This window comes from Delphinus delphis, chromosome 15, assembly GCF_949987515.2.
Source record: "Delphinus delphis chromosome 15, mDelDel1.2, whole genome shotgun sequence".
Lineage (NCBI taxonomy): Eukaryota > Metazoa > Chordata > Mammalia > Artiodactyla > Delphinidae > Delphinus > Delphinus delphis.
Window position 1 is genome coordinate 77,799,848 of NC_082697.1, and position 121,896 is coordinate 77,921,743.

The following is a 121,896-nucleotide window of genomic DNA, read 5'->3' on the forward strand; positions in this document are numbered from 1 at the left end:
GACGGAGTCTGAGTGTGAGAAGAGAGATCACGTCAGAGGTGGCCCATGGTCGCTTCACCCAGGGTGTCATCCATGCACTCGATAATGTGAGAGGAGCCCGGAGCCTGAAACACTGAGCCTTCACAGGAACAAGATGAGAAATCACAGCAGCTGAGCCAATGGTGTAGCAGGCCTCTGTTAAATGCTGGGAGAGGCTGGAACAACAGGACCAAAGCTGAGAAGGGACAGGAGCACAGAGGACAGCCATGGGAAGGGCCTGGCAGATGCGCTCCAGCTGGGAACCCCTGTCGCCACAAAGGGCACAGACCCCACTGGGAGACACTGGGTTTTGGGGGGTTTTTTAGATTTTTTTTTTTTTTATGTGGACCATTTTTAAAGTCTTCATTGACTTTGTTACAGTGCTGCATGTTTTATGTTTTGGTTTTTTGGCCATGAGGCATGTGGGATCTTAGCTCCCCGACCAGGGATCTAACCCGCACCCCCTGCATTGGAAGGCGAAGTCTCAACCACTGGACCGCCAGGAAAGTCCCGACACTGGGTTTTAAGACAAATCCAAAGACATCCCTTAATATACCCTGGGTGCTGTGTCCAAGGTGGAAGTAGTTACTGGACCTGAGTCATGGTTGCCACTTGAGGGGACGAGGGGAGGCTAAAAACCATTCCCACCTTCGACAGAGACCCTCCATCACCACCATCCCCCACGGTCCCTGAACATCACTAGGGGGACCCCGGCCTGCCCTTCGGGGACATCGCCCTCCTCAAATCAGCATGTGCTTCAAGGCGTGTATCTCCCTGAGGACGGATTACTGCCGTTCACCACTGGGGTGACGTGGTCCTCGGCCCAACTAGAAGCTCCAGGAAGGAAAATGACAGATGGTTTTCAATTTCTGTTTCAAGTTTATGGAAAAACTTTGCTGTAATAAACATAAGAACTGGTCCCCCTACAGAGAAGTGGAGGTGATAGGAGCCCAGGTGAGGGGTCCCAGGGCCGCTGCCCCAGACACCGCCTGGCCGGTTCGAGCTGCCTCAGGTCGCAGCGAGGATGTCGGGTCAGTGACGGCTCCGCTTTAAACCGCCGCGCCCGGCACCACCTGTCCCTCTCCGGCTTTTCCTCCACAGCCCACGCAACCACCTAATGCACTTTGCATTTTGCTTGTCTGTTTTGCCTCCTCGAATGTAAGTGTCATGAGACCTGCTTACAGGGATTCTGTTTGCCACCACGTGACCCAGTGGGATCAACAGTACCTGACAAGTATGGGGTACAACAGTAAGTGTTTGTTGAGTGAATGAATAAAAGATGGGGGATGTAGGCAAACCGTGAGTGAGAGCCTGCTTTGTGACATGATTGCCCAGTTGGTTTTATACTTCATCATTTTCTCCCAACTGCACTGTGGGAGCAGACTCTGGTCAGAAAACAAACAGTTTTCAAGTGGGGCTGTCTTCTAGAGTATTTTTCACTGGTTTCTAGTTGCCTCTTTACCAAAAGCCTTGTTTTTGAAAGCTAATCTCTAAATGATCAGGTTAAAATAAAAAGGCCTCTCCAGTTCTTAAAAACGAAAAAGCAGAAAATAGACTTTATTCCAAGAGAGATTTTTAAAAGAAGTTTTTAAAGAAAAAGACAAGTTACACTACTAATGCAAATGTTTGTCACTGTTTCTGAATTTTCCTTCTCCAAGACTAGTACTCCAGCCAAGCTTTTGCAGGATGTGTTCAGAGCCCTTGGCCCACAAGAATTTGGCCTCGCTCTTCCTCCCGTGGGGGCTTCTCAAGTCTTCTAAGCCAGGCAGTAAGGATGGTTACAAGGCTGCTGAGAGCCATGGGCCCACAGGGTCCTGGGCTGGCGCCCACTGGCATTTCCAGGGAGACCTCCAGTGCAAGGGGTTTCGGCTGGTGTCCCAGCAGCAAGCAGAGACGGCTGAGCGGGCTAAGCTTTCCAAAGACCAGACGTGACACCAGAAGCCGTCGTGTGTTCCCCAGAAGGAGCCAAGATGAGCAGATCATCCTCGCCCTGCCGGGGCCACACACCCCTGGGGCTCGGCCGATAACGGCGGCGTCTGTGCTGAGTGCAGCACGTCTCACCCTCGGCAGGAGGGGGGACCCCGTCCCGGAACCTCCGGTCACACCGCTCCGGGCTGCCGGGGAGTGCGGCTTACCACACGGAGGGCCCCGACCCTCTCGGGCCCCAACCAGAGCCCCAGCGGCTGCCTCTGCTGTGCAGTCCAAGCGGTCCTGAGGCCGAGGCCTGGCTCGAGCGGGCCGGGGAGGACGTTCAGATGAAGGACCTGGCCAGGGTCACCATGTGGTCCACACCGCACGCCACATCCACAGGCTCCCCAGGCATCGTCACCTGAGCAAACAAGAACCAGCACACCGTGAGGAGAGATGGCCTGGCGGTGGCCGATCAAGGGCCTGACCCCGGCTCTGCTCTGGGTAGGTGACCTAACTGCTCTGAGCCTCGGCTCCCTCACCTGGAAATGGGGTGCTTTCACCCACCCGGCAGGTCTGCTGGGAAGGGTGATGCACCCACCGTGGGAAGGGCCGTCCTGACTCCCCACCCAGACCCGGGCAGCACCCCCCGAGAGGCCGCTCTGGACACGCGCACGGACCCTGCCTGCACCGTCCTGGGACGTGCACACCCCACAGAGGCCGTTCCCCGTGAGTGTGACTCCCCAGAGGCCAAACCTGCGCTCAAGCCAGCTGTTCAGAGACCCTTCCCAGGGGTCACCAGACAGCTCCCTGGAGCAGCTCCAGAAACCCTCCTGCCCTGCCCTGCCCTCAGGGTCCACTGTGGGAAGGAAGCCTCCCAGCCTAGTGCCTTCACCCGCTCTACACGTCAGCTCCAGACCCAGGCAGGCTGCTCCCAGGTCCTGCGCACCCCGGAGGAGGGGTATTTACTTCGTCTCAGAAGGTGCCAGAGGCCTGGCTGGCAGCCCTGCCGACACTGTCACCCACACTGACATCACTTCATCACAGGCAGGCCCAACCCTCCAGGTGAAGTGCAGGCAGCCTCGTGTGTGTGGAGGCTCCAGCCTGCTGGCCTTGACGGGGACTCACTGCCCCACAGCTGGGCCGTGGAGATGGACCCCCTCCCTCCAAACTCCATGGTGCCCACAACACAGGAGGGATCTCCAGGTGCACACAGCCACCCAGTTCTCCAGGAGGGGGGCACTTTGCTTTCTCCTCTTGTTGTATTATTATTATAAATGTTATTATTATTATTACTTTGAATAGGTGATAGCCATGTGGCTACGATATAAAATGACATTCAGTAGAAAAGAAGAAAAGGTATTAAATACCCTTGGACACCACCCTGTCATCATGTGCCCTGCTCCCCACCTTCCCTCTGAGCTGGAAACTACTTTTAACTGGTTTTTTGTCTTTCCAGAGCTTCTAGACGCAGAAAGCCAGTGCGAGTGTAGTGTCTTCTTAGGGGGCAATTTCTAAGACAGAGCACCTGCACCACCTCCCCCTCAGCCCTGCCAGGACGCCGATGCTGCTCTTCTGACCGGATCCGAATCCTGCCATCCCTCCCCCGTGGCAGCGCTCAGCGGGGCAGCGTGACAGCTGGACAGGGATCTGTAACAGCCTGCGGAGTTTACTGAGCTTCAGAGGGAAAGGCCTCGTCCAGATGGCCTGCCCTAAAAGCCCAGAGGCAGCAACATCAACCGTTCAGAGACAAGTCCATTAGGGTCTCCCGGCCACAAGGCAAGCGGATGCTAGCAACCAAGTCGTGCTACTCACCCGTCCCTAAACAAACGCCTCCAGCAAAACCTGTTACAGAAATCACTGAACAAACATGCGGCGGTGCCCTCAGCTCATCGCAAAGGCCCAGAGCTGCAGAAAGCGTTCCAGGCTGGCCACAGAAGCAGAAGAAAACATGCTGCCTGGGGTGACCAGGCCAGGTGAGCTCCTAGCAACCTCCCCGGGCCACGAGAGCACCTTTATTGACCTTCCCCAGGAAAGGGCCGCTCTCCGCGCTAACCTGCGGCCGAGCTGTCACACTGGGGCACCTCTGTCCTTGTTCCCCAAGGGCTGTGACCGTCAGAACCCAAAGCAGAGGGAGCCACCTCACCTTGGCTGACTTGCCGGGACGATGGTCACGGCTGTCGCTGGCCCCAGGAGCCTCTCTGGGGAGCAGCAGGTGGCTCCCGGGGCCCCAGCTCCCCCCGGCCAACTGCCTCTCACTGTCTGCCTCTGAACTGAGTCCAAGAGAAGGCTGCCCTCAGGCACGTTTTATTTGTGGCCTCATCAGGGTTAAAAGGAGTTTCTATTCTAAACCAATTTATACTCAAATTGTTGCAAAGGCAAACAGTTCCAGAAAACGAACCATATTTGACCTGAGTGACTCTGAAAAGTTTGAGCAGAATCAGTGTAGGAACAGCTCTCTGCACGAGGACAAGTTCCCAAGACACACACCCACCAGGTGAAGGGCAGAGGAAGGCAGAGAGGAGCGCTGGACCAGCTGTGATCCGGCCACCAGACTTGCCGTGTCCCTACTCGGCTGTACCCGGGATGCCCTGACCCGCGCCCAGAAGCCAGGCCACACCCGGGAGGGGAGCCGGCTCAGCCTGCGAGGAGGCCCAGCCCCTGCGGCGTGCCCTCCCCTGGGGCGTCAGAACTGCCGGGGCCTGTGGCTCCTGAAGCAGCCAGGTAAGAAAGAGGCCCAGGAAGCAGAGGGTTCCCAGCTTGTGCTCCAACCCAAGCCCCACCAGAGAGGCGCACGGCGAGGGGGAAGCGTAGTCTGCGCTCAGAGCACCGAGGTCACGTCGCAGCCCACCCACTGCGCGGCTGAGAGACTGGGCCAGCGGCTTCGAATCCTGAGGTCAGTGTGCACGGGGGCAGGCTGGGGGGCAGCCCAACCTTCACAGGCTGTTCTGAGGATTAGAGAGACGGTGCAAAGCACCGGCCCCCGGGACAGCTCCGGGCCCTGAGAATGGCGGTCATGTGCGATGGAAAGTTAGGGCCTGGGTGGGGGTGGCACCGCTCGAAAGCTCTCCCCAGTGTCCTGTTCCCAGGCCCGCAGGGCTGCCATCGGGCAGAGGGTCCCCACCTCCACCTCGCCCTCCCTCCACCGCGGGGACTCCAGGGGAACCCAGCTCAGGCCCTCAAAGAGGAGGGGGACCATGGTGACGGAGGGGGACCATGGTGACGTCTTAAAGTCAGAAATTCTCAGTCTGATTCTTGGCTCCACTTTTTTTAAAATATATATCTATTTATTTATTTATTTTTGGCTGTGTTGGGTCTTTGTTGCTGCACACGGGCTTTCTCTAGTCGTGGCGAGCGGGGCCTACTCTTCCTTGCAGTGCGCAGGCTTCTCATTGTGGTGGCTTCTCTTGTTGTGGAGCACGGGCTCTAGGCGCACGGGTTTCAGTAGTTGTGGCACATGAGCTCAGTAGTTGTGGCTCGTGGGCTCTAGAGCACAGGCTCAGTAGTTGTGGCCCACGGGCTTAGTTGCTCCGCAGCATGTGGGATCTTCCCGAACCAGGGCTCGAACCCATGTCCCCTGCATGGGCAGGCAGATTCTTAACCACTGAGCCACCAGGGAAGTCCTCCACTTCTTACTAGGTGTGTGACCTTAGAGAAATCACTGAACCTCTCTGAGCTCTGAGCATCAATGTGGAGGAGGAAAACCTCCTGGACAGCTTCCGGAAGGAGAGGTTTCAATCAGGTGACTCAGATGTCACTTCCTAGGCCTACGAATCATCAGAAAAGCCCAGGCTCTGTAAGGAAGTCTAAGAATAACTAGTTAATAGCACTGTAGGACCTACAAATATGGCTTTACTCTTTTTTTTCTTTCTTGGAATACTTTTTAAATGATGTAACATATCCCCTACTTAAGATTAATAAGAAAATAGTGTTTAAAGAATAAAAATCACCTGCAATTTTTTTTTTAAGCAACAACAGAACAGACTGGAGAAAGGTCCAACTACCCAACAAGAGACTAACCTTTAAGGAATCCAACCTAGTTGATTGAAAACCTGGTTCCTGTCACCACCACCCTCCCAGAGCCCCAGCCTCGCATCTTGGAGCCGGCATGGACCTCAGCACCACGCTCCCAACCCCGACCAAAAGGTGACACGGGGGGCGAAGGAGCTCTACAGACACACAAGGGGAGACAATGGTGTGGGGCATGAAAGCAGCCGTCACAGGAACAGACCTGAGTGACCTTTCCCTGATGGCATGGAGGCCGGGAACAACACTTCAGAGGGACGTTCGGCGCAGGGGTCCGGCTTGAACAACGGGGCATCTGCCCCCAGGCCTGGCACTCCACCACAGAGGCCAAGCCTGGCCCGGCCACTTGGACAACGAAAACGCTCTCAAACCTGATTTCACAGCTGATCTTCGCTCTAATTGGGAGGACACGAGGCAGGTGGGGAGCCCCTAGTCACAACGGTCATTCATTCAAAACCCACTTGCTTGGCCATTTCCCCAGCTGCCCCTCAGAAGGAAGTCCCTTGCGGGGGGAGGGGGGGCTGTTAAAGAGAGGGCTGCGAGTGGCTCCCAAGAGAAGCAGCAGGATTCTAACTGCTCCGTATCCCTGAGCTGCCGGCCACGGTCCAGCCGCCGCCATGCCTTTCCTCACCCGGGGTGGGGTCCCCGGGAACAAGCGGGTCAGCACCGGCCAGGCTGGGGACAGCTCTGGGCCACAGCCATTTCCTTCTAACAAGTTTAAAGTCTCCCTTTTGACCTGTTCTCTTAGAGAAAGCACCGGAGTCAGGGCCTGCCGAGCTCAGGGGAGCCAGCAGCCAGGGGGAGCTGAGAGAAAGAGCCCCTAAAACACCACAGTGAGTGCCTTGAAACACTGACCGATAAATCCTTTCTTCCTTCCTTCCTTTCTTTCTTTCTCCATCTCCCTCTCCCTCTCTCCCCCTCCCTCCCTCCCTCTCCCTCCCCTTCCCTCTCTCTCCGCCTCTCCCACTCCCTCCCTCCCCCTCTCTCCCTCCCTCCCCCTCTCTCTCTCCGCCTCCCTCCCTCTCCCTCTCCCTCCTTCCCTCCGCCTCTCCCCCTCCCTCTCCCTCCCCACTTCCCTCTCCCTCCCTCTCTCTGCCTCTCCCCCTCTCTCCCCTTCCCTCTCTCTCTCCCTCCCCCTCTCCCCTCTCTCCCTCCCCCTCTCTGCCTCTCCCCCTCTCTCCCCTTCCCTCTCTCTCTCCCTCCCCCTCTCCCCTCTCTCCCTCCCCCTCTCTGCCTCTCCCCCTCCCTCTCCCTCTCCCCCCGCTCTCTCTCTCCCCCTCTCTGCCTCTCCCCCTCCCTCTCCCCCCGCTCTCTCTCTCCCCCTCTCCCTCCCCTCTCTCTCTGCCTCTCCCTCCCTCTCCACTTCCCTCTCCCTCCCTCTCTCCCTCCCCTCCCTCTCCCCCTCTCTCCGCCTCTCCCTCTCTCCCCCTCCCTCTCCCTCACTCCCTTCCCTTTCCTCTCTCCCTCCCTCCCCCACTCTCCACTTCCCTCTCCCTCCCTCTCCCCCTCCCTCTCTCCTTCCCTCTCCCTCCCTCTCCCTCCCTCTCCCCCTCCCTCTCTCTCCTTCCCTTTCCTCCCTCGCTCCCTTCCCTTTCCCCTTTCCTCCCTCGCTCCCTTCCCTTTCCTCTCTCCCTCCCTCTCCTTCCCTCTCCCTCCCTCTCTCTGCCTCTCCCTCTCCACTTCCATCTCCCTCTCGCTCCCTCCCTCCGCCTCTCCCCCTCCCTCACTCCCTTCCCTTTCCTCTCTCCCTCCCCCACTCTCCACTTCCCTCTCTCTCCCTCCCCCTCTCCACTTCCCTCTCCCCCTCCCTCTCTCCTTCCCTCTCCCTCTCCCTCCCCTCCCCTTCCCTCCCTCTCTCTGCCTCTCCCCCTGCTCTCTCTCCCCCTCTCCACTTCCCTCTCCCCTCCCCCCCTCCCTCTCTCCACTTCCCTCCCCCTCCCCACTTCCCTCTCCCTACCTCTCCCCTTCCCTCTCTCCCTCTCCCTCTCCACCCCTCTCTCCCTCTCCACCTCTCCCCTCCCCTTCCCTCTCTCTCCCTCCCTCTCTCCACTTCCCTCCCCCCTCTCCCCCTCCCTCTCCCCTTCCCTCTCCCCACCTCTCCCCTTCCCTCTCCCCGCCTCTCCCCTTCCCTTTCTCTCTCCCTCCCTCCTCTCCCTCCCTGCCTCTCCCTCTCCCTCTCTTCCTCCCTCAATCTCTCCCTCCCTCTCTCCGCCTCTCCCCTTCCCTCTCCTCCTTCCTTCCTCTTTCCTTTCTCCTCCTTACCTCCTTCCTTTCTTTCATTCCTTCTTTCTGTTCTTCTTTCTTTCCTTCTCTCTCTTCCTCTCTCCCTCCCTCTCCTTCCTTTCTCTTTCTTTCCTTTCTCTCTCTCCTCCTTACCTCCTTCCTTTCTTTCCTTCTTTCTTTCTTTCTGTTCTTCTTCTTTCTTTCCTTCTTTCTCTGTCTCTCTTCCTCCCTCCCCCTCTCTCTTTCTCCTCCTTCCTTCCTTTATGGCTGCGTTGGGTCTTCGTTGCTGCACATGGGCTTTCTCTAGTTGCAGCGAGCAGGGGCTACTCTTCGTTGCAATGCGCAGGCTTCTCATTGTGGTGGCTTCCCTCATTGCGGAGCACGGGCTCTAGGTGCGTGGGCTTCAGTAGTTGTGGCACGCAGGCTCAGTAGTTGTTGTGGTTCATGGGTTCTAGAGTGCAGGCTCAGTAGTTGTGGCACACGGGCTTAGTTGCTCTGCGGCATGTGGGATCTTCCCGACCAGGGCACGAACCCGTGTCCCATGCTTTGGCAGGCAGATTCTTAACCACTGCGCCACCAGGGAAGTCCCCCTTATTATTTTTTTATTACACATTTCTTTTGCACTTTTACATGTGTTTTTTAAAAAATGCTTTACACAACCTCAAAACACGTTAAAACCTAACCTTCAAAGAAAACACTTAGGCACGTACACACACGCGAACACACGCAAGTGCACACACACAGGCGTTCACGCACACAAGCGCCTGCTCCTCTACACAGAGCCTATCTCTGGAAGGGAACAATGAAACCAGAACCAGTGGCTGCCTCTGGGACAAGAGACGGGAGACTTATCTTTCATAATACATTTTGTACCACGTCCATATGTTCTGTATTCAAAAAAATAGATAGCCTCTTTTTTCCTGAAGAACTTAAAGAACTGACTTAGTAAACGACACTAAGATAGACTACAACTTAAGAAGGAACCCTCTTCCCCTTTAATTCTGAAATGAGCCTTTTTGTGTAACTGCATCCTCCCCTCAGAAGAGCCTTCATGTTTCACTCTGATGGCTGTGGTAAGGCACTCTGAACATTAAACATCCCGCTTTCTTTTAAATCCGCTGTAAAATAGTCCTCTCCACTGGCCTCTGTAAACAGCTCCTGGCACGTCAACTTCTTCATCTCAACCCTCTCCCTCTCGGAGCCCCGAGGCACCCGGCCTGCAGCTCGCTCCTCCCTGAGGCACCCGTGTGCCCGAGGCCAGCCTCCAAGGAGGCTTCTTACAGGCACCACAGGGACTGGAAGCCCGGGGACCCTGTGCCGGCCGGGCTGCTGCATCAGGTGAGTGTGCTCTGCAGGCACGCCGCCCTCACGCCCGCCCGGCCCAGCCTTACCCTCCACGGGAAGTACTGGTCTTCCAGGCGACCGATTCCCAGGCACCCTCGGATGTTCTTGCCCCACACAAACAGCTCTCCTCTGTCTGCAAATAAAGAAAAACGGCTTGGTTGGGGCTTGAGGCCAAGGGCAAGTCTCCAAGAGGAGGAAGGGTCATGAGAATAGGCTTTCTAGAACCAGGTACAAAAAGATCGAAGTTAAACTTCAATTTCTCCCAGGCATTAATGCTTTCCCGTACCAAAAACATGTCCCGGCCCAGAGTCATGCTGTGTCCCTCTCATGGGAGATGAACACATGCCTGGAGGTGGGCCCAGGGGCTCCTGTACACGGCCCGGGCCCGCTCTGTGCGGCCCTTACACACACACCCTCATCGCCCACTTATGTCTAACCAAACCCTGCCCTCCACAAATCCCGAAATCTCAGCATCCTCAAATCCTGGTCACGCCCTGACAGAGTGAGAAGTAGGACAATTTGTCATTTCTTGTCTGGGTCTCCACATTTCAGGAGCATTTGGTCAAGTGACACACGGTGACTGGGTGCCTCTTTGGGTCGAGTGTACATCTGTGTGCTAGGAGCTGGGACAGCATGGGGACCGACACGCATGTTCCTGTCCTCACAGGGCTGGAGCTAGTTGAAGAGCGAAAACTAAACAAATGATTAAACCAACAAATGCATGTTTTCAAATTGTAAACAGTGCCATGAAGGAAAAGGACAGGCAGGGTGCTGGAGGGGCAGGCCAGGAGGCTGAGTCCAGACTGGGGCTCTGGGAACGCCAGCTCCAGGATGGACCCTCAGGCTGGGCAGGGCCCTCAGTGCAGACTTCCGTCCACACCAGCCGGGGCAACCTCGGCGCGGAGGCCCCATTTACCAGCCCCCTCTGGCAGAGGCGCTGGTCATGGAAGAAGGGAAGCCATGGGGGAGCCGGCACTGACACAACCGGCTGATGAAGTAAGGGGTCCTTCTGGGACAGAAGGCCTCTGGTCCTGCTGCCGTCCGTGGTCTTCCACCTCAGAGGTCGTGTTTAACAGAACAATTCAGTCTGGCCCCCAACATGTTAGCAGACCTCAGGGCAAACCAGAGGAAGCCAGGCTCTGAGGCTCCCCCTACTGAGGCTCTGAGGCTCCCCCTACTGAGGGACAGTCACTGGCACTTGGAGGGTGGCTGTTGGGTCTTGGGGGAAATCTAGGTAGGATTTCATTCCAGTGTGACCCCAAATGGCCGCATGGCACGACAGCAGACAAAGCAATCTACCCTAGTCAAAGGCTTCGTCCGGGTTTCTAAGTACATGACTTTGCATGTAGTTTAAGCCTTAAACATTGGGGAAATAGGTTACTGTTACCTCCAGAATTCGCCCACGCTGACTCTATCTGCTACATCAAAATAGCTTTAAAACGCCAACGTGACACAGACGCACTTGCAGATGAAGGTGGCTGACCCTGCGTGAGGGGTGTGAGGGGTCCTCCACCGCGGGCGCCACTGCTGCCACCCAGTGCCTCAGCGCACAGACAACACTCCCCCCACCTCCACAGCGGCCCACGCTGCAGCTGCTGCCGCTCAAGCCCCAGACCCTGAGACGCAGACACTGACTGAACGGCAGCGAGGACTCTGCAACAGCGTGCTCGCCTGCAGCAGTCCTCACAGCAGCGCGAGGCCGGGGAACACAGACGAGGACCACCCAAACTGCCTGTCCCGGCCCAGATGTTTCCAAAGGAAACAACAGCTTGCCGTGAGATAAAACGGTCTTTAAATTGCAAGGAAAAAGTGAATTTACTTGAGAATCACAAAATGAAATTTAGTTCCGTCTTACTATTCAAGTCAACTAACGAGGAGCAAATTGAGCCGACAGCCGCGGCGGGGGGATGAGAGCTGTAATCAAGGAGCGCAGACACGCGGGAGGGCTGCAGAGTAACTTTGTGTGTCGTGGCTTTGTAACTGGGCAACCCTCTGAGGAAACCTCCATTTCAGCCCCCCTTCGATCACTCCCCCCAGCACTTTGGAGAAACCGGGCACATCTACCCTGTCAAAACCACAGGACGGTCTTATAAATACGCCTCTTGCCACCCCACGCTCCTGGCTCAGATGAGGGTCGGGCTTGGCCAGGGACCGGGATGAAGCCCCCCACGCTCATTTCCTCCTCACCCACCGCAATGTACCAAACCTCCGCGGGTCTCCCCCAGCAGCCCGGCCCACTCGAGGGTCCCCTCTCCCACCACCGACTGCGTCCACTTGAGAAAAGTCACTGCAACGCCAGCCTAACCACAAACCAAATGAACTGAAAACACACCTCCCGGGTGAAAAGGAGACACACATTAGACCACCTCAAGCCAGACAACTTCTGGATTAGCTGCTCTCTCTAATTATCCACACAAGGGTGCCACTCCACTGGATGGATGGAAACTGAGAGCAGCCCAGGGTTTGGGGCTGAACCTGAGAGGGTGAAGCTCGGTACGGCCTTGGGGCCACACGGGCTAGGTCACTTACTGGTGAGGGCGGCGAAGTGGCTGAGTCCACAGCAAATGCGGGAAACCTGGACTCCTGGATTGAACTCCGTCAAGCCAAAGAGAGTGGGTGGAATCATTTCTGGAAGGGCAGTTTCCATGAGGTTTGGTCCTTTCCCAAGAATTCCATAGCCCCAGACGAAAACATGTCCTTCTCCTGGATTACAGGAAAAACAACGGTCAGGAAGTCAAACCAAGTGCAGCCCTCCCTCGCTAGAAATTCAAACCGCACCACCAAGATGCATTATATCCACATGAACTTTTTTTTCCCCTCTTCTTGCTTGGCAAGAACATGTTGATATTTAAAATAATGTTTCTTTTCTCCTCTTTCAAATTCTTGCTTGTGGAGTGTGTCTAGCCAGCTAACCAATCTCACAATACAAATGTCCTACATCTTGAGTGTGCTGGACGGGGCCACTCCATAAATCAGCCACAACCCCCACGTGAACACAGGAGAGCCTTAGAACGGCAGCTTTTCCTAACAGCGCTATGTCTCACATGGATCAGAGACCAAGCCAAGTACACACACAACTTCTGGCTAGATTCTAAAATTCGTAATGATTTTCAGGTCATAAAAAGTTTACTACTCATCAGTGGTGCCAGACGTTTAATCCCAGGGGCTTGGCTCCCAGTACCTGAACCCTAAGGCTCTTCTCCTATGTGCCCGTGGCTCTTAGCACGGCCCTTCTGGAGAAGGCAGGCCTGGGGGCTTTGGCCCAGGCTTCGGGAGGGAGCAGTACTTCATCCTCCACTCCAGAGGTTTGCGATAGTTACTCAGCTCTATGCTGGCTGTTCGTCAACCTATAAATCATGGCTGTTATCCTTCTGTCAGGAATGTCACCCTCACCCTCTATTAACTGAACTAAACTAACTAGATCTTCCCACAACCGTGCTCCCCGCACTGAAAACCACAGCCTGAATCCAGCGGACACCAACCCTTCCTCACCCAAGCCACCCACAGCTTCCCAGCAAACTGCCTGCGAGAGGGTCTCACCGTTTAGTACAGCACAGCCTGTGCCCCCACTCGCAGCCTGCTTCACCCGCCCGACTCCTGAGAAGGGCAGGCACCGGGGGACGTTCACCTGAATCAAAGGAAGGGACCACACTGCTAGGAAGACAAACCAGCGAGAACTTGGAAATACTGTTTCACGTACAGAGTAGGTAAGTCCCGGTTCACTCATTCCCTCCCCATATATCTCCTGAACATCGTACACATGCTAAGCTTCTAACTGCATGCTGGGAAGATGACAGGCAGCAGGAGAAGCAGTCCCGCTCTCAGACTGTAGTCCAATGGGGGAGGCAGATGTCAGCCAAACCTAACACGGCATGAATCTGTGCTGAATGCAATGAAGGAGAGTACAGGGGTCCCTGGCGTGAGTGTCAGGGGACCTGATCTGGTGTGCGGGGAGGGGCAATCAGGAGTACGCGGGCCAGGGGAGAAGAGAAGGAAATCCTGAGGCAGCGAGATGGACGTGCAAAGGGAGCAAGGTGAGTGTGGCCCGTTCAGGAGCTTACACAAGGTCAGAGTGGTTGACGCAGGGGCACAAGGGGGGGTATCTGTAAGATGCCGGTGGGCAGAAGAGAAACCAGATCACGCAGGACGTTGTTGATCATGGCAAGGGTTTGGTCTCTATCCTAAGCACAACAGGGAGGTAGTAAGGGAGAGGGACGTGATTTCTAGAGGGAAACGTGAGTGGACGTGGGTAACAAGGGAGAAGGGCCAGGATGCCGGGCTGAGCATGAACTCACTCCGGGATGCACTGAACTTGCGGTGCCTAGAGACGGCCGTGGCACTTCTGCTCAGAGTGACAGACGGAGGCTCACGGCCTGGGAGAACGAAATGTGGCCAACTTAGCTGTCCAGCAGGATTTGGTCTTGGCACCCCTACTGAGAAATAACTTTGCAAGATAGATTTTAAGTGCTTCTGTGACAGCCATGAATCTTTTCAGTCACTTGCAAATGGAGACAGCTGGAGGGTAGCAATCCCTCAGATGACTCCAAGGGAATAAAGGGGCTTCACTGATCCGAGATGGCCTGGTGTCTGCCGCCCGGCTCTCACAGCTTCTCTACCCAACTGGGCTCTGGCACAGGGCCCTCGGCAAAGGCTGAGAAACCCTCCAGCAAAGAGCCACTGGAAACGCACCACTGTTGTCACTGACAGGATGAGGCTCGGACCACGTAAAGAATCATGGATGCGGTGGGCTGCTTCCAAAACAAGTGACCCGTCTGTGCTAGTCACACCGTGGATAATCTGTGCCCTTGTGTGTGGGAGTTAGGCCTAGCGACTTGCTTCTAAAGAACAGAATTCCAGCAAACGTGGCGGAAGGCACTGCCAAGATGAACTTACGAGGCACTGGCTTCCGTCTCACCGACACGCGCTCTCGCCCTCTCATTGGCTCACTCGGCCGAAGCCACGCTGTGAGCCACCACTTGGAGAAGCCTGCATGGCAAGGAGCCGAGGAAGGCTTGGACAACCACTGTGAGCTGGCCAAGCGCCAGCGAAGACCTGGGGCCCCAGGGCCAACAGTCCACGAGGACCTACACCCTGCTGCCAACAACCAGAACGGGCCCGGAGGCAGGGCCTTCCCAAGGTGAACCCCAAGGTGACACGAGCCTTTGAGAGACTCAGAGCCAGAGACCCAGCTAAGCCACCCCTAGGTTCCTGACCCACAGAAACGGTGAGACAATAAATGTGTGTTGTTTTAAGCCGCTACGTGTTGGGGTCCTCTGTCATGCAGCACAGATAATGATGACATGACCCTAGATCTGCCCTCACAGCAAGGCCGTGGGAGACACTGATCTCAGGCCTTGCTATCCGGAAGGCCAGGCCCTCTTCTATTTGCTGTTTATCTTATGGAAACAATGAATCACTTCAATGACCACGTTTTCGTCTCTGTTTTGGCTACTAGAGAGCTCAGAGCCAAATCCGCAGCCACTTCAAGCTACTGTGTCAGACCGCAGAGGATGAACTGTTTCATCCAGTTAGCTGATCTTATCCATTTGCGCATCTCTTTATCTATTAATATATATTTCAAACCCTTCTGTATGTTGTCAGAAGCTTGATGACATTCAGTCCTTATCACTTAGAGATCCATGCTGACTTATGGATATGATGTCTAGGATTTGCTTCAGAATAACGCAGGACAGAGAAGCAGATGGAATTACAGATGCAGCGAGATTGGCCATTAGGTGTATGGGGCTCTTTGGAGAGCAGGGTGGGGAGGGTGAATGAAGATGTTCTAGAATTAGTGGGGACAGTTGCATAACCTTGAGAATATACTAAAAACCACTAAGTCACACAATTTAAAACAGTAAATTACCTATTTTTTTGAACGGGCCATTAGTTGGTAATTGTTGAACACGGATGATGGATACACAGATTAATTATGCAGTGAGGTCTACTTTTGCTTACGTTTGGAATTTTCCTTAATAAAACGTTGAAAGCCCTACTGTACTGTACTGACGGTGTGACAGAGAGAGGCCAGCAGCAGGACTGCCAATGCCCTACTGCATGATCTAGAGGCCGCACAGGTGTCTTCACCAAGGTGCACACCTCAGATCTGTATATTTGGGGGTACACACACTAGACGGCAACTAGAGGCCGACTGTGACATCACAGGACCTTATGTAAACAGCCTCACATCCCTTTCAGAACAAGACAGGGCATGCAGACATACCTAAACTACTGCTCTAAACCAGGACTATCTCATCGAAGTATTGATAATGATGGCTTTTGCATCTAAGCTTTCTTTCCAGGCTCCAATGAGATTGCCAAGAACTCGGCCCCTTGAAGAGGCAGCCGTAGCACAGGTGAGGCCTACACGGCACTCTATACATCACCCCTTCGTGAAGGATCTCTTCTAAACATCCTTAACACTCTATCTCCAAACCCCCAGCCCCAGGCTGCAGAGGACCTCGTGGGGTCTTACCTGTGTGGAGTCCGTGACAGAGGCCAGCTGCAGGTACTCAGAGTTCCCCCACCCGAAGAGGCTGCCATCGACCGACACAGCCAGGCAGCAGTCCCCGTAGGTGGCCACCTGGACAACGTTCACTCCGGCAAGGTCTCCAGCCAGCTTGGTGGGTGCGCTGGTGATATTGTAGTGACCCAGACCTGGAACAATGGAAAACTGTGTTACTTACTTTTAATTGTTTATTCTTTTAACAAACACTTGCATTGACCTACTATGTGTCAAACACGGTTTTAAGCACTTTGCAAACATCAACTCAAAATCCTAATCTGTTATTCTACATGCTGTACAACTTCCTTCTCCATGTTCTCTCAGAAAAGGAAAAACCATCATAGTAATTGTTTACTTTTAAAACCCTTGATGGGACTTCCCTGGTGTTCCAGTGGTTAAGACTCTATGCTCCTAATGCAGGGGGCCAGGGTTTGACCCCTGGTCAGGGAACTAAGATCCCACATGCCACAACTAAAAGATCCCGCGTGCAGCAACGAAGATCCCTCGTGCCGCAACTAAGACCCGGCACAGCCAAAATAAATAAATAAATAGAATTTCAATAAACAAACAAATAAATAAAACCCTTGATATTTTCTAAGTCTGATTCAAGTTACATACCTTTTCAGGATGAAACACCCACACACAATGAACCTATCAGACCTTGTATATTACATACAGCCACACCTCGTTCTATTGCACTTCACAGATACTGCATTTTTTACAAATTGAAGGTTTGTGGCAACCCTGTATTGTCAAATGATGGTTGGCACTTGGGAGGCAGTATTTTTTAATTAAGATACGTACATTTTTTTAGACATAATGCTATTGCACACTTAATAGACTACAGTGTAGTGTAAACATAACTTCCATAAGCACTGGGAAACCAAAGTTACAACAAGCAATTCCTAATGCACTGCTGGGCTTGCTAGAACATAAAAGAAATCTCTAAGAGCCCATCCCACCTCAGCCCCACACCCCACACCATCCCCCAACTACAACAAATCAAAACTGGCAAACTGGTGTGGTACACAGTGACCAGAGGAAAAGACGGGGCTTGCCCAGAGGACAAATGTCACCATCAGCACTGCAATGGAGAGTAACCCCTGGGCAGCAGACCAAGGTAGAACCCTGAACCACAGACTCGTGCTTGTGCCAGGCTTTCTCAAAGGAGCCCAAAGCAGTGTCAGACTGGCAGCACCCCTCAGCAACAGGCAAAAAGCCTGTTATTATGTACTCCATATATAATAAAAAAGATTTTTAAAAAGTAATTCAAAATGTTGAAGGGTTATGAAAGAAATAGGATGCTGAGATAGAAACTGCTTTAGACAGAATGATCAGGGGAGCCTTCACTGAAGAGACAACCTCAAGCTGAGGCCTACAGGATGAAAAGGAGAGCACAAAAGAGCATTCTAGGCTACAGGAACAGCATGTACAAAGGCACGGTGGCAGCACAAAGGAGGACAGGCTCAAGAACAGGCTGCAGGGGGCTCGTGGGGCTGGACTCAGAGCCTGGCAAGCAAGGGCAGTGGGGCCATGTGACAGTGGAGCTTCTGGAATGGCACCACGAAACTGTTAACCACAGTTATCTCCAGCGAGTGGGACTTTCACTTTTCACCATATTCCTTGGTCTATGCTATCAAAATGTATCAACAATTTCATTCTTTTCATGAAAAGCTGATTTTTAAAAGTTACCCACACCAAGATTTTAGAAAATAAAAAGAAGCTTCCACTTTATAGATAAAAAAAGGCACATTTTAAAAACTGGCATTGTAATTAAATTAGGACACTTAAATTGACAATACTCACTGCTAGAGAGGTTATGATTAAATTGCTACTTCTATACATTGCTGATGGCAATATAAACTAGTAAAACTTTTGGAAAGCAATTTAACAACACATTCTGAAAACAATAAAAATATTCTAATCCTCTGACCCACTCCTGGGAATTTATCTAGGGCAACACTCCAAATGAAAGGAAAAGCTAGATAGATGTCTATACATGACAAATGTCATATCTCCAATGGCTACTGCAGCCCCCAAAAAGTATGCCTCCTGACAACAGGGTAATGAGTAATCACCTGACAAAATGATTAACTCACCTTATGGTACATTAGTTTGATGCTGTACCATACAAATATTAAAAATTGCAACTGAAAATTATACTAACATGTAAAAATGTTTCATGTAAATTTAATGATAAAACAAGCATATAAAATCACACCTCTGCTATGATTACCATAAAAGATGTTCACATATGAACAAGGACTTGGGAGAAAACATGAGTCAAGGAACAAAGATGATGTGATGAGGTAGCAGGGTTATAGAGGATTTACACAAGATTTAAATCTTAAATTTAAGGTCCTCCCTTCAGACAAATATCAAACACAGAAAAATAAAATATACAAGGATGATAAAGCTTATCCCTCATTCCTCCTCCCTTAATCACATTCTTCTCAAATGAGTTAAAATCGAGCTCCCTTTAGGTGGCATTTGTCTCTTAAAAGACTCAGACTTGTTGCGGGACTCTCCAATCCTCTATCCGATCAGGGGAGCCAGTGAGGGGGACAGGAGGGGACACAACAGAACAGCATTCCCAGGAAGTGACAGGAGAGGGAAGAGTCAGATGAAGGCAGCGGCACCATCCCACAGGGAGGGGGGCGGGGGTGGGAGGGACGCTACCTGTTTGCCCATCCGCGCCCCATCCACAAGAATACACTTCTCCTTTATCCGTCAGGAACAGACTATGGTCCTGACCGCAGGCGACCTATCACACAAACAGAGGTGAGGTTGGTGAGAAGGAATCCTTAGAAGCCGGTGTCCTGATCCAAGTGCCCAAAGCCGGGCACCACTCCCCACGGCTCCTGAGTGCCAAGGGGGCTGGGCTGGTAAGCTGTCCCGCTCTGCTCCGCATCTGACTCTTTCTCATTCCAGCACAGCCCAGCTTGTGTCTCCTACTCCCCTGAAACTGCTCTTGCTAATAAAAAAAGAACAGTGCCAGGTGTCCTAAGGAGCGAAGCCAGGAGCTCCCCACCCTCCTCCCTCCTCCATAAGCCTCTCTCCCACACCCCCCAACAGTGTCCCGTCTTTGTCACTAGCTCAGTCTCCACTTCGGACCCTACAGGGCTGGAATCCTCCTCTGAGGTCTGCCCTTCTCGCTCTGCGCGCTTCCTGGGAGATGGCACCCACCCCCACGGCTTCTGCTGCCACCGCCACGTGGTCATCTCCAGTCTCAACCACTCTGCTGAGTCCCAGACCTATTCTGCTAACTGCCTAATGAAAAGCACCATTTAGCAAACATTCCTTACGCCAGGCACTGTGCTAAGTCAATGACCAAGGCCACCCAGTAAGAAACCGAATCTCAGAGAAGTTTGGTAACTTGCCCCAAGTCACCGAGTTAACATGTGGACAAGCAGGGACTTGAACCCGCATCAAGGTGGCTCTGAAGCCTGGGCAAGATGCACACTCCACTCCACCGCCACCTTGGAAACAAGTTCCCTCTCCACCTGCTCCTCACCTCCCCTGCTCCGGGACTCTGCCACCTGGGCCAAGAACGTCAGCGCCACCCATCTGCCTGTGGAGTCACACTTGGCTCCTTCTAGCTCCCTCCCCGCCCATCTAATCAAGCCTCGAACCTGGTCAATTCTCCTTACGTCTCCTCACCTGTCCCTTCTCCCCACAGCTTCCCACCTGGACTTCACCTCCTCCCTCAACTTTATTCCATGGCCAAAGTTATCTTCTTAAACAGATCGTGACTTGGCTGTCACTCACCCTGCTCAGAACCTCCGGCAGCCCCTGACCACCAAGAGGACGAAGTCTAAACTCCTTAATGAGGTGTACAAGACCCTGCATCATCCCCTCAACCCGTCTTCCAGCCGATTCCACCCCGCCCCACCGCAGGCAGGCACACCACACTCCAGCCACACTGCATGCTCTCGGCACCATCGAGCCTTCAGGCTGCTCCTTCTGCCGTAACACCTCTCCTACCACCCACCCCGGCCCAGCTGGTCAGTTCCTCGGCTACCTCCTCCATGACGCTGTCTCTCCTTCCAGTCCACGCCTGGTAGACGTAACTATTCTCCTTCTGGTGCTTTCGTAAGTGCTTTCGGTAGACACTCATTTACATATTTAAGCATTTAAGTATCTACCATATGCCAGGCACTGTACCCAAGCATGGGTACAAGATAAAGCAGCCTGGGACACACACAGCCTTAATATACTCTGAAACAGCTAGTTTTTATAACCTGCCTCCCCCACTAGAGTGTTACCGCCCTCCCCAATTTTTACTAAACTTTGTATCCCCACAAGCTAGCGTAAATCCTGGCCTATAGTAGGCAGGCAATATTTACTAAAATAATTTATTAATTCAGAAAATCCCCCTAACAATTTGCCATCACCTCACCCAACTTCCACCCTTTCAAAATCACCCCCCGGGGTGGGACCAGTGGTTCTCAGCCCACGTCTCTTACCTGGACCACCTGTCCATCGAAGTCCTGCATCCTATGGACTTTGTGACTTTCACTACAGCCAGGAGCAATTTGGGGAGAACCAAAAGATACGGTCATGATAAGCACTGTGCGATTCTGGCCCCTCCCGTCACCCCAACTAGCAGCCTCCCCACACACATAGCAACGTTAGGGAAACTCTCAAGGTCAAATATAAGGAAGAGGTAGGTCTGGGCATGAAAGGAAAATGAAACAAAATCCTTTGGTGATTTTAATATGCTGCAGATTTCTGACTGGTGTTTAGACCTACCAGCATAATGTGAGGAACTAGAGGGAAATTTTTTTTAAAGACTAGAGGAATTTTTAAGTTAATCAATTTGGTGAAAATAACAAACAAAATCAAAGAAGTTCCACGCATCACAGTCAACGCTCACACGCCCTCCCTCCCACCTGCACCGGAAAGATACTCTCCACAGCCTTCCAGTGAGTTCTCACTGCTCCTCTCCAGCATGAGGAACCTCGAGTTTCACTGCTCTGTGGGTCCATCACATCATAATCACTCAGGGGGTGTTTAATGCTTGACACAATTTGGGGAAGGGGTAGTCCTTTCGGGAACTCACCTGTAAACTTCATTTTCGACCACTTTTCTTCCACACTGCCCGTAAGAATTGTTCCCCATGCTGAAGACTACAGGATAACACCGCCAATTAAATCAGCTCTGCAGGTTCATGGAACCCTCAAATGTCAGGACCGGAAGGGGGTCTCAAAAGTGGCCCTATTCTGACCACTCACCCTAGCTGCCCCTTGGCTTCCTTCTCCAACATTCCCAGCCTCTGCAGGCACCCCCCACAGGTGTGCTGGGGTCCAGGCTGGCCGCGAAGGCCTGGGCCACTGTTGCCGTGCCTTCCATCTCCCCGCCCGGGCCCTGGTTGCGCTTCTCAGGAATTCCACAGTGTGAGGCGAGCACACTCCATGAAAGGCCTCAGCAGCCCCCATTCCCTGTACCTGTCACTAGGCTGCCCTCAATGCCAAGCCCCCTCTTGAAAGAATTCCTAACACCACCTTTGCCTTTTCCTACAAAGCACACTTAGCCAAAAAAAATGAAATTTGAAAACGTTAATCAAGTTGACCTTCCCCTGGAAACAACCGCTCTTCTAGAGAGCGCCGGGGTGAGCCAGGAGCCTGGACCGTGGAAGCCCCCCACCTGGAAGCAGTGTGAGCAAACAGGCTGCTTTCAGTACAAGGGAAAAAGCCGTCTACACACATGGTCGGCTTGGTGGCTCCATGGCTAAGGAGCAGGGGGCCAAAATAAGGCTGCCTGCTGTGCGCCATCACACTTATAAATACCTGAGATTTTCCAAGAACCACAGAGGGCAGAGAACACAGAAGAGTTAACAAGGGCTGCCCAACACAGCTCTCCTGAAACCATCCTACTGACTTGCTTGGGAAATGCCAACAGCTTCACTAACTAGATGTGGCTCAACTGAACGAGCCGCTTCAGGCCCAACAGCGGAAAAGCGGTCCCCACTCTCCCATCACCTCCTTCGCTGTCTGTCAGAACCAGAGAGTGGGCTCTGCCGCAGGAGACTTGCAGCACCTGCGTCTCCTGAGGTCTGTCCAGTGGCAGTGGGACGGGCGAGGGCTCCAAAACATACTCATATCCCCTCACTGAAACGAAAAGGACAAGGTGCACATACATTACACTGCCTGAGAGACTACATTAGTGGCAGAGCTAAGACGAGAACTCCAGCCCCACTCCCAGCCCTTGGCCTCCATCACATGCTGGGTTATTGAAAAGCAGACTTATTAAAGAAATCTCTTCCCATGTCGTTTAACACCTTCTGGATTTTTTTTCACACCCTCTGCAGTGGAAGGGCAGAGTCACCACCACTGGACCACCAGGGAAGTGCCACCTTCTGGATTTTTAAGGAAAGGAAAAGCATTTTCTTCCTGCAATACCCACTAGAATTTAGTAAAGTGAAGAACAGCATATACGGTATGATACCACTTAGATTAAAAGGAAGTAAAAAGAATACATAGATGCATGTGCTTGCATATACATAAAATCTCTCTAGAAACTGTTGACACAGGTTGTCTTCAGGGAGAAGAACTGTGCGGCTGGGAGGACAGAGGTGGAAAGCAGACTTTTCTCCATATATTTAACTGCGTCTTTAGGATTCTGAGGTATGCAAGTATATTATCTATTTTAAAAAGAAAATTCTAATATTTAAATAAGCAAGAAAGGGGGAAGTGTTTTAGAAGGCACTCTAAAGAACGTTATTGCTCTTCATAATCCTACCTGAGAAGCCAGAATGGTCTATATAGGGAATTGTATGGTAGGTTTTAAACGATGAGCTTTGGAATATTTATAATGGAGGCTGGAGTTAATGAGAATAACTGCAAATACACTGGTTCTCAACCCACTCCCCACTAATGAGCCCTCTCTTTTCTCCTATGAACCTCATGTTTAAAAACATTCTGTCCTGGGGACTTCCCTGGCGTTCCAGTGGTTAAGACTCCGTGCTTCCACTGCAGGGGGCGCAGGTTCGACCCCTGGCTGGGGAACTAAGATCCCTCATGCAGCATGGCGCAGCCAAAAATTTTAAAAATTAAAAAAATGAAAATGAAAACATTTTGTCTACCAAATATATGGCCTTATTATTATAGTTGCCTGTTAGTATTTTTTTTTTTTTTTGCGGTATGTGGGCCTCTCACTGTTGTGGCCTCTCCCGTTGCAGAGCACAGGCTCTGGACGCGCAGGCTCAGCAGCCATGGCTCACGGGCCCAGCCGCTCCGCGGCATGTGGGATCTTCCCGGACCGGGGCACGGACCCGCGTCCCCTGCATCGGCAGGCGGACTCTCAACCACTGCGCCACCAGGGAAGCCCCCACCTGTTAGTATTTTTAGTGACTGATATAATTTTCAAACAGAGTTTTTGATCAGCATGAAATAACAAATTTATCACAATAAGATGATGTAATTCTAAGCAAAACCAAAGACGCTGGACAATGCTGTTAGTGTATAGAGCCTTATTAGCTGCGAAAATACAGTACTTTAAAATACTAAAACGTTACATCTCCTTTTACTATCTTCACTGACCCCCTAAGGGCCTGGGAAGCAGTAAATACATAAATTTAAAGGGAATCTGAAGTGTTACAGCTCCTTTTTAAAATAAATAAATAAATAAGTAAATAAATAAATGGAATCTGGCTCCACATCCAACTACCAATTGACAGGAAATATAGAGGACAGAGGGTCACGTTAAACAGTACCACAGGGGTACATTCAGCAAACTCCAGACTGGAAACTTCTACAGGATAATCAACATGATTTCTTCAATAAATAAATATCAAGGAGAAAAAGACTGACACAAACTCAAAAGTCTTTTAAAAGTCTTATCAACCAGGGCTTCCCTGGTTGTGCAGTGGTTAAGAATCTGCCTGCCGATGCAGGGGACACGGGTTCAAGCCCTGGTCCAGGAAGATCCCACATGTTGCAGAGCAACAAAGCCCGTGCGCCACAACTACTGAGCCTGCACTCCAGAGCCCGCAAGCCACAACTCCTGAAGCCCGGGCGCCTAGAGCCCGTGCTCTGCAACATGAGAAGCCACCGCAATGAGAAGCCCGCACAACACAACAAAGAGTAGCCCCCACTCACCGCAACTAGAGAAAGCCCACACACAGCAACGAAGACCCAATGCAGCCAAAAATAAATACATAAAATAAATACATTAAAAAAAAAAATCAAAGGGTGCTTTTTCAGACCAATCACAGCAGAGAGAAACCAAGGTGAGAACGCTCACTTTTATCTTTCCGGCTCCTGTGAAATCCAAGCTGAGAATCTTTGTTGAGTCCCATACCCCAAACTTTTGTAACATCCTTGGTTTTAGAGGACAGCAATGTGAATCCATAACCACAGGCAGCAGATGAAATCTGAAAAAAAATTCCCATAAAGCATTGACTGATTTGTGACATCAAGTTTTCCCAGCAATAAATGGCAGGTTGTTTATCCATTCCAAGAACACACACTATTACAGCAACTAACATTTATTGGACGTTTACTATGTGTTAAGGGCTTGATATGTACTATTTCATTTAATCTTCACAATCACCCAATGGTCTAAGTATCAAATCATCCCCATTCACCAAGACACAGTCTCGCAGAGTAGTTAAGTTGAAAACTACCTTATTTTGAATCTTGGCAAGACCACAGGGTTTACAACTGGTAGACCCTTACCAGCTGTGTGACCTGAGATAGACTGCTTAACTTCTGTGTCTGTTTCCCTCTATTATAAAAGAGATAACAACAGTGTCTCTCTTATTGGGTAGCTGTGAGGACTAAATGAGTTAACATAGTTAAAACCCTTAAAGTAGGGACTTCCCTGGTGGTCCAGTGGCTAAGACTCAGTGTTCTCAATGCAGAGGGCCTGGGTTCGAGCCCTGGTCAGAGAACTAGATCCCACATGCCGCAAAGATCCCACACACTTCAGTGAAGATCCTGCGTGCCACAACTGAGACCCAGTGCAGCCAAATAGATAAATAAATATTTTTTTAAAAAAAACCTTAAATAGTACCTGACCTAATGTAAGAGCTATATAAAGTATTTATTAGTGGTGGTGGTAGCAGTAGTATTTGGTAGATAAGGAAATCAAGGCTCCTAGAAGATTAAGTAGCTTGCCTAATACAGTCTCACAGCTAGTAAGTGGAGGCTGTCTGATTGCAGAGTGCATGTTCTTAACCCTTATGCTACACTGTTATACTCTCAAACCACCACTGCCATGAAGAAGAATTAGTATTACAGCTACCGTGAATATAACACATTGCCAGGGCCAGTGTGTTTGCTGGGTGTTTTACCCACACTGTTATCAATCCCCACATTCACTGATCAGATGAGGAAACTGAGGCTTCAGTGGGGCTGGAAGCACACCAAAGGCAGCCTGGTTTTAGGGTCAACCCCCTTTCCATAATACCCAGAGTGGCCTGAGGCAGTCCTGCTTTACACCTGATGGCCCAAGGTTCACTCTCAAGCAAATGATGAGAAATTACACGGTCACCCTGATGATTCCCCACTGTCTCTTGGTTGTTTACCGTTTACCAAAGGCCTATGTAGTCAGTCTCAGAGACATGGATATCTAACCTAATCCTGATGAAAATGCCAGCTTTCCACTGATAATGAACAAACGTGAGGTTTTTCTTTTTTTTTTTTAACTCCAGCATTTCTTGAAGAAAGCGAGCTAAATACTTCTTTTAAATTTGATGACTTGTTTAATCAAGTCATCCAAAAGTTATATATCCCTCCTTCTGTCTTGTGACATTTTCCCTCGTAACATTCACATGGAAGGTACATACATGTACACTTGTATTAGGAAACAAACAAACAAAAAAACCCTCAGTTCTCCGGCCTTCTGAAATGGCTCCATCTCCACAGAAATGACCCACTGGGGAGGGAGGAGCCAGCCCCTGACCACACAGCAGGAAACATAAAAAAGTGAGTCCAAAACTGATGCCCAGCACACTACGATTATTCTCATCTGTTTATTCAACATTCAACAAATATTTGGGAAGCACCTACTGTATTATTAAATCTAATATGTGAAAAGGCTTTGAACAATACCTGACACGGAGTCAGCATTAAGCAATGTTTTTTACAATAATATGCTAGAAGGGGACTTTCCAACTATGGTGGTGTGAAGAGGTTAGTGAATCTCTCCCCAAACAACAAGTATAAAACTGGAGAAAACTGCAAAAAACAAACCCACAACCATTTCAGGGCTCCGGAAGTCAATCAAAGACAAGTAAATGGAGAAGTTACTCATGAAGGGATGCTAGAACTACAGGCAAGAATATCAGGGCTTTGTAGACCTCTTGTCCTGGGCTGCTCCATCTACCGCAGCTCAGGCAGCACAGAAGGTAGAAAAGGGCAGAGCTGGCCATGAAAACCATCAGCTTTGTTACCAGAAAGGACAAACTTAATTTGGGGTAGAGGGTGAAAAGTCATGCTCCACAGCAAACTCAGCAGGAAACAAAAAAGGAAGACCCACAACTCAGCGAGCCTGAGGTTGCAATCCTGACTAGGGTAAGAGGAGAGGCAGACCAGCCAGAAATTTAATGGGAAGATCCTAGAAATGAGAGAGCCATGGAAGGCTCTCCACACAAGCATGGTTGACTGGGAAACTGCACAAAGGAGCTCCCAGCGGAAAGAAAAGCTAAGGCAGACTTGAGATCAGGCTGAACTTTCAATGTGGTCCCCAAACCACACACAGAATCAAAAGTGAAGGAGAGAAACCTTATAAGCTCAAGGTGTCTGAGCACAGCCTCTGCCCAACTCACTGGCTGACCACAAAGGTATGCAAATAAGGGGCAACCCTGAAGAAGCCTGGCTAAAAAAAAAAAAAAAAAAAGGCAGTGCGGGGAGGGGAAGGGAGCTAGGACGGGGAACAAAACAAAAACCCCAAGCAAAGACACTGGTGTCACTGGCCATGCAGAGCAGAGGAGACTGACTCCCTAAAGTACAGAAAAGTTACCCCACCTCCAAAAAAAACAAAAACAAAGAACTCAAGGAAGATAATATCAGAATCCAAAGTTGTTATATCCAAGAGCCCAGTTTTCAATAAACAAGTACAAGACATGCAAAGAAAAAAGAAAGTGTGACCTATATTGAGGGAGGAAAGCAGCCAAGAGAAACTAAATGGACCAAGATGTTGGATTTGTGAACTATTGTTTGAACTATCATTCAAAGAATATTTTAAAATCATATTTAAAGAACTAAAGAAAAATATGACAACAATGGCCCAACAAATATGGAATTTGAATACAGAAATAAAAACATTAAAAGCCTAATTCTAGAGTTGTAAAGTATAATAACCAAATTTTAAAATTCACTATATAGGCTCAACAGCACATTTGAGATGGCAGAAGAAAGAATCAGTTAAGTTGAAAAAAATATCAATAGAAATTATTCATTCTGAAGAACAGGAAAAAAAAGAAACATTGGGGAAAAAAAGAACAGTGCCTCAGAGATCTGAAACATAACATCAAGTATATCAACACCTACATAACAAGAGTTCCAGAAGGGCAAGAGAGAAAGAAAGAAGCAGAAAAAAATACTCAAGTAATGGCAGAAAACTTACCAAATTTTATTTAAAAACCCATAAGTCTCACAGATTAAACTTGCTCAACAAATCACAGTTAAACTTTTGAAATACAAAGAGAAAATTTTGAAAGCATCAAAAGAAAATGGATTCATCAAGTACAAGGGAACAACAATAAGATTAACAGTTAACTTCTCATTAGAAACAATGGAGACCAGAGTAGAAGGACACACTCAAAGTGCTGAAGGACAAAAACTGTCAACCAAGAATTCTATATCCAGCAAAACTATCGTTGAAAAAAAATATGCAGATGAAATAAAGACATTCCCAAAGACTGAGAGAATTCACTGTTAGCAGACCTGCTTTAAGAAGTACTAAGAGGGCTTCCCTGGTGGCGCAGTGGTTAAGAATCCACCTGCCTATGCAGGGAGCATGGGTTTGAGCGCTGGTCTGGGAAGATCCCACATGCCGCAGCGCAACTAAGACCGTGAGCCACAACTACTGAGCCCGTGTGCTATAACTACTGAGCCTGCGCTCTAGAGCCCGTGCTCCACAACAAGAGAAGCCACCTCAATGAGAAGCCCGTGCACCGCAACAAAGAGTAGCCCCCGCTCTCCGCAACTAGAGAAAGCCCACGCACAGCAACAAAGACCCAATACAGCCAAAGATAAATAAATAAAATAAATAAATTTAAAAAAAAAACAGAAGTACTAAGAAATTCTTCAGGCTAAAAGGAAATGACAGCAGATGGTAACTAAAAGTCACAAGAAATGAAGAACATCAGTGGAAATAATTATAAAGATAAATATAAAACACTGCATAGGGCTTCCCTGGTGGCGCAGTGGTTGAGAGTCTGCCTGCCGATGCAGGGGACACGGGTTCGTGCCCTGGTCCAGGAAGATCCCACATGCCGCGGAGCGCCTGGGCCCGTGAGCCATGGCCACTGAGCCTGCGCATCCAGAGCCTGTGCTCCGCAACGGGAGAGGCCACAACAGTGAGAGGCCCGCGTACCGCAAAAAAAAGAAAAAAGAAAACTGCATAAAATAATAATTATAAAATTGTATTGTTGGGCTTAAAATGTATAAAGATATAATATATATCACAATAACCACACAAAGGAGAGAAGAGGAAATGGGGCTATGTTGCAACAAAGTTGCTATAGTCTTTCAGAATTAGGTCACTATTAACCTAAAATAGATTATGATAAATTATATATTATAATCCCAAGACCAACCACTAAAAAAACAAAAACTCAAAAAACGTATTAAAACACCTGACAAAGGAATTTAAAGGGTCCAACAGAAAAATACCTATTTAACACAAAAGAAGGCAGCAAAGGAAAAATCGACAAACAAAAAAGACATACAAAAACAAATAGGGAAATGGCAGATGCAATCCAACCGTGTTAGTAATTACATTAAAAGGACATGGTGCTTCCCTGGTGGCGCAGTGGTTAAGAATCCGCCTGCCAATGCAGGGGACACGGGTTCGAGCCCTGGTCCGGGAAGATCCCACATGCCGTGGAGCAACTAAGCCCGTGCGCCACAACTACTGAGCCTGCGCTCTAGAGCCCACGAGGCACAACTACTGAAGCCCGTGCGCCTAGAGCCCGTGCTCCGCAACAAGAGAAGCCACCGCAATGAGAAGCCTGCGCACCGCAATGAAGAGTAGCCCCCACTCACTGCAACTAGAGAAAAGCCCGCACGCAGCAACAAAGACCCAACACAGCCAAAAATAAAAAATAAATTAATTAATTTTAAAAAAAGGACATGGATTGACAATCAAAAAATAGGCAGAAGCCCTAAACAGACATTTCTCCAAAGAAGACATACAGATGGCCAATGAGCACATGAAAAGATGCTCATCATCGCTAATTATTAGAGAAATGCAAATTTAAACTATTGATACAATGAGGTCACACTGGTCAGAATGGCTATCCTTAAAGAGTCTACAAATAATAAATGTTGGAGAGGGTGTGGAGAAAAGGGAACCCTCTTATACTGTTGGTGGGAATGTAAATTGGTGCAGCCATTATGGAAAACAGTATGAAGGTTCCTCAAAAAAAACTAAAAATAGAGTTGCCATATGATCCAGCAATCCCACTCCTGGGCATATACCTAGACAAAGCTATAATTTGAAAAGATACATGCACCCCTATGTTCACAGCAGCACTATTCACAATAGCCAAGACATGGAAACAACCTAAATGTCCACCAACAGATGGATAGATAAAGAAGATGTGGTAAATATACACAAAGGAATATTCTCAACTATAAAAAAGAGTGAAATAATGCCATTTGCAGCAACATGGATGGACCTTGAGATTATCATACTAAGTAAAGTAAGTCAGAAAGAGAAAGACAAATACCATATGATATCACTTATATATGAACTCTAAAATATGACACAAATGAACTTATCTAGGAAAAAGAAACAGACTCACAGACATAGAGAACAGATTTGTTGTTGCCAGTTGGGGGGTTGGGGAGGGAAGAATTGGGAGTTTAGGATTAGTAAATGCAAACTAGTATATACAGGATGAATAAACAACAAGGTCCTACTGTATAGCACAAGGAACTATCTTGAATATCCTGTGATAAACCATAATGGAAAAAAATATGAAGAAGAATATAGGGGCTTCCCTGGTGGCACAGTGGTTAAGAATCCGCCTGCCCATGCTGGGGACATGGGTTCGAGCCCTGGTCCAGGAAGATCCCACATGCCACGAAGCAACTAAGCCCGTGCGCCACAACTACTGAGCCTGCGCTCTGTAGCCCACGAGCCAAAACTACTGAAGCCCGCGGGCCTAGAACCCGTGCTCCAAACGAGAGAAGCCATCGCAGTGAGAAGCCCACGCACCGGGACGAACAGCTGCCCCTGCTTGACACTAGAGAAAGCCTGCACGCAGCAATGAAGACAAACAACACAGCCAAAAATAAACAAAATAAATTTATTTTTTTTAAAAGGATATATATGTATAACTGAGCCACTTTGTGCTGTACAGCAGTAATTAACACAACATTGTAAATCTACTATACTTCAATTTAAAAAAAAAGGACATGGATTTAGGGACAGCAGTGAAAATGGTGGAGCAATAAGAACACTGACTAACATTCTCAGAAACAATTCTTTCAGAACTCTGGAAATTAACCAAGGACTTAAAGCAATCTGGGGAATGTTTACTTAAGAAAAGCAGCTGAATCTCAGAACAGCAAGCTTTGCAGCATTTTAACTTGACCTATTCCCATCCACCTCTTCTCAGCTCCTGAAAACCAACAGCTCACAATTATAGTGAAAACCAGCAGTCTGGAAGCCATTGGAGGAGGCAAAATGGGATTGGAGAAATTTCAAAGCCCCATTCCCAGGGAATTCTCATGTGATCTATCTAGTGGTTCCCTGTAAGACCCCAAGCACAATGCTCTATTTTTCTGATCTGACCCAGATATCATCCAGGGTAAACAGCCTTTTCCCCAGGGATGTTTGTTGAAAACTGTCAGAGACCAATGGTGAATACTGCAGCTGCCTAGATACTGGTGGCTAACAGCTGGAGCAAACAACAGGTTAACCAAGAAGCTATCAACCAACTTGACCTTGACATCTATAGAACACTCCACCCAAACAACAGAATACACATACTTTTCAAACACACATGGAACATTCTCCAGGAGAGACCATATGCTAGGCTATAAAACAAAGTCACAATACATTTAAAAGGACTGAAATTAAAGTATGTTCTGTAACCACAACAGAATTAAATTGGCTATCAATGAAAAAAGAAATTAGGGAAAACATAAATATTTGGAAATTAAACACTTCCAAATAACTCGTGGGTCAAAGAAGTAATCACATAGGAAATCGAAAAATAAGGTGAATAAAGGTTAAAATACAACATAACAGAATTTATGGGCTGCAGCTAAACAGTGTTTAAAGAAAAAATTATAGCTATAAACACCTACATTACAAAAGAAGAAAGACCTCAACAATAGCCTAACCTTCCAGCAAAAGAAACTAGAAAAGAAAAGCAAACTAAACCCAAAGCAAGCAGAGGAATAAAATTATAAAAATTCAACTGAAAATCAATGAAACAGAAAACAGGAAAACAATACCAAAAAATGAATTAAACTAAATGTTGGTTCTTTCAAAAGATTAACAAAGCTGACAAGTCTTTAGCTAGACTGACCAAGGTAAAAAGAGGAAATATAAATTACCAAAATCAGCAGTGAAAGAGGGGACATCACCAACCTGCCAACCCTACAGAAACTTAGATCATAAGCGAATACTATCAACAACTTATGCCAAAGAATTAGATAACTGGCACAAAACAAATTCTCAGAAAGACACAAAGTACCAACGCTGACTCAAGAAGAAATAAAAAATTTAATATACCTGTAACAAGTTTTTAAATATTGAATTAGTAATAAAAAAAAAAACTTTTCCTATAAAGAAAAGCCCAGGTCCAGATGACTTACTTCATTGGCGAACTCTACCAAACATTAAAACAAGAAATAATACCAATTCTTTACAAACCTTTCCAGAAACTCATTTTATGAGGCCAGTAATACCCTGATACCATAAGCAGACAAGGAGGACATCACAAGAAAAAAACAAGAAAGTCCTTAACAAAATATTAGCAACCAAATCCAGCAATGTACAAAAGGGATTATTCACCACAATCGAGTGGAATTTATCCTAGGAATGCAAGGCTGGTTTAATATCCAAAGATCAGTTAATGTAATGTATCCAATTAATAGAATAAAAGACAAAAAATACATGATCACAGAAACAGACATAGAAAAATTGTTTGACAAAAATCTAATCCCTAGTCATGATTTTTTTTAAAAAGAAAAAGAAAAGAAAAACTCTGAACAAAACAGGACAAAAAGGGAACTTCCTCAACTTGACAAAAGGTATCTATGAAAAACTTATAGCTAATGTCATAATTATAAATGAAAGACTAAATACTATCTCCCTAATATCAGGAACAGGCAAGGATGTCACTTCAATCCACTGCTACACTGAAGGTTCTATCCAATGCAGTCAGGCAAGAAAAAGAAATCAAAAGTTTCAAATTGGAAATGAAGATGTAAAACTGTCTTTATTCAGACAACCAGACAACATGATCCTGTATGTATAAAACCCTAAGGAACACACGAAAATCTATATAACTAATAAGCAAGGTCAGTAAAGTCACAAAACATTAAGTCAATATACAAAAACCAATTGTATTGCTATGTAAAAGCAATTAACACTCTAAAAATGAACTTAAGAATACAATTCTATTCAAAAGAACATCAAAAAGAAAAAAACACTTAGGAATAAATTTAACAAAAGACGTGCAAGACTTGTATACTGAAAACTACAAAAACATAGTTGAAAGAAATTAAATTCCCAAGTAAATGGGGAGACATTTCATGTTTATAGATTGAAAGACTCAAAATTACTTAGATGGCATTTGTGCCCAAATTGATCTACAGATTCAGTGTAATCATTACCAAAATCCCAGCAGGTAGTTTGCAGAAATTGACAAGCTAATACTAAAATTTGTATGGAAAAGCAAAAGACCCTGAAGAGCCAAAACTTAACATCTCCCAATTTAAAAACCAATTATAAAGCTACAGTAATCAAGAGGATAAACATATAGATCAATGGAACAGAACTGAGAGTTCAGAAATAAAGCCTTACATTTACCATCAACAGATTTTCACAAAGGTGCTAAGACTATTCAATAAAAAAAGAATAGTGTTTTCAACTAGTGACAGGACAATTGGATAGCCACATCCAAAAAACCCCTTACCCCACACCATACACAAAAATCAATTCAAATGACTGTCTCACAGACATAAATATGAGAATTCAAACTATGAAGTTCCCAGGCAAAAACAGAGGAAAATTATCTTTGTGATCTTGGGTTAGGCAAAGATTTCTTAGATATACCAAAACTACAATCCACAGCAGAAAAACTGATCAACTGAACTTCATTAAAATTAAAACCGTTTTCTCTCCAAAGGACACTATGAAAAAAATAAAAAGAAAATCCATGGACTGGCAGAGAACATTTGCACATATCATATATGTGATAAAGTACCTATATCCAGAATACATAAATAACTCTCACAACTCAATATTAAGAAGTCAAACCCAACTTTTCATTCCTCTGGAGCTTAAATTCCCTGGCTCTCTCGATCTCCCCTTTTAGGGCAAAAGATCATTTGTTATCCTTGACAGAGAAATCAGAAGCCAAACTGGTCAAATCTGCTTCTTTTTCACCACCCACCAAGACGTCCACAACCACGCCGAGCAAGAACCTATCCTTAACATCCGTTTTTGCTTTTCTGGATGTTAGCTGCCGAGATAAGCCGCCCTCCGGTAGCTGTTCTTTGCTGCATCTTTTCAAATCTGAGTCAACTCAGGGGACTCCTGTGCAACCATTCCACTGTGTTTAGACCTTTCATCCTTCCTCTCATTCCTGTTACTGCTCCAGTTAACATTTCCTTTCCGAATTGTTCACCGACCTCAGCCGGCCCACGCTTTCTCTGACCTTTTGAAGTCGGCTTTCCTAACAGCAGAACTTCTGGGGTCTGATTGGCCCGAAGGCGAATCCCAAAGTACGAACACCTGCCAGCTGGGGGGCCGTGGGCCTGTCTCATAACTTCTCCGAGCCTCCCTTTCCTCCCCCGTAACTGTGGCAACAACCCCGACTCCCGAATGACGCGAGCCGGGCGCAACACCTGGCACGTTTCGGCCACTCGGTACATGCTGGCAGCGCCCTAACGCACTCCCCTCCGGCAGCCCGCTCGAGGGTCATGCTCTCTTAAGTTTGGCCCCACAGCGTCGCCAACCTCTCCGAGAGGGCCGAGTGCCTCGGGAGGCGCGGCCGAGACCGGAGGCCAGCACAGAGGGAGGAAGAGACGGAGCCGAAGTCCTCACCTTTTGGTCCAGCTTCAGGCGGTAGGGCACGGCCTGGATCCTGCGGCGCGGCCGCGAGCCGGCGCGGGGCTGGGGCCCGGAGCCGGGCAGCACGAAGGTGGGCACGCCCAGCGCCCCGGAGAAGCTGAAGCCCCACACGAAAATGCGGTCGGCGCGGGTCGCGCGCTCGCCCACGTACTGGAACACGGGCGCGTCCGCCTCGGCCTCCGCCGTCTCGCGCCGGCTCCGCGAGCGCCCGGCTGCCGTCCAGTGTCCGCGCCACGGCCCCGGCCCGCTCAGCCGGCGCCCCAGCCGAGCCCCCGCCACCAGCGCCATCCTCCGCTACACGCCTCAGCCGTTCCTGGGCGCCGCCATATTGGCGACCTTTGACCTCCCCCGGCGGAAGAGCCTGCGGCCACGTTTACTATTGGCTGAAAGCAAAGGCCTTGAGGTCAGCCAATGGCTCAGGGAGGCTGGAGGGCTGGGCTGGACTGGGCGGAGCCTGGTATCGCCCGTTCCTGAGTGACTCGACCTAGAGGACCCGTCCCGGCCCTACCGACACAGTGCGCGAACTTTCTCCGAGCTCCGGCAGCCGGCCTGAACTCACTCGCCTTCCCGCAGAGCGCGTGTTTGCTGAGCACCTTCCCGGCTCTGGTGGGCGCTCTCAGTTTGCAAAGGCCCTTTGCTTTTTGGTAATCAGCAGGAGTAAAATTTAAGAGGTTGCCCACTCTGCGCGACTCCAGCGTAGTGCTCTCCCCTATCCTCTGTCCCTCGACACTTTTTACCTGGCCCTGTTGCCTCTGTTCCCGCTCCCACGCCGCTCAGTCGGCGCTCCAGCCACAGAGAGCTGCCTGCTGTCTTCGACAGTGCATCCTCCTCCCAGCGTCACCTCGCCCCTCAGCCCATCACTCCACTTAAGGCAGGTGGCTCTGCTTGTAATTTCTGAATCCCAGGGATGTTTCAGGCCTTCCTTTGCACACAGCGCCTTGAATGCCCTTCCCACTGCCCTCTTCTCCCTGCAGGTGTCTAGCAAACTCCTCGCCTTCTAACATCCAGCTGGAGCACCTCCTTTGAAGTTCCACGAAGGCAAGAACTTCATTCACATTGTCCTCACCAGTTTTGTACTAGAGTTTAGCATGCAGCCAGGAACAAGGCATGCCCTCATGAATGATTTGCGAGTCTGGGGACCTGGGTTCCTGTCCTGGCTCTGCTACTGACTTGTCCCGTGATGTTGGGGAGTTGTCTCCCTTCTCTGGATCTCACCTCTAAAATGAGGAGATATTAAAAAAAAATCAATACATGAAAGGAATTTTTGAACTTCATGGCCTGTAGGATCTCTTGCAGCCCATTATGATCTATGACAGTCATTCCTGAATATTAGTCCCAAATGCTGAGAGCAAACTGTCTCTTTTTCCTCCTCTTGCTTTTCTCTCCTCTTTATATGCTCGATACCTGTATCAACTTTAATAATGTAATAGCCAGTATTTTGCCGGCAAAAGTGAGCTTATTTAGGAATAAGAAGAGAAACTGCAAATTGAGAAGTACAAACTATGACAGACCACAGGCAAATCCGGAGAACAACGAAAGGGAACTTGCTTTTATATGGAAAAGTGGGTAATTGGGAGGTGCTGTGATAACCAAAGAGTCCACTGGAGGAAGCTAGGAGTCCAAAGTATAGTGGCTTCTCATTGGTTGGGTAGAGGCATCTTCCCGTCCCAGATGTGGGCATTTGTCTCTTCCTGTTTTGAACTGGTCTTGACAGTACGATAAAACTGGATTCCTTCCAGGTGTGGAATTAATTCAAGAAACTCAGCTAAAATTGGAATCAGGACAGGCCTGTAGGGGGAGCGCTGGTGCCCCACCATGCATCTTCAATTACTCCAAACCGGAGGAGACAAATGCCTACATCTGGGACCGGAAAGTGCCGCTACTTTAGCAGCCCAACCAGTGGTGACAACCACCGGCAGCCAGCTCCTGCCGCAGGCGGTGGCGAGCAGCACAGAGCGGACCACAGCTTATTCCCCCAGCAGCCCCCTCGGGCACTGTCATAGCCAAGTGCCTCCTATGAAGCACCTCCCGATGGAAGACCTTCCTTGGCCCCCAAGAGAGTGGATTTCTGTAAAGTTACAGAGTGCACATTTCCTGTGACCTCTGCTACCTCTCAGTGAGACCCCTACCATTCAGTGAGCCATGGGTGAGCCTTTCCCACCGAGGTCTGGGTCTCAGCTCTGGGGGGCGGCCTCTTTCTGGGGTAGCCTGGCTCAGCCCTAGTGGCGGGGGCTCCTCCCTCTACCAGTCCTGTATTCTTCAGAGTTCTCTTCATACCAGCCAAGCCCTTGTTATCATTAATAATTCTTCACATTAAACCTTCTCTGTTCAAATCACAAGGTGGTTTCTGTCTCACTGGACTTTGATACACCAACTAACAAGCCACTAATTTCACTAAACCCATTTCTAACATTCATTAAGCTAATCAGCAACCCCTCCCGTGTTGATGGAAAGAGAGCTGCCTGGAGGTTCCTGGGAGCTGCCTCTGGTGCGTGGCTACTCCAATTAAATGCTAACTGACCACACCGGGAGTGTGTCTGGGAGCCCCCCCCCCCCAACACACACACGGAGGGGAGGGTGGTTAGAGCTGAGTGAGGCGGTGGACAGAGGTAGGAGACGAGGTTGGAAGGATGGAGGAAGAAGGGCAGCAGTCACCTTTGGCCTTTGGGCCATGGTAAAGTTTGGGGCTTTTACCTGAATTTGTGACTCTATAGATATGTATGGGAGCAGGTGCATCCAGGGTCCTCAGTCACCCCGCTCGTCCTTAGTCTGACATCTCTGACATGGGAGGATGAGCAGATCCACGCAAGCTTTGATTCTCTTCAAGCTTCTTGGCCCATGTGCATGCCAGGCATTTTAAATTTTCTACCAAAAACTCCACAGATGCCTCAGACACAGAAAGGAGCTCGCAGGGCCCATACACACATGCAATGTGGAAAAGAGAGGGAATTAACATCCTAGACGCAAACTGCAACCAATGGGCTTAGGAGCCAAGGGATAAATGCCACCACTGAGGTGCATTCGGGGAGGCCTTCTGTGCACTGCTCAGGATCCTGGCAGAATGAGGACCCCGCTGACCACAGCGGCAGCCTCAATGGTGACCCTTACGTCTGCTTTTCCTGTGTGACTCTTGCCACCCCCTCTCTCCTTCCCTACGACCGCCTCCCAAGTAAGCCACCAGGGAGCAAGTCTTTATGTAAGGCTGTTTGGGGAAGGACACAAGCTAAAACAATTGGCACCTGAAGTAGGGCGGTGATAACCCCTGGCTTGCTGTAGCATCATGATTACTAAGGCTCTTTTTACTTCAGGTGGAGGGATAAGGTGCAGGTAGACTCAGAGCATTTGGTTAAGCTGTATCTCTATGATACGAATAGTATGGGGGTAATAGTAAGTTTGTGGAGTTAGCTGGCTTGGTTAACTGTGTAGGAAGCCTTGAAGAAAGAATGACAGGTTTAGATCAGCCAGCTATTCACTTGGGGCATGCTGAGAAAACCAACAGGCCTCCATGATGCTGTTTAAAAAGACTTTCATCTGCTGCAGGCAAAAAGGAGCCAGAGGCCTGGGATTTCAGGGTGACAGAGCTGCAGAGGAGGCCAGATGTACACCCTTAGCAGGTCTCCTAGGCTGAAGTCAAACCCCGATAGCACAGGGGTGGGAACTTGAGATTGGGATGGGGCACCGGGACCGTGCACCTGAGAATATTACAACACAGACGCCGCCCCCACTCTAATTTCCAGTCCAGCAGAAACGGCCCCCTCTCCTTGATATAGGGGAGCAGCCTCCCCTGGCCTAGATACCATGCTAAGACTCCAGCTGAGTAGACGCCTCACGAGATGACGCTTATCCTCCTCAAGGTGCGACCCACTTCACCTCATTGCTGCCAGACTGGTATTCAGTCAGGTCTCAGCAGAACCTGAGTGAGGAAGAGCAGTCCCTATTGTAAGAGGAAACAGCTTACTCACTGACAGAATCGCAGCACTGGGCTCAGCAGGACTAGGGAATATGTGTGGGTGCATGTGTACCTTTAGGGTGTTGGACCAGAAGCACAGAATAAAAGAATGGATGGAGAGAGTTTGTTGACACAGGGCCAGCTCCTTCAGGATTTAACATCCTGGCAAGGAGCCAATTCTAATGCTGCTGGGATGGCTCTGTGAAGCTTACATATAACAACAGTATCAATAAATGAGGTGGAGATGCTGGAACTCCCTGGAAGAGAAAAGAGTCAAAAGGCTCGGGGAGGTGGGAATGTTAAAGCAGATTAATCCACCCTGCAAGGGTCCAGAGGACTCTTAAGACCGTCACTAAGGCAATAAGAGATGTCCCGGTGAGGAAGCTCTAGCATCTTTGAGAAGCTCGGAGTGCCTAGGCTAGGGTGACAGTAGCAGATGGTGCTCTAAAACTAGACTCCCAAAGACAATGGTAGGTTCCAGAGCAGCAGAGCCAGGTGGCTGGACTTTGCCATCAGAAGCAAGGTGGATGGACTTGGTAGAACAAGAGGCAAGGGCGGAATGGCAACTGTAGTGTCTGGCACCGGTAATCTGCGGTGTGGCTATCTGACCACGGTATTCCAAGGGATAAGATGGAAGCACAGACAGCTAAGGTGCTTTCTTGCCTTGTATAACTGGAAAAAAATCTGGTGAGCAGAAGGCTGACATTGGTTAGTACAATGAAAATCAATCTCTCACCCGGTTTTAGGACCTAACCCAGTTCTCAGACCACAGTCCAGCAATTATAGAGGAGGCTGGGTCCACTTGAGGAAGGACCCTGCAGAGCCACTGCAGTAGCATCAATAAATATTCTCTTTATCATTTCCCAAAGGCACCTGTGGTTACTTACCAGAGTTACCATCCACTGGAGAAACGAGAATCAGATCTCCCAAGAGCTGGATAGAGGGTCTGAGCTGACACTGACACCACAGGACGTGAAACACCAACAAGGCCCCAGTTAGAGTGAGGGCACCTGGAGCCAGGTACAAGTATGTCCCACGGGGGGTCAAATGTGTCCACACACCCACCCTGTGGCTATTTCCCTGGTTCCCAGTTACACAGTTGGGACAGACATTCTTAGCAGCTCACATTGGTTCCCTCACCCTGTCTTGACCCAGGAAGTATTAAAGGAGAAGACATACTGCATCCCAGGTGGAATTGCAGACTTGAGCACCAACTTCTAAGAGGTGAAGGACTCAGAAGTGGTGGTTCCCATCACGTCTCCATTTAGTTCACATGTTTGACTCCTGCAAACACCAGATGGGTTATGGAAGACAGCTGAAAACTACTATAAACTTAGCTAAGTGCTTAGTCCAGTCATAGCTGCTGAGTCACGGGTAGTATTTTACTGGAACAGATCAATATGGTTTCTGAACTTCCCAGGGGATACTGATCTGGTGAATGGGTTGTTTTCAATCCCAGTGGTAAAGGGGATCAAAGGCAGTTTGCCTCTATATGGAAAGGACAATACTACTCATTGACGCTCCCTGCTCTCACTCCTGATACCTCCAGAATTAAGGTTCTGTGTACAAGACTTTGTCTCCAGCTCTGCTTTTACTGATAAAGCTGAGACATATACCGATGAAGGAGAATCATGTAATTATTATTGTATGAGGGTTCTCCAGAGAAATAGAACCAATAGGAAAATAGGAAACTCCTTATCTGCCATCTGCAAGCTGGAGACTCAGAAAAGCTGCTGCTGTAGTTCCGGTCAGAGCCCAAAGGCCTGAGAACCAGAGCAACAGTGGCGTTAAATCCCAGTTCGAGGGCAGGGCAAGATGGATGTCCTGGGTCAAACAGGCAGAAAGAGAAAGAGAACATTCAATCTTCCTCTACCTTTTTGTCCTATTGGGGCCCTCCATGGGCTGGATGAAGCCCACGGACATTGGAGAGGGCCATTTTCTGTACTCAGGCCACCAATACAAATGCTCATCTCTTTTAGAAACATCATCACAGGCACACTCAGAAATGATGTTTAACCACATCTGATTATTAATATAGTTATAATATACATGTATGAAATGCATATAAATTTTCAACTGTTCTTTCATAAGCAGGACTGTCCTGTTATCTAGTGTATGGCCTCTCCGATTTTTTGGTTTTAAATATCTGTTCTTTTACAAAACTGGCAATGCTGGTATTTAGTAGGCTTTTTAAAAATCTTTACTTGCCAGAATTAAAAAGTTGATAACCCTATATGGGTTTCTTGAATTTCTAGAACATTTTTCTTTTAAGGGATATCTGAAAGCACTATTGGTTTGAGATTTAGGAACAAAAGGGCACAGTAAGAAACTCTGCAAATGTGAACCATAGCCACTGGGTGGCGATGCTCGCCCATCAATTTTGTGGCTCACACTAATAGAGAAACAGGATAAAACAGCCTAAAAGCCAGGTTTGGCGAAAGGAGACCTGGATTTACAGTCACTACTGGGCTTTTATATTTTACTATCAAAGCCTGGTTGATTTTATATACTGGCTGTATGCTGGCAAGTACTTACATTTTTGTCCAAATTGCTATTCAGAAAGATGGTTCTACAGCAAAATACCAGCTACCCCAAAGTATTAAAATGTCTGTGAACTGTTAGCCAAACTAAATCTTCCCCCAACCCATAAGGACATTTTCCTGTAGACGTTCTAATTTCTTTGTTACTTGGGGTAGCTGATATGATAGTCCCTAGTTTAGGAAAGAGTGAACTTAATTATTAGTCTTATATATTTTAATTTTTATTATTAATGTTTAATTATACAATTAATCTATGACTTTTACCTCTGTAGAAAAATTAATAAATAAAACACTATACATGGCTACAAGTAAAGGCTCCTTTAACCACAGCACCACATATACCTGGTGCCATGGAAAACCATTATTTTATTTTTGTTAGTTGAGTTTTTAAAAATTGGGATAATATGTATTTCATTCTGCAACTTCATCTTTTCACTCAAAAGTATATTGGAGATACTTTTTTTAAAAAATAAATTTATTTTGTTTATTTATTTTTGGTTGCATTGGGTCTTTGTTGCTGTGCGCGGGCTTTTCTCTAGTTGCAGTGAGTGGGGGGGGCGCTACTCTTCACTGCAGTGCACAGGCTTCTCACTGCGATGGCTTCTCTTGTAGTGGAGCATGGGCTCTAGGCGCGCAGGCTTCAGTAGTTGTGGCTCGCGGGCTCTAGAGCACAGGCTCAGTAGTTGTGGCGCACAGGCTTAGTTGCTCCGTGGCATGTGGGATCTTCCCGGACCAGGGCTCAAACCCATGTCCCCTGCATTGGCAGGCGGATTCTTAACCACTGCGTCACCAGGGAAGCCCTGGAGATACTTTTACAACAGTTTGTTTGGACTTACCCCATTCTTTTCCACTCTTGGATATTACTGTGAATAAACTACATCTTGTTTAACCATTCTCCTTTTTTCATGGACATTTGAGTTGTTTCTATTTTTTTCTATTACAGTGAATATTCTTGTACATGTTCCTTTTGCACTTAATTAAGGGTATAACCTGGATAGATACTGATAACTGGAACTGCTGGGTCACAGAAAATGCTCATTTAAAAAATTTAATAGATGTTTTTAATTTGTTCTCTAAAAGTTGTGCTACCATAGTATATGGGTGGATTCATTTTTCCATATACCAAACACCTGATACAAACTTTTAAAATGTTTGTCAATCTAATACCTAAAGCATATCTCATTACTGATTCACTTTGTATTCTGTAATCTCCAGGAAGGTTGAACATCTATGGTTACTAGCATTTCATGTGTCTTTTACTGAGAATTGTTTGTTTATTCATATTCTTGGCCACATTTCTATTGGGTTGTTTGTCTTATTAATTTATAGAAGTAATCGATATATTATGCATAGAAACCCTTATGTGTTGAAATATTTTATCCTTTTTTCTTAATTTATGGTGTCTTCTGTCCTACACAATTTTATTTTCTTGTAGTCAGTTTTACTAACTTTATTGTTTAGAGCTTCTGCTTTCTGTGTCTAGTTTAGGAAAACTACTACCCAAGATAATAAGGATATTCTGTAATATCTGTATAACACTTAATCTAATTTTTTACTTTTTCTATGTAGATTTGGAGTTGATTTTTATGAGTGGTATGAGACAATATTGTATATTTCTTGATATTTTTTTCAAACAGGTATCTGATTGTCCCCAAATTATTGGCTATTAACAGACTTTATCTGAAGATTTGAAATGCCATTTATAACATATGATAAATTTCCACATACATGGATCAATTTCTGAATTCAATTTTTGTTTCTACTGATTTATTCTCAAACTAATATGACAAGATTTCACCTGCTACAGCTTTATAATATGCTTTGATTTTTATTCAAATGTCTCTTCTTTGTTCTTTTACAAAATTGCCTTTGCTATTCATAACATTTACTTTCAAATAAATTTTAAAATCATCTTGCCAAGTTGCATTAAAAAATCCCACTGGGATTTTTTTTATTGGAATTGCATTAAATTCATGAGCTAATTGAGAGAAACTAACTAGGAGAAATGACATTTTACAATCTTGAGTCTTCCCGTGGCACGTAAATGTGGTATACTCTAATATTACCATTGGTTTCAGCCATCTGCTTGATGAATTCAGCTCGCTGCTTCCAGGTAAATTCTTCTTTCAGTTTTCTGAGAAAAGGGATCTTCCAACTTTCTAGGGCAGTAGTCTCCAAATTATTTTGATTATGTATCTCTATGGGTAAAATTTGTGAGCATGAAAAAATATATATAAATCATTTGCACATATTATTATACTAATATGTACTTTATGAAATATACAAAGAAATTATTTAAATAATGAGATAAAGATTAAATAAACAATAATTTTTAAACAAACATCTTATTGTGTTTTTTAAACTCTTTGCTCTCATTAAAAATAGTAGTGGTAGGAAAATACCAGTAGGTAAGATGATTTTTGCAAAAACAATGTGACTACGTATGTTTAATTTAAAATAATTTTAAATTATTTTTCATGAAACAGGAATGTGAGGGCTGGCTTTTTAAGCAATATGGGGGTATAATTTATGTAAAATAAATTGCATTCATCCAAACTATAGTTTGAAAATTTTTGAAAAACGTATTCAGCTGTGTGAGCACCACCACAATTGAGATACAGCATAATTCCTTCCCCACCAAAATCATCCTCATGTCCTTTGCAGTCCACCCCTTTCTCCACCCCGGTACTAGGAAATTGACATGGTTTTTGCCACTATAAAATAGTTTGTCCTTTCTAGAATTATATATATGAACAATAATAAAATATGGGCTCTGATGTGTGTCTTCATTGACTAAGCATGATGAATTTGGAGATTCCACGTACCCGTAATTCGTTCCTTTTTTACTGCTGAGTACCATTCCATTATATGGACGTACCACAATTTGTTTATTGATTCACCTGTTGATTGACATTTGGCCTTTTCCCTGCATTCAGATATTATGAATACAACTGTTAAGAACATTTGTGTACAAGTCTTTGTGTTCACATGTATTCCTTTTATCTTGAAAAAACAGTTCATTGAGAATGTTTACATCTGTGTTCATGAGGGATATTGGCCTGTGCCTTTCTCTTCTTGTGATGTCTTTGTGTGGTTTTGGTATCATGGCAATGCTGTCCCCATAGAATGAGTTAGAATGTATCTCCTTCTCTTCAAGTTTTGGGAAGAGTTTGCGTAAATTTATTTTTACCTTAAATGTTCAGTAGAAATTACCAGTGAGGCCATCTGGGCCTGAAATTTTCTTTATGGGAAGATTTTTAACTAAATTTCCAATTCTTTTATAGATATAGGGCTATTCAAATTATCTATTTCCCTTGAGGAAGCTTTGGTAATTTGTGTCTTTCAAAGAATTTGTCCATTTCTCTTAAATTGGCAAATTTAGTGCCAAAAACCTGCTCATAATTTTCCCTCATTATCATGTATTTTGCTCGTTTATTTTTGAGTCATTTCAGGCAACAGGAAAATCCAATCCTTGTTACTTTACCTTGGCCAGAAGCCTAAGTCTGGACATTTACACTTAACTCTGAGGTGGAGAGTTACTGGACAACTTTTGTTGTTGTTGTTGTTACGCGGGCCTCTCACTGTTATGGCCTCTCCCGTTGCGGAGCACAGGTTCCGGACGCGCAGGCTCAGCGGCCATGGCTCACGGGCCAAGCTGCTCCGCAGCATGTGGGATCTTCCCGGATCGGGGCACGAACCCGTGTCCCCTGCATCGGCAGGCGGACTCTCAACTACTGCGCCACCAGGGAAACCCCATATAGAAGATTTTAAAGCAGATTAGAAAATTGTTTCCAAGTTAAGTTTTCAAGTATGACAGTTTTGTACTCCCATTGTTTTGGGCAACAAAATTCAATCAATCCTTATTATTCACTAACTCCATACTTGTGAATTCACCTACAATTTATAGGTAAATTTAAAAGCAATACTCACCCTGCTTTCCCTGCTTATTAGCAGACACAGTACAGTGGCAAAAAAAGTTGTTTTGCCTGCCGTGCACGTTCCCAGCTGAGGTAGAACAAGGTGACACCAGCTCTCCCACTGTAAACAAGTGCCCTTTTCCTGGTCTATTTAATGCTACACTTTCCACATTTTGTGGGTTTTCTTTTTTTTCTTTTCTTTTTTTTTTTGATGATTTTGCTGTTTAAAATGGTCCTCAAACATAGCATTGTCTAGTATTCCCAAGCACAAGGGAGCGATGTGCCTTACGTAGAAAATACTTGTGTTAGCTAAGCTTCCTTCACACAAGAGTTATAGAGCTGTTGGCCATGAGTTCAACTAATGAATCAACAATATACATTAAATAAGGTGTCTTTAAACAGACACACACATAAAACAAGGTTATGTATTGATAGTTTTACCAAAATGTGAAGAGGCTGGCAGAAACCTAATCCTGTATTTCTCCTAGGAGCAGTATTCAGTTTTGCTCAGTGTTTGCTAAGAATTTATAGACCATAACTCTTCCGAACAGAAAGAATCAACTATAACATAATGGAAATATTTTCAAACATCTCTTTTAAAAATGATGTCAAAAAAAGCAGGTACCATCTCAACTAACTGCTGGATGGTTATCTTTACCTTGAAATAACATCTTTTTTAGCAGCTTCTGCTAGGAAGCATATCTTTGTGAGCCACTTACAGAAAAAAATGTCAGCGAATCGTGACACTTGTCTTTTTGCAAAAGAAAATGTGTATTAGAACAAGAATGAGAACGCTGCCTTCAACTGCGTCTGAATATTCCTTTAAAACGAGAAACAAGGCAGCTATGTTAAATCGGAGCAATGGGTAAAAGGTTTCTATTCTCCTTTTGGCATATATAAAATATGTAACTTTGCTTAAACAACACTATAGTAACATTCGACTACTTGCCGGAGTGCCATCACCATCTGATGGACAGCTCATGGTTGGGTTGGTTATGTCACTGACCCCCATCAAAAGGTGAGGACACGTTGTTACAGTATTATAACAACTCGTTGGCTTTAAGGCAGATTCACCGGTCACTGGAGTTGTGACCTCACCGCTTTAAACGTACAAACTGCAATCATACGAAACTATCAAATTAAATAACAGCAAGAAAGTAGTCCACGTTCGGGGGCGGTGTCAGGGGCGCGACCAGACACATGCAGCCACTCATCTAAGACTGAAGATGGACGAGCACTCCTGGCCTTGAACAGAGCGAGACTAAGGGACTTCCAAACAAGCTCACTGTGAAGCTGAACTATTCCACGGCACCGGAAACGGCAACTCCCACTTGGGGCGCTGCGGACACACGAGTCTAGGCTGCCTTCCAGGAAGCCAAAAAAAAAAAAAAAAAAAAAGGAAAAGAAAGAGAAAAAGAAGGGATAGTGGTGAGCAGGGCTTCGGCCGCCGCCCACACGCCGCGCCCTCGCCTCTTCGCGGTTGCGGCCGCCGCCCTCGGCCCCCGGGCCACTCCCAGGTGGCTCAGCCCTCGGACCCCGCGGCCGGCCGGGCGCTGCCCGCCGGCGGGGACCTCAGGTGCGTACCCCGCCCCCGCCGCAGCCGCCATTAAGAGCGGGCGCTTTGCTTGGAACTTTCTCGTCCCGCGGGCCTGACGGAGGGGAGGCCTGGGGAGACCGCCCGCCAAGGCGCGCGGGCTACAAGCAGCCCCTTCGCAGCCAGCCCGACCGGCCCCCGAACCGGCGCCCCGCGAGCAAGGCCCGAAGAGTGGGGGTGGGGCGGGGAAGCCCTGGCGCGGGGGCAACGGTAGCACGCACGGAACGCGCATACCTCTTCCTTCTGATTGGCTGAGCGGAGGCGGTGGGGGTGGGTGCTGCAGACTCTGGGCTCTCTAAGGCCCGATGTACGTGAGGTCACGCTCCAGCTGGCGTACGTGGGGATACCGCGCTGCGTGCGGACGCGCTTGATTGGTTAGTGGGGGGGGCGGGTCAGACGCTGTTGCCTGGTAACTGCGCCCGGCTCCACGGCGGTGTCCCGACACCGCCCCTCACGTCGCTCACGTTGCCGAGTGGCGCGCGGTGTGGGGTTTGTCGTGGGTGTGGTCACTGGGGCGGCCACCAGTGGCCGGTTTGTTGGCAGAAAACCAACCTAGAGGTCAGAAGGCGGCTCTGGTCCTAGACTACAGTCCCTCACGATTATGATTTAGAGATAAAGGAGAAAAAAGGTTTGTAGGGCTATATTCCCCGTGCTTCGAACCCAAGCTTTGCTGTTTAATAACAGCTTTATTGACATAACGCCATGAAATTCACCTTTAAAAGTGTATAATTCAGTGGTTTTTGTTTATTCACAGAGCTGTGCAACCATCACCAGTAATTCTAAAACGTTTTCATCACCCCCAAAGAAACCCATATCGATTAGGCAGTCATTCCCCTTTCCCATCCCCACCCTGGACACCGCCAATGTGCTTTGCATCCCTGTGTGTCTGCCTATTCCAGGTATTTCCTAAGGATAGAATCATCAAAGGGAGTGTTTTGGGTCTGGCTTCTTTCATTCCTTCTTATGGCTGAATAATAATTCATTGTATGGATATACCACATTTTCATCTTCCATCAGTTGACGAATGTTTTTGGATTATTTCCACTTTGGGGCCATTATGAATACTGCTGTTGAACATCAGTGTTCAAGTTTTTGTGTGGACATTTGTTTTCAACTCTTGGGTACATACCAAGGAATGGAATGGCTGAGCCAAAAATGCCACCGTTTAGTTTCCTGCTGGTAATTTGAAGTAAGCAGATGTCTAAATACGGGATTGGAAATTGGCAAATTGGATATTGCTCATAGCTGCAGTCGAAGAGTTGAGCAGCCTTGTCTCTTCTTTTCTTCCACCTGGAGAGGAAGGCTTGATCTGTGTGACCAGCCACCTTGCCTTCAGTGGACACAGGGCTTGGCGCCAGGCTACTGCAGGTGATAATGCATTTGGAGCGGGTCAACTTTCTTTCTGCCTTCCTGTTGTTTAGTGCCCCACAGCTCTGGGTCTTTGCCCACACCTGCTGCCTGGAAGATCTCTTCGCAAGCAGAACTTGCTAACATGCTTTCAGTCTCATCCCCCAGGTTGTTGACTCAGAACCATTTCGGGGGGTTCTGGCTTTCATTTTGCCTTCATTACCTGCTATTCTGTATCTATGCAGGTTTGTCTAACTCGAGACCGCAGGACGTGGATTTTATTCACATAAAAATCACTTTGTTTCCCCCTTGTCTTTCCTGCCAGCAGTGTATATTTTCATATAGCACGTGCTCATTACATTTTTTTAAATTTTAAACATTTGTTTGGCTAAGCTAAAGTTCTTGATTATTTGTTAAGCTTTTTTTTTTTTTCATTTAATTTGGCCGCGCTGCACGGCTTGTGGAATCTTAGTTCCCCGACCAGGGACTGAACCCGTGGAGTCCTCACCACTGGACCCCCAGGGAATTCCCAAGCATTTAATTTTGACTTTTTTTTTCATTTTTTGACATTGAAAATACATATTATGTCTAGTTCTTTTCCATACTCCTTGGTCATTCCAGAAGAGTCCTTGTTGTCTTGAATTTGTTATTATTCTTTTTTTAGGATATTTTTTCCCAGCTTGAGATGTAATTGACATATAACACTGTATTAGTTTTAGGAGTACAGCATAGTGATTTGACATATGTATGTATTGTGAAATGACTACCACAATAAGTTTAGTCAACATCCATCACATCACATAATTACAATTTTTTTTTCTTGTGGTAAGATCTACTCTCTAAGCAACTTTCAAATATACAGTACAGTATTGTTAACTATAGTCACCATGCCCCAGGACTAGTTTATTTTATAACTGGGGGTTTGTACCTCTTGACCACTTCAATACATTTCTGTTGAATGTTGAATAGGTACACCTGCATTTGTAGTTTCCACTTACTGTAGGCCTGGGCTGAGTCAGGGAGAAGGTGGCACCTTGGGAACTTGCTAATTAAAATCAAGGCCTCAGGGACCTGAAAAACTAACCTTTGAAAAGGTAAATTTAGAAACAGTTTAAAAAATAAAGCAGGTGTCTATTTCAAGATTTCAGAGGTTTGATAAATGGAGTGGATGACATTCCAAAATTTAAGTGGTGGAAATGAATTCTAGAACAGGGATGGGCAAATTTTTTTTGTAAAGGGTCAGATAATAAATATTTCCAGCTCTGAGGACATGTGGTCTCTGTCACATGCAACCCTGCCTTTGCAGGAAAGCAGTCAATGGACAAGATGCAAGCCAGTGAGTGTGGCTTATGTTCCAATAAAACTTTATTTATAAAAATAGGTGGTAGTCTGGTTTTGATGTTTGCTTTTCATTAGTAAAATATAACATTGAAAAGGAGAGAAAGTCCTCAAAGTTAATTGGGAAAACTGTGAGATTGAGAGTTGTTTCAGTTTACATCTCCAGTTTTAAAAAAGCAAAAAGTTAAGCACTATATAAAATCTGTGATCTAAATGAACAAAGCTGGTGCTTTAGATTTCAGTAGAGAAGTTAATCACCATATAGGCTTTGGGGGGTTGAACTCTGGTACAAGCTCTCATTGTCAAGGATTTTTAACTATTAGAATGCAATGATTTTGTTTCTCAGGGAAATGTCCTCAAGGTGGGAAACCACGTGATTAGCTTATAACCATGGTTCTTAGTTTGGATGTGGTATTGACACATGGTGTGTTCTAAATCATAAAATGTAAAAGACAAAGTTCCTGCCTCCATTTGCTGTTAAGTAAAGGGTACAAACAAAGCAATAATTATGAAACATACGTTTTTAAAATTATTGCTGGTAGCACAGTTGACACCAACCGATAATAGCTTTTTTGAGTTCCACCTAGTTTCATTCTGCCTGTTATTTTATTCTCTGTTAAAGTTTTGGCATCACAGTCCTCTCAGAGATTACTGTGGTGTAATTACAGATTAGGTGCAAGCATAAGAGCCTGGAATATGCCAGTCCCTTAAGTGGGCTCAGATCTCTGGTGGCTCTCAGTGTGAGCATCTCACAACAGTGTGTCTGGTTCTACTGTTTAAAAATGCGTATTTTTCATACATCATGGCCCCTACACTACATCATTGGATGATTAATGGAAGAAACAATGACCCATGTCAACACTGCAGGGAAAACTGGCTCTGCGGGATTTAGCAAGAGGTCACAGAGCGGTCAACGATGAATCCACTATTCATGTCATCAACATGAGAGTCACCATACTGTGGCTTTGAGGGTTCCAGTAGCTGCTAAGTGACCAGCCAAGTATGTGATAGGCTTTAGAGAGACTGCAAAGTATTAAAGTTATGGCTAGACGACGTGAAATCTAAAGACATATCTATCGATGGCAAAGCTCTAAGAAAAAAGGGAAACCACCACCAAAGAGGGGATGGACTTGTGATAGACAACGCAGAGCCCGCTAGGGGAGGTTGACAGATTTCAGAAGCACTTACCTGAAAAAATGTGTGGTGTCGGCAAAGTTGCATCTGCTGATTAAGAGCTAGAAAAGCCTGTCCCCTAAACAATGAAAGAAATCATGGAAGAAAAATGTTCTCTCTGGGAAAGATACGTACTGCTTCCTCGGATAATGTTGACCACGCTTGAATTTGCCTTTTGGTATACCTACTTCCATTGTAAGACTCGACTCTGCTGAATGAGACATAGTCTTTTTTTTTTTTTTAACAGTGTTTGAATTAGTTAACTCTGAAAGATAATGGTCAAGAATATATTTCTTCATCACAGTTTTAAAAAACAGTGTAAGGTATTAAAGAGCTTGGTTCCAGGTTTATCTTTAGAACAGTGCAAATTTACCCACGTGAGTCCTTTTTTAAAACAAATATTTTCTTTATTTTAGATAAAAATTGAACACATGTTCACTATATTTGAAAGCTTATTTAAAAATCTTTGTGAGATTTCTGTAACTTCCAATGGGAAAATTATTTTAATATTTCAACAAGTAACGCAGCTGACATGTAAAGATAAAGAAATTGGAGTGAAACTCTAGCTTTGCCAATATTTTGCATAAATAAAAATTATTTCAAGTTGGACCTTTTAATATGAAGTAATTTAATCAGAATTCTTTTTTTTTTTATAAATTTATTTATTTATTTTTGGCTGAGTTGGGTCATCGTTGCTGCGCGCGGGCTTTCTCTAGTTGCGGTGAGCGGGGGCTACTCTTCGTTGCGGTGCGCGGGCTTCTCATTGCGGTGGCTTCTCTTTTTGCGGAGCACGGGCTCTACGTGCGAGGGCTTCAGTAGTTGTGGCACGTGGGCTCAGTAGTTGCGGCTTGCAGGCTCTAGAGCACAGGCTCAGTAGTTGTGGTGTGTGGGCTTAGCTGCTCCGCGGCATGTGGGATCTTCCCGGCCCAGGGCTCAAACCCGTGTCTCCTGCATTGGCAGGCGGATTCTTAACCACTGTGCCACCAGGGAAACCCCCAATTCAGTGGGGTTTTTTTTAATATATGCATGGAGTTGAGCAGTCATCACCACAGTCAAAGTTAGAACATTTTCATCACCCTGAATAGAAACCCTGTACCCTTTAGCTACCCCACCTCCCAGCCCTAAGCAACCACTAATCTACTTTCTGTCTCTATAGATGTCCCTATTCTGGACATTTCATATGCATAGACTCATGTAATATGTGGTTCCCTTGATTTTAAAACGAGGGGGCCCATAGAAGTTCAGAGGTGAAAGGAACCTTCATAGTAAGTGATTGATTTAGTCATAGAGGAGGAACCTGAGGGCCGCTGCCCACTGGGGTCCCGGAACAGGTTGGTGGTCTGGGGAACCCACAACCTGGCTTTCCTGGCCCCTGCTTCTGTGAGGACCAGCCCATCATGCCTCATGCCCTGTAAGCTTGCGTCACCAGCCTAACTTGGTGTGTCCTCTGGTGTTCACTGTTAATGCCACTGTGTGATAGCAGTTTCTTTCTGGCAAAGGGAGCAGGAGAGGATGCAGCCACCGGGTTAGGGGTGCAGGGAATGTTCCATGAACAACGTTGACTAAGGACTATCCAGGGAGGACTTTGCTGGTGATCCAGTGTCTAAGACTCTGCGCTCCCAATGCAGGGGGCCTGGGTTCGATCCCTGGTCAGGGAACTAGATCCCACATGCCACAACTGAAGATTCTGCATGCTGCAACTAAAAAGAGATCCTGCACGTGGCAACAAAGATCCCGTGTGCCGCAACTAAGACCTGGCACAGCCAAATAAATAAATTTTTTTTTTTAAAAAAAGGACTATTCAGGGAAATGACCTCTTGGGACAGGCAAAGAACAGTTCAGTGAATTTCTGTTGTAATCCAGATACAGCCGTTTCTAGAGAGCAGAAAGCCCCAAATGAAATGCATCCTTCCCCATCAAGCCTGAGGGGACTCAGTCCCCTCCAGCGTTCTTACCATCAAAAAGTACTAAAATGCTCTTGAAAAGTTCTGGTAATGAATAGGACCTCTCCTCGCCTGTGGCATCCCCACGGGCTGTTGGTATGGTGTCCCTCCCATTTCTTAACACACACAGAATGTGATTGACATAACAGATCTACAGCCATTGAAGGTGAGAAGTGGAAACAGCAGCAGGCAGGAAGTTGCCCAGCGTCTAGCTTTTCATGGACAAATCAACATGTTTGTAACCTGAGAATACATCTGCTCCTTTTTCTCTGTCTGGGATAATAAAGGGAAAATAAGAATTATGAATGAAAATATTCTGCGCTCCCAAAGAATCAGGATAGGGCATAATCTAAGTGCATAGTCTGGTAAGTGGCAAAAATAGCGTGCCTTTGCTGTTTCATGCTTTGTGATACCCATTTCTTCGGCCTGCTGTACTAAGTGATGATCATGGAATCGAGATGCTAGAGGAAAGAGTTTCTAAGACTTAACACGTGTCCTTCGTGGTGCTGCTTTTGCTGCTTTTTCTGACTCCAGCTCTGTGGGAATAGAGTCCTTGTTATGACAAACAACATTCACAGACTTCTATCTGTTCTCAAATATGGGTGTGATAACAAGTGTCAAGGAGTGTCAAAGTCTTGATATTAAGATAATTATTTAAAAGCTTCAAATTGGGACTGCCCTGGCAGTCCAGTGGTTAGGACTCCGCGCTTCCACTGCAGGGGGCAGGGGTTCGATCCCTGGTCGGGGAACTAAGATCCTGCAAGCCTCGCAGCGTGCCTAAGTAAATAAATATTTTTAAAAATAAATAAATAAAATAAAGTCCTCAAATTGAAGTATATTCCCTCACCTGTTCATGCCCAGGTCTTGCCTGTTAATTTATGTTCCTGGTATGATGTCACACTCTCATGTTCTATTTCATAATAGGGAAAGTTATAAAAAAATTTTAAGTCAAACAATTTGCATCCTAATGGCTCTGTACATGCTAGTCTACGTTCTTTCTTTCTCAGGAAGACCTCAGCTCTAACTTAAGAGATCCTCAAGGATCCTCAAGTGTCTTCAGAAGATCTAGATAGATGAGTAGTTATATTTTTAGAATTCCTTTTCAGCCTGCTATATCCCTCCAGATTGGCTAGGGTAGGCGATGGTTAAAAACACCACCAGATTTTGGTGCGCTCAAGGAGCAAGAATTTATTCCTTGCTTGCCCTAGAGGTCTCTTGTGATTGGCTGTGGGTCTGATCCACAGTTTCCCCAATCTGGAACCCAACCCTATGGAACGTGGCAGATCCATTGCAGAGCAAGGAGTGTGGCAGGAACCTCTGCGTGGAAGTGACGTCATTTCCCTGACATCCTCGGCCAAGGCAAGTCACGCAGCCACATACCTTCAAGTGGGCAAGGAATTGAACCACAGGCTCTGAAAGAAACGTTTGCGAATATTTCTGAATAGCCTTATAGGACCACCGTACTTCACCCCCGTAGATCTTTAGGCTTCCTCCCACATACATATTTATGTTGATCTGTTTATCTTTTGCTTACAAACATAATTAAGCCAGATATTGCAGGGGCAGGACACGATGACAAGTGCTTACATTGTATGCTCTAGTTCAAAGAACTCTTTTTATGATGTTAAAGAAATTTTGCAAAGAAACTTTTTAATGCTCACTTGATTTAGAGTCTGGGGAAAATTAGAATGAGCTTTCATGGAGAAGTCCTAGCAGGAAAAGGAAGGAAGGGATCTTCTCTTCCCATCTGTAATGCCACAAAGCCACTTCTCTCCTTTTCCTGTGTATGTGGACCAGAATGTGGTGCCCGACATGGTCGTGCTGAAATCTGACAACACAACACGGGATCAGTAAAGGACCTTCCTTACCTTCCTTCCTCCTCGTCTGGGAAATAGTTAACATGCCTCTCTAGCATACCTGAATTTATTTTATGAGAAGGTGATATCTAGGTTTAGTGGAAAATACACTATGGAAAGTTAGCATTGCTCTACAGAGATCTTAGGCAAAGCACTTACTGTCTCTAAGTGTCGGTTTCTTCACCTTTAAAGGAAGGGTTGAACTAGGTCACCTGTGAGGACCCTCACAGCTCTAAACATGTTGAGCAGGACACTGAATTTCTACCACTCACTTTCCTAATACTTCTCTTTCCTAGGGATCATGGCCCAAGTAGCAATGTCCACCCTGCCCATCACAAATGAGGAGTCCTCGGAGAGCAGGATGGTGGTGACGTTCCTCGTGTCTGCCCTTGAGTCCATGGTGAGATGGCTTCGCAGTTCTATAAAATGTCACGTGGTTGGATCCCTGCCGAGCAGAACGGTGGAGCACTTCACCGACACTTTTGATGTTCAGCTTCAGTGTTACATCCTATCTGTGTGCACATATCCTTTTTTATAGGGGATGATGGGCTTGTCAGATAATTAAGAAATTTTTTTCTTACATTATGGATGGAATTGTATAAATGTAACCTCTCTAGATCTGAAAATTTAATGAAGGCCCCTCCGTTACCTTGTTTGAGAATACTTTTTGTTTAAAGTCAAAGGTAAATTAATAATCCAGGGGCTTCCCTGGTGGTGCAGTGGTTGAGAATCCACCTGCCAATGCAGGGGACATGGGTTCAAGCCCTGGTGCAGGAGGATCCCACACGCCACGGAGCAACTAAGCCCGTGCGCCACAGCTACTGAGCCCGCGTGCCACAACTACTGAAGCCCGTGCGCCTAGAGCCCATGCTCCGCAACAAGAGAAGCCACAACAATGAGAAGCCCGCACACCACAGTGAAGAGTAGCCCCCGCTCACCGCAACGAAGACCCAACGCAGCCAAAAATAAATAAATAAAATAAATTTTTTAAAAAATTAATAATCCATCGATATGCATCTATTTACATCCAAAGTGTAAAACTTACCTTGTGGGTGAAAATTTGAGGGGAGATTTACGTAACCTCAAAGCATCTGATCACAACATATTGATTAAAAAACGGAACATCAGTAACTTTATAAAAGTAGAGAAACCTGACAGCCACCCCCTTAATCAAGTGACCAAGGGGAACATCAGCAGTAATGGGACGGAGGGACCTCCCGAGCTGCCTGGTGGGAGGAACTGAGGAGGGGCAGTGCCGCGTCCTGGCATTCCTGCCTCGGAGGAGGAAGCATAGGACAAACCCACATTTACGGACATCCTACAGAGTAACTGGGCTGCACTTCCATGAATGTCAGTCTCACGAAAGACAAAGATGGAGATCTGTCTGTTCCAGATGGAAGGAGACTGGAGAGACAGGACAGCCAATACAAAGTGCGACCCTGGACTGGATCCTGGACCAGAAAAAAATCTAGAGAGAGATTTACGTTTTCTATAAAGAACACTATTGGGTCCATTGGCAAAATACCAAACACACAGGTAACTCACTCACATACACACACGCATACCTAGACCCATCATATTTAAACTGTAGAAAACCAACTATAAAGAGAAAATTTTAAAGCAACTTAGGGTAAACTGAATAACGGCCCCCAAAGATGTCCTGTCCTCATCCCCAGAGCCTGTGAACGTTACCTTATTTGGCAAAAGAAAGTTTACAGATGTGACTAAGCTAAGGATCTTGAGATGGGAGATTATCCTAGATTATCTGAGGGTAAATAAAAATGTTAAAAAAAAAACAACAACCCTGGAATGAATTTCTTTAAAAGCATCAGACCTATTTGAAGAGAACTAGAAATATCTTACCCCAGAACTGACCACATTCCTTCTTTTGATAAATATTCATGAAGCAGCTCCTATATGTCAAGGTCTTCTAGGTGCTGGGGCCAGAAGACTTGAGAAGACAGATAAGGTCCCCCTCACATAGATTTCATGTTCTACTTGGGGAGACAGACAATAAACAAAGTCTGTGTGTGTGTATCAGTAAATATAATATTATTTTAAAATGAGGGTCAGGGGGACTTCCCTTGTGGTCCAGTGGCTAAGACTCTGTACTCCCAATGCAGGGGGCCTGGGTTCGATCCCTGCTCGGGGAACTAGATCCCACACACATGCCGCAACTAAAGATCCCACATGCCGCAACTAAGACCTGCACAGCCAAGTAAATAAATAAATATATTTTTTTAAATAATTAATAAAACAAGGGTCAGAAAACAGAGGTTTAGGGGAGAGAACAGATGGTTAAGGGGGGTGGTCTGGGAGAAGTTCTCTGGGCAGCTGCCCTTTATGCAAAGACCTAGATGAAGTGAGGAAGTGAGTCAGACCAGTATCTGGGGGCAGAGTGTTCAAAGCACCAAGAACAGCTTGTGCAAAGGCCCCTTGGCAGGAACAAGTTTGGTGTTTTCAAGGAGTACCAAGAAGTCCAGTAACACTGGAGCAGAGTGAGGAAAGAAGATGTGGTCAGAGGTCAAGTACAAGAGGCTGCTACTTCCCTGGCAGTCCACTGGTTAAGATGCTGTGCTCCCAATGCCAGGGGTCACGGGCTCAGTCCCCGGTCGGGGTAACTAAGATTCCCGCATGTCACACGGTGCAGCCAAAAAAAAAAGAGGCAGCTAGTGACCAGATCATATCAAGACTGGGACTGTTTCCCTCAGGTAGTGGGAAGGCATTGGAAGGTTTTGAGCAAAGGAGTGATGGCAGTGGCGGGGGGTGTTTGTGTCAACAGTCGATGACTGTGGAACACGAGTGGAAGCAGGGAGACCAGTTTGCAGGCCATGGTTCACGTGGGAGGTTTTGGTGGCCTGGACTAGGGTGGGAGTGGCGGAGATAAGAAGCGATGGGACCACAAAGATCTGATGAAGGTAGAGTTGCTAGGACTTACCGATGGATTGGATGGGAGCTGTGACATTTTCTTGAGAAAATCAAGTTTTGTGTGTGTGGTAGGATATGTGTATATATATATAATATATATATATATTATATATATATATATATATACACATGACGTAGAATTTACCATCTTCACCATTTTTAAGTGCACAGTTCAGTGGCATTAAGCACATTCACACTGTTGTGTGACCCTCACCACTGCCCATCTCCAGAACTTTTTCATCTTCTTAAACTGAAACTCTGCCCTCATTAAACAGTTATTCTCACTCACCCCTTCCTCAAGCTTTCAGAAACCGAGGTGTGTGTGTGTGTGTGTTTTAATAAAATGTTATCGTACTTAGGAATACTTTTACTATTTACAGAAAAGCTGGAGACTTCCCTGGTGGTCCAGTGGTTAGGACTCTGTGCTTTCACTGCAGGGGGCCAGGGTTCGATCCCTGGTTGGGGAAATAAGATCCCACAAGCCACGTGGCCTGGCCCAAAACATAAATAAATAAAAGCTGTAAAGATCATACAGAGAGCCCCCACATACTCCTCACCCATAACTTACATAACTGTGGTACGTTATATGTAACTATGGTACATTTGCCAAAACTAATAGATCAATACCGTACATCACTATTAACCAACTCCAGACTTCACTCGAATTTCATCAGCTTTTCCACTGATGTCCTTTTTCTGCTCCAGGCTCCACCCTGTGATCCCACATGGCATTTAATCATCCTGTCCCGTTAGGCTCCGCTGATCTGCGACAGTTTCTCAATCTCTTTTTTTTTTTTTTTTTTTTTTTTGCGGTACGCGGGCCTCTCACTGTTGTGGTCTCTCCTGTTGCGGAGCACAGGCTCCGGACGCGCAGGCTCAGCGGCCATGGCTCACGGGCCCAGCCGCTCCGCGGCATGTGGGATCTTCCCGGACAGGGGCACGAACCCGTGTCCCCTGCATCGGCAGGCGGACTCTCAACTACTGCACCACCAGGGAAGCCCTCCTCTTATTTTTGATGACTTTGACAGTTCTGCAGAGTTCCGGTCAGGTATTTTATCGAATCTCCTTCCGTTTGGGTTTCTCCGATGTAGCCCTCCTGTTTAGACCAGGGTTATGGAGTTTTGGAAAGAAGACCGGAGAGGTGAGATGCCTCATCTTCTCATCGCATCGCATCAGGGGTGCGTGGCACCAACGCGTCACTGGTGAGGCTCACCTGGATCACTGGGTCAGGGTGGCACGATGGTATAAAAGAATTTATACCCTTTGAGTCAGGTGTGCCACTGACATGATTCCAGCCCATGGAAATAAACGTGTACGGAAATGTTTACATCCTCGGAATTTTTTTTTGAGGTATAATTGACATACAACTCAGATGTTTATTGTAGTGTCATTTGTAACAGGAAAATAACTTCAGTAATGTAATGGTTAACCTATGGCATATACATAGGATAGAATATTATATATTCATTCAAAAATCATGGTTTTCAGGATTATAAATGCTTAGAAATAATGAAAAGTGAATAAAGCAGGATGCCAACCTATATACAGTAGAATGTTTCTAATTTTGTTTTTAAAAATTGTGTGTGCATATTTTAAAATGTGAATAGTGGGTAATTTTAGGTAATGGAATTAGAGGTGATTTCTTTTTCTGTGTACTTTTCTGTATCTGCTAAAATTTTTGTAACAGCATATATCATAATGAGAAAAAAATGCTTTTAAAAAGATATTTTCTACCAATGATGACCTAAGTAAGACTAAAGATTGATAACTTCACCTAACACCAGATTCTATACTTTAGATAAAGAGCTGAATTTTTGGTTCATTTGACACAGAGATAGATTTGCCATGAAGTTAATGGAGCTTAAAAGCTTCTGGGCATCTGCCTTGCACTGGCCACTTCCATGGCCTTGGGGGATCCTAGCAACACATGCACATATGTTTTTGTAAAATTTGCTGAAGTGAGATCTTTTCACCACATCAGTTAAGGTTGCTGTCTCCTGTTCTGCCTTCCTCTTTCTGTCACAGCCCTGTGTTAACTTCCTCTTGCTCCTATAACAAATTACACAAACTTAGAGGCTTTAAATGCCACACATTTATCTGATGACGGTTCTGGAGTTCAGAAGGCAGAAAGTGGGTTTTACAGAGCTAAAATCAAGGTGTCAACAGGCTGTGCTCCTTCTGGAGGCTCCCAGGGAGAAACTGTGCCTTGCCCTTCCCAGCTCCTCGGGCTGGAATTCCTTGACCTGTGGTTCCTTCCAGCAAGGGCACCAATGTGCCCTTGGATTCCCTTGTCATCCCCTTCTGCCTCCTTCTTTTTATACTAGGATCCTTGTGGTTTCATTAGGGGACCCCTGTGGCCCCACCCAGATAATCAAGATTATCTCATCTCGGGCTTCCCTGGTGGTGCAGTGGTTAAGAATGCGCCTGCCGATGCAGGGGACACGGGTTCGAGCCCTGGTCCAGGAAGATCCCACATGCCGCAGAGCAACTAAGCCCGTGGGCCACAACTACTGAAGCCTGCGTGCCTAGAGCCCATGTTCTGCAACAAGAGAAGCCACTGCAATGAGAAGCCTGCACACAGCAACGAAGACCCAAGGCAGCCAAAAATAAATTAATTAATTAAATTTTGAAAACCTTTAATTAAAAAAAAAAAAAGACAATCTCATCTCAAGATCCTAACTGTAATCACATCTACAAAGTCCCTTTTGCCTGTAAGGTAACATAACAGGCTCTGGGGATTAGGACGTAGACATCTTTAGGGGCCATTATTCTGCCCCCCGTAAGCCACTGTGTCAGGTGATGTTTGAGTGGAGATGGGCATTTTGGGAGTCTCAAGAAGGGGAAGCTGGGTTGGAGATTACATTTAGTTTTAGTTTAGTGGTAAGTATTACGTGGCTTGATGTTATTTCTGTGTCTGGGTAAATTATTGCTAGATGTCCTGGTATAGGAACGGTTTCCAGGAATAATCCGATGGTTGACTGTCAACTCTTCCGGTAACTCGACATCAAGGGACAAGACCCGAGGTCATATTGTGGTGTGAACATGTTCCCAACTCCAAAAGTATGTGGGTAGTAGAGGGGAAACAAGGTTTTAAATGTACAGAGCCAGCAGCTAGTCTGTGGAAAATTCTTCCAGTCATTAAATGGGTGTAATTGTCAACAGAGGATTTGTTTTTCATCGATGCGTTGTCAAAACGGAAGTTCCCTCTGGTCAGGAAGATACTCAGTAACATAGCGTATTCAGTTATAAATACACCAAACATTCTTTTAAATTGGTGAAAGGAACTACATAAAGTAGAATTTATCAGAATTCTTGTCTGTAGCACCACGAAGAACAGCAAGTGTGTCTGTGGTATGAATTTTCATGTTTCATTCATCCTTATCATCAATAATAAAAAGGTAATCAATCACGTTGGAGGAAACATTAAATTATCTCTATTCTCTCCATAGAAAATGATATTATGAAATTTTTGTCACAGGAAGAGGCAAAGAGTCTGCAGCCAAAGATGTAGGGAAAAAAGGCACATGAGACAGGCATGTCAGGTGTCAGGCGGTCAAGATTCTGCACTCAGTTCCAACATGGGTGTTTTCCCCACACTAACAAGCAATTCTTAGACACCAGCTGGGTGTCCCACCATTCACCTCACTCCTGACACTATTTACCTAGAGAGAGCGTCAGATTCCACAGGTTAAGGGCTCAGTCCTACAAGACTGTCTTCCCTACCCCTCCCCCAACTTCAGATGCCATTGGCATGCCCGCATCGTCACCTGTGCTTCTGACCAACCCGCTATAGATTGGAGGGTCCCACATGCCCCTCCTCGGGTTCGATTAATTTGCTAGAGCTGCTCACAGAACTCAGAGAAGCATTTGATTTACTAGACTGTTATAAAAGGATCTATATAACTCAAGGACAGAAAGATGGGAGAGATGCACAAGGCAAGGTGTGGGGAAAGGGGAACAGAACTTCCATGCCCTCTCCAGGTGCACCACTCTCCCTAAACCTCCACTTGTTCATCAATCCTTTTGTCTTTTCCTTCATTACCTAGGGATGATGGATTAAACCACTGGCCATTGATTCAATCTACAGTCCGTCTCCCCTCCCCAGAGGTCAGGGGGGTGGGACTGAAAGTTCCCACCTTCTAATCACCTGGTTGGTTTTCCCAGCAGCCAGCCCCCATCCTTAGGCTGGTCCCAAAGTCACCTCATTAACAAAGCAAAAGACACCTTTATCTCGCTCTTAGAAAATTCCAAGGGTTTTAGGAGCTTTGTGCCAGAAACAGTGGAAGATAACCAAATATATACATTTCTTATTATAAATTACAAACATCATTACAGGTGCTGAATAAAAATCTTCTTCTCGCGGTTTTATGATGTTAATGGTATTTGCTTGATAAAATTTGTTTTTTTTCTTGGTGGTTTTTCTCATTCTAAAGAAATATTTGTTTTGTACCTAATTTTGTACTTTTTTTCTTAAGGCAGACCTCACAGGCCCCACAAAAATCCAGATCTGCCCTTGCAGATAACATTTTATTCTTTTTTTTCCATTTCAGTGTAAAGAACTGGCCAAGTCCAAGGCAGAAGTGGCCTGCATTGCAATGTATGAAACAGACGTGTTTGTCGTTGGAACAGAGAAAGGACGTGCTTTTATCAATGCCAGAACGGATTTGCAGAAGGATTTCGCAAAATACTGTAGGTGTTAACAATTTTATCCTTTGTATTCATAAATCTTAGAATTTTGGCAGGCAAGACTTATGTATTATTTTCTTCTAAGATGTCATAAGCATTATCCTAAAAATGGTTCTGACACATCCCTTTGACTTAGCAAAACACTGAGTCCAAGAAACATGGTCAATGTATTTTACACTGTATCCTCAGCAGGGCCCTGGTTTTGTAGAATACATTTGAAGAACATAGAGGAAACTGTCTCTCATTCCTAAAATAAAACCAAATGGAACAAAAATACTCTTATTTTACTCCTTCCCAAAGGAAAGGGAAAAACTCCTTCAAGGCCTATTCGGTTTTTCTTTCAGCTAATAGCCATTATACTCCTTTGTCTTTTTTTTTTTTTTTTTTTATGTGGGACTTTCAGAGCCTTCAATGTGCCAATATGTGTTACAAGGAACATTAGTGAGCATATGTGGTCATCTGTGAGCTAAACTAGTCTAGTGTGTTAAAACCTACATGCTGTATAATGATTATCTCTACCACTGTAGGTCATCTGCCAGGTATTGAATTAGCAATTTTGTATTCCCTGGAACCAAGAAAGGAAAAAAAAAAAAGTTTATCGTGTGTGTGTGTGTGTGTGTGTGTGTGTGTGTGTGTGTGTGTGTGTGTAGGGGGATATGGGTATAGATATATAGATGTCTCCAAGGGTTGGCAAAGGACGTATACCTGCTCTGAATTATGTCATAGAGTTTTCTGCATAGGAAGTCCTCTCAGAGTTTTAAATTGTCTGGCACTCTATATATATCCTCTCTATATATGTATACAGTTGACCCTTGAACAACATGGGTTTGAATTGCACAGGTCCATATATATTTGGAATTTTTTCAATAGTAAATACTACAGTACTACAACATCTGTGGTTAGTTGAATCCACAAATGAGGAACCGTGGATACGGAGGAAACGTGGATACTGAAGGCCGACACTAAATTATACACAGATTTTCACCAGTACCCCTAACCCTCATGTTGTTCAAGGGCCAAGTGTATACCATTTTACTACAAAACAAACCTATATCTATGAAAGATCATACATATATATATATATATACAGGAGAGAGGATGATTGATTCAGATTGACTTTTAAGACCAAACTTAGGGTCTCTACTATCAAGAAGATTAAAAAACTGAAGCAATCTTTAAATAAGATGGTGAGTATGTAATTGATGAACAAGAAAGGTATGCTCAGATCAGTGTCAACTGCCAACTGGATTTCTAATCGTTGAAATTGAATCACAGATTTTTAAAAAATTTTCACAGTGCATGCTAATTTTTCATATATAAAGTTATTCATATTTCTCTGAATGTGTTTTCTCTCTGTTTTCCTTGATAAATCTTGTAAGGCATTCATCTCTTTTAATTAAATTTCCAATGAGGCAACTTTTGGCTTTGTGATTTTGTCTATTGTTTCTTTGTTTTCTTTGTCATTTATTTCTGCTCTTTATTATTTCCTTATTTAATTGAATTTAATTGCTTTTCTTTACTAGCTTCTTGATTTGGTAGCTTAGGTCATTGAGTTTTTTAAAAAATATTTAAAGTTATAATTTTTCCTTTAGGTTCTGCTTTAGCTGTAATCCTCAGACTTTGATATGTTGTGTTTTATTACGATTTTGTTCAAAGTATTTTCTAAGAACCCTAGTAATTTCTTTTTGACCCATGGTTACCGAGAAGCATGTTGCTTAATTTCCTAATATTTGGAAATTTGGGGATTATTGATTTCTAGTTAAATCCCATTGTGGTCCAAAAACATACTCTGTATGATTTTAATCCTTTTGAGTTTATCAAGACCTAATTGATCACTTAGCACATCATTTATGTTGGTGACTAGTCCATGTACCCTTGAAAAGAATTTAGATTCTGCAGTTAACAGACCAATCAGGTCAAGTTGTTAAATGTTATTCAGTTCATCTGTATCATTTCCAATTTTCGCCTATTATTTTATCCATCATTGATAGAGGATTGTTAAAATAGCCAACTATATTGCATATCTGTTCCTCCTTTTGGTTAGTACATTTTGCTTCACACATGTTGAAGATATGAATATGAACGTTATTAGACATAAATTTAGGATTGTAATGTTTTCCTGCTGCATTGCCCCTTGCTTTCCTCACAAAATATTCCTCTTGCTTTCCTTTATCCTCCTGATCTTGAAGTCTCCTTTGTCTTGTATTAATATAGCCTCACCAGCTTTCTTATGACTAATATTTGCATAGCACAGCCTTTTCTATTCATTTACTTTCAGCTCTCTGTACTTTATATTTAAACTATGTCTCTTGTAAACACGCAGTTAGGTCTTTTTTGTAAAAACCAGTCTGAAAATCTGACTCTTACTTGGATTGTTCCATCCATTTACATTTCATGTCATTATTTATATGGTTTAGTTTAAGCCTTCTATGTTGCTGTTTCTTTTCTGTTCATCTCATATGTTCTTTGTTCCTTTGAGACTACTTTCCTGCGTTATTTTATTTCTTATTTGTTTTTTTAATAAATTTATTTTATTTATTTATCTATTTTGGCTGCATTGAGTCCTCGTTGCTGCACGCCTGCTTTCTCTAGTTGTGGCCAGCGGGGGCTACTCTTCATCGTGGTACACGGGCTTCTCATTCTGGTGGCTTCTTTTGTTGCGGAGCATGGGCTCTAGGCACGTGGGCTTCAGTAGTTGTGGCATGCGGACTCAGTAGCTGTGGCTCGTGGGCTCTAGAGCACAGGCTCAGTAGTTGTGGCACATGGGCTTAGTTGCTCTGTGGCATGTGGGATCTTCCCGGACCAGGGATCGAACCCATGTACCCTGCACTGGCAGGCGGATTCTTAACCACTGTGCCACCAGGGAAACTCCCTGTGTTATTTTAGATCGAGAATTTTTTTGTATTATATTTTATCTCCTCTATTGACATTTTAGCTCTTTTAGGTTTTTTTTTTTTTTTTGGTTATTCTTGGGATTATAATATGCCCTCCTAATTTGTCACAGTGAACCTAAAATTACGATTTTTCTACTACACCTACAATGTAAGAACCTTAAACAGTATAATTCTGTTTACTTCTGTCTAGCCCTAATATGTTATAAATCTTGCAGTGCCTTATGATGTTTGTTTTAAGTAATCACTTTCCAAAATTTTTTTAAATAATCTTTTATATTTACCTACATATGTACCCTTTCTAATACCCTTTTTTCCTTCTTGTAGCTCTGGATTTCCATCTGGAATTATTTCCCTTCAGCCTGAAGAACTTTCTTTAGCATTTCCTTTAGTGTGGGTCTAATAGTAAGAAACCCTCTCTGATTTTGTTTATCAGAAAATATATTTACCTTGCCTTCATTTGTGTGTGTGTGTGTGTGTGTGTGTGTGTGTGGTTTAAAAAAAACCATAAAGTTTACCATGAAACCACATTTATGGGTATGGTAGTTCAGTAGTGTTGAGTATATTCACATTGTTGTGAAACAGATCTCCAGAACTCTTTCATCTTGCAAACCTGAAGCTCTATATCCACTAAATAAACAATTCCCTTTCCCCCACTACCTTGGCCCCTGATAACCACCATTCTCCTTTGTTTCTATGAGTGTGGCCATTTCACATACCTCGTCTAAGTGGAATCACAGAGTACTTACACTACTAACGCCTGGATTATTTTACTTTGGGCGGGCATAACATCCTGAGGTTTCATCGATGTTATAGCATGGAACAGGACTCAGTCTGCCTTCAAACACCTCTAATGAATTTTTCAGTTCAGTTATCGGATTTTTCAGCCCCAGAGGGCCGTTTGGTATTTTTATAGCTCCTCTTTGTCAGTGCCCTCCTTTTGTCCATGTATCATTTAGTTGTCTTTCTATACTCTCTCTTAGTGCATTGAGCATCTTTATTTTAAATTCTTTGTCAGGTAGTTCATAGATCTACATTTCTTTAGAATTGGTGTCTGGAGTTTTATTTTGTTCCTTTGAGTGGACCTTGTTTCCCTGCTTCTCTGTATGCCTTGTAATTTTTTTCCCCCCCCGGGATTTTTTCTGGGCATTTGAAAAGACAACCACCTCTCCCAGTCTTGGCTTACTGGCTCCGTGCGGGGGAAGACCACCCATCAGCCCTGCTGGCTGTTCTAGAACCTCTCAAACCTTTTTGAATCTCTTTCGCCCCCTGGTGTCTCCCACAGAACTGCAGCTCTGAGTTAAGTCAGTGCTCTGAGTCAGGCAAGATATAAATCAGTTCCTCCAGTAACCCCCAGACAAGCCAGAATGTTGGACACACAGTCCACTCTTGTTTCCACGTCAAGGGAGGAGCCCCAGTCCGGGGGTTCCTTCGCAGCTGCTCTGCACTATGCCACATAGAGGGAGAAGCATGAATAGGCACAGCAAATGCTGCAACCCTTCCTACCCCTGTGCTACAATCTCTTCTTGGTTTTCCAGTGGCTGGTCTGCAGAGTTCTCACAGAGGTGTTCTGGTCCGTATATTGTTAATTTGGTGTATCTGTGGAGGAAGGAAGGCCCATTGCTTCCTAGTCTGCCATCTTGCCAACATCATTCTCCTTGCTTTCGTTTCTGAAGATTTTTTTTTTTTTGAAGTATAGTTGATTTACAACATTATGTTAGTTTCAGGTGTACGGTAAAATGATTCAGTTATACATATATTTATATATTCTTTTTGAGATTCTTTTCCATTATGGGTTATTACAAGATATTGAATATAATTCCCTGTGCCATACAGTAGGTCCTTATTGTTTTTTGAAGACTGCTTTTACTCGATATAGAATCTGGCTTGACAGTTTTTTTCCTCCAGCCCTTTTTTTTCTCTTTTGGCCGCATCGCGTGGCTTGCGGGATCTTAGTTCCCCGACTAGGGATTGAACCTGCGCCTTAAGCAGTGCAAGCATGGAGTCCCAACCACTGGACCGCCAGGGAATTCTCTTCCTCCAGTCCTTTCAAAGTTTCATTCCATTTCCTCCTGGTTGCCACTGTTTTAGATAACAAAGTCAGGTTTGAATTCTTATTTTTGTTCCCCTGAAGGTAATGTATCTTTTTCCCTAGCTCTGTCTCATCTTTGGTTTTCAGCAGTTTGGCCATGAAATGCCTATTTATAGCCTTCTTTGTTTTTACCCTACTTGGTCTGTGGAGCTTACTGAATCTGCATGTTGACATCTTCATCAATGTTGGACATTTTTGGCCATTCATATCTCTTCAAATATTTATTCTGATTCTCTTCTTAATTTACACAGAGAAGGAAATTTGCTATTTAATGTTTCTTTATTTTTTTAATTATCTTTGGCTGCATTGGGTCTTCGTTGCTGCACGCGGGCTTTCTCTAGTTGCGGTGCGGTGGCTTCTCTTGCCATGGAGCACAGGCTCTAGGCGTGCAGGCTTCAGTAGTTGCAGCACGTGGGCTCTAGGGTGCGCGGGTTTCAGTGGTTGTGGCTCATGGGCTCTAGAGCACAGGCTCAGTAGTTGTGGCACATGGGCTTAGTTGCTCCACGGCACGTGGGATCTTCCAGGACCAGGGTTTTAACCCGTGTCCCCTGCATTGGCAGGCGGATTCTTAACCACTGTGCCACCAGGGAAGTCTGGCAGGTGGATTCTTAACCACTGCATCACCAGGGAAGTCCAGAAATTTGCTATTTATTGTCTCACAAGTCATTAAGGCTCTGTTCCTTTCCCCCCCACTTTTTCTTTTTGTATTCAAGTTTCAGATTGGATAGTTTCTATTGGCATTTCTTTGAGGGCACTGATTCTTCCTTCAGCCGTATCCAGGGTGCTGTTAAGTCCATCTGGTGAAATTTTCATTTCTGATTATTTTCCATTTCTAAAATTGCATTTTCTTTCTTCCTTCTGTGGTTAACATTTTCATTTCTCTGTTGCAATTTCCCTTATATTAATTTGTTGTGTTCACCACCCCTATAAAAAGTCTTTCATGTGTTTATAGCAGTTGTTTTAGTCCTTATCTGGTAATTTCAACATCTGGGTCATTTCTGGTTCTGCGTCTATAGATTTTTTTTTTCTGTCTTGGTCACGGGTCACATTTTCCTGCTTCTTCACATTCCTACTAATCTTTCATTTTATACTGGGTATTATGCGTGATATGTTGTAAAAACCTGCTAAGTTAAATTGCATTTTCTTCTGGCAGGCAGTTAAGTTACTGGCAGGTCACCCTGTCCCCATGCGGATGAGAGTTGCCCTTGGCCCTAGAGCATCCCTCTTGGTCTCAGAAGGCGGCCCCTCCTCCTAAGATGTGCCCCTTAGTTTCACAAGGTGTTAAACAAGCTTCTCGAGCTTGGTGCATCTTGAATACCAACCCCTGTCTTTCTGGCACCACACAGCTGTTTAAATCTCTTCTCAGCAATTTACCTTCCAGATGTTGCTTTTCCTTAAAGCCTCACCCTGTGCTTGCAGAGTTTGGAGACGAAGCAAGCATTTGAGGGAAGATGCTATGATGATACTGGGTCTCCTACCTCTGTGACTCATTTTCTCCAGAATTTCCCTTTCAGTGTTTAGCCACAATGGCAGTCCTGATATGTGACATAGATTTCCTCGTTTCACTAAGACGGCTGCTTTTTGGTTAAGCTCTATTTCTTCCTGAGTCCCACAGGAAGTCAGGAGTTCCCATGGGGGAAAAGCCAGGTCAATGTGCATCTCATCCCATATGTGTGCTTCCCTTCTTTCGAGGATAGCATTCCTTCCTGCTTTCGCCTGTTTCTGGTTGTTCTTCAGTGCTTTCAAGTAGTTATCTTCTCATTTCGTCCAGAGCTTATCGTTCATTGTTCCTGGCAAATACACACTTCTCTGCCATCGCTGGAACAGTAATACTGGGTGTCATTCTTGAACGTGTGATGGTTATTTCTCTAGAAGTTGTCTTGAAAGTTAGGAAAAATTACCATGGAATTGCATCAAAAACGCATTTACCTGCCTTCTGAAGTTAGGAACCAACTCCCTGCTGTATAAGCATTCACAAATTTAATCCTCAAAACAGAAGGAATTTAGAATCAACCTGGGTTAGGGTTATAGGTGCTTAATATTAAAGCAATATAAAGTAAACCAGGGACTGGCGAGCTTTCTCTGTAATGGGAGTGATAGTAACTGTTTTAGTCTCTGGGTCATTACAGCCTCTGTTGCAGCCACTCACCTTGCTTTGTAGCACGAAAGTAGAAGCAGGTGATATGGCGATGAATGCACCTGGTCAATAAAACTTTATTGACAGCACTGACATGTGAATTTCGTGTTATTTTCTCAGGTTATGAAGTAAGTCCTTTTGAACTTATTTAACCATTTCAAAATATGAAAAACCATTCTTAGCTCACAGGTCATACAAAACACAGGCCGTGGGCAGGATGTGGCCCCAGGCTGTAGTTCACTGACCCCTGGACTAAACCTGCAGGCAGTACTGTCAATTATTCTCTTTACCTCTTATTTTACCTGTGGGCCAAAATTGTTTGAATGACCAAACACACATAGGTTTTCACCTGCTTCCTTCTTTTAGCCTAATTGGTTCTGATATGTGAACATGCCTAGGAATTGCTTTGCAGAATTGTTTACACAGAACTATATATATCCTGTACTTCCTGGATGTCTGAGGGTTTTCAAGTATAATTCTGTCTGTGCATGATTTTTGCCTTACATTTGACCCTAGAACGTAACTCCATGGTACAAGCCTCTCTGGCCCAAGAAATCACTTTGACGGTTTTCAAGTTACTGCCTCTCTACTCCAAGTCCACCCTTCTTTGTCCTGCCTTGTGATACTGGAACTGGACCCTGTAAACATTTCTCCCTTGGCAGCTGGCCTAGGACCTACCTTGGAGGCTTTTTCAGGAGGTCCCTGGAGGAGGAAGACACTCCTCTTCCCGTTTCCAGTGGGCTCGCACCTGCTCGTACCTGTAGCACACGGTGACCAATTGCACTTGGGATTCCCAGGGGCACCCCTGCCGCACACAGCATCCAGTTGGCTCCCCTGCATCCCGGCCAGCTGCCCAGCAAGTCACACAGAAGTCCCAGAAAGTTCCAGAAGGAAGCTTCCCAGAGAAATCTCAGGGGCACCACACCCACCGGCAGTTTCCCAGGGAGTTAGTTCCACCAGTGCCTGAGAGAGAGGCCTCCTAGAAAGTTCTGCAGGCATCACCCCATGGGTGGTTTCCAGAGTTCTGCCACCGCCCCAGGGAACAGCTTCCCTGCAACAGTGAATCTGGCGGCACCCCGGGGGCCACTTGCCAGTGGTTTCCACTAGCACCTCTAGAGGACGGGTCCCTGCTTGCCAGCCCCAGTTTATGGCACCCCTGCAGACTCTGCCTCCTCCCCAGAGAGGCCTGGACCTCAGCCTCGGGGGGACTCTCTTCCAGGATTAGTTTCTCCCTCAGCCCTTGTGGTGGTCGATGCTCCTGCTGCCTGTTGCTTTGTGTTGTTTAGAGTTCTCATTACCCCTTAGCAGTTCATCCTTGTTACTACGATTCTGTTTTGGTTCTTTTTTTTTGGCTGCACCAAGTCTTAGTTGTAGCATGCAGGCTCTTAGTTATGGCTCGTGGGATCTAGGTCCCTCACCAGGGATCGAACCCGGGCCCCTCACATTGGGAGCACAGAGTCTTAACCTTGGGACAACCAGAGAAGTCCCACTAATGATTCTTTTATTAAACTTTCCCTGTTCAAATTAATGTGTGGTTTCTGTGTCCTGACTAACCCTGATGAAAACAAACAGTTTCAAAACTTTTGCAGTAGCAGCTGACAGGGGGGCTGTTCCCGAACCTGCCCAGTGCTGAGGGTCTTCCTACACAGTGACTGTCACTTGCAGACTGGATAGCAAATAATTTTCTTTTTTCTTTTTTTTTTTTTTGGCTTCCCTACTTGGCCTGCGGGATCTTGGTTCTCCAACCAGGGATGGAACCCGAGTCTTCTGCAGTGGAAGCGCAGAGTCCTAACCACTGGACCGGCAGGGAATTCCCAGCAAACAATTTTCTGTTACCATTTCCTCTGAACTACTAATATTTCCTTATATGTTGAATTATTTATTGTTTATCAGTAGATTCATTTCACAGGTGATCACTATGTTATTTTATCCTGTTCATCAGAAATAGCCTGTTCTTTGTTGTGTATTTTTTTTTTAATTAAAAGGTCTTGTTTTGGACTTCCCTGGTAGCGCAGTGGTTAAGAATCCGCCTGCCAATTCAGGGGACACGGGTTCAAGCCCTGGTCCGGGAAGATCCCACATGTCCCAGAGCAGCTGGGCCTGTGCGCCACAGCTGCTGAGCCTGCGCTCTGGAGCCCGTGAGCCACAACTACTGAGTCTGCACGCCACAACTACTGAGCCCACGCGCCTAGAGCCTGTGCTCCGCAACAAGAGAAGCCACCACAGTGAGAAGCCCGCGCACTGCAACGAACAGTAGCCCCTGCTCGCTGCGACTAGAGAAAGCCCGCGCGCAGCAACAAAGACCCAACGCAGCCAAAAATAAATAAATAAATTTATTAAAAAAAAAAAAAAGATCTTGTTTTATGTCTATTCCTTTTTCCTTTCAGTACCAGAAGCATGGACGTTAAGAAAACGCACAGTACAGATACTTGGATACTGACTTTGTACTGATCACTCGTTTACAGGCATTGCCGAAGGGCTGCAGGAGGTGAAACCCCCAGGCCCTGCCAACGGGATGCAGATTGATTCAGGAGAAACGGAAATACTCAGAAAAGCCGTCGAGGACTATTTCTGCTTTTGTTACGGTAAAGCTCACTTTAAGCATTAATTCTCTGAATAGTTCACTACAGAAGATGGTTTTAGAAATCATTTTATCAGCGTGACTATTTAGACCGTCTCTAACATTGGAAAAATCCACATTCACATCAAGGGAAGAGCCAGTAAAGTACCAGATCAAGTCTTCTTAAGGAAGACCACTTGGTCTCTTCTGGTCCATTGGAACCTCTGAATTCATCAGCCTTCAGTCTTTGCAGAGCCCCCTCCCCATGGCCATGCAGTTATTAGATGTTCATGGTTGGTTCGCGCACCAGCCTCATCCTCATTGGTCTCCCCACCCACCCACATCTTCCCACAGGCATGGAGACAGGGATTTTTTTTTTAAATACCTACACAGTGCTTAAAAAAGCTAGATAACAAGGAAGTCTGCAGGTGTTGTACTTGTGATAGAAGCACCTTAGCATCTTAGGGCCTGGGTCATCATTCCTAGACAGCTGCAAACATCTGTGTGACCTGCAGGTCCCTGTGACCATTTGGATTTGGGGGACTCCTCCAGCACAGGGGATCTTAGGGTCTCAGGCTACACTTCCATATGAGAAATGGAGCTCCAGCACCTCGGGGCTGGTCAGCCAGTGCAGAGACACCGACATATCCCCAGGTGGACTCAGCTTTCTACAGGCAAGTTGGCCCAATCTGTACAGTGTGACACAGGGACAGCTAAGATTTGGGCAGGGCTCTCATCCTCTTTGGCTGCAGCCTGAGTAACCTCAGGCTGTTCCCTGCAGCCCTGGGTGCACCAGGGTGAGCACCCTGAATTGTGCAACCTCCAAGAGAATGGAGAAAAAGACCTATTATTTTCTTTCTTTTGGAAATAGATTATTTTTAGTTAATTAATTTACTTATTGAAATATAGTTGACTTACAATATTATATTAGTTTCAGGTGTACAACATAGTAATTCAATATTTTTTTAAATACATTTATTTATTTTATTTATTTATTTTTGGCTGTGTTGGGTCTTCGTTGCTGCGCGCTGGCTTTCTCTAGTTACGGCGAGCAGGGGCTACTCTTCGTTGCGGTGCACGGGCTTCTTATTGTGGTGGCTTCTCTTGTTGCGGAGCACGGGCTCTAGGCATGAGGGCTTCAGTAGTTATGGCACGCGGGCTCAGTAGTTGTGGATCACGGGCTTAGTTGCTCCGCAGCATGTGGGATCTTCCCGGACCAGGGCTCAAACCCATGTCCCTGCATTGGCAGGCGGATTCTTAACCACTGCGCCACCAGGGAAGCCCCTGTGATTCAATATTTTTATAGATTATGCAACCTATTATATTCTCTTATGTGAAGATTTAAAGGAAAACATTTTATACTTTTTCTTTTGGCCTTTTGGTCGGAAATTTTATTAACTTGAGATATAGAGGCATAGGACACTTTAAGTTTTTAATAAATTTCAGAACCAAATATCACCACCTGTGTTTATGACACTAAGTGAAACTGACTATCAGGGATTTATGCTCCTATTATTTAAAGACATCCTGCTGCTTCTTCTAGGCAAAGCCTTGGGGACGACAGCGATGGTGCCTGTTCCTTACGAGAAGATGCTGAGGGACCAGGCAGCCGTAGTGGTGCAGGGGCTCCCAGAAGGGGTCCCCTTTCAACACCCTGAGAACTATGACCTTGCAACCCTGAAGTGGATTTTGGAGAACAAAGCGGGGATTTCATTCCTTATCAACAGGTGATAGGCTCTACCCCCTCCTAACAGCTGATACACTGACTTAATTTCAGTTAGTTAATTCTGTCCCGTTATGTTTAGAAGTTGGTTATTCAGATGTTTAATCTGTCCGTCTTGTGTGTTCATGTCAGGTAACAGTATTGGTTTTCTTGCAGACCCTTCCTGAGTCCCGTGAGTCAGCTTGGTAAGTGACAGCTTCTCATACTTGGTGACTGCCCTTGACTGCTAAACCGGTTCTGCTTCTTAATTAAAATGCAAGTTTGGCACATTCTTGTTTATGCTTTGTCTTTCCTGCCTTGAGGAGGCCACCTCTGATCCCGGGGCCAGGGGTGGTGGGGATGTTTGCAGGGACTACAGCTCAGGGAAACACACATACCCAGCCTAAGAGCCGGGACGCCACCCTCCCGTCAGCTCGCATGCCGGCGAGCGTCTGCGTCCAGCCCTCGGAGGGCAGGAGATCTACCTTGTCCATGTGCACAGGAGTGTGAGGATGCTGGAGTGACTTCCTGGTCTCTGAGCACCAACCACAGGCCAGGCGTTGTGGGATTCAGGAGTGGTCTGGGCTGTGTGACCGTTCCCGTGCTTCTGAGATACATGATCTGTGAGGAGGAAAGAGACTGTTCAGAGAACCAGGGGTGACCCGTGGAGGAAATCCCTGAGAGCCCCCAGAAGGGGTTAGAATTGTGTGGTCAGAAGAGCTTCCTGGAGGAGCTGGCCCCCAAGATAAGCGGGATCTCAATAGCTTGGTTCCCCCAGGATGCCCATTCCATGTGGTCAGGCAGAAAGTTATGTGCAGGGTGTTTGAGACCATGTTTGGGAAACCAGGACCCCTCATAAGCTCCTTAACTGATGAAGGGACCAAAAAAGAAAATAGCAAGTTTACCAGGAACATTTAGAGATCCATCTGTGCCCACTTCCTTATTTTCTCAGATTATTATTCTGGATCATAGTTGGAAACCTTGGGCCATAGCTGTTCATGAAAGACCAGGTCTAAAGAGGGTGTTATGCTGAGCCTATATAGGTACAGAAGCCAGGTGGCAGGGGTGGGTGGAGGGTCTGTCCACATGGACTACCTTGGGGTATAGAGGGCAATGAGACACTCCTGTGCATGGGCTACTCACAGAGCAGGTATTTCTGGAGCAGTTGTGAGTTCCTGGGGTCCCCCAGTTCACATTAAAGGAGGGACTGGAGGGTGAGGGGTGGCAGGTGACCAGGTAACTGTTGTCCCAGGTGGCTTGTATTGTCATTATAGAAATAACGATAATAGCTGCTGCTGACACTTATTTTGTGATAGGCACTGTTCTAAGCACTTTGCATGTATTAATTAATCCTCACCCAACCACCATTTTGAGATGAGGAAACTGAGGCACGAGGAGGCTTAGTAACCTGCCAGAGGTCGCTCCGGCACAGGTCTGCTCCTTGGCCCCCATTGTGCCCACACAGATGGCCCAGGCCCTGGGGGCTGCTTTGAGTTGGTCTCTCCTCCGCTGCTATTCCATGATGACCTAGAGCCAGGAATTCTGTTCTCTTTGTATTCGCTTTCCCTTTATATGCCTTTGAATGTTGTCATATTTCAAGGTGCAGACAGAGGCTAGCGTGTGTCTTTTTACTCATGCACAGGTGGGCCTGGGTTGGTAACAGATGCTGAGAGATCAGTGACATCACCAAGTGAAAGGTAAGGGATAAATAAAAAATTAAGTCCCCATCTAACCCAAATGTATTAGTTTTTAGGCTATGGAATGTCTTATTTTGTTACATATTCTTTATTCAAAAGGATGTTTGGGATTATGAGAATATATTCATTGACACCTTTAACTTTCTTAATAATTTGTTACAACATTAAAGTTGAGGTAGCTTTGCATTCAGTTTGATGGGGGGAGGGGAACCTATGATGGTATGGAGAGCTGGGGATTAGATTCAGTGTGTCCAGATGCCTTTGGGCAGTTCTCACCCTGCCCATCTTGACCAGCATTCCCTTCTCCTTTTAGCTGTGCCCCCATCAGTGTGAAGACTGAACCCATGGAAGATTCTGGTATGTACACTGATGCTTGTAGAATCAGGTGTTCAGCAGGTCATTATTTGACTCCTTTCTTTTGTTTTACTTAAAAATGGGACTTTCAGTAAACCAGGAATAGAGGGGAATTTCCTCAACTTGATAAAAAATAATTTACAAAAAACCTACAGCTAACATCATATTTCATGCTGAGAAACTAGAATCTTTCCCACTAAGATCAGGAGCAAAGCAAGGATGTCCCCTCTCATCACTCCCTTTCAACATCATACCGAAAGTCCTAGCTAATGCAGTAAGACAAGAAAAGGAAATATAAGGTATATGGATTGGGAATGACAAACGAAAACTGTCTTTAATTTGCAGATGATATATTGGTCCATATTTGGGTAGAAAATCCCAAAGAATCAACAAGATAATGGGGATAGGTCACTAATGAACCTCAACGGGGGCCTTATTTGCAGAATAATCATATTTTACTCAAATATCTAGGGAAAAAAAGCCTTCTAATTCAATAAATATTAGGTACTAAGATGTTATTAAGTAGATATATTTGTAGACAAAGTTATTATTTTAATTATATGGAAATTAGAACTTGACTGCTAAATGAGTAAAAAGTCTTGAATACACATTTGGAATATGAATTTGATTTATGAATAAAGCAGTGTTTTTATTTTTGGACATAGCTTATTTTATTGCTTTCTTACACTCTGTCATTTCTAAATGTTCTACAATAGACGTACATTACTATGACAATGTATATTGGGAAAAAAATCCCTCTTTGATGGTGAGAGTAGTTAACCCCCATCCCTGCTCTTCCACGCCTCAAAAAAAAAAAAAAAAAGGCATTAGAAGGAAAAATGTTAAAGGTTAAAAATAGAAAAAAAATTTTTTAACTCAAATGTTTAATCAAGGGATGGAAAAGTATTGAAAGCGTTAGAAGTAGAAACGTTAGAAAACCTAAAATAAGTACATAAAACTGAAACTCAAACCTCAAAAAGATAAAGATGAACACAAGCTGACTGTACGGGGTAAAACGAGAAGTTAATAATGTTTAGAAAAGCAACATAGAAATAAGAAATAAACAGTTCCAAATATAAAGTTAAAGTTAAATCTGAGATAATGTAAAAGAAAAATATTCAATATTAAGAAAAGATGGAGAGAGGAGGCGAAGAGAGATGTTACCTCCAGTGAGATGGAGGTCAGAGCACGAGCTTTGCTGAAGGTGGGAGATGTGGTTTATGCTCAGCTGCCTCCCCAGTCCCTTGGGGCAGGAGTAGCCTGAATCCACCCTTGTCATACCCCAGGGTCACTCCTATCCACAGATAACATGTGCTTGGTAGAAGCTGCACCTTCAACGTCAGCCTGAAAAGAGCGCCTGTCCATTGTAGGTATTCTAGGTCAAACCAACACAAGTCAACAAAAAGGAGCCAGATATTTCAGCCAACAGAATTCAGCTGTGGCGTCTTCATCCCACTTACACGTGACACGCCTTACACGCTTGCCCTTTAATCTTAGCCTTGGATGCGTTTCCAAGCTCAGATACATTCTGCCTGCATCTCTGTTGGTAACAGAGAATTTAAAACCCCCAAGCCACAGTCTCCTCTCAGAAACCCAGAAAACAAATGGGGTGGGAGTGAGGGGTTGTCGGCTCTCCCCGGGGGGCCCTTTCAAGGATCCGCGGCCCTACCGCCTTCCCTTCCGCCCTCACCAGCTATTGGGTGGATGAGCGTTTCCCGCCAGCCTTAAAATAGGCCTCTTTTGTTGAGGCCTCTCTTTGGAGATGTGATTCCCTATAAACAATCCTTAATAATGTGACTTTCTACCATGGATTTCGTGATATGAATTGCTTCCAGGTGCCTGCAGGCTTCTGTGAGCTGACCATCCATTGGCCTTATTTCCTGTGATGTTTGTGTAGCACTTGCTGCACAGAACGTTTAAATGGTTTTAACTTCTGAATTTCCCCCTCCCCCCTCATATTTTGAGGAAAGGCTGAAGCGATTCTGCATTCTGCACCGGCAAACCTGCTTTCAGTTGCCTGCATTGAAAAGAAATTTTTCTTTGACAGCCCAGCTGTCACATATTTATCAAATCTTTGTACTTTAAAGTTTTACTATAAATTACAAAAGTTATACATGTTTTAAATAAAAATTCAGTGTAGGAAGTGGTAATAAGTAGTGTAATAAGTAGTAATAAGTAAAATTCCTCTTCACTCCTCCCCTCTCAAAACTCCATCTCTCTTAAATCTCACTGCACCTCAAATTCCATCCCCGTTTTAAGGGCAACAGCTCTTTCAGATTCTTTCAGATCACTTACAAACATGTAAAAAGCTTTTTTCTTTTTTATGCACAAGTAGACCTCCATTTGTGAGCTCTCCTTTAATCTTTCCATCAGACTACCTTTCTGTCCCACTTCTGAGCAATTTCCTCAACTTGCTCAAGGGCAGTATCCATTTCACTGATATGGCCATCGGCCGTGTCCATTCTGTTCCTCAGTTTAACAAATTTTTCTTTTTGACAGTCACATTCGTTAATACCCAATCTTACCATCCCTATGCCAACAGGGCTGTTAAAGGTTTTCAGAAGACCTCCTCCCCCAACTTGTAAATTAACACTGAACAGTGAAATCCCAAGCTTGTCACAATTTTTGTTTTTGCTTCTATTAACTTTCACAGTTAAATTATATGTATACTTCAGTATCAGTTATCTATTGCGGTATAAAAGAGCACCCCAGAACTTAGTGGCTTCAAACAATAATTTAGTCTTTCTTACAATTCTGTGTGTTGGCCAGGCCGTCCTTCTGGTCTGGGCTGGCCTCACTCCTGGGGCCGAGGCCTCAGCTGCCAGAGTTGGGCCTACCTCTCCTCTTGGTCTCACATCCTCCAGGCTCATTCACGTGGCAACTCTGCTCCAAAAACAGCAGACGCTGATGCACGAGCACTTTTCAAGCCTCTCCCTGCATCCCACTGGCCAAAGCAAGTCACATGGCCAGGCCCAGATTCAAAAGGTGGAGTAGTTTTCCACTTCTAGAAAATAGGAGTGGGAAAGTTACATTGCAAACAGGTGTATATACTGGGATGGAAGACATCTGTGGCTAATTTTTGCCATCCACTACACCTTTCCCTGATAAAGCCTTTTGGTTTAACCAATGTAGTTTCCCTAGGTTTTGATATTCGTTTTGTTGTAGTAAGTAAATTAAGATTATCTGTGCCAATTTGGGCCCCATTACAGCAGAATATTTGCAATACTTATATTGCATATAAATGCATGTACATTTTCATCCATCTTGAAAGGGAAACTTTTCCCAAACTGGGAATTAGACCTCTTTCTCCTTCCCTTCTTTTCCTCCTTCCTTCCATCCATCTCTCCTCCCTTCCTTCTTTGCTTTATGTTGTTTTATTATTATTTTATATTTATATTTTTATATGGATAAACCATTTGTTCCTACTGCATGAGCTACAAGTTCTTTTGCTGATTGCCGTGTTGCTGTGTTGATCCAAACAGAACCTGGAAGATATACTAACCAGTCATATCTCTGTTCGTAAGTCTAGCCTAACACATAATTTTATAATTTCCATTGCGTTCAAAGGCATTTCACCGAAAGCAACAGTTATGTCAGTCAAGAAAGAATCAGAAGATCCTAATTACTATGAATATAGTATGCAAGGTAATATCATTTTATAATAATTTTCTTCTTTAGAAGTTATCTGTGATGGAAAATTTTAATTAGCACCCATCTGGAAAACAGGAAAAGAGTCGTAAAGATCCATGTACACTTACCCAGGATCTAACACACGGCCATTAGGGGAAACAGTTTTACAGTCATAAAATAGATTGTATTCATACTTAGCCTGAGTCCGCATGATTCTAGGCATCCGTGAATGTAAAGACATTTCAGGCTGCATTTTACTAGAGTTTTGTCTGTTAAATATTATTTTGTGTGATGTAAAATATTCCCGCCTTAATTCTCTTCTGTCCAGTGTGTCCCCTAGGTTGCTGAGAAAATAGTAAGTGTTAAAAGAGATGGAGATGAGTTAAGAAATTCAAGTGCCTTTTCTTTTTTTTTTTTTAATTAATTAATTTATTTATTTTTGGCTGCGTTGGGTCTTTGTTGCTGTGCGCGGGCTTTCTCTAGTTGCAGCGAGTGGGGGCTACTCTTCATTGCCGTGCGTGGGCTTCTCATTTCAGTGGCTTCTCTTGTTGTGAAGCACGAGCTCTAGGCACACACACTTCAGTAGTGGTAGCACGCAGGCTCAGTAGTTGTTGCTCACGGGCTCTAGAGCACAGGCTCAGTAGTTGTGGCACATGGGCTTAGTTGCTCCGCGGCATGTGGGATCTTCCCGGACCAGGGCTCAAACCTATGTTCCCTGCATTGGAGGTGGATTCATAACCACTGAGCCACCAGGGAAGTCCATCAAGTGCCTTTTCTTCATAGTTGTTTCATTGACAGCATACAAGTTCAACGGGGAGAAGACAATTGTTACCAAATACACAAACTTTCCAAACATGGCACAGGTGGGTGCTGTGTGCAGTTAGGTGGCTTGGTTCTCTACACAAAGACCAAAATCCCGCTGGACCCCAGCGTGATGTCAGTTTGACGATATGGTACCATCATGTCGCTGTGACTGCCGTACGGTGTTCAGAGTCTTTCTCCATCTTCCAGCTCCACTGGGAATGGAGACAGAGTGCAGGACGATTTGCAGTCACATCCTCAAACATTATCGGATCAGAAATGTTTCCTACAAAATCTTAACTTTGAAAAATTTTCTGCAGCATTACGTAGCTCTGAAACTTTTGCTAAAAAAATTGTTTCAAAATATCTAAAGGCAGAGACCAGTGGAAGTTCTGTGGTAATTGCTCTGTCCTGGGCCAACCCCACCCCACCCTCGTCCGCCCCCGCCTGGCCTGTCCCTTGTGACCAGTCTCCTTCCCTCTGAGCAGAGGATCTCTTTTCAATCCATCCCACACACCCCACCCCAATCACTTGTTCTCTGAAAACTGGGATCTGTCCACCTCTGTCCCCCACTCACACTGTCTGTGACTCCTTACCACCCGTAAAGTCCCAGTTTCCTTCCACGTTCCTACTGCTCTTTCTGGTCTCCCCTTCTATTTCATCTGCCTCCATCACCCTCCCTGGGCTCTTCAGACACACAGCTCGGTCTGTGATTCCTTGAACGTGCCCTGAATCCACCTTCCACGGGGCTTTTATATAAGCTGATCCCTCCCTGTGACTCCCTTCCCACCCTGCAGACCACTGAGGAGTTCCCCTGCTTCTTTCTGGGCACAGTCAGAATCTCAACTCCTGCAGGGAGCTTCCAGCGTTTAGTGTGACCTGCTGTGTTCTATCTATGCTTTTGCCAGGACTCCCTCAGCTAGTGGCAGGAAACACAGCATCTTATTCCTGCCCTGGAGCCCCAAGCCTGGGCTTTCTACATACTGAGCACTCGAATGTGCTTGCTGAGTTGAATGTGACCCTTATGAAGAATCAGTGTAACATTTGTTTCTAAATTACTGTTGTTTTGAACAAACTACTTTTAATTAAATTACGTCTTGGCTCCCAAGAATATATTTTTGAACTTAAATGACCTTGGTGTTGATCAAATCGTGTACAGTCAGGGATAGGATACTTACAGATTCTGCTCCAAAAGGCATCAGTGGAATGAACAAGTTAGATGTACCTGCAGTTGATCTATTTTAATTTTTCAGAAAGAAGTACATTATTTGAAGAAAAACATTTACGTTAAATGTGTGAATTTATAATCTTTCTCCTGCTTTTGGAAATGACAGAACTCTTCAAGAGATCTTTGTAGAACAGCTTCCTTCTTGATGCCAAAAAGTTCCAAACTGCCTAACATCGTGGACTCTATTCCATAGCACTGAATGTTTTTGTAACCATTTAGGTTAAATGCTCACATGCTGAAGTATTGATGTCTATATCCTTTAAGTAAGGGAGATATTTTTAAATCCAAAAAGACAATCAGTGTGACTTGCTCAGAACGGCGATTGGCCCTCGGGGAGCCCCAGTGAACACGGCCCCACCAGTGCTCGGAAGCTACCCCCACCAGGACCTCACGATCCATCTGCAACACAGATCTCTCGGAAGACCTCCGACACACATTTACACGTGCACACATAACATCTTGGCCCACGGAAATCCCATAGGTCTTCTACATGTGCAGGGACCCCATCTCCAGGGTCCCCAGAAATGAAGAATGCACAGTACAAGCTGTGCTGAGACATAGTGCACCCAGGCTTCCTTGATGCTGATGGATGTCAGAGCATCAGTACCATTCTGTTTTCTTCCTGGCTGACACTGCATGATATGGGAGAGAAGCCTTCCAGGCCCAAGGGAACATGGATACAAAAGCCCAAGATCAAGGAATTAACAGTCTTTCTCGAATCACACCACTCCGACACTGACTCTTCTGCTTCCCTTTTTCACATTTAAATACCCCGTACATCGATTACATGGAGCCCAGCTGGATAATGCAAAATAATCTTTTCTGAAGGTTAGCGATGAGCACACTTAATCCCATCTGCAACCTAATTGCCCCTTGCCATGTAACATCATCTGTTCACAGGTTTTTGGATATCTTTGTGGGGGGCAATCAGCCTATCGCAAACAAATCGAGTAACCTAGATGAAATGGACAAACTACTGAAACTGACTAAGGATAAAACACAAAATTTGAATAGTCATATAACAAGAATTTGAATTAGTAATTCAAAACCTTCCTACAAACAAAAGCACAGGACCAGGTGCCTTCACTGGTGAATTCTACCAAGTGTTTAAAGCCCTTCACGGGACTTCCCTGGTGGCGCAGTGGTTCAGATTCTGCCTGCCAAGGCAGGGGACATGGGTTCGATCCCTGGTCTGGGAAAATCCCACACATCGCGGAGTAAATAAGCCTGTGCACCACAACTACTGAAGCCTGCATGCCTAGAGCCCGTGCTCTGCAACAAAAGAAGCCACCCCAATGAGAAGCCCGGGCACCGCAACGAAGAGTAGACCCTGCTCACCGCAACTAGAGAAAGCCCTCACGCAGCAATGAAGACCCAACGCAGCCAAAAATAAAATAAATAAATTAAAAAAAATAACAAATAAAAAAATAATAAAGTCCCTCACAAACTCTTACAAAAGATAGAGGAGGGAACACTTCTAAACTCATTCTGTTAGGCCAGTATCATCCTGATACCAAAACCAGACAAAAACAACACAAGAAAACTACAGAAAAATATCGCTTATTCATAGACATACAAACTTTTTCAATAAAATGCTAGCAAATGAATCCAGGAACATATAAAAAGGATTATACATCATGACTGTTGGGCTGCACCCCACAGGCCTGCAAGCCTTGTAGTTGCCCAGCCTCGAGACCAAAGAAAGCCCAGCGACGGAGACATCAGTGGCTTATTGGACAGGGGGAATCTTACACATCTGAAGCAAAGTCCTGGAGCAACACCCCACCGTGCGGCAAACAGTAGGCAGCACGTAACCGCAACCTTTACTGCTTGGAGGAGAAGGAGCCTACCATTTATAAAGGGAATCGACATCAGGTTGGCTCATCAGTTACCAGGAACACAGCGCTGGGGCAGGGGGCAAACATGTACCAGTTACTAACTAAGCCCTATAATTAGGAGGACTGGGTAGTCATGTGAGTGAAGCAGGGACTTGTCGAGCTGGGCATGTACAGAGAACAGAAGAACAGCCATCTTGAATGGCCTGACCATACAATGATCAAGTGGGATTGATCCTAGGAAGGAAAGATTAGTTCAACATATGAAAATCTATCAGTGGAATAACAACATCATGAATAAAGGACAAGACCCACATGATTATGCCCATAGATGTAGGAAAAAGGCATTTGACAAAATCTAATACCCTTTCGTGATTAAAAAAAGAAAAAAAAACACTCAAATTAGGAATCCAAGGGAACTTTCTCAACATAATTAAGAGCATCTACAGAAAACCTACATAGCTCATGTCATACTTAATAAGACGGAAGGCTTTCCCCCTAAGACCAGGGACAAGACACTTGCCACTTCTTTTCAACATTGTACTGGAGGTCCTAGGCAGGGCAATTAGGTAAGATAAAAAAGGCATCCAGATTGGAAAGGAAGATGTAAAACTATTTGTTTGCAGATGACATGATCTTGTATATAAAAAATCCTAAGGAATACACACACAAATTAGAGCTAATAAATAAGTTTAGCAAGGTTGCAGGATACAAGGTCAATATACAAAAATCAATTGTATATCCATATGTTAGCAATGAACAATCAAAAACTGAAATTTTAAAAAAGTCCATGTACCACAGCATCAAAAAGAATGCAATACTTAGGAATAAATTTAACCAAAGAAGTGTAAGACTTGGACACTGAAAACTACACAACAGGGACTTCTCTGGTGGTCCAGTGGCTAAGACTCCATGCTCCCAATCCAGGGGGCCCGGGTTCGATCCCTGGTCAGGGAACTAGATCCCACATGCTGCAACTAAGAGTTCGCATGCCATAACTAAAGATCCCGCATGCCGCAACAAAGACCCAGCGCAGCCAAATAAATAAATAAATATTTTTTTAAAAGTGGCTGCACTATTTTATAAAACAAACAAAAACAAAAAACTACAAAACAGTGTTGAAAGAAATTAAGGAACTAAATAAATGTAAAGACATCCTGTGTTCATGGATTGGAAAACTTTCCTACGATTTATATGGAAATGCAAGGGACCCTGAAGAGCCAAAACAATCTTGAAAAAGAACGAAGTTGGAAGATGTGTACTTCCTGATTTCAAAACCTACTACAAAGCTGTCATTATCAGTATTCCGTGGTACTGGCATGAGGATAGACATATGAATCAATGGAATAGAATGGAGAGTACAGAAATAAACCAATATTTTTATATTCAGTTGATTTTCAACAAGGGTTCCCAAGACTAGTCAATGGGGAAAGAATAGTCTTTTCAAAAAATGGTGCTGGAACAACTGGATATCCACCTGCAAAAAGATCAATTTGGACCTCTACCTCACACAATATTAAAAAAGATGAACTCGGGACTTCCCTGGTGGCTCAGTGGTTGGGAATCCACCTGCCAGTGCAGGGGACATGGGTTCGAGCCCTGGTCCAGGAAGATCCCACATGCTGTGGAGCAACTAAGCCTGTGTGCCAAAACTACTGAGCCGGTGCTCTAGAGCCCACAAGCGACAACTACTGAAGCCCAGGAGCCACAACTACTGAGGCACGTGCGCCTAGAGCCTGTGCTCTGCAACAAGAGAGGCCACTGCAATGAGAAGCACACACACTGCAACAAAGAGTAGCCCCCGCTCGCCGCAACTAGAGAAAGCCCTGCGTGCAGCAACAAGGACCCAATGCAGCCAAAAATAATGAATAAATTTTTTTTAAAAAACTCAAAATGGATCAAAGACCTAAGTATAAGAGCTAAAACTACAGTGCTCTTAGGAGAAACACAGACATATATCTTTGTGACCTTGGATTAAACAATGGTCTCTTAGATATAAAATCTAAAGCACGAGCAGCCGAAGAAGAAAAAAGACAAATTGAACTTCGGCAAAATTAAAAACTCTTGTGCTTCAAGGAATATTATCCAAAAAGTGAAAAGACCACAAACAGAATGAGAGAAAACATGTGCAAATTATATATCTGATCAAGACCTAGCATCCAGAATATATAAGAACTCTTTCAACACAATAATAAAAATACAAACTACCCAATTTAAAAATGGGTGGGGCTTCCCTGGTGGCGCAGTGGTTGAGAGTCCGCCTGCCGATGCAGGGGACACGGGTTCGTGCCCCGGTCTGGGAAGATCCCACATGCCGCGCAGTGGCTGGGCCCATGAGCCATGGCCGCTGAGCCTGCGTGTCCGGAGCCTGTGCTCCACAACGGGAGAGGCCACAGCAGTGAGAGGCCCGCGTACCTCAAAAAAAATAAAAAATAAATAATAAAAAAAAGCAGACAGTAGCAAGTGTTGGTGAAGATGCGGAGAAATTAGAATCCTCGTACATTGCTGCTGGGAATGTAAAATGGTACCGCTCCTTTTCAGAATAGTTTGGCAGTTCCTCAAAATGCTAAATGAGGAGCATATGATCCAGCAGTTCCACTCTTAGATACATATCCAATTCTACATTTTCCCAAGAGAAAATGTATGTCCACACAAAAACGTATACATTATTCTTAATAGCCAAAAGGTGGACACAACCCAAGTATCCATAAGCTGATGAATGGAGAAACAAAATGTGATCGATCCATACAACGGAATATTATTCAGCCATTAAAAATAATGAAGTGCCGATACACACTGTAACATGAATGAACCTTGAACTCACAATGCTGAGTGAAAGAAGCCAGACACAAAAAGGTACATATTGTATGATTCCATTTATATGAAATGTCCAGAACAGACAACTCCATAGAGACAGAAAGTCCATTAGTGGTTACAGAGTCTGAAGAGAGCAGGGAGTGAGGAGTGACCCCCAGTGGGCACAGGGATTCTTTTGGGGGTGATGAAAATGTTCTAGAAATAGTGATGATGGTTGTACTACCTTGTGAATATATGGAAAACCACTGAACTGTACACTTTAAAAGGATGAATTTTATGGTATGTGAATTATATCTCAGTTTTTAGAAAGCAAATTCAATGTAAGATTAACCTGTATAATCTGTATAAAATAAAATTTGTGATTAATTTTGACTTTTGACTTGAAAGCACTGATTATCAGATCATTTTGAACACATCTGATACCCATTCAGTACATAGGACTTTTCTTGTCAAAACTCTAGACCAGGAATATTTTTGCTATAACTGTGAATAAATTTACCTGAGAGCCCTTGTCCTCTTGGTAAATCGATACTGGTCATCTTAGCACTCATTTCCTTTTTAAAAAATTATTATTGTGGAAATTCCCTGGCAGTCCAGTGGTTGGGACTCAGTGCTCTCACTGGCGAGGCCCCGCATTCGATCCCTGGTCAGGGAATGAAGATCCCGCAACCCATACGGTGCAGCCAAAAAAAAAAAAAAAAAAAAAAAAAAATTATTATTGTGGTAGAATATACGTAACATAAAATTTGCAATTTTAACCATTTTTAAATGCACAGGTCAGTGACAAGTACATTCACAGTGTTGTGTGACCATTACTACCATCCATCTCCAGAACTTTTTCATCATCACAAACAGAAACTGTCCCCACTAAGCACTAACTCCCCATTCCCTTCCTCTCAGCCCCTGGCAACCCCCATTCTACTTTCTGTCTCTATGAATTTGCCTATTCTTGGTGCCTCATATAACTGGAATCAGACAGTATTTATCCTTTTGTGACTGGATTATTTCACTAGGTGTAATGTCTTCAAGTTTCTTCCATGTTGTAGCAGGTGTCAGAATTTCATTGCCATTCACTTATTTGTAATTTTGCCTTTTTTCTTTATGGAATGGCTATGAATCCATATCTCTAACCCAAATTTGATGATGAAATTTGTGCTCCAAAGCAGGTCCTTCAAAAAATTCCTCATTTGAAGTATTTCAAAGGTCTGTTCCTCCACGCCCACTTTCCAGAGCATGTCAGTATTTTAAGTTAATCTACACTGAATTTACTGTGTGTGATATTTAGTTCTGGGTTGTTTTTTTTTTTTTTTTTTTTTACTTTTTGGAATGGAAGTGGAGGAAAAGAATGTAATCTTGATCTTGCTTAGGCTTGAGCCTAACACGAGGCAATTTGTTTTTGTTTTTTTAAATTACTTACCTCAACTTCTGTTTGGTAAAGTCACGTAATGAGATTCAACATGGGTGCGTGACTTGCTTTTATATGTAAGTGATTTGATCTTTGTCACATTCGTGACTGTGTGTTACACAGCCTGACCAGTTTGATGATGCAACGTTGAAGTTACATCGTTTTCTAGAAATGAACCAAAGATGGCCTCTGTATATTGGCCCCCAGGTGGTTTATTTTTTCACAGCAGGATGAGACCTGTCAACTCAAAATCCTGCCAGCCCCCAATTCCAGGTGCCTGTATATGTGATATGCTGAGAAGGACACACCGCCATCTAGGCAGTGTTCTGGCTGAGAATGCAAGACCTGAGTCTTAACCATGAGGAAACATCAGACAGACTCAAAATGGGGAACATTCTAGTGGGGAGGGGAAGAGGGGGAAGGAGGAGGCTCAAATCTTCAGAAATGGAATGCCATAAAAAACGAAGACAGACTGTGGAACCATTCAAGGTTAAAGGAGACGTGGCAGCTAAAAACAAGACCTGACCCCCCAAACCGGATCCCCTACTGAAAGGGAAAGGCTATAATGAACATTTGGGCAACTGACAAAGTTGGAATACGAACGGTAGAATAAATAAAATTGTCTCACATGTTAAATTCTGTGAGTTTATACTGTGATCGTATAAGCGAATATCCCTATTCTAAGGAAAGAGTCACGGAAGTGTTCAGAGATAAAGGTCCATAATGTATGTACCTTTCCCTCAAATGCTTCAGGAAAAAAAAGTGTGGGTATATACATCTATCTCTCTATATAGATTGGGGGTGGGGGGAGGGAGAGACAAAGATTACCAACAGGGTAAATTGTTAACATCATGTTATCTGAGTAAAGGGTAGATGGATCTTCTTTGTACTATTTTATTTTTGCAACTTTTCTGTGTTTAAAACTATTTCCAAATATAAAGGTTTTTTTTAAGAGAAGACATTTATGAGACAACTGAGGAAATTTGAACAATGCCTAGCTATGAGATGATGATAAAGAATAATTGTTCATTTGGAGGGGTCATCGCAATATCATGGTAATGTTAAAGGAAGAGACTTTACTTACGTACCTGCCTGTAGTTATGCAATATTTGCACACTGAATTCTGGGATTTACTTTAAACTACCAGTGCTGGGTGGGGTGGGCACGGATAAAACGGGATGACGTGAGTTGATGACTGTTGGCGCTGAGGGACGGGCACATGGCTTCATGATGCCATCTCTCTGCTTTTCTGTACTTGAAATTTTTCCAAAGCACAGATAAAAACAAAGGAAAAAACGTAAAGAAAGGATCGTTTGTGTGAATTTGATATTAGGGAGTCGAAGTATTGCATGTATATTCCTGTGGGGGTCTTGAATTATTTGCATTCTTCTTAAATGATTTCTTTTTTAAAATTTGTATTTCTGCCTTGTTTGCTTTCCTTTCAGAGAGCCATCATTCTTCTGCCAGCACTGAAGTAATAGAAATGGAATTACCAGTGGAAGGTTAGAAAAATAAGGCATTTTCTCTCTCTCTCTCTCTCTTTTTTTTTTTCTTTTTAGTTTACAGTATTTTGAAGAAAATATACCCTTTTTTTTTTTATTTGTGGTACGCGGGCCTCTCACTGTTGTGGCCTCTCCCGTTGCGGAGCACGGGCTCCGGACGCGCAGGCTCAGCGGCTATGGCTCACGGGCCCAGCCGCTCTGCGGCATGTGGGATCTTCCCGGACCGGGGCACAAACCCGTGTCCCCTGCATCGGCAGGCGGACTCTCAACCACTGCACCACCAGGGAAGCCAAGAATATACTCTTTTAAACACACATTTGAAAATACAGAAGACAGCATGCCTTCTTAGAGAACTGGCCGAGTCCTCATCCTAAGATGTCATATTAAGAACTCTGTCACTCTCTTACTCTTTTGATTTGTAAATGATTCTACTTTAAGGGCCTGGATATAGAGGTTAAGTGGTAAGAAAACTTTGCACTGATGACCTTTGTTACTTTATTTCATTTTGTCTTCTTGATGGGCTTGCCAAAATCTTTTGAGCAAAGTTGAATAGAATTTTAGGAAATTCTTGAATTAGAGGTAGAACTTGATATATACTTCCCTCCATTCGTATATAAACCCTGAGCATCCTATTTAAGGCCTAAACTCTTAAAGTGGTTTATGTAAGATAAAATTAATAAAGGAGATTTCCTCTGCAAACATAGAAGTATGAATGTCTTTGTCAGTTTACAGGCAAATTGATCTTGTTTTTAGGGGTTGTACATCTGTCTCAGTACCAAAATGATTTGTGTTTTTCTTTTACATCAAAAACTTTCTCCAAGGAGCCGAGTTGCAGTCATTTTCGATAGCTTTCCTGATTTAGGGAGTCTGGAGTTTTTTGTTGTAGAGGATGGTTCTTCTAGTCTCTGACCTAGAAGAATTTTGGTAGATTTTGCCAGAGAACATACTATGATAGAGTCCAGTCTTAGAATTGTTCATTCACTCATAAAATTAAATTCAAATTCATTTTGAACTTCATTGCTTTAGAACCAAGAAGACAAGCGGACTCTGTCATTATTTAACTCCTGTTTATTTTTCTAAATTATGTCTTTTCATTGTGGTTAAAAAAACCCACATAACATACAATTTACCATCTTAACCACTGTGAAGTTTGGTAGTGCTGAGTATATTTACATTGTTGGGAAGAAGATCTCCAGAACTTTTCATCTTGCAAATCTATCCGTATTAAACAACAACTCCCCCATTTTCCCTTCTGGCAACCCCTATTCTACTTTCTGTCTCTATGAATTTGACTACTTTGGTATCTCATATAAGTGGAATCATACGGTATTTGTCTTTTTGTGACTAGCTTATTTCACTGAGCATAATGTTCTCAGGATTCATCCATGTTGTAGCGTGTGTCAGGATTCTTCCATTAATTTTTTGTTTCTTTTCTTTAACTCAATCTCTGACCTTCTCTGGATGTGAAGGAGGACAATTATTTTGAATTGAGTTTAAATCTGTTCCTCCCTTATGTCATTTTACTCTCCTTTGTAAAAGTCTGTTAAGGTATTATTTGGTCATTTTTTAAATGGATGGATAGTACAATATTTGGAAAGAAGAAGACCTGTGTAGGGGTCAGTTGTAGAATGGGTGCTGAATTAGAATCAGAAAGTTTTCGTGGGATGTTGGCCCTCGAAATAGTTCATATCTAAACAGATTTTTTTATTATCACGATATTGTGGGAAGCCCATTACAATAGAGCTGAATTTGTTTGATTTTTAAAACCTTTTTATTTTATGTCAGTCCTTTTATTTTTTTTATTATTTATTTATTTATCTGGGGCAGGATGGGGCCACACTGCACAGCCTGTGGGATCTCAGTTCCCCAACCAGAGATTATACCCTAGGCCACGGCAGTGAGAGCCCAGAATTCTAACCACGAGGCCACCAGGGAACTCCCTAAAACCTTTTTATTTTAAAATAATTATAGATTCACAAGAAACTGCAAGAATAGTACAGAGCAGTCCAATGTACCTTCACCTGTTTTTCCCCAAAGGTTACATCCTACGTAACGATGGTACAATATCAAAACAGTTTGCCTTCTAGTCTTTTGCTAACAATTAATGTAAGATTTGACAAATCTTTCTAAAATGAGCTAGAGTTAGGCGAGGTAAGCTAGCCAGGCTTTTGTCTATATGTAGACCTTAATGTATATGTCTAATATACATATATTGTCTATATATGACAATATATAGACAATATATTGACAATATATTGACAATATATAGACAATATATATGACAATTGTATATTAGACATATACAATATATGTCTAATATATATGTATAATTCTTATCCACCAGAAAACTCAATTAGGTACTTTAGGTGCCGCATATAAGTGAAATCATATGATATTTACTTTTTTGTGATTGGCGTATTTCACTGAGCATGTATATGTCGTGTACATTACATGCGTCCATGTAATAATAGACCACGAATCACCTGGGGGCTGCTGGCAGGATAAGAAAGGAGCAAATGGCTTTTTTTGAATCCTAGTAATTCCCGATGACAACCACAAAACACTAGGACCACCGTATTCCATTAGCTCAAATAGAAGGATATTCTGTGTCCATTACTGCGAGTAACTTCATATTATTTGATAATATCTGAAAGTTTCTTATCTCCTCTTATCCCTTTTAAGATTATCCTTTATTACCCTATTATCCTTTTTAAAATTAAAATTGCCTTTATGTTTATACCTCTATGTTTAGTAAATATAAAATGTACTTAAAATGCCAGGATAAGCGACTTTTTGGGTATAGGAGCAGTAAAATGTTGGAACATGAGAATACATAAACAATGAATGTCATTTTAGAAATCTTTTTTTTCAAGATTCTACTCAGCTTGCCCCTTCAGAAATGAGTGAGGACCCTGAAGCTGAGGTGAAAATTGAAGGTTGGTTGCCAAAAACCTCGCCACATTCACACGGCTAAGTACGGTTTTCATTTTTTCTGAAAGGGAAAAGGTTGAACTCAATGTGTGTGTACCTGTGACCAGAGCAGCCCATATTCCCATCAGGTACCCAGTGCTCTAGGCTTGTCAGACAACAGAATTAGGCTGTGCAAATTAGCCCTGGCCAGAGTAGGGTCAAACTGTGCTTGGTCCAATGAGGAAAGAATGAAGCCAGAAGGAGGGGAATGAAGTGGGGAGGAGGAAACTGAAAGGGAGAGGGTAGAGGGGGAGGATGAAGGGGGAGGGGGAAATGAAGGGGGCAGGGAGGGAAGAATGAAGGCAGGGAGAATGAAGGGGGGAGAGGGGAAGAACGATGGTGTGTCTCCTTGTGTCCCTTTGAGGTCTTGCTCTTCAGATGCAGAATCTCAAACACCCAAATGGTTGATCTTTCACAGAACACAGGGATTGAACTTCGAGTCCCTCGGAAAGGACTAGATAGGCTCATTTACATTCGCCATTTAAGGGAGCATCGTGTGTATATTTGACCAGAAATCGTGATAACGTCAACTGTGCTTTTACTATTTAACCCCATCTGAACCTTTCCCTGACTGTCTGTTACCTCATTTCTCATAGGACATCTGCTTCCTAAGTGTCCTCTTGGACACATTCGTATGTCTTCTTTCCTACCCCCCACCTGTAAGCCGAGAATAACAACAAAGGAAACATTTTTTCCTTTTTTTTTTTTTGGCTGAGTGCCATGCAGGATCTTAGTTCCCTGACTAGGGATCCAACCCATGCCGCCTGCACTGGGAGCTTAAAGTCTTAACCACTGGACGGCCAGGGAAGTCCCAGGAAATATATTTTTAAACACCCTTCTTTTTAAATCAAATTAGACTGAAGTATCAGGGGCTATGAACTAAATAAAAGCCATGGTGCCCTTTCTCCTTTGACATCGACATTAAACTACAGAGACTCAAACATCAATTATTGCCAAGCCAGCTAAGTGTTCTCTGGAGTTTTAAAAATTTAGCCTGGCCTTCTTTTTTTTTTGGCCATGCCTCCTGGCATGCACAATCTTAATTCCCCAACCAGGGATTGAACCCAGGCCCTGGCAATGAAAGCGCCAAGTCCTAGTCACTAGACCACCAGGGAATTCCCTAGTCTGGTCTTCTGATCAAAGTGGCAATTTGATAGTTTTAGAGGAGAAGTAGCCTAATGTTCTATAAGTTCTAAATTTCAATTTCTGTTTAAGGAAACACCAATTCATCCAATATTACAAATTCTGCAGCAGGTGTTGAAGATCTTAACATCGTTCAGGTGACGATTCCAGGTATGGAATTCTATCTGACTTTATCATAATTTAGATTATGTTTTTCATTTTGTTATATTTTAACCACTTTGTGACATGGGTTAGTCTCTTGGAGCTATTTTTTTGCTAAGTTCACCCTGTCAACTAAGGAAAGACAATTCAGGAATATAAAATATGCTTCCAATTGCCGCACACTGAATATCTTGCTATATTGTGCATTGTTTATCAGATATATTGCTTCTCACAGCCCTGCCCTGGTGCATTACCTGGAAAATACCCCTTAGGGCGGCCAACTCCAAGCACTGGCTACCATTGGGTTGGAACTGGCCACAGAGGTGAAATGTATTTGCTGCCCATCAATTTATCTTCTTTTCTGAATAGGTGTATATAAAACATATCTGGAGAGATACAAAAGAATCTAATAGCATAGATTCCTCCAAAGAAGGAAACTTGAGAGCTAAGATAGGGATAGAAGGGAGACATTTCATGATGTACTGTTTTATATCACCTGAATTTTGAACCACATAATCACTTTTCATTATTCAAAATTAAATAGAATAAAAATTTCAAGTATTAAAAAATTTTCCCCCCTAATCCTAGTACATACATCTTATTCATTTTACTTGCTGTATTGCACTGGCTAGGATCTCTATTATAATGTTGAAGAGTAGGGGTGAAAGTGGACATCCTTATCTTGCATGATATTGAAAATGTTCTCTAAAGTAGTATGTCTTATATTTACATAGTCATAATTTGGAAAATTCTCTGTCATCTATCATGCCTTAAATTTACAAATTTCCAAAATGCTTAATTATTGCTAAAACTAAACTGAATGATAAGCCAGGTAAAGTGCTTTCACATGTGCTAACAGGTGTTTCCTCCAACAGATTTTCAGGGGAGCAAATACATGAATAAACCTGGTTTGCTTGTTTTTTTAATTTTTTTAGATAATGAGAAGGAAAGATTATCAAGCATTGAAAAAATAAAACAACTAAGAGAACAAGTCAATGACCTCTTTAGCCGAAAATTTGGTACGTTTTTATATTGTTACATAACCAAATTTTATACATTTGAAATATTTCCTTCTAATTGATTACTTTATCTAAGAAATTGATCTTTCTGTGAAGGAGATGTGATCAAAATTAGTGTGTATTTTTACTGAAGAAGAACTTTTACATGGAAACACTAATTTCATAATAATAATAACTATCTTTTGGCCAATAGGCACATGAAAAGATGCTCAACATTGCTAATTATTAGAGAAATGCAAATCAAAACCACAGTGAGGTACCACCTCACACCAGTCAGAATGGCCATCATTAAAAAGTCTACAAATAATAAATGCTGGAGAGGGTGTGGAGAAAAGGGAACCTTCCTACAGTGTTGGTGGGAATATAAGTTGGTGCAGCCACTATGGAGGACAGTATGGGGGTTCCTTAGAAAACTAAAAATAGAACTACCATATGATCGTGCAATCCCACTCCTGGGCAAATATCCAGACAAAACTATAATTCAAAAAGATACATGCACCCCTATGTATCCTATCATAGCAGCGCTACTCACAATAGCCAAGACATGGAAACAACCTAGATGTCCATCGACAGATGAATGGATAAAGAAGATGTGGCATATATATATATATATATATATATATATATATATATATATATATAATGGAATACTACTCAGCCATAAAAAAAGAATGAAATAATGCCATTTGCAGCAATATGGATGCTAGAGATTATCATACTAAGTGAAGTAAGTCAGAAAGAGAAAGACAAATACTATATGATATCACTTATGTGGAATCTAAAATATGACACAAATTAACCTATCTACGAAACAGAAACAGAATTACGGACATAGAGAACAGACTGCTGGTTGCCAAGGGGGAGGGGGTTGGGGGAGTGATGGAGTGGGAGTTTGGAGTTAGCAGATGTAAGCTTTTATATATAGAATGGATAAACAACGTCCTACTGTATAGCATAGAGAATTATATTCAATATCCTATGATAAACCATAATGGAAAAGAATATTAAAAAAAGAATGTAGGGCTTCCCTGGTGGTGCAGTGGTTGAGAGTCCGCCTGCCGATGCAGGGGACACGGGTTCGTGCCCCGGTCCGGGAAGATCCCATATACCGTGGAGCAGCTAGGCCCGTGAGCCATGGCCACTGAGCCTGCGCGTCCGGAGCCTGTGCTCTGCAACAGGAGAGGCCACAACAGTGAGAGGCCCGCGTACCACAAAAAAAATAAAAATAAAAAATAAAATAAATGAAAAAAGAATGTATATATATGCATAACTGAATCACTTTGCTGTACAGCAGAAATTAACACGACATTGTAAATCAACTATACTTCAATAAAAAAAATGTTTAAATAGCTATCTTTATCAAATCATTATGTTGTACACCTAAAACTAATACAATGTTATGTCAATTATATCTCAATTAAAAATAAATTTAAAATATTTTTTAAATAATTATAATAGCTCTCTTTCACTTACTGACTTTTTACCATAGCTGAGTATTGTTTTTAGTGTTTGACTTGTGATTCATCATTTAATCCTCACGAAACCCTTTTCAGGTAGATACTATGAAAATGACTATTTCATGGGGAGAGAAACAGTCTGCTACACTACCTGTTACCAATTTCAAAATCAATAAAATTATTCATACACCCTAGCATGGCTGGAAAATAAAGTAATGGCTGATCACCAATGTTGTTACTTGATGCGATTAATTTTAAAATCTTGACATTAAAGATAAAGCATGGTTTGGGAAAAGCAAGTGACACACAACTGGTTTTACACTCTTTGTGTCATCACAGGTGAAGCAATTGGAGTGGATTTCCCTGTTAAAGTTCCCTACAGGAAGATCACCTTCAACCCTGGCTGTGTGGTCATCGATGGCATGCCCCCGGGGGTGGTATTCAAAGCCCCTGGCTACCTGGAAATCAGCTCCATGAGAAGGATCTTGGATGCCGCAGAATTTATCAAATTCACAGTCATCAGGTACGTGAGAGTCCCCTGCCTGGTCAGGAGAATGAGCTGCTGATCGTAGCTTGCTCGAGGTGGAGAAGCTGGGGGGCACAGGGATTCTAACCCCAGGACGTGGGCTGTGGGCCCCTGCAGTCAAGTGCTATGTCCTGCTGCCCGTCACACTCAGTTCATCGTATTCTGCTTCTGGGAGCTGTGTGTCCTCGCTCCCTTTTCTTGGTGATCGTGGGCAGCCTGTTTTAGTTTAGCCTCGCACTGACACTCACAAAAGTTTGTCAAATAGAGCTAAATGGACAAGAGAGGAAGAGTGACCTCTGTTGCACTCACCAATGTCTCTTTCTCTTCAGACCACTTCCCGGCCTTGAACTCAGCAATGGTGAGTATCCTGGGGGAGAGAAGATGGTCCTAGCCCCTGCTGTGCCACGTGCGCTGTCTCAGTGGACACTCACCACCAGAAAGAGCAAAGCATGCCGCTCTTTATGTGCATTTTGTTTTCCTGCTTCTTTTAAAGCCCTCTAATTCTGTGACTCGAGTTCCAGGCACTTTTTTCTCATATAACAATTCGATGGCGCTTGCTGTGTGTGATAACATACCACATTCTTATTCAAGAGTCCTTTATGGGGGCGGCTCGTATCATAATACTGAACTACTATACTACTCTACCTTATTTGGTAAATAGTACCTGCCTGGCCACCCCTGACCTCCCCACAGTTCAGAACCAACAGGGCCTGGCACAGCAGGGCTCCCAGAACCCACTCCAGTTGACTTCTGTTCTGATTGGGCAATGTCCCAGCCACTCTACTTGTTAAATATTTTTAATGTCTCCCCTAAAGTCCTTGCAAGCAAGTCAAAATCCTATTGGATATTAAAGCAGAAGGCGTAACCAACAAGGACCTCCTGTATAGCACAGGGAACTATACTCATCTTGCAATAACCTATAATGGAAAAGAATCTAAAAAAGAATATATATATTTATATATATATGCATATGTATATATAACTGAATCACTTTGCTGTACACCTGAAACTAACACAACATTGTAAATAAGTATATTTCAATAAAATTCTAAAAAAGTAAAGTACCTATAGAAAGAAAAAGAAGCATGACATGTAACAGTGTTCCCAAGAGTCATCTAGGGAACCTCCTCATTTAAATTTGGAAACTAAAGTGTTCTTTTAAAATCCACAATTATTATTCCTAAACTCCTCTGGTTGTTAAATAGCTTTTTACGTTTTTAATAGCTTTATTGTGGCATAACTTTACATACCGTAAAATTCACTTGTGCAAACTGTACACAATTCAGTGATTTTTAGTATATTTACAGAGTTGTGCAACTATCACCACAATCTAATATTAGAGCATTTCCATCCCCCCACCTGAAAGATTCCTCCTACCCATTTCTGGTCATTTCCCATTCCCACCCCCAGCCCCAGGCAGCCATTAAATTGACTGCTTGTCTCTGCCTACATTTTCTTAAAGTGAATTTTTATACCTATGTTCTTTCAAAGTAAAGCTCACCTGCATCGTGGCCCATTTCTTTACCTTGAAAACAAGTAAGTTCTGTGAGGGTCTGTGGCTATCACCGGTGTCTTTTGGGACTCACAGCAGTTAAATCATACGTCTTCTGTGCTCATTCCCTTCTCTGTTATTTCAAACTTCTCTTGAAAATCAAATGAAAAAATATATGTTAAAATGCAGATACACTTTCAAATCATTCTCATTTAAACCAGATGGGCAAGCATAGCCACTTGCTGAACCTCACCAAAGTTGTCTTTCTTTTGGCTTATCTACCTTTTAATTTTATCTATTTATTTATTTATTCATTCATTTATTTATTTATTTATGGCTGCATCGGGTCTGTGTTACTGCGCACGGGCTTCCTCTAGTTGCAGCGAGCGGGGGCTACTCTTTGTTGCGGTGTGGTGGCTTCTCTTGTTGCGGAGCACGGGCTCTAGGTGCGCAGGCTTCAGTAGTTGTGGCACGCAGGCTCAGTAGTTGTGGCTCACGGGCTCTAGAGCGCAGGCTCAGTAGTTGTGGCGCACGGGCTTAGTTGCTCCATGGCATGTGCGATCTTCCTGGACCAGGACTCGAACCCGTGTTCCCTGCATTGGCAGGCGGATTCTTAACCATTGAGCCACCAGGGAAGCCCCTTGCCTCATCTACCTTTTAAAAAAGGGAATTAGTGGCCAACATTGAAAAACCGGGGACTTTTTCATAAAAGTCCATTTCCAGGTTTTCTTTAGCAATATGAAGATCTGGGCAGGCCAGGGCCATGCTCCCTCTGGCAGTAGTTCGCTTGCCCCGAGTGTCCCCCGTCCTCACCCCACACCTCTGCAGGGCTGGGGTGCTCTCCAGTTAACCACGCCCCACCCCGCCACCTTATCCCTTGCATTTGTCATCATGCTCTTGCTGGTGTTAGACTAACAGTCGATTTAAGAGAAAACTGAACTGTTTCTTGTCTCCATGTTTCTATCAAAAGTGGGAAAAAGAAAGATAGACCAAGAGGGCCGTGTATTTCAAGAAAAGTGGGAGAGAGCATATTTCTTCGTGGAGGTGCAGAATATCCCTACGTGTTTAATATGCAAACAGAGCATGTCTGTGTCCAAAGAATACAACCTGAGACGCCATTATCAAACCAACCACAGCAAGCACTATGACCAGTACACAGAGAAGATGCGCGACGAGAAGCTCCAGGAGCTGAAGAAAGGGCTCAGAAAGTATCTCTTAGGGTCATCAGACATCGTGTGTCCCGAGCAAAAACGAGTGTTTGCAAATGTGAGTCCAAAGGAAAACCCTGCCGTCCAGCCCATAGAAGACGTGGCTGGGAACTTATGGGAGAAATTACGTGAAAAAATCAGATCATTTGTGGCCTATTCTATTGCCATCGATGAGATCACAGATATAAATAACACCACCCAGTTGGCCATATTCATCCGCGGCGTTGATGAGAATTTTGATGTATCGGAAGAACTTTTGGATACGGTGCCCATGACGGGGACAAAATCTGGAAATGAGATCTTTTTGCGTGTTGAGAAAAGTCTTAAAAAGTTTAATATCGACTGGTCGAAATTAGTAAGTGTGGCCTCAACTGGCACTCCTGCAATGGTAGATGCCAACGACGGGCTGGTCACAAAACTCAAGTCCAAGGTGGCGATGGCTTGCAAGGGCTCAGATCTGAAGTCCGTTTGTTGCATTATTCACCCGGAATCGCTCTGTGCTCAAAAGTTAAAGATGGACCACATCATGAGCGTGGTAGTTAATGCCGTGAACTGGATCTGCTCCCGCGGACTGAACCACAGCGAGTTCACGACTTTGCTCTATGAGCTGGACAGCCAGTACGGCAGCCTTCTGTACTACACGGAGATTAAGTGGCTCAGCCGCGGGCTGGTGCTGAAGAGGTTCTTTGACTCGTTGGAAGAAATTGACTCCTTCATGTCTTCCAGAGGCAAGCCCCTGCCTCAGCTGAGCTCTCAAGATTGGATCAAAGACTTGGCCTTCCTGGTGGACATGACTATGCATCTGAACACGTTGAATATCTCTCTCCAAGGGCATTCCCAAATCGTGACACAGATGTATGACTTGATTCGGGCGTTCTTGGCTAAACTGTGCCTCTGGGAGACTCATTTGGCCAGGAATAACCTGGCCCACTTTCCCACCCTGAAATCGGTTTCCAGAAACGAAAGCGATGGGCTGAACTATATTCCCAAAATCGTGGAGCTAAAGACGGAATTCCAGAAAAGGCTGTCTGATTTCAAACTCTACGAAAGTGAACTGACCCTGTTCAGCTCCCCTTTCTCCATGAAGATCGAGAGCGTCCAGGAAGCGCTCCAGATGGAGGTAATTGATCTGCAGTGCAACACGGTCCTGAAAACCAAATACGACAAGGTGGGAATACCAGAATTCTATAAATACCTCTGGAGCAGCTATCCCAAGTACAAAACCCACTGTGCCAAGATTCTCTCCATGTTCGGGAGTACCTACATTTGTGAACAGCTCTTTTCCATTATGAAACTGAGTAAAACTGAGTACTGCTCCCAGTTGAAGGACTCCCAGTGGGATTCTGTACTCCACATCGCGACGTGATGAAACACACTCCCGCAGGATCCCGTGGGCTGGAAGCCTAGAATCCTCTAGGCCCGAGGGGTTGCAAGATGAGAAAATGAGTTATTAAACATATCTGGTTTTCTGTTTTTTCCCACTTTGACTCAGAAATGTCATTTGCAGTTATCATACTTGTTTGTATGACATTTTATGTTTCCCCATAGCCCAGTAAAAATCAAGAAAGTTTTATTGTATTTCTAGTAGTTGACTCTTCTTATGCCTGGCCTGTTTCACTCACTCACATACTAGCTTGACCCTTGTGGGCATTGGGGCTGCATCCCAAAATTTAAATCAGTCCACAGAGAAATGGAGAGACAGATGCATATATGCACTGGGGGTCTATGTGCACACACATCTATCTCCCCGCCATTGGCATGGAATTCCGTGTGACCTCACGTGTTTCCAAGTTGAAGGAGAATCAGGTAGAGACGTGTTCACATACTGTGGTGTCTCTGCCTTAGCTGTCCCTGCCTCCACATGAACGTGGAAAGGTAGGACTTAAAATGGAAAATCCCAAAACAAATAACGTAGGTTTTCAAAGCCTAAGTTGAGGTTTGGGGGCTGTCTTTTTTTTTATATTATCCTTTATTTTGAAATCATTTCAAATGTATAGAAAAGTTGCAGAAATGAAAAGAGCCTGAAGAACACTTAATGCCCTTTTGCCAGATTCCCATATTATTAATATTTTACCCCATTTTATCATTCGTTTGCTTTCTCTCCCCCTCTCTGTCTCCCGTGTGTGTGTATAACATTGCCTGTGTGTATAAATGACTGTATGATTATCTGTAATAATGTATATAAACTTATGTGCATAGTTTCTTTCTGAACCATTTGAGGGAAAGTTGCTTACCTCATTTATCCCTAAATACTTTAGGGAGTATTTTCTAAGAAGAGGGTTTCTATAGCCATGACTTAGTTACCAACTCCAGTAAATTGAACACAGATGCAATACTTTTGTCTGGTTTACCATTCATATTCCAGTTTTGTCAGTTGACCAAATAATGTCCTTTCCTTTATAGATTTTTTCTTCTGGAGGGTTGTCACTTAAAAACATATAGATGCACCTGAAACTAACATGACACTGTAAATTAACTATACTTCAATTGCAAAAAAAAATCACACAAAGTCACAAAAATTTATCAACTCAAAAAAAAGCATATAGATACAGATACAGGTATAGACATAAACTTAGAGATATCTGTGTTCTTAATATCTATTAGTTGCTGGAATTAGTGACCCAAAATTGTGAATACTTTCCAGATTTGGAGGAATTAATCTGATTAGGGTACAAAAAGGTTGAAGATGCTACCTGATGACCCATTCAGGAAGCAGTGGAGGAAAAGGCATTTATAGAAATGAAGGGAAGCTGCCGGGGGGAGAGACCAACCTCTAGGTGATCACCTGGGCAGCGGACCCAGCCGCAGCTGGGGCCTGGATGTATGTCCTCAGACACAGGAATGACCCAACCTGGGCAGTTCCTGACCTTGGGAGGTAGACTGCAGGTCCAGCTGGGTCTGGCTGGCTCAGAGGCTCACTTCCTGGGAAGTGAATGAAGGATGGACTGGTTCACAGCGGAAGTCAGGGGAGGCCAGCTTCTGGTGTACCTGAGCAGATGTTGACTCTGAACACGAGAGGCGTGGTCCTGCAAACCCTGCGGGGAAAGACCAGCCCCCACGTTTTTAGACAGGCAACTGGGGCTCAGAGTGATTAAATGGCCTGCCTGAGGCCACGCAGCCAGGAGAGGATTCAGACCCAGGTTCATGTGACTCCAAGGTCCATGTTCTTCCTTTTCTAAGCAGCCACCATGCTTACGTGGAGACCTGGCAGGCATCTGTCATAGAGCCCCCGCTCATCATTGTCACGTGTGGCTCCCGGGTGGTTAGCCCATCAGGTAACAGGGAGGTGACCTCAGCGTTCAGTCTGGGCTGCCTTCTGTTGGCTGGACCATTCATGGGGCTGTTCTGCTTTGATTCAACTCCCGGAGTTCCCAGGTTCCTTCTCTACCTGTAGTGTGTGCTGGGCCAAGTGGCTTGACCAGCATGGTCACCCATATGACTGAGCCAAGACTGGGAGAAACCCATTTCCTCTTATCTCTAAGTGACCAGCTTTGTCCAGCCTCATATGCTGCTTCCCACACAGGAAGAGAAGCTCTCCATGCTACCCATGGCCTTCGAGACAAGCTGCATCTTTTATGAGATTTGCAGCTCCTGTTTGCATCATGGTATCTTTGCATCTGGGGACAGACCCACCAGCAAAGACTTGGAGGCCATGGGCTAGCAGCAGTGCTGGTGTGGGTGGTGAATAATCGCTTTCTGGTACAACCTCCTAACTGGGCAGGCTCTCAGTGAATAATCAGAGGCGCCCCTCCCTATAGCTAAATTATAATTCTTTGTGTGTGTGATAAACTATTGTCCTTCACTGAATATTCACAGCTCTATTAGCCAAGACCCCCACTATGTCTCAGGGAGTGAAAACTGGGTAGATGTCTAAATTTCTGTGCCCTTTCTGTGCCTTAGCAATGGCCCCAGGATGGCTATTTTCAACTGAATCTGGAATGAGAGATCAATTATACTCTCCTGTTTATATTTGCCAGTTAAAAAAAAGGTTTATTCAATTTATATAAACTAAAATAAAGAAATAAGTAAATAACAATTCACCCATTTCTTCCACCCCCCACCCACCCTCCACTTATTGCAACCACCAATCTATTTAATGTATCCAAGAGCTTGGTTGTTTTTTGTTTCTTTCTTTGTCTTTTGGACTCCACATATAAGAGAGATAATACAGTATTTGTCTTTCTCTGTCTGACTTATTTCACTTAGCATAATGCCCTCAAAGTCCATCCATTTTGTTGCAAGTGGCAAGATTTTATTATTTTTTATGGCTGAATAATATTCCACTGTGTATTTATGCCACAATTTCTTTATCTGGTCATCCATTGATGGTCGCTTAAGTTGTTTCCATATCTTGGCTACCGTAAATGATGCTGCAATGAACATCAAGGTGCAGTTATCTTTAGTGTTTTCATTTTCTTCTCATAATACCCAGATTCTAATGGAATAACTGGATCATATGATAGTTCTATTTTTAATTTTTTTGAGGAAACTTCATACTGTTTTCCATAATGGCTGAGCCAATTTACATTCCCACTAACGGTGCACAAGTCTTCCCTTTTCTCCACATCCTTGCCAACACTTGTTATTTTTTTGTCTTTTTGATAATAGCCATTCTAACAGGTATGAGGTGCTGTGTCATTGTGGTTTTTATTTGTATTTCCCTGAATGAATGATGTTCAGCATCTTTTCATGTACCTGTTGGCCATCTGTATGTCTTCCTTGGAGAAATGTCCATTCAGATCTTCTGTCCATTTTTTAATTGGATTGTTTGTTTTTGATATTGAGTTATATGAGTTCTTCATATATTTTGGATATTAACCCCTTATCAAATATATGATTTGCAGTTATTTTCTCTCATTCTATAGGCTGCCTTTTCATTTTGTTTATTGTTTATTTTGCTGTGCAGGAGCCTTTAGTTTGATGTAGTCCCACTTGTTTATTTTTGCATTTGTTGCTTTTGCTTTTGGTGCAGATTCAAAAACTCATCGCCAAGACCTATACTAGTAGTTTACTGTCTATGTTGTCTTCTAGGAGCTTTATGTTTTCAGGTATTACACTTAAGTTGGTCATCAGTTTTTGTGTATTGTGTAAGATAGTGGTCCGGTTTCATTCCTTTGCATGTGGCTGTCCAATTTTCCCAGACAGTATTTACTGAAGACTGTTCTGTCCCCATTACATATTCTTGGCTCCTTTGTTGTAAATTAACTGACCATATATGCATGAGTTTATTTCTGGGTTCTCTACTCTGTTCCATTGATCTATGCACCTGTTTTAATGCCAATACCATACTGTTTTAATTACTATAGCTTTGTAACATAGTTTGAAATTGGGGTGTGTGATGCCTCAAGCTTTGTTCTTTTTTTCTCAAGATTGCTTTGGCCATTTGGGGTCTTTTGTGGTTCCATACAAATTTTAGGATTGTTTTTACTATTTCTGTGAAATTTCTGTGAAAAATACCATTCAATTTTGATAGGGATTGCATTGAATCTGTATATTGCTTTGGGTAGTATGGATATTTTAACAAAATTAATTTTTACAATCCATGAGCACAGAATATCTTTCTATTTTTTGAGTCTTCTTCAATTTCTTTCATTAATGTCTCATAGTTTTCAATATACAGGTCTTTCACCTCCTTGGTTAAATTTATTCCTAGGTGTTTTATTCTTTTTGATTCAATTGTTAATGGGATTGTCTTCTGATAGTTTCTCACCCTGATAGTTCATTATAAGCATAAAGGAATGCAGCAGATGTTTGTGTTGATTTTGTATCCTCCAACTTTACTAAAGTTGTTTATTAGTACTAAGAGTTTTTAATGGAGTCTTTAGGGTTTTCTACATATATCATGTCATCTGCAAATAGTGACAGTTTTACTTCTTCCTTTCTAATTTGGATGTCTTTTATTTCGTTGTTTTTTTTCCCTGATTGCTCTGGCTAAGACTTCCAATACTATGTTGAATAAAATTGGGGAGAGTGTGCAACCTTGTCTTGTTCCTGGTCTTAGAGGAAAAGCTTTTAGCTTTTCACCATTGAGTGTGATGTTAGTTATGAACTAACATCACATGTGGCCTTTACTATGTCATATGTGGCCTTTACTATGTTGAGGTATGTTCCCTCTATACCTGCTTTGAGTGTTTTCATTCTAAATGGGTGTTGAATTTTGTCACATGCTTCTTCTGCATCTACTGAAATGATCATATGATTCTTATCCTTTGTTTTGTTAATGTGGTGTATCATTGACTGATTTGTGAATATTGAACCATCACTGCATGCCTGGAATAAATCCTACTTGATCATGGTGTGTTATCCTTTTAAGGTATTGTTGAATTCTATTTGCTAATACTTTTTTGAAGATTTTTGCATCTATGGTAATCAGGGATACTGGCCTGCAATTTTCTTTTTTTGTGGCATCCTTGTCTGGTTTTGGTATCAGGGTAATGCTGGCCTCATAAAATATGAAAGAGTTTCCCTCATATTTTTTGGAAGAGTTTGAGAAGAATATTTGGTAGAATTCACCAGTGAAGTCATCTGGTCCTGGACTTTTGTTTTGGGGGACTTTTTTTATTGCTGATTCAGTCTCCTTGCTAATAATTGGTCCATTCAGATTTTGTTTCATCACAGTCTTTGTAGGTTGTATGTTTCTAGCAATTTATCCATTTTTTCTTGGTTGTCCAATCTATCCATTTCTTCTAGTTTGGCATATAATTGTTCACAGTAGTCATTTATTTATTTATTTATTTTGATTTTTCAAGAATAGTAAACTTAAAAAATAATAAATTTATTTATTTTGGCTGTGTTTGGTCTTCGTTGCTGCACGTTGCTGGGCTTTCTCTAGTTGCGGCGAGGGGGGGCTACTCTTCGTTACAGTACACAGGCTTCTCATTGCGGTGGTTTCTCCTGTTGCACGGCATGGGCTCTAGGCGCGCAGGCTTCAGTAGTTGCAGCGTGTGGGCTCAGTAGCTGTGGCTCGTGGGCTTAGTTGCTCCGTGGCATGTGGGATCTTCCCAGACCAGGGCTCGAACCCATGTCCCCTGCATTGGCAGGCGGATTCTTAACCACTACGCCACCAGGGAAGTCCCCACGGTAGTCATTTATGATCCTTTGTATTTCTTTGGTATCAGTTGTAACATCTCCTCTTTTAGTTCTGATTTTGAGTCCTCTCTCTTTTTTTCTTGCTGAGTCCAGCTAAAAGTTTGTCAGTTTTGTTTATCTTTTCTAAGAACCGGCTCTTAGTTTCACTGATGTTTTCTATTCTTTTCAGTCTTTATTTCATTTATTTCTGCTCTAATTTTTGTTCCTTCCTTCCTTCTACCAACTTTGGGCTTCATTAGTTCTTCTTCTTCTAGCTCCTTGGGGTGTTGAGTTAGGTTGTTTGAGACTTTTCTTGTTTCTCGAGGTGAGCATTTATTGCTATGAACTTCCCTCTTAGAACTGTCTTTACTACATCTGATAAATTTTGGTATGTTACATTTCCATTTTCTCAAGGTATTTTGTTGTTGCTGTTGTTTCTCTTTTTGATTTCTTCTTTGACCCACTGGTTGTTCATAACTTGTTTAATCTCCACATGTTTGTGAGTCTTCCACTTTTCTTCATGTAATTAATTTCTAGTTTCATACCATCGTGGCTAGAAAAAATATGCTTGCTATAACTTCAGTCCTCTTAAATTTGTTAAAATTTGTTTTATGGCCTAACATATGATTTATCTTGGAAAATCCTTATTGATTTTCTGTCTGGATGACCTATCCATTGATGTAAATGAGGTATTAAAGTCCCCTACTATTATTGTATTGCTGTCTATTCCTCCCTTTAGGTCTGTAAATATTTGCTTTATATATGTTAGTGCTCCTATGTTGGGTGCATAAATATTTACAAATGTTATACCCTCTTATTGGATTGACCCCTTTATTGTTATGTAGTGCCAATGTCTCTTATTACAGTCTTTGTTCTATCTAAGTATAGCTACTCCAGCTGTCTTTCGGTTTCCATTTGCATGAAGTATCTTTTTCCATCCCTTCACTTTCACTTTGTGTTATGTCCTTACATCTAAGGTGTGTCTCCCTATACCTAAATTACATTTTTTTTTGGTAATCGGGGTGCACACACAAGGTCACCTAGGGCCCTGGCTCCCCTCCCCTCCCAACTATGCACTGTGTCTACTCTTCTTCAGAACTCTTCTGCAGTGAGGCCAGAGTTCAAGCAGGCAGTCTGTCAGACAAACAGTCAGAGGGGACTGGGGTTTCCTCTTGCACTTGGCCTTGTGCAAACTTGGTCTTGGGCAAGGCCAGTAAAGTATGCAACCGGACCTCAGTTCTTGCACCTTCCCCCAATAGAGCTCACAGCCTTCAGTCCTATTTCTAGAAATACCAAGGGTGTTGCCCAGCCCGCAGCGCGACTTTGCAAACCATCAGTCCACTCCAAGCAACATTTATTAAGGGTGGCGAATAGCTAGGTGGGGCGGGGCCAAGGGCTGCCTTCTGCCGCCAAACCTCAGGCTCTATACATGTATATACAGGGATAGGGGCTGGAGGTGGGAAGAGCGTCATGTGGGGGCGGCCTCAGACGGCGGAGGCCAGCTTCCGCTTGGTGCTCTCGCTGCAGCGGTGCAGGATGAGGTCTGCGCTGGGCCTCGGGGGCACGGCCGGCTGCGGCTTGGGGCGCTCAGTCTCGAGCGATTCCTCCTCCTCTGCTGGAGGACAGCGCCAGCTGAGGCCCGCCCCGCCTGCTCGGCCCCGCCTCTCTTCACTTTTCAGGCCCCACCCCTCAAGGCCCCGCCTCTCATCACCCTCGATGCTGGCCACATCCCTCCTCACCTCCGGCCCGCCCCGGGGCCCGCCCCCCAGACTCAGGCCCTGCCCCCAGGCCCCCGCCCTCACTCACTCAGCACGCTCCCTGGGCTCCGGGGCCCCGGCCGCGCCCCGCGGGGGCGCTGCTGCAAAAAACGGACACTGTTGCGCCGATAGGTGTCCTGGCTGAGGCGCTTCCGTGACTGTTGGTGGATGCTGTGCGCGTTGCGGATGGACGACCTGGGCACAGCAGGACAGGGGCTTTGGTCAGCGCCCCACGTCCCTGCCCTTCCCGCGTCCCTGCCCGAGGGGACTCTCATGGCCACCCCTGGAGTCCAAAGACTAGCCCGGGGAGGTTGAGAGTGGGAAGGAGGCGGGGTGGGGGGGTCCAGCACAGCCTGGGCGGGGCATGAAGGCGACTGTCCCTCACCGACGCGGACCCCTGCCCTGACTCAGAGCCCAGGCCCATTTCCCACACCCCTCACCAGCCTCCAGCCTACCCCCTCCCCAGGAAAGCCCTCCGAACTGCCGCAGCCCTCACGGGCCATCCCGAGGACTCTAGGCATCGGAGCTGCCACCTCCGTCTCACACCTCTGCTTTCCCACCGCCCCCGTGCCAGCCCCAGAGAGGGAGCGGGGTGGGAGGGGGCCTCCATCCAGTGAGGGTGCTGCCTACCCCGCCAGGCTGAGCGCCCCTGCACCATCTCCCCTGCCCCAGCACTGCCTATCCAGGGCCTGGACAGACAGACGGAAGCCGTGGTATACCCTCCTCAGCCCCGCCCCGGGGGCTCTTGCTCACCTGCGGGGCGGCGCTCCCCTCTTGATCCGGCTTTGGGCCTGGTCTGTGTCCTGCCCTGCCTGTTGCAGGTACATGGATGGGAAGTAACCTGTGACATCTTCTTTCCTGCAACAGAGGCAGCCCTTGAGGCCTGAGCAGCTGCAGGGGCGGGGCCTCAGACATGGGGTCAAGGCTCCCTCTAAACAGTTGGGGGTCAAGGCAGCTGGGAGGTTGCAGACACGGCAGCCAACACTAGACCCTGCACCTGTATGCCTCAGTTTCCTCATCAATGCCACACAGGCCTTCCCAGTTGTGACGCTGGGAGGGGGAGGAAGTTAGCAGATCCATCTCCCCAGGGACAGGTGTTTGCTACAAAACATCTGCAATATTGTATTTGTCAGTTTTTTCTTTCATGGTGATTGCCTTCTGTGTCCTAAGAAACGTCTGCGTACCTCCAGGTCACCAAGTTCCCTTATGCTTTCTTCCAAAAGCTTCTTAGTTTTGGGTTTTGTGCTTGGTAAAATCTGTGAAATGTTCCAAATAAAGATGTATGGTGTGAGGCAGGGGTCTAGGTTCATTTTTTTCCCCCCATAGGGATATCCAGTTGTTCCAGCACCATTTGTTGAGAAGCTTTTTCTTTCCATTCTCACTACTGCATTTGGTAGTAAAAAAACAACAACCTTTGCATAATACAAACCTCACTCTGTAAAACTCTGATTCTTCTTGGCTGGTGGGAGACTCACAAACATTGTCTCAGGGCTGCATAATGGGGGTTAACTGAGGTTGGGTCAAAAAACTAATTCACTTTGCTGTACAGCAGAAACTAACACAACACTGTAAAGCAACTATATGCCAATAAAATTTTAAAAATAAAAGGTTGAGAAATCCTGCCTCAAAGTCCCCAGCCAAGGGCTACGCTGATGGGGGGTTGTTGTGGCCACAAGCTCACTGGGGTCACGGATGGGCCCTGTGACTCAGGGCTCTGAAATCGTGTGCAAGACCCTGGGATTCTGCTTTCCCCAGAACCAGGAAAGCAAGTTAGTATTCCTACGTTCACTTGGAGGAATAAACAGATGGAAATTGCAATGAAGGATTTTAAAAGGAAAAGGGATGACAGGGTCTGCTCTAGCAGCTATCAAATATAATAATTAATACAATTAATTGTGTTGCTGGAGAATGAATAGATGGACTGGTCAGGGGACGTGACCCCAAGTCACAAAGGAAAGGTGTGCCCACTCAGACAAGGACACTGAACCCTGAGACACGGGCAGGCTGGGATTATCACGAATCTGCTTCCAAAATGGAAACAGCCCAGAGAGAGGCAGTGACCTACCCAGAGTCACACAGTCAAGTCGGCACTGAGCCTACGCAGGCCCAACCCCAGGCCAGGCTGACTCTCAGGGCAGGTGCAGTGGGAGGGAGGGCACAGCTCTCCTACCTGATGACCCACCAGCCATCCAGGAGCTTATGAATGACCTCGATGGTTTCGCCCTGCTCCAAAGATATCTCATCCTCCAATAGGGCAGTGTAGGCTTCGATGGTGATGTAGGGCTCACCTGGAGAGGGGAGGGGCAGAGTGTGAAGCCCCCCACCAGCACGGGGCTCGCCACCCCGCCCCTCCTCTCTGGGCCTGGGGCTTCCTCCAGCTGGAGCCCAGGACCTCTCTCCTCCAGCCCTCCCCCCTCCTCGTGGAGACACTCTGGACTTGTGCCCTCTGCCTACTCTACCCAGGGGAGCTCGCCCGCTCCTACCCACCATCACCCACACCAGAGGCCAGGAGCACCCATGACTGCAGAGACCTGGCCAGGCACCTGCACACGAGGAGTGGCTAGGCAGAAAGTGCAGAGGTAGAGCACCCATCCAGTGGCACCTGAGCTACTCAACTCCAGTCCACTATTGGCATGTGGGGCTGCAGGCCCAATACACACGCCTTTCCCAATTTTTAAAGAGGAGTCATAAATCCATATAAAATTGTAAGATCTTTCTATTGCAAATTACGGGCAACCAATACTAAATTTTTTCAAACCCCACGTGGGACCCATCCAGCCCAGGGGCTGCCAGTTTTTCCATTCTAGTCAGTCATAATGCCCCCACCTCCAGGCAGCCCTCCTTCCTGAGCCTCAGTTTGGCTCATCATGCAGCTTCCCACTGGACCCAGCCCCAGGCTGGCTGCCACACTGTGTCCCAGGCTGACCTTATCCCCCTCACCTCTATTCTACCTCCTGGTTCCCCCTGTCCTGACCAAGGGCACCACCTCCTACCCCACCTAGACCCAACCTAGGGTCTCAGCCCTGCCTCCCCTCCTGCCCAGCCCACAGTCATGTCTGACCCCAAAGCAGTCACTTCTGGCTCTTCAATCCTGCCCCTCTCTCCCACCCCTGAGGCCAAGGAGGGGAGGGGCACCTTCATAGTTGGGTTCTGGGTCTTCTGCCTCATCGGGACTGTCCAGGGGCTCCAAGTAGGACGCCGGGACCCAGCCGCGCTTTGTCTTCATTTGGCAGAACCACCAGCCTGTGCCAGGGATACGGGGCGGTAGGTCTGGGCGGGCCTGGGAGCCTCCCTCAGCCATCGGCGGGGGGTAGGGGTGGGTGAGAGCACTCAGACACAGACACACAGGTGTCCAACACTCAGATCCAGAAATGTCACCTTCACCACACTCTACACCAAAATCACACGCACCAGTACCCACAGGGTCAGAGAACTACAGCTCAGAACCCACATCACACACATGGTGAGAAGTTCACCTGTCCACCCGGATATAACCCCCAGAGACGCACAGTCACAGCCCAGAATGTGTGCAGATCCCCAGAGCTGCCCTGGGGCACACTCTCAGAGAGAGGGTGACCCACAGTGTGGGGAGAACAGTCAGGGCCCCTGAAGGAGCCAGAGCCCCCCAGTGGGCCAGGCGGGGAGGAGGCCTGGGGCTGCCTGGGGGGCAGAGCCTTGGTGGGGGCCTGTAGCCATGGGCCCAGGCACCAGGGGAGGGCGGTCCAGGCTGGGCGGGGAGGCTGACCACTCTGGCTCTTCTCCACGACATCCACCACGTCGCCTGTGGCCAGAGCCATCTCGGAGCCTGAGCTCTTCTCATAGTCAGCGATGGCGCGGTACGTCTGCAGGATGATGGGGCCCGTGATGTCTGGGTAGAGGGAGGGCAGGGTGAGTGGACATTGTTGGCGCCTCGTCCTGGCTCTCCCCTGTGGGCCCTGTGTAGGCCACCTGAACAGGCACTGGCATCCCGTCCCCACCCAGCTCCGGACAGGCCAGGGGTAGACACGCCCTGTATACTGGAAAGCAGCAAAGACAAGCTAGTCTTCGCAGCCCTGCACTTATTGAGCACCCAGTGTGTTCCAGACACTGGTCACACACTTTACACACGGTCTCTTTCTCATTTGATGTGGGTAGCGAGCAGCCCTTCTCAGCTTCAAGGTGCACACAAATCACCCGGGGATCTTGCGGAAACACAGGTGCTGATTCCACAGGCCTCTGGTGGGACCTGAGGGGCTACATGTCTAACCAGCCCCCAGGCAGTACTGCTGCCGCCTGTTATGGGCTGAATTGTGTCCCTCCACCCCCAAATTCATATGTTGAAGCCCTAACCCCCAGTACCTTAGAATATGAGTGTATTTGGAGATAAAACTTTCAAGGAGGTGATTAAGGTTAAATGAGGTCATAAGGGTGGGACCCTGATCCAATAGGACTGGTGTCCTTATAGGAAGAGGAAAAGACACCAGGGAGCTGCATGCACAGAGGAAAGGCCATGTGAGGACAAAGCAACAAGGCAGCCGTCTGCAAGCCAAGGAGAGAGGCCTCAGCGGAACCCAAACCTGCCCACAACTTGATCTCAGCCTTCCAGCCTCCAGAACTATGAGAAAATTCATTTCTCCTATTTAAGCCACCCACTCTATGACACTTTGTTATGGCAGCCCGACCTAAGACACTGCTGGTCACTGGACCACACTTTGAGTGGCCCAGAGGACTTGACCGTGTGTCCCACCGACTGGCTGAGATCGTGCTCCACATTTAGTAGCTGTGTGTCCCTTGTCAAGAATCTCAACTTAAATCAAGCCTCAGTGTTGTCCAGTTGCAAAATGGGGATAATAGCACAGTTGTACCTATTTCATACTATTATAGAGATGATTACATGAGTTAATACGTGGAAAACATTTAAAACAGCGTCTGGCACAGGGTACGTGCTCGATAAATGTTAGGTAATGTTATTAATAATTATCGTGCAATAAAGACTAGATACTGTCATGCCCCTGAGTCACCCCTAAAAGCCACTTCTGCCCCTAAATCTGTTCATTCATTCAGCCAGAACATCCTGTAGGCTGTTGGGAGCCAGGGTCTGTGCTGGGCGCTGCAGCCATGGAGGTGAGCCCCCTTCACTGACCAGTGACCCTCAAAGACCCCAACACTTCAGTGCAGCCACCAAGACCCTTCACAGCTGCTCTCAACTCCTGCTCTTTTCCCTGCACACACCGAGCTCAGGGTCCCTGATGGTGTCAGCAGTCCCTTAGGGTGACCCTCCCTTGGCTGATCCTGGCCTCTCACCTGCAGCATTACTCTTGCCATCTCTGGGCATCAGGTATGTCTCTGGCTTTTTCACCCTGCATCAGAGAACAGTCTGGGTTAGATGCTTAGCTTCCCCTGGAGAACAGCATGCTCCGGGCAGACCTACGGAAGGACTTGCCAAGAAAGTTCCCAGAAGGAACGTGGGAAATGGGGGCCGCCGCAGAGAGAAGGTAGCAACTGGACTAGAAGGACAGGGCTTTGAGGAGGACAGGCTCTGCTCAGCCAGCCCGAGGAGGGGCCCCAGCCTCCTGCAGACCCAAAGGAGAAGGTTCGTGGGCCAGCTCCCTTCTGCTGGAGCCTCGAGAGGGAAGCCAACAGGAGTGGGCGCCCCTAACCCCAGGGCCAGTGGGAACTGCCCCGCCCAGGACCGGGGATGTGTTCAAGGGTCCAGAAGCACTGGCTGGAGCCCTGCTGTCTCTACGGCAGCCCTGTCCTCCAGGCCTCCCCCAGCACTCAGTACCAGAGGGGGACAGAGAGAAGGACCTTCCGCAGCACATTCCCGCGAGATCTCATCAGCATCTCTGATGCTGTCCACGCAGGGCCCTGAGCACAGGAGATCCCTGGGGCGAGGGCAGGCAGAGAATGAGGTGACAAAGGATAGGCAGGGGCCTGAGACAGGCTCAGGAAGGAACAGAGGCCACCGGCCCCCCACGTCCTCTCGGGGGCTCCACACTTCACAGTTTGTAAGCACTCTTCCCAGCACCCACTACTGCATCTGGCCCTCACCACCCGGTCACAGAAGGGGAAGCTGCTTTCAGAAGGCTCCAGGTCCCACCGCCAGGCAGCCTCAGAGTCAGGACAAGGACTTAGGACCTTAGACCCCCAGCCCACAGTGCCTCCCCCCCGACCCCCAGCACCCTGAGGCTCAGAGGGGTCCAGGTAGAAACTTGGCAGGGATGCTGGGGGTGTCCAGAGTTAGAATCCTGCCTCCTTGGCTTTCCCTGCTGTGTGACTTTGGGCAAGTCACTTCCCCTCTCTGAGCCTCAGGCTCCTCCTGTGTAACATGGGGATAGTCCCACCCGCTCCAGGCAAGGGTCTGACCACCACCTTTCCTCCTCCCGCCACTCACTGGCTGTCCGTGGGGAGCTTGAGGTCGTCAGGGCGCACCTTGAAGAAGTTGAGGAGGTGGGAGCAGCGGGAGATCTTGACAGGCAGGTTCATGAGTGAGTTGCAGTACTCGGTGAGGGTGCCCTGGCGGCTCTCAGCCACCCGCTGCCCATCAAACCACCGCGGGGCTGGGCGGACCAGGGAGGGGCACCAGAGGACCAGTGAGCACACTCGAAAGGTCAAGTCCGGAGAGGGTGGGAGTGGAAGGGGCAATTGGAGGGCAGGTGAGGGGAGTTGGGACAGGTGAGCCTGCCCAGGTGACTCAGGCCTGCTCCTCACCTGGCAGGTGGGGTATGATCCTGTTCTCTGACTTGATGTCCCCTGCCTCGATAGGAAACATCTCCTTTAAGGTTTTCTAGACAGAAAAGCAGATGTGAAGGAATCTGTTTTATTACAGCACTGTAAAACACAAAATTGGACATGACCTAAATACCCTTCCAATTGCTCAGGCTAGAAGCTCCTGGTGGCATCCTGGATTCTTCTTTCTCTTCCACCTCACATCCAATCCATCAGCAAATTCTTTCGGTTCTGCTCCCCAAATCTATTCAGAATCTGATTCTTCTCACTACACTTGCTGCCACCACCCTGGTCTGAGCTTCCACCGGGTCTGGTTATTATAACCTTCTTAGGTCACTCACCCCTCCCCCTCCCTTGTCTGTCCTCAATCCAGCATCCAGAGGGATCCTCTGCAAACCTAAGTTGCATCCTGTCCCTCCTCTGCTCAGAACCCTCCCTGCCTCTCAGCTCACTCAGAATGGAAGCCAAAGGCTCCGCATTGGTCTACAAGGCACCATGTGACCTGCCTCTGCCTGCCTTGCTCACCTCTCCTGCCCCACTCTCCCGCTGTTCACTCTGCTCCAGCCACCCTTGAATGCTCCAGGCCCACTCCTGCCCCAGGGCCTTTGCATGTGCGATTCCCATTCTTCCCCCACACAGATCCATAGCTCAGTCTCTCTCTCTCTTTCTCCTTCTTCAAGTTCTTGCTCAGATATCTCCCACTTCAGTGAGGCCTCCTCCCTGACAACTGTCCTTCCTTGTCCCACCCTTCCCACCTCCCCTCCCTGCTTTATTTTTCTCTGTAATTCTAAGGACCATCTAACGTACTATATAAGTTACTTATTTTTTTGTTTGTCTGTTATCCTGACTCCTCCACTAGAACATAAGGTCTACTAGGGTGGGCAAGGATTTGCATCTGTCTTTTATGCCTTTCAGCAGCATTTCCTTCTCACTAAGTAGAAAGTGCCTGGTACTTAGTTGGTGCTCAATAAATAGTGGTTGGATGAATGAATGAGTCGACCAATTAATAAAAGAAGCTAATCCTACAATGGAATAACCCAGAACAGTTTAAAGAGGTGAGATGAAGCCCCACAAAGTATCAGCATGGACTAGTCTCAAAAAATGTAACCTAGTGGGCTTCCCTGGTGGCGCAGTGGTAGAGAGTCCGCCTGCCGATGCAGGGGACACAGGTTAGTGCCCTGGTCCGGGAAGATCCCACATGCAGCAGAGCGGCTGGGCCCGTGAACCATGGCCGCTGAGCCTGCGCGTCCGGAGCCTGTGCTCCGCAGCGGGCGGGGCCGCAACAGTGAGAAGCCCGCTACAGCAAAAAAAAAAAAAGTAACCTAGTGACAGTAATAAGATTGAGAAAGAGGCAAAAAGCACACTGATGGCATTTATATGCACTACAGAAAATGCAGGCTCCACACTACTGCATGTTGTTTCTGTGCTGTGCGTGTGTGTGTGTGTGCGTGTGTGTGTGTGTGTGTGTGCGTGTGCGTGTGCGTGTGTGTGTGTGTGGCCACCCAGGGTAGGAGCTGGGACGGGATGTGAGATGAAGGGCGACTTCCACTGCTTTTGTAATGTTTTATCTCCTTTATCTTAAAAACACCTTATCTTAAAAACACCTTAGGGCTTCCCTGGTGGCACAGTGGTTAAGAACCCGCCTGCCAATGCAGGGGACACGGGTTCGAGCCCTGGTCTGGGAAGATCCCACAAGCCGCGAAGCAACTAAGCCCATGTGCCACAACTACTGAGCCTGTGCTCTCAAGCCCTCGAGCCACAACTACTGAGCTGACGTGCCTAGAGCCCGTGCTCTGCAACGAGAAGCCACCGCAGTGAGAAGCCTGCGTACTGCAACGAAGAGTAGACCCCGTTCCCACAACTAGAGAAAGCCTGCGCGAAGCAATGAAGACCCAACGTAGCCAAAAATAAAATGAATTTTAAAACAAACAAACAAAAAAACGCCTTATAGCAAACGGCCCAGTGTTATCAGCTGTGACTCCAGGTGCTGGGTGTACAAGGCTGGTTACAGTTTTCTTTGCATTTATCTGCATTTCACTTTAAATAATTCACACAAGAGAAGTGCAGGAACCTGCACGCTTCCTGAAGCCCCTTCCCTGGTTAAGGAGGGCCCTGCGTGTGGAGTGGGCCCTGGGGGAACCCATCTGGCTTTTGTGGCCCCTCCATCCATATGACCCTGTCTTAGACCAGGACCCAGCACTGTGTGCACTGTGACCCCCGATGACCACCCCCAATTTTGTCCAACCAGCCACTGGTGTTGGGAACCCTGAGGGATTCTCTCATGTAAACCTTGGTGATAACAGGCACCCACAAAGCAAGAGGACCCGGTTTCTTGGGTGTCGGGATCATCCGCCCTCCTTCTAATCCACCAGGGGTCCTCATCAGGCCAGTGACGGTGAGTGAAAGAGCAAGCTCCTAGGATGACACCTGCGGTGGTGACACTGGCAGGCTGTCCCCTGCAGGGACAGAGCAAGCAGGGCCCTTGAGACGGCCCCCTTGAGATCCTATGGAATGGGTGCAGAGTTTTGGTTTGGGAAGACAGACGTATTCAGAAATGGGTGGTGGTGTTGGCTGTGTGACATTGTGAATGTGCTTGATGCCACTGGCTTGTACACTTAAAATGGGTAAAGTGGTGAATGTATGCTATGTATACTTCACCAAAATAAAAACTGCTTTAGTGCTTTTTAAAGTTAAAAAAAATAATGCCCCCTTATCTGTGGGCTGGAGGGGACGGGGGGACTCTGGGTTCCTCAGCTCCTGGTCAGCACCTAGGCCGCTCCCCTCCCCAAAGGGCAGAGCTGGGACTGGGTGTGGCATCCCCTCCCTGGACCCCCAACACAGGGCACTCACATGGAATTCGTAGATCTCAGTGAAACGCCGGTAGACCACCTTCTCAGACAGGTCCTGCCATTTCACCAGGAACATGTAGACCTGGGGGGCGGTAGAGGTGGGGCATCTCGTTCAGCCATGCACCTGGGCAGCCCCCCACCCCATGGTGGAAGCCCACAGGACTGGGGGTGGGAGGGAGAATGCTCTTTGAGGTAACCTGGGCCATAGAAAGAGCACCAAGTTCGTGGTCCCCAGGGTAAGAGGAATGACTTCTCTCAAATTAACTCAAATTCATCTGTAAACTGGAGGTAAAAGTAGGACCTCACTGCTAAGGCTGGTATGAGAGTTAACAGAAGGTAAGATACAGAAAGGGCTGGCCTCAGACAACACAAGAACTCAGTAAGCTGTTGTATGGTTCCATTTCTATGAAATGTCCAGGGAGTTCCCTGGTGGTTCAGTGGTCGGGACTCTGCACTTTCACTGCCAAGGTCCCAGGTTCAGTCCCGGGTCGGAAAACTGCGATCCCACAAGCCACGCATGTGGCCACACACACACACACAAAAAAAATGTCCAAAAGAGACAAATCTATTGAGACAGAAAGTAGATTAGTGGTTGCCAGGGGCTGGGTGGGGCTGGGGGTAAGGGGGCTGAGGTTTGACTGCTAATGCGTATGGGTGATGAAGAAAATCTTCTAGAATCAATTGTAGTGATGGTTGTGCAACTCTGTGAGTATCCTAAAAACCACTGAATTGTACAATTCACATAGGTTAATCGTATGGCATGGGAATTATATCTCAAAAAAGCCATTATTTAAAAACAAACAAGAAAAAAACAAAACAAAAAACCTCAGGAAGGAAAAATAGGCCTGCAAAAATAGTTAGGAGAATACCACTCAGCCGTAAAAAAGAACAAATTACTGCTATGTGCAACCATGTGGATGAATCTCAAAATCATTAAATTATGCTGAGTGAAATAAGCCAGGCGTGAAAGGCTACATATGATTCCATATCTATGACATTCTAGAGCAAGCACAACTAAATTAAGGTGGAAAAAACCTGGGGATGGGGAGGAATGACTGGGGTGTGAGATGGGGTGATGGTCACGGTCTACATCTTTTTCTTTTTATTATTTTTTATTTTTTACAGTCTACGTCTTGATGAGAGTTTGGGTTACGTAGGCAGATGTACTGTCAGATCTCAGCAAATGTATCTCTGAGATTTGTGGGTTTCATTTTACATAAATTTTCCATCAAAAGAGAAAAAAAACTACAGAAAAATACTGAACTCTAGTTGTGATACGCATGCTGAAGTACTGGGTTGGCCAAAAAGTTCGTTCAGGTTTTTCTGTAAGGTCTTAAGGGAAAACCGGAATGAACTTTTTGGCCAACCCAACATTTAGGAGAGTGTACTGATGTTTGTAATTTGCCTTGAAATGCACCAAAAATAAGATAGATTGATGGGTGGATGGATGGATGGAGGCATACATGATAAAGCAAGTACTATAGGAAATGTTAATGGTATAATCAAGATAGTAAGCATATGTCTGGTTGGGTTTGGTTTTTTTTTTTTTAAATTAATTATTTATTTTTGGCTGCGTTGAGTCTTCGTTGCTGTGCACAGGTTTTCTCTAGTTGTGGCACATGGGGGCTACTCTTTGTTGCAGTGCACAGGCTTCTCATTGCGGTGGCTTCTCTTGTTGCGGAGCACGGGCTCTAGACGCTTCGGTAGTTGCAGTACACGGGCTCAGTAGTTGTGGCTTGTGGGCTCTAGAGGGCAGGCTCAGTTAGTTGTGGTGCACAGGCTTAGTTGCTCTGCAGCATGTGGAATCTTCCAGGACCAGGGCTTGAACCTGTGTCCCCTGCATTGGCACATTCTTAACTACTGCACCACCAGGGAGGTCCCTGGTTGGGTTTTTTGTTTGGTTTTGTTTTGCTGTAAAATTTTTTTCAACTTTGCTGTATATTTGAAGTTTCTCAGAATAAAATCTTGGGGAATAAAAAGAATAGCTATCAACGGGGATGATAAAAATGTTCTAAAAATTTAGATGGTTGTGATAGTTGAAGAACTTTAAATATACCCAAAGCCATAGTGCACTTTAAATGGGTGAACTTGCTAATATTTTACATATTTAGAAGTAAAATTAAATCAACAAGGATTTTTTTAACTTTAAAGTTGGAAACAAACAGAAACAAATGAACTTAACTATATATAAAATGGGTAATAACCTAAATATTAAAGGAAAATGGAAAAGAATCCAAGTAGCTTTTAGTTGCAGCACTTTCAGTATTCTCAGTCCAAAAGGACCAAAAGAACTGCAAAGAAAACTTAAATTTGACTTAATAGGTTAGTAGGTTTATCGTTAATAGTGGTGTGGGTGTAATTATTCTGAAACAAGTTTATGTGTATTTTAGAATTGAGCAGAAGAGTGAATATACTGATCTCGTTGGGAGCCAGGGTTCCTGCAGTGAGAAAAAGGAGCTACATACATAAAGTGATGAGAAGCACGGATGATATGAAATAGCTATTTCCTCCAGTCTGTCCACTGGAAAGGCAGTCATGAGCCATGACACCTTGGTGGCAATGAGCACACCTAGCTTCCAGATCTTGGGTTCTAATATCACTCCCACTAAAAAGAACCAGGGCTCTTTAGTGAAATGCTTGAGTCCAGGACTAGGGCTGGGAAAGTCCAAGTTAAGCTGGCCCACTTTGTGCCATGAGAATGTACCCAGGTACCCTGTCCCCCACCGCCCCCGCCGCAAAAAAAAAGAATGACAGGATATATTAAAAAAAAAAAAAAAAAGTACAGAAGCCAGCCTGAAGGAGCTCCAGTCACCAAATCTGGGACATTCTGAGCATCAAAATAAGTAATGATGGTATTGGATTATAACTCACTGAATAAAACAGGAATCCATGGATCTATACTGACATAAATAAGGAAGAAGGGAAGACACAGGAAAATGTTAACTAATAAATGCAGAAGGACCAATAGAGTTTAAAAATCATTATTTGGCAATCATTATAGTAATGTGATTCAGGAAAGAGTCATACAGATACTATAAGGCACAGGATATTCACACAGCTTTACATAACCTCCCCATAGTTTAGTTATTAATTACAAAGGGGAAAAGAGTAACTTTACAGCAGAGAAACTTGGAGGACACGTCCAGGACTCAGTGATCAAAGTTAACATCACCAATAAAGGAACAAATCAAAATCACCTGCCACCTGATACGATCCATGAAAAGAACGTATCAATACTTCTGGGGTGTTCCTGCATCACTAAGATCTAACAAAGTATCAGACACACCCGAATCGAGGGGTGTTCTGCAAGATAACTGGCCCCAACTCTTCAAAAAGTCAAAGTTGAGAAGGAAAAAGACCCATTAAGACTGATCCGGATTTAAAGACGCCAAAGAGACATGACAACTCAGATGCAACAGGTGATCCTGGATAGTTTTTGTTCGTTTGTTTTAATTTGTGTGATCCTGGATTGGATCCTTGACCTGAAAAAATTTTCCTACGGAGGGACAAGAGGACAATTGGCAAAATCCGAATAAAGTCTGTGGGTTGCATAACAGTGTTTTATCAGTGTTAATTTCCTCATTTTGACACCTTTGGTTATGTAAAAGAACGTCCTTGATTTTAAGAAATACACACCTGTAATAAATACTTAGAGGTAAAGAAACACAGTGTCTCCAAATAACTCTCAAATGATTCAGAAAATGTATATTCAGAGAGAGAGAAAGCAGGAGGGACAAAGGGACGGAGGGGGAGAGACAGAGAGTGAGAGAAGGAGAGAGGAAATGTGGGTGAAGGAATATTGGAGTTATTGGTGTTTTGGGGGACATTTCTGTAAATTTGAAATTATTTCAAAATTAAAAGTTAAAAAAGCAGGGTCTTGGCACATACACTCCAAGTGCCAATTTACTAATTGGATCCCTCCCTGGCCTTCCTCTGGGTTTGGGGACCCTGTGATGGGATGGCCATGTCTGGGCCTGCACTCCTCCAGCTCCCCCAGGGCAGGAGGGGGGACTCCTCTGGTCCCTGTGGTGGTGTCACCCTACAGGAGGGGTCACGACTCTAATGTAACTGATCGCCACCAGGGCGCTCTCCCGAGGACCCTTCCCAGAGGGGCCGCGGGGACACTCGCCGGGCGCGGAGAGGGGACGCCGGGCTGCGGCGGGAAGCAGGGCGTGGGGTGGGCGGGCGGGGGCCGGGGGCCAAGCCGCTGTCCTCGCACCGAGGGCCCGGGTGGCGGCGCGCACCTTTTGAAGGGCGCACATTGACTGCGGCCCCGGCGGGCGGCCTGAGGCCCAGAGCCGGGGAGCCTTGGCCGCGGCCCCGCCCCCTCACCCCTCGGCCGCCCGCGTCTCGGGCCGGGAGTCCCGGGGCTGCGCGGGGACCGGCACCTGCGCCCCGCCAGTCCTGTCCCCACGCGCAGGGCGCCTCAGGCCGGTACTCACGTAGTGCTGGCTGGGGACGTAGCGCTTCTCGAAGCCCAGGAGGGCGATGTGGCGAATGAAGGGGTCCCCCATGGCTGGGCTGCGTGCGGCCCCCTCTTCTCCGGGGCGCTGCGGGCTGAGACTTAAATAGGCTGGAAAAAGGAAGTCGCCTCTGTCGCGGCGGGGCCGCGGGCAGGAGGGGGCAGGGAACGTGCAGATACGGTTTTGCTTCTTCTTTCAGTTTCTGGGCTTCCTCGGGTTCCCGTGGTGCGGACATAGGTGGCCTCACGCACGCAGTTGTGCGGGGACACGCCCATCATTGTCCCCTCCGTGGCCCACAGGACCCCGCAGGAGGGTTGCCTGACTCCCTGCTCTCTCCTCCTGGCTCCTCTGAACCAGCCACGCTGGCCCCTCTGTTCCAGGTGCTCCCATCTCAGGGCTTTTGCACAAGCCATTCCACCTGGCCCGTCTCCCACACACCTGTAACTCCCACCCTCCTCTTCTACAGGTTTCTACTCAAAGGGCACCTCCTCTGAGAGGCCTTCCTTGATATAAACTTCACATAAAATAGCAAAACTTCATGCGGACCCCACCCCTCTTTCCTGCTTTTTTTTTTTTTTTCCAGATCACTCATCACATTTTTGTTTTTACAGTGTCTTTCCCTACCAGAATGTGAGCCCCATGAGAGAAGGGTTTGGCCTGTTT

At 45.4% G+C, this 121,896-nt stretch overlaps 3 protein-coding genes and 1 long non-coding RNA gene across 7 annotated transcripts; 1 reads left to right on the forward strand and 3 right to left on the reverse strand.

The window, feature by feature from the left end:
* Window positions 1-1,530: 1,530 nt before the first annotated feature.
* Window positions 1,531-34,836, reverse strand: RCC1L (RCC1 like). 3 transcript variants are annotated; one of them, XM_060032210.2, is made up of 11 exons: window positions 34,484-34,836; window positions 24,269-24,398; window positions 22,006-22,134; window positions 21,087-21,153; window positions 20,491-20,542; window positions 18,704-18,788; window positions 15,995-16,176; window positions 13,060-13,147; window positions 12,049-12,222; window positions 9,567-9,652; window positions 2,139-2,347 (listed from the first exon to the last, which is right to left on the reverse strand). In XM_060032210.2, the coding sequence occupies exons 1-11, from the start codon at window positions 34,796-34,798 to the stop codon at window positions 2,270-2,272; spliced, it is 1,386 nt and encodes a 461-aa protein (XP_059888193.1). In that variant the 5' UTR covers window positions 34,799-34,836; the 3' UTR covers window positions 2,139-2,269. The 3 variants fall into 3 exon arrangements, with proteins under 3 accessions (XP_059888195.1, XP_059888193.1, XP_069397520.1); XM_060032212.1 differs by lacking the exon at window positions 9,567-9,652 and having other exon boundaries at window positions 1,531-2,347; XM_069541419.1 differs by lacking the exon at window positions 24,269-24,398.
* On the reverse strand, window positions 4,716-8,415 carry LOC132438218 (uncharacterized). Its single transcript, XR_009522159.2, has 3 exons — window positions 8,329-8,415; window positions 6,158-6,347; window positions 4,716-5,503 (listed from the first exon to the last, which is right to left on the reverse strand). It is a non-coding gene; the product is annotated as an uncharacterized lncRNA (long non-coding RNA).
* An 11,265-nt stretch (window positions 34,837-46,101) lies between the features above and the next one.
* LOC132438219 (general transcription factor II-I repeat domain-containing protein 2) lies at window positions 46,102-100,407 on the forward strand. Its single transcript, XM_060032213.1, has 16 exons — window positions 46,102-46,492; window positions 54,464-54,567; window positions 61,646-61,784; window positions 71,367-71,486; window positions 73,005-73,188; window positions 73,341-73,369; window positions 74,806-74,860; window positions 75,174-75,217; window positions 78,782-78,859; window positions 88,376-88,432; window positions 91,306-91,368; window positions 92,618-92,695; window positions 93,622-93,705; window positions 95,502-95,685; window positions 96,018-96,046; window positions 98,151-100,407. Exons 2-16 carry the CDS (start codon window positions 54,469-54,471, stop codon window positions 99,752-99,754), a joined length of 2,847 nt encoding a protein of 948 aa, XP_059888196.1. The 5' UTR covers window positions 46,102-46,492; window positions 54,464-54,468; the 3' UTR covers window positions 99,755-100,407.
* A 6,396-nt stretch (window positions 100,408-106,803) lies between these two features.
* Window positions 106,804-121,575, reverse strand: NCF1 (neutrophil cytosolic factor 1). Of its 2 annotated transcripts, none has more exons than XM_060033129.1 (11): window positions 121,213-121,575; window positions 116,772-116,852; window positions 113,904-113,979; window positions 113,587-113,752; window positions 112,497-112,552; window positions 110,959-111,081; window positions 110,349-110,456; window positions 109,384-109,501; window positions 107,967-108,071; window positions 107,263-107,408; window positions 106,804-107,068 (listed from the first exon to the last, which is right to left on the reverse strand). In XM_060033129.1, exons 1-11 carry the CDS (start codon window positions 121,282-121,284, stop codon window positions 106,941-106,943), a joined length of 1,179 nt encoding a protein of 392 aa, XP_059889112.1. In that variant the 5' UTR covers window positions 121,285-121,575; the 3' UTR covers window positions 106,804-106,940. The 2 variants fall into 2 exon arrangements, with proteins under 2 accessions (XP_059889112.1, XP_059889111.1); XM_060033128.1 differs by having other exon boundaries at window positions 106,804-107,071.
* Window positions 121,576-121,896: the final 321 nt, after the last annotated feature.

Excerpts from the sequence above, each read along its gene's own strand:
- NCF1 (XM_060033128.1), bottom strand. The coding sequence starts at position 121,284 with ATGGGGGACCCCTTCATTCGCCACATCGCCCTCCTGGGCTTCGAGAAG. Across the intron at positions 112,553-113,586 it reads AAGCTCCCCACGGACAGCCA|GGTGAAAAAGCCAGAGACAT; the intron begins GTGAGTGGCGGG and ends TCTCTGATGCAG. Across the intron at positions 107,409-107,966 it reads AGGGGAGCGCCGCCCCGCAG|GTCGTCCATCCGCAACGCGC; the intron begins GTGAGCAAGAGC and ends TGCTGTGCCCAG.
- RCC1L (XM_060032212.1), bottom strand. The coding sequence starts at position 34,798 with ATGGCGCTGGTGGCGGGGGCTCGGCTGGGGCGCCGGCTGAGCGGGCCG. Across the intron at positions 16,177-18,703 it reads GGGCGCGGATGGGCAAACAG|GTCTGGGTCACTACAATATC; the intron begins GTAGCGTCCCTC and ends CCATTGTTCCAG. Across the intron at positions 13,148-15,994 it reads CTGTCACGGACTCCACACAG|GTGAACGTCCCCCGGTGCCT; the intron begins GTAAGACCCCAC and ends CCTTTGATTCAG.
- LOC132438219 (XM_060032213.1), top strand. The coding sequence starts at position 54,469 with ATGGCCCAAGTAGCAATGTCCACCCTGCCCATCACAAATGAGGAGTCC. Across the intron at positions 74,861-75,173 it reads GTGACATCACCAAGTGAAAG|CTGTGCCCCCATCAGTGTGA; the intron begins GTAAGGGATAAA and ends TTCTCCTTTTAG. Across the intron at positions 75,218-78,781 it reads TGAACCCATGGAAGATTCTG|GCATTTCACCGAAAGCAACA; the intron begins GTATGTACACTG and ends TTGCGTTCAAAG.